The sequence below is a fragment of the Paramacrobiotus metropolitanus genome, unplaced genomic scaffold (assembly GCF_019649055.1).
Source record: "Paramacrobiotus metropolitanus isolate TYO unplaced genomic scaffold, Prichtersi_v1.0 Parri_scaffold0000182, whole genome shotgun sequence".
NCBI lineage: Eukaryota > Metazoa > Tardigrada > Eutardigrada > Parachela > Macrobiotidae > Paramacrobiotus > Paramacrobiotus metropolitanus.
The window spans coordinates 1-129,231 of record NW_026570402.1 but is presented as its reverse complement, the minus strand read 5'-3'; the positions used below and the strand labels follow the sequence as shown (position 1 = coordinate 129,231).

At 43.3% G+C, this 129,231-nt stretch overlaps 13 protein-coding genes, 1 long non-coding RNA gene and 2 pseudogenes across 14 annotated transcripts; 14 read left to right on the top strand and 2 right to left on the bottom strand.

Annotated features, from left to right (window-relative positions):
* Positions 1–6,712: 6,712 nt before the first annotated feature.
* LOC129600528 (serpin B4-like) lies at positions 6,713–8,575 on the bottom strand (annotated as a pseudogene).
* A 1,834-nt stretch (positions 8,576–10,409) lies between these two features.
* On the top strand, positions 10,410–12,508 carry LOC129600542 (BTB/POZ domain-containing protein 1-like). The gene is made up of 7 exons (XM_055499098.1): positions 10,410–10,591; positions 10,698–10,980; positions 11,065–11,249; positions 11,443–11,578; positions 11,934–12,128; positions 12,201–12,390; positions 12,471–12,508. Exons 1-7 carry the CDS (start codon positions 10,410–10,412, stop codon positions 12,506–12,508), a joined length of 1,209 nt encoding a protein of 402 aa, XP_055355073.1.
* A 15,410-nt stretch (positions 12,509–27,918) lies between these two features.
* On the top strand, positions 27,919–28,471 carry LOC129600550 (uncharacterized). Its single transcript, XR_008692074.1, has 3 exons — positions 27,919–28,041; positions 28,156–28,234; positions 28,339–28,471. It is a non-coding gene; the product is annotated as an uncharacterized LOC129600550 (long non-coding RNA).
* A 4,373-nt stretch (positions 28,472–32,844) lies between these two features.
* Positions 32,845–34,169, top strand: LOC129600541 (uncharacterized). The gene is made up of 3 exons (XM_055499097.1): positions 32,845–33,090; positions 33,202–33,499; positions 34,132–34,169. The coding sequence occupies exons 1-3, from the start codon at positions 32,845–32,847 to the stop codon at positions 34,167–34,169; spliced, it is 582 nt and encodes a 193-aa protein (XP_055355072.1).
* Positions 34,170–37,935: 3,766 nt separating this feature from the next.
* LOC129600540 (uncharacterized) lies at positions 37,936–39,253 on the top strand. Its single transcript, XM_055499096.1, has 5 exons — positions 37,936–38,422; positions 38,519–38,588; positions 38,667–38,977; positions 39,047–39,090; positions 39,158–39,253. Exons 1-5 carry the CDS (start codon positions 38,080–38,082, stop codon positions 39,251–39,253), a joined length of 864 nt encoding a protein of 287 aa, XP_055355071.1. The 5' UTR covers positions 37,936–38,079.
* Positions 39,254–39,774: 521 nt separating this feature from the next.
* LOC129600539 (atrial natriuretic peptide receptor 1-like) lies at positions 39,775–45,082 on the top strand. The gene is made up of 14 exons (XM_055499095.1): positions 39,775–39,877; positions 39,959–40,009; positions 41,730–41,909; positions 41,976–42,117; positions 42,210–42,288; positions 42,557–42,731; positions 42,798–42,860; positions 42,996–43,184; positions 43,250–43,577; positions 43,798–44,101; positions 44,180–44,399; positions 44,463–44,598; positions 44,665–44,713; positions 44,875–45,082. Exons 3-14 carry the CDS (start codon positions 41,787–41,789, stop codon positions 45,062–45,064), a joined length of 1,998 nt encoding a protein of 665 aa, XP_055355070.1. The 5' UTR covers positions 39,775–39,877; positions 39,959–40,009; positions 41,730–41,786; the 3' UTR covers positions 45,065–45,082.
* Positions 45,083–45,914: 832 nt separating this feature from the next.
* LOC129600532 (BTB/POZ domain-containing protein 2-like) lies at positions 45,915–49,285 on the top strand. Its single transcript, XM_055499089.1, has 6 exons — positions 45,915–46,310; positions 46,415–46,537; positions 47,153–47,324; positions 47,419–47,603; positions 47,946–48,081; positions 48,578–49,285. The coding sequence occupies exons 1-6, from the start codon at positions 46,144–46,146 to the stop codon at positions 49,109–49,111; spliced, it is 1,317 nt and encodes a 438-aa protein (XP_055355064.1). The 5' UTR covers positions 45,915–46,143; the 3' UTR covers positions 49,112–49,285.
* Positions 49,286–52,486: 3,201 nt separating this feature from the next.
* Positions 52,487–53,289, top strand: LOC129600551 (BTB/POZ domain-containing protein 1-like). Its single transcript, XM_055499106.1, has 3 exons — positions 52,487–52,583; positions 52,878–52,999; positions 53,196–53,289. Exons 1-3 carry the CDS (start codon positions 52,492–52,494, stop codon positions 53,222–53,224), a joined length of 243 nt encoding a protein of 80 aa, XP_055355081.1. The 5' UTR covers positions 52,487–52,491; the 3' UTR covers positions 53,225–53,289.
* A 6,786-nt stretch (positions 53,290–60,075) lies between these two features.
* On the top strand, positions 60,076–62,744 carry LOC129600538 (BTB/POZ domain-containing protein 6-B-like). The gene is made up of 6 exons (XM_055499094.1): positions 60,076–60,458; positions 60,754–60,875; positions 61,090–61,270; positions 61,328–61,512; positions 61,815–61,950; positions 62,193–62,744. Exons 2-6 carry the CDS (start codon positions 60,868–60,870, stop codon positions 62,742–62,744), a joined length of 1,062 nt encoding a protein of 353 aa, XP_055355069.1. The 5' UTR covers positions 60,076–60,458; positions 60,754–60,867.
* Positions 62,745–76,667: 13,923 nt separating this feature from the next.
* Positions 76,668–80,821, top strand: LOC129600529 (uncharacterized). The gene is made up of 5 exons (XM_055499086.1): positions 76,668–76,739; positions 78,397–78,577; positions 78,640–78,824; positions 79,662–79,800; positions 80,076–80,821. Exons 1-5 carry the CDS (start codon positions 76,732–76,734, stop codon positions 80,736–80,738), a joined length of 1,176 nt encoding a protein of 391 aa, XP_055355061.1. The 5' UTR covers positions 76,668–76,731; the 3' UTR covers positions 80,739–80,821.
* Positions 80,822–87,389: 6,568 nt separating this feature from the next.
* On the top strand, positions 87,390–89,035 carry LOC129600530 (BTB/POZ domain-containing protein 2-like). Its single transcript, XM_055499087.1, has 4 exons — positions 87,390–87,485; positions 87,542–87,726; positions 88,299–88,440; positions 88,699–89,035. The coding sequence occupies exons 1-4, from the start codon at positions 87,417–87,419 to the stop codon at positions 88,858–88,860; spliced, it is 558 nt and encodes a 185-aa protein (XP_055355062.1). The 5' UTR covers positions 87,390–87,416; the 3' UTR covers positions 88,861–89,035.
* A 944-nt stretch (positions 89,036–89,979) lies between these two features.
* LOC129600537 (BTB/POZ domain-containing protein 6-like) lies at positions 89,980–90,923 on the top strand. Its single transcript, XM_055499092.1, has 3 exons — positions 89,980–90,161; positions 90,323–90,605; positions 90,715–90,923. The coding sequence occupies exons 1-3, from the start codon at positions 89,980–89,982 to the stop codon at positions 90,901–90,903; spliced, it is 654 nt and encodes a 217-aa protein (XP_055355067.1). The 3' UTR covers positions 90,904–90,923.
* Positions 90,924–97,176: 6,253 nt separating this feature from the next.
* LOC129600536 (uncharacterized) lies at positions 97,177–99,778 on the top strand. The gene is made up of 4 exons (XM_055499091.1): positions 97,177–97,309; positions 97,368–97,555; positions 98,910–99,045; positions 99,275–99,778. The coding sequence occupies exons 1-4, from the start codon at positions 97,190–97,192 to the stop codon at positions 99,776–99,778; spliced, it is 948 nt and encodes a 315-aa protein (XP_055355066.1). The 5' UTR covers positions 97,177–97,189.
* Positions 99,779–102,908: 3,130 nt separating this feature from the next.
* Positions 102,909–106,971, top strand: LOC129600533 (BTB/POZ domain-containing protein 2-like). Its single transcript, XM_055499090.1, has 8 exons — positions 102,909–103,041; positions 103,752–104,027; positions 104,127–104,255; positions 104,753–104,915; positions 104,992–105,176; positions 105,499–105,634; positions 106,089–106,607; positions 106,681–106,971. The coding sequence occupies exons 2-7, from the start codon at positions 103,870–103,872 to the stop codon at positions 106,584–106,586; spliced, it is 1,269 nt and encodes a 422-aa protein (XP_055355065.1). The 5' UTR covers positions 102,909–103,041; positions 103,752–103,869; the 3' UTR covers positions 106,587–106,607; positions 106,681–106,971.
* A 1,778-nt stretch (positions 106,972–108,749) lies between these two features.
* Positions 108,750–110,015, top strand: LOC129600549 (BTB/POZ domain-containing protein 2-like). The gene is made up of 4 exons (XM_055499105.1): positions 108,750–108,879; positions 108,941–109,125; positions 109,458–109,593; positions 109,907–110,015. The coding sequence occupies exons 1-4, from the start codon at positions 108,763–108,765 to the stop codon at positions 109,931–109,933; spliced, it is 465 nt and encodes a 154-aa protein (XP_055355080.1). The 5' UTR covers positions 108,750–108,762; the 3' UTR covers positions 109,934–110,015.
* A 4,599-nt stretch (positions 110,016–114,614) lies between these two features.
* On the bottom strand, positions 114,615–115,885 carry LOC129600535 (uncharacterized; annotated as a pseudogene).
* Between the last annotated feature and the right edge of the window lie 13,346 nt (positions 115,886–129,231).

Sequence of the window (129,231 nt, the reverse complement as noted above, 5' to 3'; positions counted from 1 at the left end):
GAAGAAAGCCAGTGATCAGAGCAGTAACCGGAAGAAAGATACCCCGTTAACGAAGAAGCGAAAACGGGATGCCGCTGACAGCCACGCGTTATCACGAGACAGCCCATAAATGCCGGAATATCTACTTTATTTTCTCCTAATTCCCCGGAACACCAAAACCAAACCAATGTCTTATCTGCAAACGAAAAGGTCGCCTATGTAACTGCCAGTGGCCATGCGGCTAGTTACAGGAAATTCGCGCCACCAGAACGTCGGGCCGGACTGCTGACTCGTCGCTCGATTGTAACAGATGTCTTCAAAAGTTCCTATTCGAAAATTATCTGCGTATTTCAATTAACCGTTTTTCAAGTTGGGTATTCTTCAGTTCAGAGCGCTTCCTATAATGCACTGTTTTACTTTTTTGCTATGCTTTAACGGAGTTTCCTGACATCTTTCCAAAGAAAACGAAATTTTACTCACTCTATCTCATGATTTCATCCACCAAAATTTGTTAAACGTAAGTCATACACTATTACGGCATCATAACAACTGGCCAGGAAGTGTTTTGCCGATTTCCGCGCCTCCGCTTGAATCGAAACTTGGAGAGCCTGTTTCACTACAAACGTTCTTGAATATTTTATGTAGCTGTTGTATTAGTATTATTAAAGGTTTTTCTTAGTAAAACACGTTTTCCTGCTAACCAGGGGATAATTAAGTTCAATTCGGTGACCCCCACGACCGGGCTAAAAGCCCAATAGGTCGACCATTCAAAATCCGTTTAAGCCGAAAACACTTTCATTTATATAGAAGTAGTAAAGTACTGATTGTTTCACAATAGTTTGCCGCTTAAGATTGCCGGCATATTAATAATGTACAGATGCAGATATACGAGTATTATACAATCATATGCTTCGATAGCGATCGGTGCGTATAATGATGGTTGTTATCAAAAATGACGTGGGAACTGGAGCCTTTATGCGATTATGATGCCGGTGGCCTGTACTAAAAACGCGTATACGTACAGATTAAGAAAAACACAGCGACGTCTTTACCACATTCTGCGGAAGTTCTCTGGCAAATGCAACGATACCATCGAAATTCCCGGTATTCTTCCCAAAACTTTCGAAAATATGCTAAAGTAGGTACAGAGTTTGTAATGTGGGTGCGCTTCAACTTGTAAACTGATCCTACAGTTTTTTAAGGTCGACCATCAGTTTTTCATCGCCATTGATTGGTAGTAATATGTATATTCGTCGGCTTGTGCTTGATAGAGATATACATATTTATACCCATGAAACGGTGACGACAGCGGAGAATGTCTTTCCGACGCTCAAGTGCGCCGAGAAGTACGACTTGCCGCTGCTGGCAAAACACTGTTGTACACGCATCCTTACCGATCTCCATGCCATTTTCCGTAGCAGTGTTGTCTAGGGTTCTTTAGCTGTTGTGCGAACAGTACTTTTTTATAGGCTCTAAAATGGGCTGTGGATAACCCAAGTGTGGTGGAGAACTGCTGGCACTATGTGGACGTTCACTGTGAGGAGGTTCTCGAGTCGGAACGGTTCAATAAACTGCATCCCACCACACTGCACATGCTGCTACAGCGGGATAGCCTCTCGGCTGCGGGCTGTCTGAACAGCATTTACTTGGCGGGGGATCGGTAAGTCGGCCAAGCGGTATTCAGTAGTTTTGTGTGCCGGGCGCGTACTTTAATACGAAATAATGGATTTGTCCCGACCCCGATATCCTATGGATCCAAAAGCGTTGAGGAACGGTAGCAAAAAATTGCCTTCGCTCTACACCTTTTCTTTTGTGGCGTAGCAACACCAGCCGTATTATTCGAAGCTCTTGGTTGTTTTGGTCACTATGGTCAGTTAGAAAGTGCGTGACGTCGTGACACCTTGCCAGTAGATTTACTCAGCGGCACGGTTTTTTACTCTTTCTGTAAATCAGCAAAACAGAAAGTTATAAAGGAAACTACATAAGTAATTATTTACAGCTTTGGGAAGAGTAAAGACGTGCCTGTTGAAACTGACAGATTGCTGAAACATCCGTGAATGCGTCGCTTTATGTGTGCATGCTTATAATTTAAGATGCATGCTTATATTTCTCACCCGGTTAGCTATTATCATATTATGGTATGTTTTCAGTCGCGACAGAATCTTTGGTTTACGAGTGGAAGTACAGACAGTCGCCTCGAAAGTACGCTAATGTCGATTATGCCAACTGTTCAGATGGGCTACGGCTGCCTGCACTCGAGCAATCTGGTGCCGTCGCCCGCTAACCGGCGCCAAGTCCTGGGAGAATGTTTCTTCCTGATCAGATTCCCGTTAATGACTGACATCCAACTGGCTGACGGTCCCGCTGACGTAAGGCGAATATTGAGTAAATACAACTCTCCCTCCAGTAAATATGGTTGAGATCGCTTCTATAGTGCCCTTTTTTCTGTGTGGTTTGCTGGCGCCATCAGATCTAGGGGACATCTATCTGTACCGTTACAAGCACGCCACGACAAAACGCCCGTTACGCTTCCCGACTCAACCTCGCCGGCCCCCCGGTCATTCGTATTGGTGATGTCGAATACCAGCACCGGGAGGAAGTTTTCCTTCCTGATGGGCACGTCTGGAGTCCTGCTGTAGTGATCGGAGCACGGGGATCGGATGCCGTCTGTATAACCTGGGAAGATGAGGACGATCGAATACCAGGTAAACCGAGGGCCGGAAAAGATCGTTCGTGCAACGGACTACTTAACTGCCGACCAGCACCTACCATACAGGAGTGAAGACTGTAACAAAGAAGCCAGGTATAGCAGATTGGAAGACGGCCGCCATGTTATTGGTAATTAGATTGGGCAGCAAAGAGTGTAATGCGAAATTCAACGAGATTTGCTTGCAACATACACTGGTGGCGGATGAAATCTATGGAGACCTGCAGAGGGATGGTCCAATACTGGCAAGTGCAAGACAGCGTACATATACAGCGTCCTGACGTGAATTAAAGACCTAACACAATGAAGCGGGTTCTATATCCACTTGTCCGACCACGTCCAGTCGGATAGAGCGACTCTGTCTCAAACTGTTACGGGAGACGGTAGAAGATTATGTTGATCTGGTAAAGTAAGAAAGGAAAAGAAGAAGAGGTCCGGGTTCTGCAAACACAAGAAATACACACGACGGAGAAGTATACGTTACCTGTCCGACGCTACCCTAGATGTTAGCAGAAGCGATAAGAGAGATATCCATCAACCTGGCGATACAGGGCATGAAGATCGAAGGGACCGCAAGGTCAAGGCAAATCAAGTGGGATCAAGTGGGTAACCTATTACGTCACGAGACTATCCGAAGATGATAATGCACGTCGACGAAGTAGAGGAATGACCCCTGACAATAGGTGAAAGGTCACCCAGCGGTCAGTTTGAACTGCCTCACTTGGAAAGATAAGACCAGAGCAAAAGCCTGAAGTTAATCAGATCGAGTAACAAGACTCTACTTTTGTTGGGATTACAACTCTTGACATTTGTGTGGGCGACGAGCGCCTTATATAGCCCTGGGCACACGCAGGTGCGGCTCTTCGTACGCGCAGGTACGGGTCTGAGAACAATAGGGATCTAAACTCTAGCCAATAGAAGACATCTGAGGACACGTGGACTAATCACACCGCTGCATCACTACACGTGGACTAATGAGAACATGAGGTCAACTAATACACTAGAACAATAGGTTGAGCTACGTCATCGAAGCGCGGTCACGTCGAAATGGCAAGTCGCGGTCAAAGTTCTCTGCTGGGGATTTCTGAGAAGTCGATACTCGGAGTCGCGGTCATGACTCGCGTAGAAGCTGTAGTAAGGAGTAAGCCTAAGCCTTGGGGTAGTAGTAGAGTAGTACGATGTGGACGGGGCTGGTACGCCCGTACACGTCAGTCCATTACGCGCACAGACAATCACCAGGTACGCATATTTTCCCCCTTGGGCAATCTTTGCACTTCGACGCTGAGTCCGCTGATTTCCACGGGCAGTAGTGGGCGTAAGGTTGGCCTTGAACCCAGACATTGCCACTAGTAATAAACACAACGAACTATTTTACTTTCCTTATCCTTTTCATCCCATATATGCCTGATTGTAGCCACCAGAGACTGAACTTTGGCTGCATCCTGGAGGATATTCTAACACATCATAGAAATGCACAAATTTCTGTATAAAATCCTATAGCTACACATCAAGTCTAAAACTGACAGTCTAAAACATACGAATCCAATATTAATAAGTAAAATATCACATTATTGATGCAACATATTCAACGGCCAGTTAATTACTGCAATGCTCTATTTTTCAAACTTAAACAGTGTTCTAATAAAAGAAAAGGTCACTGCAGCAAAACATTTGACTTTAAAGATGCCGTGTCTGTCTGGTTACACGTTTGCTGCGATATTGCACAGGGAACATCGATAAATTATTTATGGGTGCGACTTGTGACTTGATAATACATACGAGGAGTTTTTCTGGCATCTGGTAGTGATTGTCCATCGTCGGGATTTAAGAAATCACGCGTATCCCCACAGGTATTTGCAAAGTTGTGCGCGTTACTCGCAGCACATGCATCCCAAACCAGTTTCTGCATAATCGTGGCGTTAACCGTTCGAAGATAGTTATTATGCGCATTCAAAATTTCCAGAATTTCAGAAGTGGACAGTGTTGGGGCAATTACCGGGTAGGCGATATTGTCAGGATACTCTGCACCAACGCACTCACCTGTACTGCCAACTGGAAGGGTAGTATCCGTTTGTGCGGCACAGCCTCCCGGCGTAGCAGTGGTCATCGTCATTGTCGTTGACGTTGAGGGTGCAGTGGTGGTTGCAGTAGTGGTAGTTGATTTGCTTGTTGCGATGGTTGCTGTTGTGTCGCTGTCGACACTGGCTACACACCGGTTTGTAACTGCACTGAAAGTGCTGATGGTAGGGTTGCACCGGCACTTGAAACCCTGACAAATGGATAATGTGTCTTTGCAACGCTTTCCGTTACCTGCGCAATGACAACCAAGCGCTGCATTGAAAGTTGCACCAACACAACTGCGGATGAATGTTAACAAGATTTGCTCGCCTCGATGGCAGCGACGTTTGATGTTCCGCTTGATAATTATGACAAGCTCCAAAAGCACCGCGCCCCGAATCCATCCACACGCCGATTTGCATGAACCAAAATCAGAAAACGTGAAGATAACGAGTCCAGACTCTAAGTGTCAAAAAGGTCATCTTCCGCCTTTTAGTATAGGTGTTGCGTAAAATTATACCATAGCACAAATGAAGGCCTGTTATATTACAATACAAGTACAGACCTTAATAATCTTAATATGCTCCTTAATTCCTGATATGATTATACCCGCATGGTAATGAGAATATTAAGGTGCATAATCATACAGTCATGTGGTTTCTCAGTACTGTACACATGATAATTATGATCAGAACGATCAGATTATTTAGTTCATCTTACAAGCTCGTAAAGCGTTCGTTATCAACGTCTGTATTTTATGGCACTGCATAGACTACCGTATTTGTGATACAAAGCGAACTTACCGCTGCAACTGCTATTCCAAACATCCAGATTCCATCCAGAATATGCCATTATTTATGATGACATTTGCAGCAGTCGTTTTGTTACATCCCTGATTGTTGTACCGCAAAGCACGACAGCAGTTACCGCTATTTGCGCGCGCAGATCCATTACACCGATTTTTTTAGTGACGCGAATAAGCGATATCTGTACATGGGAAGGTTAGCATGCAGCATCTGCAACGCTTCGATCGAGCAATTAATTTTTTATTGGTTCACCGATCAACCACGCAAAAAATGTTTCTGCGGAACCATGGACACCTTTCTTCGCAGAAACCGGCCATTCATGGTTTCCGTTCATATATGTGTATGATGCCCGGTATCTACGACTTTTTAGGCACTGAAATGGATCATACACTGATTACATACTCTGTATTGTAATATTTCGTAATTAACATCAACCCATATGAAGTCGTCTTTCCCAAGGTTCCCATTTAGCAGCCGAGAAAAACTGCGAAAGTTCAACGGGTTTTGACACACTCTATAATTCTGTTAATTAACAAGTTAGCGATATCCTAATGATTTCAGGTAAATTACTACCGCTGACAGTATCGTAATCGCTACCACTACCAGTACCAGGACACGGTAACACTACCACTACCCTGGTACCACTACCAGTATTACAGTACCATTGTCGCTACCACTGAAGTAACAGTGCCGTAACATGCTACCACTACCAGTACCACTAACAGTACCAGTAACATTAAGTAGTACTACCCCGGTCTGTGCACCTTGATCAGTTGAATTAATACTGTCAAAGATTTGTTTCGATGAACGAAAGGTTTTTACCGTTTAGGTTTAACCTGCGCAGTTGCCGGTTATGTACTAAATTACAAATTACGTACTTGTCTGCCTATATCTTCCATGCATACTCCTGTGAGTGCCGTACATAAAGGGTTCTACGCACATTTCGACGACCTAACTATAAGAGAAAGTGTTTTCCTCTTACTATTATTCAGCACCGCATTCAGCACCCTCCCACTCAAAATGGACATTAATTATCCAGGCACTATAGTATTGGTCATGTTACCGGGGTGCGCACTTGCTGATCATCAAAACGATTAACTGTGTTAATTTTCTTTTGAAAAACAAGAATATCCATACAGTATATGCGGAAAAAATCTGGTATGCATATACGAATACCGATGATACTTTATAGAGCTTGTCACCTCCAGAATACCTTATTATTACCCACGAAGGGCTTTTCGAATAAAAGATTACGACAGAACGTATTCTAAACGTATGCATACCTAACAACTCTTTAGAGGATAAAAATAAAAAAAAGCTGTCTAATTTGCGCCAAAGACAGTGTTCGTGAGAATGTTCGCATTTACTCGTTCACCTAAAGTAGTGTAGTAATCTTTAGGCGGGACTGGGACTGGACACGCGTCCGATGAACAAGATAGCGCCAGTTTCGCGGTGCTGTAAGGCGAACAAGAATGGATGGTCAGCTTTGAACACTTTCTTCATATCTTCCGGGAAAAATTCTGCCGACAACAACTCCATTTGCATGCCGGTTGCAGCCGCCGCTTCGGTTCCTTTCTCATTGACCTCTGCAACATTATACATGTATAACCATACAATTATCAAAAAATCGCAACTCCATTTTCTGCAGCCTCCGCCTTACGTTTGTTAATTTATACTGAAGTGAAACAGTTCAAATGTTTTTGTCAATTGCATGTTCATAAACGATTCTTCTTGGTGTACAGAGTACATACCGACAAATGTCTTATGCACCACTTCTGATATCTTCAGCGGTTGGGTGGAAATCCCGCTGAAATCGGCATTATCCTGGAAGGCATCCACAATACCAATTTCTTTCAAAGCAGCATTGAGATGAAAATCACTCTCGATCTTAAATCTCGGCAAGGAAATCTCCACTTGCGCCCTCTGGTACTTGCTGATATCAAAGTGGGTGGGGCGGAGCTTCTTCTCCAGCTCAGCCAGTCCGTCCTTTTTATTGGGCAGAATGAACACCATATAGACAGCTCCGTGCGCGTACGACTTGATCAAGCCGGTAGCATCCACATCCGTCAACGTGGCGAATTTTGCTTCCTCATCAGTCTGCTTCATAAACGGTACATTTTTGTAGGTGTTCCCCTCCCCGAAAAAATCCGCGTTCTGGGTGCTCTCTTGCTCGAATTGATCCTCCCATTCGGCTTTAAAATAAATCGCACTGACCAACGCCAACTTCACGCTCGGTTCAATCTGGCTGAAGAGATTCTGAATTCGATGATTGGTGACACTCTCCACCCACTGGTTGACGTCGCGTGTCGCCTGCTGTGCATTACCCGCAAAATCCGCCTCACCTACAGTTGGAATTAAAATTTAAATTGAAATACAGACTTTTGTACTTTTTTCTGTTACGGCATAATATTTAAAATGTTAATACTATTTAAATATACCCCTAGTATTTGAAAAATAACTTTTGCTTCAAACACTTTCAAATTCTCCAAGGCCAGTTCCATTTTAAACAGATTTGATTTGCAATGTGACATGTAAGGGATTTGAAAATTGTGATTTTTCAACGCAAGCATTACCGAACGTCTTCTGATAGAAATTCTTCAGCACATCCGCGAATTCCTGCTTGACAGTGAAACCCTTCTGCAGATACACGCGATTGGCGATGGCTAAATACGGCGTCTGGCGTGTCCACTCGTCGGGGGGTGTGGCAGGGGCGGTGGTGGGGGCGGTATGGACTTCCAGGCGGGTAAACAACGACATGAAGGCACTGTCAATAGAGGTGTCGTTCATCTTGTCCAGATGGGTGGCTTTGAGGATCTGCTGCTTGGTATTGCCCTTGGCACCCACACATGGACCATCGACAGTGCAGCCATGACGCTAAACGGCGAGAGGAAGCCATTTTCGTTGCGGGGTTTACTGGCAATCAAATTCCCGTACAGATCCAGGGAGAACTGGTTGTTGGCCAAGGAGAATGGGGCGATGACAGCGGCAGCCATTTCGTCGGTGTCTGGTGTGGGTGCATGGTGTGCTCATAATGCTGCCGGGCCGGTGTATATATACTTCTGTTCGATGGAAAAGCAGAAAAATTTGATGTTTTAGATGATAAATGATCGCCAAAAGTGCAAATGCCACTGTACTGCGCGATGCACTGTTTCGCCGTATGCTTCCGGAAGCTTGTTTATTCCATACGCAATAATGTGCCTTAACTTTGTTTGGGTACTGAAGTTCAGGAAAAGTTGTCGAGGCTCGACTCATCGGTTGGTACTGTACAATATTTGCACATGTTGATGAACGTACGATGAGCCATCACTAACCGGATTTTCTACCGGCTTTGTCAGTAAACATGGTAAGTACTTGGACGGAAGCGTATGGATAAATCGGAAAAATGATCTGCATAGAAAGTCTGCAGACGTCGCAAGTTTTTTTATTTAAAAAATGATCAAAATATAATGTTGTGTGCATCTCACGAGGCGCATACCCCAACACTTGATTCTCTGATCAACCTGTGCTTGGTATCGTTAGAATCCTTACAAATTAAGCAATTTTTTTCCAAAAGCTAACTTTTCCCCCAGATAAAGAACTGAGATTTAGAGATCTCTGAGAAACCAACGCACACATGATGGTTGACTTCGATCAGAACGTCAGCCACTACCAGTACCAGTACCATGACATGGTACCACTACCACAACCAGTACCACTACCAGTAACAGAACCATTGTCGCTACCACTAACAGTAACAGTACCCTGACATGCACCCACTACCAGTGCCAGTAACAGTAAGTAGAACCACCCCACACTCCACAGACCGTCACTATACACAAACATGCAGCGTTGCTGGACTACTACGTCAACTTTTCTATTCCAACTGATAAACTTGAATTTCCAGTCACTGACTTGAGTTTCCAGTCATTCGTGAGCAATATTTATTGGGACAATTTATTAAGCGGGTACTTCTAAGTACGTATATAATTCGAATTCGAGCACTGCGTATCTCGTGCTACGAGTATATAGTGGACAATGGCCTAATAACCATCTGTCAAGCAAATTATGAATACCTGCACGAGTACGGTGAGTAATAGTATACGCTGCAGCTAGAACGCGAGTTATATTGTTGTTTGGTTTGAGCAACTAATTATTGTAACTTGTTTTATTTGTTTGTTTAATCAGCTTAACGTCTACAACGATCAGGAGAAACCTGCACGAGGTTGTAGACAAACGTAGAAGATCAGCTGCCACAATAATGGGCAGCCACTTTTAACAGTTCTTTGAGATATCGCAATAACTTAATAAGTAATACTCATTTACGGCATTTAAATACGAAAACAAAAGAGATCACACTTCGTCGTCATATGGATCAATAGACCTATTCTCTAACAAAAACAATGGAGTCATCAATAGACCCATTCTCTGACAAATACTTGTTAATAACCTGTTGCTTCGAAGTTTTCTTTAATAATTGCTCTCCTTTATTCTTCCTTTATTCCCTTTGTGTTTCGAAATTCGTTAAGAAATGTTAAGTCACCGATTCTCCGTGACCGGAAATAGATTCTGCACCGGACTGGGCGATTTTGCGGGAAATGGTGGCCGCCTGCAGGCGCTTGCTGGACAGCAAATGATAACGTTTACAGCTTCCTCTGACGTCAAGGTCGCCCTTAGAGTACAGTTACTACAGTACTTCTACAATCACTGCAGACTGCAGAGTGTACTCTGTACACTTCCAAGTTCCACCAAGCCACAGATAAATCATAAGATTGATAACTTCATTGATTTATAATCCTTTCGCACATTTCTGAAATCTTGTTTGGCTCAGAATTCCACTGGATTAGGACTTGATTTTGCGTTTCATGGCAAATGATTCCACCATGTGTCTAAACTCGCCACCGAAGACCAGTGAGGCTCCTGCCATTACTCTCAGCGCAGAACGTCGTGGCGCTGTTGGGGTGCTTGATCGCATGAAGCGCATGCTAGCCAGGGGAGAACTCAGTGACTTGCAGTTCGTCGTGGGACGCCGATTTGGTACTGAGAAAACGTTCCCCGCGCACAAGTATATTTCATTACAAAATTTATGAACTGAATTACTGATGCATAATAACTGTAACTATTTGCGATTAGGCTGTGTTGGGAAGTATCGTGAAATAACTGTTCTGCAGGAATATTGTGTGCAACAGCAGCGATGTGTTCAACGCGATGATTTGTAACGGTGTGGCTGAATGTTGCCCTTTGGTTATTCACTTTCCTGACATTCCTTCAGAAGCCTTCGCCAATCTGCTGAGTTATGTGTATACTAATTCGGTGGAGGGCATCAACGAAGAAAACGTCTTCCCAACACTGCACTGCGCTGACAAATTCGGGTTTTCCTTATTGGGGGATATTTGCTGTGAATACATTATCAAGCATGTGAATGCGGATACCTGCCTCACCACGCTAGAAAAGGTTAGATTTAAAAAAATGTTTAAAATGTTTAAAATTCCATTAAATGAAACTAAAACTGATGGGTTGATACTTTTATTTCCATAGGCCAGCCGTTGGAGTCCTGACCACGCTAAGATTGTGGAGAAGTGCTTGGAGATCGTGGACACTTTTAGTAACGAAATTCTACGGTCGAAGCAGTTCAGCAGCATTGGACACGACAGTCTGCAGATGATTCTGCAGCGTGCATCTCTTTCCGCAAAAGAAAATATTGTATACACGGCAGTGAACAGGTAAGTACCGCTCGAAAGTATCAAGCAAAGATGAGTTTCTGACTTTCTGTTAAAGAATGCGGCGAGCGCCGGAAATAGTCTCGAATTTCATTCGTCTTAGTCGTCTAAAATACATTTATTCTGAAGTTTTCGTGAAAATTATATAAATCCGATTTTAAAATGTCTCCCAGACAAATGAGATTTTTTACTAAAGGTGGGCGCTGCAGAATTGTGAGGAACGCAACTTGGAACCGTCCGCTGCCAATCGGCGCGAAGTGCTGGGTGCGGCGCTCTTTCTCGTCCGTTTCCCGCTCTTGACGGATGCTCAACTGGCCGCTGGACCGATCCAGGTGAAAAGTTGTAAAAAAGCAGTAATGATTTCTTTACCACTAACTGATTAAGACTGCATTCACTACTTGGGTGGTTTCCCTGGCGTATTCGCAAAGCCCTTTTTATCCTAACTGTAAAGTGTGTTTCGGACCTGCCGTTGATTTAAAGTCCTGAATCTGAATCAAAAATCAAAAATCTTGAATCTTTAAATGAAACTTAATCAAATTTTGAAAAGCAAAAATTGCTAAGCAGCCATAAGTATGACGGCTGCGAAACTGCAAGCGAAACTCTAAGTGGTTTTGAATCATTGTTAGTTAATAAATATACTGTAAGCACATTACTTGGTCATTTGATTAATTCATATTGGTTGCGTAGAGTGGACTACTGCTGCCCACCGAGCTGCGTGATATCTTCCTGCACAAGCACGCCCCGGAAAAGCTAACATTGCCCTTCTCGACGGAGCCGCGCGGCTACAGGTCCAACACCACATCGGGCAAGACGTTTACGAAACTCCAGAAGGGGACTGTGACCAAAGCTGCAGCGGTGACTGGTACTCATGGGAAATTACCGGTAACTGAGATGTCAGTTTTTTCCTAAACTGTATTTTATGTATCAGCCCGTTGAATAACATCTTGTGTACAGGTACCGGCGTCGCATCATGAGCGCATGCTGGCGCTGGCAAAATTGGCTAATAGGCTGTCCAGCGATGCCGACAGTAGCACAGCTAATACAGCTGCTGCGGCGAATATTAATCACCCCGCAGAGCCGTACTATGGAGACACGGTATACAACCCGAGCCCCGTCAGATTGAAGGTCGTGTACGGGCGGGACGGTACCTGGGAGGCTGACACGCAGTGTTGGGAATAGACGGTACAATCTGCGGGTCTGATGTTTGCTGATAAATTGTTCCAGGAATGGAAGACACGACCACCCACGGACTGTTCAAATAAGTTCCTTTTTTTCGCCTACTCTCAGATATGGAATAGGCATATCATCATGAACCCAAAGCTGATATTGTTCGGATTTGTGTATTCTTCTTTTATTCTTGCATGGATATTAGCCATTAGGGATTATTTTCGTAATCACATGATTCACATCTTAGTATCTTACGTGCAGCAGTGCATATGAACGACTGACACTGAGCGTGGAGTACGTACAAATAGCTTCCATCGGATTTGCATTTTGAAATAAACTTTTCCTGCCTGTCACACAGACACGTAAAGTACATATTCGTATGGTTAGCACCAAATAAACCCTGCCAACAGAAGCTTCGTTTAAATAGAACGGAAATGCGGTAGTAATATTCACATTCTGTTATCCATGTACCGTGATGTACGGAAACGTTGTTTGCATGCAGTATGCAAAAACCAGCTAGCAGTTGTTACGCACTATCTTTCGAGAAGGATTTCCGACTTGGTAGAAGTCCATTATAATCTTATACAGTGCAAGAAACGGTTTCTCGGTCTCCTCTGCATTTCTTGTGATTGGCGGCCGCTGCAGAAAATCCAACAAACCGGAAAATGGTAATTGCCTTCTAATGTGTAAATTTTGACTGTAAAATTAATTAGTGTACCCGCGCTTGCATTAAGTATTTTGTTATCGTGATGGCTATTGCCTAATAAAATATAATTCATTCGTTTTAGTGTTTTGGACTGTGAGGAGGAGTGGCTCCTCCGTACAACTGCGCTCGCTGTTAGGTTGTTTTGCTGTTCTGCTGTTATTTTTCTCTATCTACCAGATCTTCCTTCAATCTGGTAGTATTCGTTTACTATGAGTAGGTTTCGTCGTCTGAGCTGTATGCTTTTTCCTTTTGCCCAGCAGCACTCTGGTGCGGTGACCTTTGGTGTGTTCTATGTGGGACGGACATTAAAGCGCAGTGTGTGGGCGTTCAGTTTCCGTTTCTGTTCGCCTACTACCCTAGTAGGAGTAGGGGAGAGCTAGCCGCTCATTCCCTGCTAGAGAACGGTTGACTATATTGGAAGCTGTCCACACGCGAGCAGCACGGCGAAATCGAACGCGCTACGTGGCGCAACCACTTTATCATCCGCAAGTCTTTATTTTTTTCCACATCACATTAACGAAGTAACTTTTACTCTTTACAGAACTTTTGCAACGACGTCGTTTTTGGTATATTTAAAAATAAGTCTGTGATGGGTTGGAAAGTGGTCAGTACAAACAGTCCAGCAAGCTTTGCTAATATACACGCTACAAAAGAACTCCTTCTTTTATTACGCAAGGTACTGTGCCCTGTAATGTTGTACTTGTGTATTTGCAGTTACAGGTTTTCCTTTTTATAGCTCAACAGAATGGAAAGCGTCAACCTTTGCCACTTCTTCGGACTGGCCATAACAACATCCATATGTGGCATTTACTGGATGTTCGCAGTGATGGAAGGTCTCACACAAGGAGCTCTGCCGGACGTGTTCGATAGCACTGTTATCAGGGATCCAACAACGCAACGCTCCTTAGTGTTTGACTATATTGAAGTGCGAAAGCGTAGCTAACTATGTGCAAGCGATGATGAAAACAGGCATGCAATCCTTTTTGCAGGCAGTCCGCTATGTTCATTCTTCATCATTACAATACCATGGGCGAATCAGTGTTCTGGCTTGCTGGGTGGATTAGCATTTCACCCTTAAACTGGCGCACTTGGGTTCGGACAGAATTCAACATAACTTGTGCAAGGCCAACCGAGATTTGACCAAAAATTTATGTCAGAATGTTTTCGGGGAATCTATATACTGGTCGCCACCCGGAATTACAGCCAGCGCTGACAACAAGTCACAGCAAATGGTTGATATTTTCTCATCGGGTCTGGTCATCTACGACATACGGACCGCGGGAAACATCTTCGCAAAACTTATAGCAGCTGCACAAGGTAAGCTCTCTGAGCGGCGGAAGTCTTAGTCTGAACCGGCAAAACCTTTTTTCGATCCCAAACACTTTCACCCTGAATTTATGGTAATGAGGCTGGAATTGAATTTTCGTCAGAACGGATATTTCCAGGGTGTAAATCTGCATTACCACGCTTTTCTCGGGTGTTATCGAGATTCAGCTGCAGCCTGCAGGGTATATCCACCATGCAATCTCGGTGGGCGTTATTATTGTTCCCGTTTAAATTTGCAGAATTTTCAAGTCTTCCGAAAATTCACGACTTTTGCTTCTATGCGCCGGGCTTTCCAGACCTACTTCGATTATGTGTCACAGTGACAGCCCAGATCCGCTTCGGCGGCCTGATGCAGACAGACTTCGCCGTGAGGTGGTGCAGATTAATCCTATACTGGCTCCCGATAAGGAAAAGTACGCTTTTTGGCAAAATTTACAACAGATTGGAGCGTTATGCAGTGGAGTTAGAAGGTCAAGTTGCGACTAGAACCCGTGAGCTGATGGAGGAAATGGACAAATGCGATGCACTCATCTCCCAGTTTCTTTCTAAGTACTGTTTTTGTAAATCAGTTTTGCAATCCAGGTTTTTAGTGAGTGTTTTTCATGCAGATCAGTGTCGAAGCAGGTGCGCGCCGGCGAAAAAGTTTCAGCTGAATTTTTTGAGTCTGGAACGGTTCTGTTCGTTGATTTATATGGATTCGCCGACTTTATCAATAGTGGTTCGCCTGAGATGACGATTTCCTTGATCTCGGCCACGGAAGCTTTTATCGATAGACGATAAGCTGTCCACGGAGTGCGAGGTGTACGAAGTAGAGGCAGTTATGGATTCGTTTATGGTATTCACCGATTAGGTTGACTAATTTATGGTTGCCCACAGACAGACACATATTCGTGTGCAGGTTGCGAGTGGACTGCCAGAGCGCATCGGAAACAACCACATCGAAAGGATGGTGGGATTTGCGATTAAGCTAATGGAGGCTGCCTCAGCTGACCTTTATGTTGAATTTACAATTTAAGATTGGCATGTATTCCGGTAAGCAAGGTGGTTTTGTGTATGGTCGCTAGTAAAAGTTTTGCGTCGATGACAACTGTTTTGTAGGTCCATGCGCCGCCGGACTTATGGGACTGAAACGGCCACGCTATTGCCTGTAAGTAAGCTCCATTATAGGATTACTCTTTGTTAAACATTCTCTTTGCGGAATTGTTCAAGTATTTGAGCAAGTATTATTTCGAATATTACGTATTTGAAAGCACTGGAAGAACGACTTTGGAGCCAAAATACCGAAGTAACAATCAAGCCAAAGTTCTCAGAATGGTTTTTGTGACAGATACGGTGACACTATTAACATGGCCTCCCGAATGTGCAAGCACGGCTTGCCAGGGCCCAGGACACATTCATTTAAGCCCACACACCAGGCACTTCTGGAGAACTTCCGCCAGTTCGCTGTCGAGTCAAGAGGACTGCAAGCGATAAAGGGAAAAGATGCCATGACAACATACTGGCTTCTTCTACCATCACACTAACGGTAACGGAAAGCTGAATAATTCTCGAAGAGATGCAGCTTCGAGACGGTCTGGAATTGTCGGGTAAATTCCCCGAATCTGATGGTTCCGGAGAAAGTGTTCATGGAGTGGAACGTTGCCAGCTTTAAGTTCCGTAGAAAAATCCCTTTTATCTCCTAATCCCGGTTATGGAGTATATTGTTGCATCACAAAAATAATACTGGCACCGATACAAGTCGATTTATAGTTTGTTAGTATTTCCTAATTTTGTATTCGTTTATGCATTTTGTATTTGCTACTTGTACAGTACATACAAATTACCGCCCTACCCATACATTAACAATTGCTACAAGGTTTGGGAGTGAATGAGTCGGTACTTGGCAGGCAAAGAAAACTGCCACCGCTGTTCGAAATACCACCACCAAAACCGAGCTCCCGCCGCTGTCCAGTCCACCGGTGGTTGTTTATAAATTTTTTTGATAACCAACATCATCGATTAACAGCCCGACATCGAGGCCTTTAACCCGTTGACGGGCATTGGTGTCTGGAAACGACAAGAGGTTTGATTTTTTCCAGCGATCGGCAACAGTTATTCGTTTGTTCCATAACGTATTAAGCAAAGGGAGTTTAAAGCAGCAATAAAAACACAATTTGAACTTGTGCCTTAAGTTAATTAGAACAATAGGTGCGCGAAAATCGCTAATTTTGAACTTTCTGACCTCTCGTAGGTCTTGCTAATTAACTAATTAGTGGATGAATAATTAAACCCGAGATAAATCAACCAGGTACAACTGGCAACCCTTTATTCAAAATGTCTTACACAGAATCTAAAGTTGAACCAGATGACCACAGTCCCTCAAAACGTGTGTCGTCTGCAACACCATTACCCATGAAGGGTTGTGAATACACGGGCGGAGTGCACTTTCGACAGATATTTTCATTACGTAAACGGAATAAGTTACTGTCGGTTCGGACGCAAAACATGCCATGTGGTTTGGTTGTCGAAAGCTGGCAGAAAAAATGGGGTTGCTGAACGGCACCCCGGGCGGTCGGAATGGTGGTCCTGATGCGTTAGTCCTGACTGTAATAAGTGTAATTCTACCGCCAGTGTACGTACTACGTAACTGTAAATGGCTGCACAACCTGCACTCTGCTGCTCTCTGCCTTCGATATGGTACCGAATACCGCTTGGGCAAGCGAAGCCTGAATTTAAAGAAACAGGCGAATACAGGTTCTGACCAGTCTCGGGCGACTGCAAATGTAATGACCACCTTAGTGGTGTTGACTACGATAGCATGTAGGTTACATCGGCCGATAATGTGTTAGAAAAGTGCGAATGACCACTAATATTTGGTTCGGCTGTCGCCTTTGCAGCTGGATTATACCACTTTCCCATTCCCACCACCGGCTATACCAGGAAACGTGCAAGTCCGAATGATGCACGCAGTGTAAAACTGTCGGCCTGTTTAAAAAAATAAAATGCAACAAGTGCAATGTTAAATTGCACATAGGCTGCTTCTTGATGTAAATGAGAGGGATGAAAGTTTGCGAAGGAATATTGTCAGCATCGCTTGTTTCTATATTGTTTTGTATGTGTAGTAGTGGTCAAAATGCAAGGAAACGCTTTTTAGCAGTTTTAAATTTTTGCTGACCAGTGGTCAAATTGTTGACCACTTCTACTCCTATTTTAAAGTACTTTTGAGCCATTTAATGAAACCTTTGTTTTAACTCTATCTATTAGACTAATTATTACAAAATTAGGCGTTTTAATATGTAGACCGTCCATGGGCATTGGCGTTGGCAAACGACATAATCACCACATGACCTATGGTCAGCACAAGCTCAAAAATTCCCATTCTTAATTGAATTTTTTCATTGCGAAATCGATTTTCAGTAGACAACGCATCCTTCGAACGCCTGGAGGGTTAACCCAGGAAAACCGGGTACTAGAAGGGGTGGGACTACAGTTTTGAAAATTGGTAGTTTGGGGTAGAAAAATTCAATTAAGAAAAAAATATTTTTTTCAGAATTTTAGCGACCATAGGTCAAGCAGGAGATGGCCATGTCGAACTAACACGCTTCGAACCATGTTGCTCCGACATGTTATCCATTGCCGTTTATAACAAGCGATAAAAAAAATCGCACAGAATATGCCAATAGCTTAAACGATAGGTCTCAAAGAGTACTTGAACACACGCCCATTACGATGGTCATCAAGATGACCAGTGGTCAAGGAAAACTTAGAAACGAAAAAATTCTAATATGCACCAGTACATAAAAGCTACTTCGATATTTCGCAACAGTTGTTCACTTCTGCTCTACGGTTTGGACAAATGGTCACTTGACTTATTGTTGACCGCAGTCATGGTGACGTCTACAGTGGAAGTGATACTATACCCGGTTGTGCAACCGAACATTATAGCAGCGATAGCGAGCAGGAAGCATTGACAACATATTCTCAAAGTGTTGTACCATTGACCAACTGTGAGAAAACGAGGTTATCGCGCGGTAGGGTCAATAAAGTCCTGCCAGAAAGCCTACTCGTATAATCTAACTTACGATTACACTTTATAGAAAATAACAAATACTCGCATTCTGAAACGAAGGGAGTTCTCTTGGTCGACTTGTGGTGGTAGGTGGTGGTGGTCGGCTAGCCGACTCCCTAAGCATCACGAATCATCCAAATTGTGTGGGACTGATTGATTGTACTTTGCACTGTCTATGTCGGCACCGCTACTAAATAATGCTGAACTGATAAACGGACGCCGCCTTTACTCCCAAATGCTCTCTTCCGTTATACTGACCGCTTTGCGCATACTGATTTCTAAAGGTTACGAGCGTTCATAAACCGGATGGTCCAAATGTTTTTGATGCTCAGTTAACGAAGCATAGACGCGAGATTAATAACTTTTGCAACATTTCACACTCATTACTACAGTCTAACACAGATTATAATTTGCAAAGAATATACGACTGTTCTCTGGAACAATGGAGTAGCTGGTAGGTTACAGTACATAGCAATAACAGCATTCCACACATAAGCAGTTGTACTGCAAAATCTTTAATTTTGATTGTTCCGGGTAATACGGGTTCAGAGCTACTCGCAGCAGTCATAACACAACTTGATTGCATCTTCTTCATATTACTTTGCATAGCGTTCAGTCAAAAATTACGTTTTTCGGATTTCCGATCACTGCTGACCACTGGTCACTTCACTGACCACTATGTACAAGTCAGTTAATACAGCTTTTTTGAGCTTAATTTTGATTGTTTGTTGTGTCTTGTACGACGCTTGTGTCAATAACTATGAATTTTCGACGCTTATTAATAAAATAGTATCATGCCCAACCGTGTCACAACCGACATGGCATTTTCAAGTGATCAGCATTGGCCAGTGGGCGTTAATTTTTGAACTTTGCTTCATGTTTTTATAAAGCTCAGCAATTAGTTCTCCTGTGATTTTTTTGGTAATTATCTAATGTGGGGGTGGCTGTATAGACAAGCAGGACCTCCGGGAGCCCAGTTTGGTCAGTTTTGATCATGTTTGGTCACCCTCTGGACCTTCCGGATATGACCCAGCTTACGGTTATCTATTTTAAACTGTCGTTTAACGTAACTTCTTTGAAACAAAACCAATAGAAACAACCTATGATCATAACAACGGACTATAGAGAAGAAGTCCTCCACCATGTCGGTCTAACACGCATAGTGTGGAACGGGTTAACAAGTTTTACAATACTGCTAAGTCAGCCAAGGCAATGAATGCTTTTACTTTTTATAAAGTAGCTAAACGAAATTATTCGTTCAGACCCATCGTGAATCAGAAGGAACATGGAGGCGAAGGCCACAGCTGCCTCTTGTATAGAATAATATGTACAGAATATATTCCAGAAACGGCTTCGTCGGCGATTTTTCGCAAAAATTTTCGTTTTCCCATTCCCATTACGAAATACCACTGCCATCTATTATGGTATTTCTCATTACCAGTTTCAGTCCCCATACGAAATGTTTGTTTGTTTGTTTTTTTTAATTACCTAACGGCTAACGCCTACAACAATCACGTATAACATCTGGACGAGGTTGTAGACAAGCATTCCAGATTATCTGTCAAGGACAGCAGCTTACACGAATTCCAATTCCCGATTCCCATTCCTAGGGTTTATTACGGCCTGTTTTTGTACACTGGTTTTTACCAATTCACGGGTTCAAGGCATCTAGGAAGGATAAAGTACCGTCTGTACTTTACATGAAGCACTGACTTTTCACTAATTCAGGGATTCACGGCATTTGGAAAGGATAAAGTACTGGCAGTATTTACTACTTTACATGAAGTGTTCACTAATTTATAGATTCACAGCACCTGGGAAAAAGATAAAGTACTAGCAACTGGCAACACTTTACACTGGCAGTACTTTACATGACGGACTGACTTTTCACTAATTCACGGATTCATGGCATATGGGGAGGATAAAGTACTGACAGTACCTTACATGAAGTACTGACGTTTTTAATAATTCATAGATTCACGGCATCTAGGAAAGATAAAGTACTAGCAACACTTTACATGAAGTGCCGACTTTCCTCTGATTCACGGATTCACGGCATATGGGAAGGATAAAGTACCGACAGTACTTTACATGAACTACTGACTTCTTTTACCATTCACGAACTCACGGCACCTGGAAGGGATAAAGTACTGACAGTACTTTACATGAAAATGCAGTAAAATAAGCGTTTCAGCAAGCGTTTTCAGGTGTTTGGTTCCTTTACATAATCTGCGCTAATCGACCCCGCTCTGAGTAATCATATTTTGTTGTGAATAGTTTCTTTGGCGCACCAAAAAAGAGTGAGAGTACAAATAATAATTAATAATTACTGGTTTAAATTTTCGCTGGGTTTACCCAAGTGCTGCGCACTATTTTTGGATTACTTGCTGATCTGATGGTAGGCCACTATCGCCCTGTATAAGAAACGGTTTCATTCGGCACTGCATTTCTCGGGATCTGCGGTCGTTGTAAAATATCCGACAACCCGAAAGAGGTACGTGCTTTCAGCTTAGCTACGTTGACCGTTACAGGAGTGCAGTGAAAGATCTGTCGCTATAAACAGATCTGTTTCACTAGAAGGACATAACGGCTGATCTTTTGGAATGCACCTTACTCATTTACTCTGTAGGATGTAAAAGTGTTAACGACTTTGAAAAAATCGTCCAATGCGGGCGGCGTTTTGAAGTGCTTGTGAATATGCGTAAATTTAATCGTGAGGTGGATTTGAATGAACTAATAAAAGGCAGCTGCATAGAAATAATTAAATCCGACCAGAAATATTGATTCCTTTTTGACCGAAAACCGTTTAACTAGGTCAGCAAATGTTAAAAATGGAAGCTCTTCCTTTTAAAAGAAGTATCATAATGTCGTAGAACAAGATTAGCTACGGTTGAATGTATGGTCAAATCACTTCCCAGCCACGCCTCAGTCGGTAGAGCAGCTCAGAATCTCAGCTGTTACAGCGATAAATTGACAGAAACTAATCACGAACACAAATACCTCAGGGATCTGTATTACAGTCCTACTACTTCTCACTTCCGGTCGTAGATGCTAGGGTCGGATAAGGCGAGCACAAAATCCGTATTAGACTATGAACACCAGAAAGGAGCCAGGATGGTGCAGTATTCTTTCCTACTAACACCCAGTCGCATGTGCAACATTTACAAATTAGAAGTCAATCTGCAGATCAGAAATCCCAAGTCTAAAACGAGACTGATACTGTTTACACAGATCGTCAGGACTTATATAGACTTCGAGGAGCATAAGATACAAGATGAGAACAGGCGGATCACTGGCTAATTAGTTAATACAACTGCAGTGACGCAGCAGAAGGCGTACAACAGTAATCATAGGTACGGTAAACAGGTAAATAGATGTACGTTCGGATTTGTGTGGTGTACTATCCTCCTCACACGTCAGTAGTATTACTTATACATAAGAATGATATTTAGTAACAGCATGCTTGGACTTATTGTCTGAATGTCTGCTTAGCCGATGCATTTCTCGAACAGTCATTTTTTGTCGCGGCGCTTTCGCAGTGAGTCTGCCGAGAAAAAAATATTGGAAACTGGGAAAACTCACAGGAAACACCTACATTATATGTAGTAATACTAAGTTACAACGTTCCCTGACTATCCAATATTGATGCTTTGCCAAGGCATATGAGAGAAATCTCTTATCAATTAGTAGCATTTACACTGGTGCTCGTGCATGCGTGATGCCGTCAATTTATCGTACTGGTAAAAGGGCAATATCGCCGGAAGCCCCGTGATTAGGTCTAAAAATTTGCGCTTATAAACTGCGGTGTTACGAGCAAACATAATAATATATATTAGATCCTAGCTCCCTTTCAATTGCTCAGCTCGGTTAATTTCACTCTTCTTCAGCCCAAGACCAGGGTCGTTTGTTAGGCACTGTTATTCATTCCTTTGATGATTGCCGAGATCACGACTCAACAAGCGACGGAATTATAATTTCCGTATTTCAAATCCACGGCAGAAATCACCCACTTTCGTTGAGATTATTGCATCCACGAACCGGCTTCCCTGTCCACTACAAGCCCAGCTTGTCCTACTACGGCGCGTAACGTGAAGATGATTTCATTCACTCCGCTCTCCACCCTGGTTGTTATGGTCTGTGTTGTTCCAGTGCTTAATCAATTAGTGGAGCGGAAGCCAGATGATCGTGCTGTCAATGTGAGCTTGCTAGTAGCCGGCATCACAACCGGAGGTTACGGCGCTCTACCATATGTTGAACCAGGGTTTTCCTTGGCTGTTGAGTACGTGAACCAGATATATAATGGCACAATACGACTGAACATTGAGTATGTTCGGGACCGGAACTGTGAGAACCTTACCGGCAATGTCGCCTCAATGTCGGCCGAGATTTATTATCGTCAGCGCAACGAGGGCAACGTCCTCGTGTCCATTTTACCAGGTAACAGTTTGCAAAAAATAGTAAGTTACCGTAATTATCGAAATTGCGGCACTGGGCGGCAAATAGTCCGAATTCCACGGAGCCGCTGCGCTTGTGTTTTGAGAGGTGCCGACCGTGCCGTTATTTTCAAACAATAATTTTTTTTTATTCGCAGCTGTACAAGAAATACACAATTCCAAACGTCAGCTACTTGTTGGTTCCTCAGTTGTGCGGTTTTTCGAATTCCAGGGTGTGGAATCGGTGCAGCGTTGGAATTAGCCCGACTCGGTACCCAATGGGACACTTTATGGTTTTCGCCGTGAGTACTTGGTAGTTGTAGCATGCTGCTCACCCGCATTTTAACTGCTTGGTAAGAAAGCACTGTTCCTAATGTTGCAGGGCAGGCGTCAGCCCAATAACACGCTCTCAACGGGGGCAATTTCCAACGGGAGTCTTCACCGCCTATTTCCGTATGCCGGACGGTGCCGAACTGTTTTCACAGTTGCTGAACAAATTCAACTGGACATCGGTTAATGTCATCATCGACAGTAGTTCGCCGGTCTTCTATGCCGAATTGGGAGGGTTACTCGTGACGCTGCTCAAGGATGAAAGACACATCATGTATACTGCATGGACCATTTCCGCGCAGTCAGCTTCTCCGTTTGCCGACTTTCCATCGATTCTGGAGAAGATCCGTGCAACAAGTAGAGGTGAGAAAGTGCGTTAGTTGAAAGATGCAGTCGTCCAGATCAGTTAAGCTGAAAGTGTATAATTTCTAGTTGTGCTGTACTTCGGTAATGGGCCGGCTCTACGAGAATTTCTGGTAAGGGAATATCTGTGTAAACATTTATATTTCCAACGCTGTGAGGTATACAGTGGACACCATAAATGTGGTTACTAGACAATCGGTCCGAGGACCGATATTTTAACGGCAAGACCAACAGCAGACCAAATAAGTCGGTCATGTCCATTTGCGCGTAGACTCGTATGCTAAACTCAGGCACTTGGAACTTGCATTTCTCAACGAAAACCACCAAGCGATATCTCAAAGAATAAGAAAAATTCTAAGAATTCTGATACCAAACAAGTTGGTTTTTATTACATCTAAGAGAAAATCGAGGCTCCTAAAGTTTCCCGTAGACATAGCATAGGTTGAATCCACGGTTTGGTTTGTTTACGCATATGCTTTGTCTACGGGAAACTTCAGGAACCTCGATTTTCATAACAGAAAAATAAAAACGAATTTGTATGGTATCAGAATTCTTAATTTTTTCTCATTCTTTGAGATATCGTTGATAGTTTTCGTTGGGAAGTGCAAGGTGCAAGGTGAATAGTATCAACAGGCCGATGGCCAGCACGGAATTGGCAGTCTGAGTACAGATAAGTATCTGGTTGCGCGCGGTTTAAGTGTAACCACATTTATGGTGTCCATTGTAATGGAACGTTTCTGTAGTTCATCGCTTCATCCATGGATATGACAAATGGCGAATACGTAAGCGGGTCTTGCTTTCAACTGGTTTAACGGTATCTGGTCTTAACAACAAGATATCAATTGCAGGTTTATATTTTGGTTGAGAACAATCTGTTTCGCCCCATAGATTGGCAAGCGGGCGATAAAAAGGACTCGGTGAGTAAGTCGTTAGCTCTTATTATTTTATGTGTAACAGCGCTGATATTAAATGCGATTTGTGGTTTATTGCACCCGAACTACCAGAAACAAATGTCGTGCTATTCTTCGTTTTTATGTTGTGTTTGTGTGTTATGCTGTGTTGATCAGTTTGCCACAACCGCGTCTCCATTGTGTTTTTCTAGTTATAAAACGAGTTAAAAAAATATAAAAAATCAATTTAAAATTCCCAAAAACAAGTTTTCATGTCAAAACGATCTTTATATGTACCTGCGCTTTTGAACAAAATTCGACAAAGATTTGTCCATAACGATGTGTTCGATACAGCTACTGTATTTGCAGTTCAACTTTCAAAAATATTATATTACCCACAACTCCCCAACATGATGAGGTGCTGAATCGCTTTTTACGTCAGTGCATGCAAATTATCCTGCAGAATGTCTTAACCTTCGCGCCCTCCCAAATTAATTTTTTCCATGTACAAAAGATGAAACTGGTGTCGCACGCCGGGTCACTTATCCGATATAGTCGTTAGTTGTCGTAGCGACACCCTACCGCATCTATTTAGCTACGAGTAGTTGGCGACTGAAGCTCCTGTACAACAGCGCGCTAACTGTGTTAAAGGGGAATTACGAGTACGTACTCACTCATCGCTGGGCAAATTGCGTGTGTTTGTAGATTATTCTGCAAGCGTTTCGATCCGTTCTGATAATCAATCCAAGCCAAAACAACTACAACAACTCTGCAAAGAAGCAGCTCGGAGCAGAACTTCTTCGGCGAGCCGAAAGAGATTATAATTTTACCTATCCTCTACAAAGCCAGGTGGGTTGACCATTTCCTGATTAAATTGATTCTTTTAAATTCTTCTCAAACTGCAGCCCAGTTGACATTCTTGCATGTTTTTTCTCCTTAGCCGTATATTATGATCATCAGTGGGTATTCCACGATCTTTGCGCTTGCGGAGGTAAGCCCGAAGTAAAGGTCACAAAGGTTTTAACGATCACTGACAGTATGATAATTTTTTTTATACTTTGGTCAAGTCATGTAGACGTTTTGAGAAACAGGACAACGACGTATCCCGCTCTGAATTCTGAACACTATAACGCACAAACTATTTAAAAATTGTCGTATTCATTAGGTAAAAATGATTGCTCATGATAATCGGTTCACAAATTATCCGAACGGTCAATGTATAGCTTCCATAAAACAAGAAACTCAGTGTACTTAGGAAACAGCGTTGCCCTTAAAAACTGTTCCGTCATTTCTCGGGAAGGCCAACGATCAGGTTACGAAACATAAAAGCGCTAATGAGCGCTTATTATACTAATTATATCAGGATGTCATGAGATATCATTTGCCTTTAAATGTTTACCGGAAATTTGATTGGGTGAAGAAGTAATAAGAGATATCATTTTTCAATAGAATTATACGGCAATTATATAAAATGTCGGTTGCTTCTTTTAATTTGGTTCTCGAAAACCAACTGCCGTATCGTAGTCTTATTAGCCTCATTCCAGTAGACAATTCCATAATCTGTCAAACGCAATAAAGCTTCTTTTAAAAATCGGGACGCGCCCATTACTTCTGGAAGCAATTAAAACCGTGTAAAGATTTATTCGACCCCACCTCGCAAAACGCGAATTTCCTTCCTTTTAAAAACTTTCCAGCTGTTTTATGTGACAAAGAACTTTTGTTTTTCATAGAAAAAAAATGAGACTTTTGCAAAGAAGTGCACGTTTCTTAACGAATGTTTTCAGTTATTCGAGGGTCTTCTATTCGAACACGCTTCCGTTTTTCTTCGAACACGTTCAGTAAAATGTCTTGGATGTTTGTGATAAAAAGACAAGAACTTATCCCCTTAACCGAGATGCTAATGTTATGCACAATAATATATTTTGTTGAACAGCTTCGATTTCCATTTCCGGGATACCTTCCAATTCCACCCAATTTTTCAAAAGAATTTAGGAACATCAGCCGTTTTATAATGCCATTTTAATATATCTTTTATATGCTACGACCACTGCTTTTTCGAACGAAACTATGGTGATGTCAGTCTAACACTGGAGTGACCCGCGGCAGACTTAGGTAAAGCAGACTTGCTCAGTCACCCGGTAGAACGTGTGCAGTAAGGAAGATCGTTATTCTTTTTCATGGTGATCCATAACGTAATTTAACGCAATGAATTGCTTATTATACTAATTATATCAGGATGTCATGAGATCAGGATGTCATGTTATGCGTAAATGATACTAAATATGTTTACCCAGCACCGGAATCCGGAAATTTGACTGCGTGAAGAAATAATAACAGGTCTAGTTTTTCAGTGCAATTATACGACAATTACAGATCGTTTGCAGGTCGCCAGCATGGAAGATCATTAATAATCTTTATGCTGATCTATAACGTAATTTGACGTAATTTCGGCATGCTAGGAAATGCACTGGTAGACGGGAGCGCAGCACTTATATTACGTAGGTTCGAAGAACGCAGAATATTGAACCAATGTTCGTAATTTTGTTGTTTTCATACATTATTTTTGATAGTTGGATTTCCGACATTTTGCCTCATGAAAAAATCAATATTTCTGATTAAAATCCGTGAGATTGGCTGGTAACCGAAGAATGAGAGGTATTCCAGTTTGTCAATGTATTTTGTGAACAATCCCCGTCCGTACGAATTAAGCTGATTGATATTTTAGAATAGAAAGACTAATAGTAATAGTAGAAATTACATTATTATCGGAATTTTTGATACATTTTTTTTCAATTTTTATTATCAGATAATGCCTAATTACAGTATATTATTATTCCATATCGTCATAATAAATATGGGCTAGATGCCGACGATGCAGTGTACATGTATCGATTTGGTTGGATGCGCAGATTATTATGATCACACCTGCACTTATTCTTTTATTACGAGTATACAGGATGTTGGAGCTGAAGATGTTAGCACCAGTCTTTTTACTGCAAATAAGTTACACTTTCCGAATGCTTGCCAGAATTTCTGTTGCACTTTTTTTATTACACTTGACAACGCAACTCGAACTATGCAACAAACAGAAAAATACAAAATTGTGTCAGTTTCTGCCAGAACGCCTTCAAAGTGTCAACTTTCAGATTATTAACGAAACAAGCGCGATGGGAAACCTAGCAGACTGGAGTGGTGCGGCACTAATGCAGCGCCTGGGCAATCGAACCTTTGTAGATAACGTCGGCAACATGATGTACATCGACCGTGAAGGGCAGCGCCGCACTGACTTCACAGTTTCTTTTTTCAATGCAAACGGAAGCCGCGAGGTACAATCTAGTTATTTATTATCTGGTTTCCAATAGGGCACGCCGTTTATCTCCTTTTCCACAGCCTATTCTGCGAAAGTTTGGCCAGACCGGGAAGATACGAGAATTGGAACAACTGCTGGTGTGGGGTGCTACCAATGCTTCTTTTCCTCCACCTAACGAGCCGCTATGTGGATATCTCAAGCAACTCCCGCCGTGTATGCCTGGTTAGGAAAATGTCGCAAACATAGACCCGCCTTATTTGCCCGACAAACAAACCAGCATTTATGCAAAGCATTACGTTTTATCGGAAGGAATTATCCATTTTGTGTACGTTGCAGGTGATAATCGATTTACATACATTCTGTCGATCAGTTTAGTTTGTTCGTTCGGGGCCCTCACTATTTTGGGATGCGCAGTGTAAGTTACCTTCTTCAGTCATTAGACCAGCCAAACATGCGAGCCAAATCGAAAAATACACAAATTGTTCAAAATTTTCCTGTACATAAGTTTACGCTTTGTAGGTACATCAAACGCAAAGCAGACAATCAGTTGCTCCGTGACCCATGGTGGCAAGTGTATCTGCAAGCACCAGATTACAGAGTAGTATCCCGGCACTCGATATCAGTTTCACGAGCAGTATCTCGGCACTCGATTTCAGTTACACAAGGAAAAAGGACCCGTTTCTCAATGGAAACAAGCGCGCTACGTTGCCCAACCACTTCATCACCCGCAAGTCTTCAGTTTTTCGAAAACTAACGTAATAAACTTTACTCTGCAAGTCGTTGGCTTTTGCAGAGCTTTAGCAGCGCCATCATTTTTGGATCTTTTGAAAACAAGCCGGTGATGGGCTGGAAAGTAGCCAGCAGAGACCTTCCAGCAAACTTTTCTAATATACATGCTACAAAAGAACTCCTTCTTTTATTCCGCAAGGTACTGTGAACTGTAACTTGTGCATTTACAGGCCTCTCAAGGTTTTGGCTGTGTAGCTTAACCGAATGGACAGCATCAACATTTGCCAGTTCTTCGGACTTGCCATAACAACATCCATAGGCGGCGTGTACTGTATCTCCGCCGTGATGGAGAGTCCCTCACGAGGAGCTCTGCCGGACGTATTTGACAGCTCTGTTATTAGAGATCCAACAATGCAAAGTTCCTTAGTGCTTGACTATATTGAAGTGCGAAAGCCTAGCCTAACTATGCGCAAGCGATGATGAAAACCGTTTCCCATTTGCAGGCAGTTCGCTATATTCATTCTTCGTCAATACAATACCATGGACGAATCAGTGTTCTGACCTGTTGGGTGGATAAGCATTTCACCCTTAAACTGGCGCACTTGGGATCGGAGAGAATTCGGCATAACTTGTGCAAGGCCAACCGAGATTTGACTTCGGAATTATATTTGAATGTCATCGGAGAATGTGTATACTGGTCACCACCCGGAACAACGGCCAGCGCTGACAACAAGTCACAAAAGATGGTCGATATCTACTCATCGGGTTTGGTCATCTGTGACATACTGAGCGCCGGAAATATCTTCGCAAAAATTATAGCAGCTGCCCAAGGTAAGAAAAAGCATTCTGATGCGACTACTGCATAACTGGCAAAACCGTTCGTCGATCCAAAAACCTTTCACCCTGAACTTACGGCACAGTGACATGGTCGTTTGAACGGTCTTTCCGGTGGCTATATTTGTGTTGCACAAATATGGCACCGCGACATTTCGCCGAGAACAATTCGTCGCAGGACATTTTGTCGCAGACATCTCGTCGCAAGGTCATCTCGACGCGCGACACTTCGTCGCGAGGCTATTTCTTCGAGCAAGACATACGAACCATCGGACAGATAACATTAAACTTACGAAAATATAAGAAAAACATCAGAAATCCATAACAAACCTAAAAAATGCTTAAGAAGCCTAAGTAAGAAAAATATAAGGCATAAAACGTAAGAAAAAAATAAGACATAAGAAACCTAAGAAAAACTTAAGAAAGAACGGGAGAACCCAAGAAAAAAACTTGCAAAACCTGTAAAAAAACTAAATGCACCGTTTGCGGTGAATGTCCGCGAGCAGAGTTTTTGCGTCAAAATGTCGCAAGGGCAAGATCATGCCAAGATGCTTCAATGCAACATATCGCAAACCGAAATTTCCCAGCGTCCGTATATCCTGCGGCGAAGTGTCTTCGCGGCGTAAAATTGCGCGTCTTCAGTGCGACGAAATGTCACACTTCCAAATGTCCGGGTGCGTGTATCGGTGTATAGCGACGCTTTTGCCCGTTACGATCGGTCAGATGCAGCATACAATGTGTATCCACGACATAAGCTCGATCCTGTGCAGTTCCCGCTTGAATTTGCAGATTCTCCAGGTTTCCCAGAAATTCACGAACTTTGCGTGGATGCGACTGACTTTCCAGACATACTGCGATTATGTCTCAGCGCAGATCCGCTTCAGCGACCATCTGCTGGGAGACTTTATCGTGAAATGGTCCAGATTAATCCTTTGCTGGCTCCCAATAAGAAGAAAACTACGCTTTTCGACAAGATTTACCACAGACTGGAGCGTTATGCTATGGAGTTAGAAGGACAAGTCGCGACAAGAACCTGCGAATTGAAGGACGAAATGGAGAAATGCGATGCTATCATCTCCCAGTTTCTTCCAAAGTATAAAGAAAATGCTATTGCGATTTCCCGCTTTTCAAAGAGTGTTATAATTGTTTTTCATGCAGATCTGTGGTAAAGCAGCTCCGCGCCGGCGAACATGTTTCGGCTGAAATTTTTGAGTCTGTGACAGTTCTGTTCGCTGATTTATATGGATTCGCTGACTTTATCAAAAGTGGTTCGCCTGAGATGACGATCTTCTTGATCTCGGCCACGGAAGTTTTTATCGATAAACTGTCAACGCAGTGCGAGGTCTACAAAGTGGAGGCCGTTATGGATTCATTTATGGTAATCACCGATTAGGTTGACCAGTTTATGGCTGTCCACAGATAGACGCATATTCCTGTGCAGGTAGCGAGTGGACTGCCAGAGCGAATCGGAAACAACCACATTGAAAGGATGGCGGGATTTGCGATTAAGTTAATGGAGGCTGGACCTCAGCTGACCTTTATGTTGAATTTACAATTTAAGATTGGCATGCATTCCGGTAAACATGGTGGTTTTGTGTATGTCGTTAATAAAAATTTTGCGTCGATGACAGCTGTTTTTTAGGTCCATGCGCCGCCGGCCTTATGGGACTGAAACGCCCACGCTATTGCCTGTACGTTAGCTCCGTTATATTATTACTCCTTATTAATCGTTTTCATTGCGGAATATTTGAGCAAGTACTATACTATTACTTATGCACTTACGCATGTGAATATGACGCATTTGAAAGCACTCGACGAAAGAGAGCTTTAAAGCGGCACAAAAATGCCAACTGCAAAGTAACAATCAAGGCAAAGTTCTCTTGATTGTTTTTGTGACAGATTCGGTGACACCATCAACATGGCCTCCCGAATGTGCAGTCATGGCTTGCCAGGACACATTCATTTAAGCCCACACAGCCAAGCACTTCTGGGGAACTTCCGCCAGTTCACTGTTGAGTCAAGAGGACTGCAAGCGATAAAGGGAAAAGCTACCATGACAACATACTGGCTTCTTCTACCATCACGTCACTAAGCATGATGTCGTCAGGGTCTTCGCAGCTGCAACTGGTCACAAACGCGCCAACCAATTTTTCTGCCTCATTCACATACGTCGTGCGAACGCTGTCTGCGTGATAGATACGATTCGGAAGCAAAATAGAATTGAGAAAATATCCTTGCTTTGTTTGTTTGTTAGAAGTATTCGGAACCAGCCGCCGTGATGATCGTTTTTCACGAGATTGCTTTTCACTTTAGCACGCTATGGTGTTTTGTGATTCGTCTTTTTACTACCCGTACTCGTAGATATGGACGACTTAGTACACGTCGCAAGTCACATTTTTCGGGGCGTGTTTTTTTTGGGAAACGTATACACCATAATTATATGATATATCCGATTATATTTGTTTTATTGCCGCATTCAACCCATTCCCGCAGTATGCTCTATCTTGTTCCTTACATGTATTCTGCTCAGAAATTTAACGTAAGAAAGCCAAGAAAACTAAAATGCAACAGGATACATGAGGGATCAACAACACAGCGGGTACAGTAAAGATACGAATCCATTAGCACTCACATTACATACAGGTAATAAAACCGTAAAAGCGGAAGGCAGCAGGATACATGGAAAATGCATATACACAAACACTCAAAAGCATTTTTCGTACAAACTCAGGCTTCACCTGCTACGCAGAATAAGGAACACTCTGAGACTGAGAGTGCTGTAAACGGCGTGGCATATGCCAGATACAAGTACCCTGATACCTGCAGACTACCAACTGATGTCTGCTGCGTATTACCCTCGAAACCCACAGTATCCCACCGTATTCTGACAGCGCCGTACTCCCAGAGTGCTAAACTTTCGTACTCACCAGGGAACATAAGGCCGGCTCCAAATCAGAAAGGTCACGTTCACAGTAGAATGATGTAATAAATCGTAGTATCTTTAAAAAATATTTTCATCTGCGGTGGTCAAGAGGGCGCGGCCAAGCAATGATATTGGTGAAGCAGACGTTCATGGTTCCTGTTAGAAAATATATTACCAATATATTATACACTCATAATGTGTCATCTACTTGTGAACTATGACCATTGTCCTACTAACTGATCTATGAGTGTACGGTGCACCCAGGTCACCAATCCCCTTGTTTATCAGATGTTTAGGTGCAGTAACTTACTAATATCGTGAATGTACCTAGTGCTATATAAGAAACCTGCTTGTATAGCGTTGATGAACAGAACAACACCAGTGTGTGCGATGCTTCCGCTTTCTGTTCCCGTGACTATAATAATCTCATAATATAAATTCTAACAGATTATGAGACCTGCTTGTCTCTAAGCAGGAAGTTGTATCTACCGTGTCTTATTAGTATAGTGGTTTACTACTGTTACTGTTACGACGCCAAGATGGCAACGTTGAAGGAGATCAAGGTCACGGTACTCAATGGCTCGAACTACGCTCGATGGAGAGTCGAAGTGGAGGACGTCTTAACTGGAGAAGGCGTGTGGAGCATTGTGGATGGAAGCAACAAGATGCCAAGAGATGATCCAGCAGACGAAAAGAAACATGCCGCGTATAATAAATGGATATCCGGAGACGGAAAAGCGAGGAGCATTTTGCGAGCGACGCTCGACGACGTCACCTTTAACCAGGTACGCGATTGTACTACATCAGCGGAAATTTTGGATCGAATTAAAGAGTTAAGGGAGCCGAAAACTGGATGCGACTTAATGACCGCGATGACTGAGTTTTTTGGACTTAAGTGGAAGGATAACGACGACGTTAACACCTTCATGTCAACGCTGCACGTATTGGCATCGAAGATCGACGCCTGTGGGAAAGCCGTGAAAACCAGCGATGAGTGGCTGATTTCAAAAACACTGTCCAGCCTGCCAGTTGAATACGGACCCTTTGTGGCATCGTGGAACATGATGGCCGGCCCCGATCCGAAGATGAGTGTCTTCCGTGAAAAGCTGATGTTAACTGAGCAGATGATCAAGAGCCAAGAAGAAAACCGAGGATATCCTAAAGGACCTTTCGGATCAGCGTATCCGAGTTTTAGTCAGAGAGAGAGAGAGATTAAAAGAGAGAGAGAGAGAGAGAATAAAAGAGAGAGAGATGACAAAGCGATAGGACCACGGACTTCAGGATCCGCATATCAAGATATGGACATCGAATGCAACTACTGCGGAATGCAAGGACACACAACCAGAACATGTCCAACTTGCCCGGCTTGCACTAACTGTGGAATCGTGGGACACCGAGTGCAACATTGCCGACGTGAACGCGTGAGAGAATCAATGTAAAGATATCAAGGATCCGAATCAAGAACCTTTGGAACCAGTGTGCGTTTCAGTGGATATGGCCCGCTGGGTGAAGGGGGGTGTTAGAAAATATATTACCAATATATTATACACTCATAATGTGTCATCTACTTGTGAACTATGACCATTGTCCTACTAACTGATCTATGAGTGTACGGTGCACCCAGGTCACCAATCCCCTTGTTTATCAGATGTTTAGGTGCAGTAACTTACTAATATCGTGAATGTACCTAGTGCTATATAAGAAACCTGCTTGTATAACGTTGATGAACAGAACAACACCAGTGTGTGCGATGCTTCCGCTTTCTGTTCCCGTGACTATAATAATCTCATAATATAAATTCTAACAGTTCCGTTGTTTTGTTATAGAGTTATTGGGCTACCATTACACCATTACAATACTGTAGTATTAGAATACCCGGTTGGTACCGTGAGCTCATAGCAAAGCTCTACGCAACCTTTCCCGAAAAAAAAATAAATAAAATGTTTGTACAACATGCTGGAACTTGGTAGGAAGCAAAACAAATTTTCCTTGTGAATACTGTCTTGTCAACAAATGGTGAACGGAGTAAAAGATAGTGCCGAAAAGTGGTGGACAGTGCTCCACCGATTGTGTCGTGGTCGGTATGTATAATCAGCTTCCACTTAATTGGCGCAAGGTCTTTAATTCACGACATATCCCCTCACGGTCGGACATTGGCCAAATGAGTTTTAAGAAGAGTCAAAAATTCTGAAACGGTTTATGGCAACGGATACTCGTACGACCATTTGCCACAAAAACGAATTGCCCTCGGAAGAAATGTTCTTGAACCCAAATGGCTACCGGTAACTGTCTGATGTCGAAAAGCCCTCACGGCCAACTGTCTATGACGATTGCCCCAGCACCAAATATCCCGCAGTGACCTATCGCGCAGGCAAATCATCTGGCTACAGAATGGCAGAAAATAAAGCAAAAAGGGTTTGATAGTGTGCGGAAAAGAAAGTTTTGTGTACAAGTACACCAACTTCCACTTCCTTTAAACACCCTTCACCCCAATTTCCTAGTCTTCTACCAACTGGAGACAAGCATGAATCCGCTCTTACTGGAAATACAGTACGCTCGCTCTCTAATTACAAACAACTTACAATATGTATCAAATTGTTTACCGGTTTGGAGATAGAATGTGGAGCCACGGCCTACCAAACCACATTCTTCCAAGCTTAAGCATTCATTTATTATGGGAGGCGTTTAGAAGGTTTGCACTAGAATCATGGGACTTTTGTCTATCGAAGGCAAGCCTGAAATGGCAGCAGATTGGTTTGTTTCTGCATGACGTCGCTAAATTCTGCTACGAGTATTATGGAGTGACTTTATTGACACTTTGCAGCATCGCTCTATCACTCTCTTTCTCCCTCTCTTTGCGCTCTCTGCCTTTGCAGGATCCATACCAGCTCTATAAAAGCTCCCGACCAAGATAATAATTATTAAATATCAGACGCGTAACACCTATTTGCAAGGCAATAAAATAAGCGTTTTCGGCAAGCGTTTCCAGGTTTTTGGATCCTTTGCACAATCTGCACTAATCGAACCCGCTGTGAATGATCACCTTGGTTGCAAATGTTTTGTATGGCGCACCAAAAAAGATGGTAAAATTAAAGTCAAGTACTAGATTTATTTTTCGTTGTGTCGAGCCCGAGTTTTACCCATTCTTTTCTATTCCCGATCTGATGGAAGGTCACAAAGGTTCTTTTCAATAAACGGTTTCGGCACTGCAGTTGTTGTGACCTGTGGTCGTTGTTAAGAATCCAAAACCTCGGAAAGTGGTAAGTGCTTTCTTAGCTTAGCAACGTTGACAGCTATAGGAGTGAATTGAAAGATCTGTCTTTATGAAAAAATCTATTTCATTAGAAGAATCTAATGGCTGGTCTTTCGAAATGCATACTTTCTACTCTGTAGAGTGTCGAAGTGTTAACGATTTGGGAAAAGCTGTCCAATGCAAGCGGCGTCTGTATGTTTTGTGTAGATTAAGTCGTGGATTTATTTGAATAAGCTATTAAAAGGCGGTTGCACAGGAATAATTAAGACAGAGCAGTATTATTGATTTCTTTATATCTGGAAACGTTTTCACTAAATCAGCAATTGCCACAAACCGGAAGCTCTTCCTTTTAAAAGAACAAACGTCGCAGCATGTTTCTTCTCTCATAGAGTGCTACACCTGAGCTGTCGACGATGCCGATTGTAAGTCACCTACTGTTTACTTACACCTGGTAGTTATACGTAAACAGTTTACGTATAACTACCAGGTGTACGCTCTCTCTGTCGCGCAAAGCAGGCCTCGCTTGGAGTAATACTGTATACAGGAAGTTTAACTGTATCGGAGGGGATTACTTCTCTTATAACGTTTCTGTAAATATTAACTTCCGGGTGATCCGGAAACAACCAATCACAAAGAAATCGTGTGCCGTATGTGTGTTTACGCTGTACTCCCACATGCTGCAACATGAGGCAGCTCGTTAATTTTGTTAGGGCGACGAAAGCATTTGTCTTGGAGTCGGCCTCTAACCTACCGTACACCTCCTATCCTGCTCTCTCTCTACTTTTATATGGCACGACGAAAACGTCCGGCGCGAGCGGCAAAAGTGCTGCTCGGGTCGCCGGTTTTGACTTTCAAGACTTTCTTCTCGTTCAGCTCGTTTACGTTTAATCTCCTGCTGGCATAACAATTAGTCGGCACGACATCAAGCCGCGAGACATTTCGGCGCCGAGACATTTTGTCGTAAGATTATTTCGACGTCGAGACCTAAGAAACCTAAGTAACCAGGAAATCTAGGAGACCTAAGCAACCTCAGAAACCAAAGAATCTACAACACCTTAAGAAACGCAAAACCTAAGAAATCTAAGAATCTGAGAATATAGAAAAACATATGAAAACCAAAGAGGACCTTAAAAATAGCCCGAAAACCTATAAAAAATCCTGGAAAAAAGTGCAACTCAGCGCGTCCAAGGTTAGATGTCTGAAAGCAATATATCCCAAACCGCAATGCCCCAGCATCCAGATGTACCGCGGCGAAAAGTCGCGCGTCTAATCTGAGTGCGGCGAAAATGTCCCACTCCCAATTGTACGCGTGCGCACACCCATGCACACACGCTCGGTCAATTAGGCAACACGTCCGTATGACAGTGACTTTTATTCTAGCTGTTCAAGTTAACATGAACGATCAGAATCCACCGGCATTAATTATGACGGTCGGTAGCTGCTGGTCTTGGAGTATTTTGAAATTCGATTTTGCGACAAGATGGTGTGAACTTTAGCAAATCGACCACATTTTTAGGGAGCTAAAAGAGCAACACTTCTAAACTAAACCGAATTTCCCAAAAAAGCTGTGTGGAATAAGGCTCCATCACAACTGTATCAAAGTAGTACCCGTGCATCCTCCAGTAAACTTGACTGGTAATAATATTCGTACACTCGCACGGATGCTGTGCGATAAATTAGAGCAAAACGTTGGCTGGTGATTTTGTGGCACGCGCCTACCTTCTTCTCTACATATATCTTACAGACTACAGCTGATGATAATTCTTTTGCAACAAGACGACAACCGCGAGTTCAGGTAGATAAAGAGACGTACTACCGCAATTTCAATCGTGGTGCGTAAAGAAATTGTGGGGAGATCGAAGCGGCGGATCAGTAAGATGGGAAAAACCAGGCTTTAACTAGGGCGATAACTGCAACCATAATGATATCGCTAAATAAACAAGGTATTAAATAACAGCATGCTGGGACATATTGTTTGCTTAGTTGATACATTTCTCTGACAGCCAGTTTTTTTTGCTGCGAGTGTGCCGAGAAAAAATACTGGAAACTGGGAAAGCTCACAAGATATGTCCATCTTAATATTAAGTTACACCGTTCCCTGTTTATCTGATCATTGATGCTTTGGTGTTCGTGCATGCGTAATGCCGTCAATTAGTCGTACAGTTAAAAGGTCAATATCGCCGGAAGGCCAGTGATTAGTTCTAACAATTTACGCTTATATACTGCAGCGTTACTAGCAAACTGGTGGTAGTCAATGACAAATTCTATTTACATTTGAAACACCCAGCTGGTTTAATTCCCCTCTTCTTCAGTGCAGAATCCGTGTCGTTAGTTAGACCTTTTCATTCATTCCTTTGCTGATTGCCGGGATCACCACTCAACCAGCGCCGGAATTATATTTTCCATACTTCAAATCCACGGCAAATCCTCCCTTGTGTTGCGAATAAATGCTTTGAAGCGTTGTTTCCATGAACTGGCTGTCAAGTTTACTACGAGTCCTATTAAGGCGCGTAACGTGAAGATGATATTTTCATTTACTCCACTCTCCATCCTTATTGTTATGGTGTGTATTGATCCAGTGCTTAACCAGTTGGAACGGAAGCCGGGTCATCGTGCTGTCAATGTGAGTTTGCTAGTAGCCGGCATCGCAACAGGAGGTTACGGATCTCTGCCATATACCGCACCAGCGTTGTCGCTGGCTGTTGATCATGTGCACAAAATATACAATGGATCAATACGATTCAATACTGAATACGTTCAAGATCAGAACTGTGGGAACCTTACCAGCAATGTTGCCGCAGTGTCCGCCGATATCTATTATCGTCAGCGCAAAGAGCGTGACGCCCTCGTGTCCATTTTACCAGGTAGCGCACAAAAAAACACATCGCTCAAAAACATACAAGAAAATTAATGTCAAATACTTCCTGGTAGCTCATTAGTGCGATTTTCTGAAATTTTAGGATGTGAAATCGGTGGCGCTGTGGAATTAGCACGGCTTTGTACACAATGGGACGCTTTGTGGATTTCAATGTCGGTAGTTGTAGGCTTGTAGCAAGCTGCTCAGCAATTAACCATCCTGGTAAACAAGCACTGTTTTCCATGTTTCAGGGCAGGCGCCAGCCCAATCACAGGCTCACAACGGTTGCAATACCCCACGGGAATAATCACCAGCTATTTCCGCATGTCCGACGCGGGTGAATTATTTATACAATTATTGCTCAAGTTCAACTGGACATCGGTAAATGTCATCATCGACAACAGTTCGCCGGCCTTCTATGCTGACGTGGGAGCGTTAGTCGTGATCCATCTCAAGAATGAAAGGCGCATCAGGTTCACTGTCTGGACCCTTTCCGCGCAGTCCACTTCCCCGTTTGCCGACTTTCCATCGATTCTCGAGAAGATCCGTGCAACAAGTAGAGGTGAGAAAGTGCGTTAGTTCAAAGCTCCAGCCGTCCGGATCAGTTAAGCTGAAAGTGTATAATTTCTAGTTGTGCTGTACTTCGGTAATGGGCCGGCTCTACGAGAATTTTTGGTAAGGGAATATTTGTGCAGATTTTTATGTTTGTTACGGTGTGAGATTTGATGGAATGTTTCTGCAGTTCATCGCTTCATCCATGGAGATGACGAATGGCGAACATGTAAGCAAAATCGAGTGCCTTCAAGGTTTCAACTGGATTATGGTGCCACCGCCTTGAACTTATCGATTGATCGAATCAATTGTAGGTTTATGTTTTGGTTGAAAACAATCTGTTTCGCCCAATATATTGGCAAGCGAGCGATAAAAACGACTTGGTGAGTAAAGATCCTAATATTCTATGCGTAACCGCGCTTATATTTTATCATCTCCCACGCTAGAACTACCAGAAACCAATGCTGCGTTTTTCGCTTTTCGAAATTTAAATTTACCCATAACTCCCCAACAAGATATGGCGCGCACAAACGGTTTTTACGCAGTGTTTATAAATTACTACAGAATGTCTTAAAACAATGCAAAAAAGTGTTTGGGAGTGTACGAAAATGTAAGGTCTTGTGCACGTAGGTGAACTTTGGTACCATGGATGAGGTCGTTTATCTGAAATAGTATTTAGTAGCTGTAGCGACATCTTACCGCAACTGTTTAGCTCCTGTTGCTCGCAAACTGCGATAAAGGAAGTATTAACTCATCGCTGTGTCACTAGATTATTCTGCAAGCGTTTCGTTCCGTGCTGATAATCAATCCAAGCGAAAGCACCAACAACTCTGCAAAGAGGCAGCTTGGAGCAGAAATTCTTCGGCGAGCCGAAAGAGATTATAATTTTACCTATCCTCTACAGAGCCAGGTTGGTCGATCACTCCCTGATAAAAGTAATTCTTCTCAGAATGTGGTCTGGATTACATTCGTGTACGCTTTTTGTCTTCAGCCGTATACTCTTATCATCAGTGGATACACCACAATCTTTGCACTTGCGGAGGTAAGCCCGACAGTAAAGGTCAAAAAAGGTTTAACACTGTGATTTTGTCAGTTTCCTTCGTATTGTGGTCAGTTACGTATAAGTCTTCCTAACTAGGCACCCACGTATCCTGCTCAAGCTTCTGAACACTACAATGTACAAACTCTTTAAAAGCTTTGCTTATGGCAATCAGTTTATAAATTATACGGATCGTCAATGTATAGTTTCCATAAAACAGCAAAAACGTAGATATTTACGAAACAGTGTTAACTGGAAAACTGTTCCTTCTTTCTCATGAAAGTCAACGATCAAGTAATGAAACAGAAAAGCTTTGATGGATGCTTATTATACTAATTGTATCAGGATGTCCTGAGATGTCATTATGGGTATACATATTTACCTGCACCGGAATCCGGAAATTTGAGTGCGTGAAAAAATAATAACAGATATCATTTTTCAGTGCAATTATACGCCAATTACAGATCGTTTGCAGGTCTTTAGTAGGGAAGGTGATCCATCTTCATGGTGATTCATAACGTAATTTAACGTAATTTTGGTGTCCTAGGAAAATGCACCGAACTGTGCGTTGGTAGACCGAAGCGCAGCCCTTGCAGTGAGTTTGATGGCTTCGCGATTTCGTTGTTTTTATAAATTATTCTTAAAAATTTAGTCCTCCGACACTTTTTGCCTTATCATAAAATTATTATCTGTGATTGATTAAAATCAGTGAGATCGGCTGGTAACCCGAGAAAAGGATGCATTTCAGTTTGCACGATTTTTGTGGGCAAGTATAGAACTGTTAAATAATCGTCAGGTCAAATCCATTACATACCCGTAGAAGGATATTTTAAATTTATTTGAATGTATTTTGTGAGCGATATTTGTTCTGTACGATTCAGTACAAATAAAGCGCATGTAGATTTCTGTAGAATACACAGAATAATACCACTGTGATTTTTTAAAAACCGCATTACTATCAAAATTTTCGGTTTTTGAAATACTTTTCACAATTTTTATTATTAAATAATACATAATTACAGGCTTACAGTGTGTATAATTATTATTCCATGATGTCGTGTGGGCTAAATCCCAAATGCCAATCACGTCATCGAGTCACTTCCGCAACAAACAGGTAGATGAACAACCATTTATTTCAATTGAAGTAGAGGACCTTCGCTGCACTCCGGTCGTTTATTTTGTTTATAGCTTATACAAACATCTTTTTCCAATAATAATATCCTGTAATTTGTTCCAGAGTTCTTTATACAAGAAAATCAGATACTATCATTACACAAAATACAGAAAATTGTCCGGAAATGCCGGCATTTAGCCTGCGTAAGCATAGTTTTTTGGGATACGCAACCGTAGCAAGCAAAGCAGATGACGCAAGCAAATCGATCTGAGTAAGATAACCCGTACATTTAACGAAAACTTGATACCAGAAGCAGAAGTGTACGTGATCGGCGTTTTAGTCACGCCGAGCGTCACATGGGATGTGACGGGTGGCCAGTTTATGAAAACGGTATAAAATTGAGCGAAATAGGCGGCAAACTTAAAACTTACTATAGCTAACACTAAAAGGACAGGGAACAAACTGTGCACAGTCGTCTGTCGGCATGGCAGCGGTATGCGAGAGTGATGACGTTCCCAGTTCTTTCAGCTATAGTAAGTTCCAGACAAACAGAAGAACAGAAAACTGCGTCAGTGTCTGTCAGAATGTTTTCCAGTTGTCAACTTTTAGATCATTAACGATATAATAGCGACGGAAAAGCAACCAGATTGGAGTGGTGCGGCGCTAATGCAACGGCTTCGCAATAGAACGTTTGCAGATAACTTTGGTAACACTATGTACATCGACAGCGATGGACAGCGGCGTACTGACTTCACAGTTTCTCTTTTCAATGCAAACGGAAGTCGTGAGGTAAGTTTTATGTTATTTGTTAGCTGGTTTCCTAATAGAACACCCCGGTTATTTTCTTTTCAACAGCCTTTGCTGCGAAAGTTTGGTCAGACCGGGAATATACAAGAACTGCAGCAATTGTTAGTGTGGGGTTCTTCCAATGCTTCTTTTCCCCCACCTAACGAACCGCTATGTGGATATCTCAAGCAACGCCCGCCGTGTATGCCTGGTTAGGAAAATGTCGCAAACATAAGAAACCCTTAGTTGCCTGACATACTTACGTGCTGTCCGTGCGAATTATCCATTTCATGTACGTTACAGGTGATAATCGATTTACTTACGTTCTATCGATCAGTTTAGTTTGTTCATTCGGGGCCATAACTGTCCTGGGATGTGCAGTGTAAGTAACCTTCTTCAGCGGTTAGACCAATCAGAAATAACAACGGAATTGCAGCTGACCTTTACAGTACTGTCCAGCTACAAACTTATTCATTTATTCGACATTCAAGATTCAATTATATAAACTGGAGAAAAATTAAAACTTACGACTTCCTATGCCAATAACTATTTATTGCTTAGCGGTACACTATACACCAGAGGAATTTTAGAAGACGAAGAAAATAGTAAGTTAGTCATAATTTTACTGTACTTAAGTTTACGCTTTTTAGGTTCGTCAAACGCAAAGCAGACAACCAGTTACTCCGTGACCCCTGGTGGCAAGTGTATCTGGAGGCACCAGATCAAAGAGTAGTCTCCCGGCTCTCGCTGCTAGCTGCACAAGGAAGAAAACCCCGTTACTCATTGGAATCAAACGCGCTACGTGACCCAACCACTTCGTCGCCCGCAAGTTTTTAATGTGTCTCACATTAACGCAGTAAAGTTTACTCTGTACGGCGTTGTTTTCTGCAGAGCTTTAACAACGCCATCCTTCTTGGATCTTTTAAAAACAAGCCGGTGATGGGCTGGAAAGTGGTCAGTAGAAGCAGTCCGGCAAGTTTTGCTAATATACATGCAACAAAAGAACTCCTTCTTTTGTTTCGCAAGGTACTGCGACGTGCTGCGTAGTATTTGTGCATTTACAGGGCTTTCCAGGTTTTGGTTTTATAGCTGAACAAAATGGACAGCATCAATATTTGCCAGTTCTTCGGACTGGCCATAACAGCCTCCACAACCGGCGTTTACTGCATCTCCGCGGTGATGGAGAGTCCCTCACGAGGAGCTCTGCCGGACGTATTTGACAGTTCTGTTAGCAGAGACCCGACAATGCAAAGCTCCTTAGTGCTGGACTATATCGAAGTACGAAACTATGGGTGTCCAACCGATAATAAAACCAGGTTTCTCATTTGCATTCAGTTTTGCAGGCAGTTCAATATGTTCACTCTTCATCATTACAATACCATGGGCGAATCAGTGTCCTGACTTGCTGGGTGGATAAGCATTTCACCCTTAAACTGGCGCATTTGGGTTCCGAGAAAATTCGGCATAACTTATGCCAAGCCAACCGAGATTTGACCACGAATTTATGTCAGAATGTCATCGGAGAATCTGTATATTGGTCACCACCCGGAACAACAGCCAGCGCTGACAACAAATCACAACAGATGGTAGATATTTTCTCATCAGGTCTGGTCATCTACGACATACTGACCGCGGGAAATATCTTCGCGAAAATCATAGCAGCTGCACAAGGTAAGAAAAAGTATTCTGAGCGACTATAACCGACAAAACCGTTTGTGCCAAAGCTCTTTTATCCTGAACTTATGGTAAAGTGGCCGGATCCGAATTCATGTCCGGACGGTCTTTTAATGTGTTAATTTGTATCACGACGCTTTTGCCCGTAACGACCGATCAGATAAGGTGTATCCGTCACGTAAGCTTAATCCTGGGCAGTTCCCATTTGAATTTACAGATTCTCCGAGTTTTCCCGAAGTTCTCGATCTTTGCCTGGATGCGCCGGACATTCCTGACATACTGCGGTTATGTCTCAGCGCAGATCCGCTTCAACGACCAGATGCAGCAAGACTTCGTCGTGAAATGGTCCAGATTAATCCTTTGTTGGCTCCCAATAAGAAGAAAACTACGCTATTTGACAAAATTTACAAACGACTAGAGCGTTATGCAATGGAGTTGGAAGGTCAAGTCGCGACTAGAACCTGGGAACTTAAGGAAGAGATGGAAAAATGCGACGCTATCATCTCTCAGTTCCTTCCGAAGTATAAAAAAAGCATACTTCTGTTCCGATTTTCCGTTTTGTCAAAGCGCGTTACAGTACTATATTCTTTTTCATGTAGATCCGTGGCAAAGCAGCTGCGCGCCGGTGAAAAAGTTTCGGCTGAAATTTTTGAGTCTGTGACGGTTCTGTTCGCTGATTTATATGGATTCGCTGACTTTATCAAAAGTAGTTCGCCGGAGATGACGATATCCTTGATCGCGGCCACGGAAGCTTTTATCGACAGACTGTCAACGGAGTGCGAGGTCTACAAAGTGGAGGCAGTTATGGATTCGTTTATGGTATTCACCGATTATGTTGACTAATTTAAGGTTGCTCACAGATAGAAGCATATTCGTATGCAGGTAGCGAGTGGACTGCCAGAGCGCATCGGAAAAAACCACATCCAAAGGATGGCGGGATTTGTGATTAAGCTAATGGAGGCTAAACATCAGTCGACCTTTCTGCTGAATTTACAATTTAAGATTGGCATGCATTCCGGTAAACATGGTAGTTATGGGTCGTGTCGTCAGGTAAAGTTCGGGCGTCGGTGACAGTTGTTTTTAGGTCCATGCGCCGCTGGACTTATGGGACTGAAACGGCCACGCTATTGCCTGTAAGCTACGTCATACGGTGCCACTGAAGAATTTTACTTTCTGAGCAGATATTTACAACTGCGAATATTGCGCTCTTGAAAGCACTGGGCGAAGGATAACTTTGAAACCAAATGCGGAAGTAACAATCAAGAGAAGGTTCTCAGCAACTTTTACATGACAGGTTCGGTGACACAATCAACATGGCCTCCCGAATGTGCAGTCACGGCTTGCCAGGACACATTCATTTGAGCCCACACAGCCAAGCACTTCTGGAGAACTTCCGCCAGTTCGCTGTCGAGTCAAGAGGGTTGCAAGCGATAAAGGGAAAAGATACCATGACAACATACTGGCTTCTTCTACCATCACACTAACGGTAACGGAAGGCATAATTAATTTATTAAGTACCAGATTGCGCGCCTTGGAGGCGGCCGGGAAATGGCAAAATTCGCGGATCAGATGCTCTCGGAGAAAGTGTTTCTTGGAGTCGAAGGGTGCCAATCTCAAGTTGCGTGGATAAGCCCCATTTTTTTCTGTCCTAAACCCGGTTATGGAATACCTTGTGCATTACGAAATAATACGATTTCCGACACAAGACGATTTTTAGTTTTCTGGTACAAGCATTAGTTTTTTACCTTTTATAGCTACCTGTCATTATTTTCATGCGCTATTTGCAGAGTCTGTAAAATTGTTGAATTTGCCTAACAATAAAAAGGGCGGACACTTGTGACACGAGGATACTGTTAATTTACCAATTTAAATTTAAAATACGACTCGAACCAGTGCCAGCTGCGCTCTTAGCGAATGCCGCCGCTGCGCTTGTGCAGCTAACCAATAAATCACACCGACTGCATCATTTATGGCACGCATTAAGTTTCATGTTGAAAATTGACGCACTAGTTGTGCGACCAGCCTTTGATTTATAAGTACAAAGTATTTACAATTTTTCTGATTTGCTCCGAAATTAAAATCCAGTCAGTAGTTCGCACGGCACGATGCTGCACCCAAGGTGGCTGACAAGCGACAGTGTGGCACAGAGTAAGAGTGGACATTGGTCGACAGAATATACGGAACTTTAGTTACAGGCGGTCGCCCTGGTGCACGGAATAACTGATAACCTGCATGCGGGCAGCGGTTTGCCCAGACGATCAGCTTCCGGTGTGCGCCTTAGCAAATACACCTGACAATTTTGAAATGAATTTTCCTTAGCAGATCTCTGCCAGGGTTTCCTCAGTTTCGATAAAAATATGTCAAATCTATTATTCCGCATTAGCGATTTTAGAGTGATTTTTCCCGGACTTTTTTGCCTTGATTTTCTCATGCACGGAGCAGCGATTCGCCAGTCTAGTAACTTTACGACCACATCAGCTTCTATCTGACATCAGGAGGCTGTTGTAATAAGTATCTTTAAGGTATCAGTACGAGCCTATGAGCGTATCCCAGCGTGGTAGCCATGTCGAATTTTCCGCTCCGATCGACCGAAGCCAGCGTCCCTCGACGTGGCACGATTGAAGGGGCACTGAAGCGATGGGAGCAGATGTTGAAAAGTGGAGATTTGAGCGATGTGCAGTTCTCCGTGGGTCGGTATTTCGGACCAGCGAGGATTTTCGAAGCCCACAAGTGAGCTGACTTTATCCCACTTTTATGCCTGATGCAGTGTTGCTGCTGAATTTTCCTGCGAAATCGAGGTGTGCTAATCTGTGTTGATTCGTAAATTCGAACAGGTTGGTGCTGAGCAGCGCTAGCGATGTCTTCTACACCATGTTTAACGGGAGCCTACCTGAGAATCGGGATGATGCCATTGATGTTCCGGAAATTTCTCCCCCAGCATTTGAAAATATGCTCAAGTAAGTAAACATTGCGACGCTTTTGACATTTGGATCAGTTTGTACGCGATTACCAAATCCTGGATTTGGTAATGTGCATGCACGATAACATGCGATGTCGCGTACTCCCAAAGACTTTTTTGCTTGGATTTATATGGCATTGTGATGATTGTGTAGCCCGAGTGATTTTAAACATATTGGCGTGAAAACTGTTTATGCCACTATATGTAATGCGAGTAATATGATTCGGGAGTTACGGCTGTAAGGAAATTTTAAGTTTTTCATGTGTTCTGATAATCTGATGTACCAAAAATTCTCATTGTGGACCGATCCCCTTTAATTTAAATCTTGCATGTACACTTAGATGCCTATGCATGAAAATCGTTTTTTACACCGAACCACGGTTCGGATATTTTTCTCGCATTTGCAAATGAACTGCAAAATTTTAAAAATCCATTTTAGAATTTGAAAAAAATGGTGTGTCGTTCGATGTAAAACGATCTTTCAGAAAATGCAACAAAAGTGTTCGGGGATTATCGCACGATTTAAAGTACAAATAGAGGTACTTTTAAGCTGGTTTACCGAAAGAGAGATGGTTAAGCGAACTTGGTTCTCCATTAAGAATTATTACGACAGATACATCTATGCTGACAAGGCGGATGTGACAGTGGAGAATGTCTTCCCGACGATGAAGTGCGCTGACAAATATGACTTGCCATTTCTGGGCGACTTCTGTTTCGGTTTCTTCATGCAGGATCTCATCCCGGAGTTTCGCGATGCCGATTGCTATTTACTGCATCTGGAGAATGTACAGATGTCTGGTTATATTTAGAAGTGAAATAATTATTGAATTTCATTGTCTACACTACAGTATATTCTCAATCCTCGGGCTCTCTGTGTAGGCGCTTATGTGGGCTGTTGGTATCGAAAGTGTCGTGGAAAATTGTCTGCATTTCGTGGATGTGCACAGTAAAATAATCCTCAGATCTGAACGGTTCACGGAATTGCAGTACAACACGCTGCGTGCCATTTTGGAACGCGACACGCTGTTTGCTGAAGAGAGCCTGATTTGTATGGCTGTGGATCGGTAAGTAGGGTTAGACGATATTTCAGTGTTCTGTGAGGGGTTAGTGGGCCGAATTAGACAGGATTATAAGAAAAATTAAAATCTGTAACTGAAAGCTTAATAAGAATACCATAAGCTCATGCTGGAAGTGGCTTTTCGTCCATCAAACAAAATAGATACAAGTACGTTCTAGTTCTAGTGCTAGTACTTACTCGTTATCGCTGACACTTGAAAAAGCTAATGTTAAGTTAATACATGTGAGTTAGTGGTGAACTACGAATGGTCGAACAAAAAACACTTTGTAGTGCAGGCGCTTCCTTTGAGAATTTCATTTGACAACTGTTGACTGAATTTTTCTCGCAGATGGGCGGTTGCTGCCTGCACCCGAAGCAATTTGGAGCCGTCGGCTGTAAACCGGCGCCAGGTCCTGGGGGAGCTGTTTTACCTGATCCGGTTCCCGGTGATGACTGTCATGCAGCTGACTGAAATGCCCGCAGAAGTATGGCATTGAGATTATGCTTTTTGCGGCTATTCACAGGCAAATTAGTTTCGAAGGATCAAATTTAATGATTAAATAATAAATAAAAAAATTAATTAATAATTTCGAATAACAATTTCGAAAAATAAATAAATTTCGAAAAATAAAGAATAATGCAAGTTAACTAATTTCAAGTTCAAGCCGTTACAGGTGTTTGAGCAACATGAAATTCAGATTTTGGTTGGTCCAAGTCACCTAACCTACAGTGTTATTTGAATTATCTCACGTAGCATGATCACAAAATAACCTTTATAATTTATTGTAGCTGGGATGGCGAAGACAAAAAAATCGCGATTTTAACTCAGTATAGACCGAAACGGCGATATTTGATTTTCTGATTGCTGAAATATGATTCAAATATTAAATGTGCATGTAGTACGGCTTGAACCGATTATTTAGATTTGTTTACTGTCATTTATTTGCGATAATTTGTGATTACTCTCATTTATTTGCGCAGAGTGGATTCCTGGAGGCTTCAGCGTTAGTGGAGATATTCCATCACAGACACCGCTTCAACGCTCTACCCCGCCGGCAACCAGTCATCCGGGTCGGGGATATGGAATTCAAGCACCAGGAAGAAGTATTTGTGTTTAAGCCGCCCTACTGCACTCCTGCACATGTGATCGGATCGCGTGGATCAACCGCTGTCTGCGTGCCTCTGGAAGACGAAGATGACGATGAGGATGATGATGACGATGACGACCTGCTTAAGCTCAGCCCAGAGCAACTTATTCGCGCAGCAGACTACTGCACGCTCCATCAGCCCGTTTTCTTCTGTCGCAGCGAAGTGAAGTATATCCGATCGGAGAACGGCCGTCACATCGTTGCTGGGTCAAACAGAGAATACAAAGTTAATTTTAGTGAGATTTGTTTAGAATATGATCAGGCGATAGCGTGGAGAAAGACCATTGCGAACGGCAGCGGAAAGGCTCCTTCCGTCTCAACGGGGAAGCGTTCACTGGACGCTGCTGGCTTGTCTGGAAATGATTGATCGCTACTGAGACGGTTTTTGTTTACTGTTGAGGGATATTGAAAGTTGTCATTCTGGCACAGGTTAAAAATTGAAACAAATGTTTCAGTTTTTAACCTGTGCCAGCATGGTAACTTACTGCCGCTTTTGTTGGGCACTGGTGATGATGTTGGGCCACCTTACTGTTATTCTTAGAAGCCTGAGTTGTTAACCATTAGTTTATGAGCTGGTGGTGTGAACTGATAAAATTTGTACAGAGCAATCAGATCGGCGTATTTTTCTCACTAGCCCGTATTACATAGTGGATTAAGTGCTCGTAAAATGTTCCGTTTACAATAATTTGTCATCTGCCGATAAAAAGGTAGGTAAGGTAAAACCTGCATAACATCATTGTTCAAACTGTTATCGCATAAAATCACACTCAAAAAAATATCCATTTTCCAAATTTTTCCAAAACAATTTTCCAATAGCACGTTAAAGGTTCCATTAATGGAGTCTGCCTGCTTTAGTTCTATAGTTGCAACAAATTCCAATAACTTGTTGCTTTTACCGCTCTAGACGGAAGTCCATTTTAGTATTTTACACTACACAATTTAATCCTAGCTTGGTGACCGCCTGCAGGTGCTGACATGAAAGCCTTCGTACAACGGTTTAACCGTTCAAGCCGAAGAAGTGGGAGCCACCTCCGCCTCGACTGAAAAATTTCTTGTGACAATATTTTTTCGTTTTCTTTGGCTCGAAAGTCAAGTGGATTTCGCCCAGAATATAAAAGTGAAGATAGTTAGTATTTCATGGCAAATCACTCCACTATGTGCCTAAACCCGACTTCGGACGCCAGCAGCACTGCTACCGGTGCTACGACCACTGGCAGCACAGAATGTCGCGGCTCTGGTGGAGTACTAGCTGATCGCATGAAGCGAATGTTGGCCAGCGGAGAATTCAGCGATGTGCAGTTTGCCTTGGGACGCCAATTTGGCACTGAGAAAATTTTCCCCGCGCACAAGTACACGCGCTTACTAATTGGAAATTACACGAACTAGGCGATATGAGTGTGAGTCTTTGAGGTGAGTGGTTTTTGCAGGAGCATAATGTGCAACAGCAGCGATGTGTTCAACATGATGATCAGCAACAGCATTCTCGAGTCTTGCCCGCTGGTCATCCACTTCCCCGACATTCCTTCCGAAGCGTTCGCCAATCTACTCAATTATGTGTACACTGATTCGGTGGAAGGCATCAGTGTAGACAACGTCTTCCCCACTCTGCACTGTGCTGACAAATTTGCTTTGCCATTCTTGGGGGATTTCTGCTGTGACTTCATAAACAAGCATCTGAATTCAGACAACTGCCTGAGCACACTGGAAAATGTAAGGTTTATCATAGCCCGTGAATTCTCCTGGATAAAATCATGGTTAATAATACGTCGGTTCCACAGGTCAACCGTTGGAGCCCTGGCCACGTTAAGATTGTGGAGAAATGTATGGACATCATTGACGCAACCAGTGAGCCTATATACTGCGATCGGAGCAGTTCAGCAGCATTGGACACGACAGTCTGCAGATGATTCTGCAGCGACCATCTCTTTCCGTTGACGAGAATACCGTGTACACGGCAGTGGAGAAGTAATGACAGTTCAAAAGTGCAAATTCTTGTCATGTGCGGACCAAATTGCACTGCTGGTTTGTTCAAATAGGTGGGCAGCAAAGACTTGTCAAGAACGTAACTTGGAACCGTCCTACGCCAATCGCCGCGAAGTGCTGGGTGCGGCGCTCTTTCTCGTCCGCTTTCCGCTCTTAACCGATGTCCAACTGGCAGCTGGGCCGATCCAAGTGAGTTTGGATTTGTATTTCCTGATTTCCAGGACGAGTACATTTTGTCGGGCATCGCAAAATAACTTGCGGATCCATCACTTCCGATCGCCGGAAACTGTGTTTCCTTTTAAATTTTGTTTTGTAAAAATGACTTGTTAATCTTGTTGTGCCTTTGCTGTGTAGAGTGGGTTGTTGCTGCCCACCGAGCTACGCGATATATTTCTGCACAAACACGCCCCGGAAAAGCCAGCACTCCCGTTTCCAGCGGAGCTGCGCACCTCCGTCCAATACCGCGTTGGTCCGTACCAGTATCGCGAGGCCGTGTTCGCGCAATGCTGCGGCGGTGACTACTATCCGGGGAAGGTGGTTGAGGAATGGGGACGGGACATGGTCGTCCAGTGGTGCCGGGAGGATCACAAGCTCAACCAAGCGTTGAGGCGGCGGGTCATTCGTGCGGCGGACATTCTTACATTTGGCCAGAGGGTGCAGTGTTGGGAGGCCGCGGGCATGTACTGCATGTCGCGCGACGATAAGCACGTGGTGGAAGTCGACGGCCGGGAAATGGTGGTTGATTTTGCTGATCTGATGATACCCGAGAAGGTGGTCCGGGATTGGCAGGCAGCCAACAGCCAGCTCCTTGGATAAGCCTCCCCATATTTCCGGAATCCTGCTCCGGAGTACGGAATAAGTTGCGCAGTGCGCATACTTATATCTATTCTCTTATGAATTACATTATTTTGTTATTCTTTTTGCATATCAGTTGCTGTTTGAGCGGTGCAACCCTTAGATTACTAATGTAGTGAGAATCAGAAAGCATTTCTCATAAAGGCGTGCGTTAATTACAACGAAACAATTTACGGAATCCGTGCAAGTGGTGCATTGCACTTGATCATGTCCAGCTGGCGGACGATAAGAATACGTGTTCTGTCATACTTTTGCCCTTAATTTCAAGGGGACCTTTTCTGAAACCAGCTTTCTTTACAGTAATTTCCGGTTACGGGACCGTTGGTACTTACCAGTTTACCAAAAATCGCCGGAAGCAATAATAAAAATACAGCCAGCACCGCCACATCTACCGGTAGGGCACTCTGAGTTATAGGTTGATGCTGAGTGGACGCTGAATTATGATTTATCCATCATACAGAACAGTATTCACGGGCGGTCGATAGGGTGCGCATTCCTGATAAAGCGGGATCTTATGCGGGCGACGGTTTGTAAAAAATCCACTTCCGGTGTGCAGTGTGCAACTGCACCAGAACAAAAATTCAGTTTCGCTCTTTGTGTAAAAAATATTTCGTCGCCAAAAATGTATACGAGTATGCATTTTGGCGTTTCGAACTAACGACTGCAGCGTTTGTTCTCTTTCTCTTGCATACGGTACAACAGAGACGAAGCAGCCTTGTTAAATCTCGATAAGAACGTTACAAAAAATTAGTATTCTTACATTTAAGCGCTGTCAATTCCGTTTCGTGCTGTCAATATCCATAGGAGCGAAGGAGCGTACCCCACCGTGCATCTATTGAAATGTCAACAACTGCGCCGCGACCGATCCCACCCACCCCACGAGGCAAGATTCACGTGGTCGCTCAGCGGATGGGGCGGATGTTGAAAAGTGGAGACCTGAGCGATGTGCAGTTCTCCGTAGGGCGAGATTTCGGACCCCCGAAGAACTTCAGTGCTCACAAGTACTACATTAAAGTTATCAAACTAGACTCGCACTTGTTTGCCTAGGATAGTGTTCAAGTACTTACTTAACATTGCGTCTCATGCGATTCTCGTAGATCAGATTCGGTCTCTATGTTTTTTTCTCGCTGTCTCTGAAAGCTTTACTTTTCCTCACCTGGGACAAACATTTTTTGACTGAAGAATAAGAGTTACATGTAAGAGACATTTAAAAGTTGGTTGAAAGGTCGCGTCCGGTACAACCCCAGTAACTAGTATCTGTAAGTAATTTATTTAACGACTTTTAACTTTAACAGGTTCGTGCTAAGCAGTGCCAGCGATGTCTTTTACACTATGTTCAACGGGAGTCTGCCTGAGAAGTGCGACGTCCCTATCGTTCTTCCGGATATACCTCCGGAAGGCTTCGAAAAATGCTTCAGTACGTGTTAGAGCAAAAATGCTTCGTTGTCTTACGCATATACAAGTTCATAATGTAAGTTACGTAATACCTTTGACAAATTACTCTCGGGGCAAATAAATGGTTAAAGATCAGCTTTGAAATCGAGTAGATTTTAACATTCTTGGCTCGTTTAGTGGGCTACTGTCCAATGAACATACATTTACGACCTGTGCAGATATATCTATGCCGATAACGAAAACGTGACCGTGGAGGATGTATTTCCAGCGTTGAAGTGCGCCGATAAATACGACCTGCCACTGCTGGCCGACATCTGCTTGAAGTTCGTCATGCGGGATCTCATGTCGAACAATGGCAAGACAGCCGATGTTAACCGTTACCTGCTGCATCTGGAAAATGTTTGTCTACTCCTGCCTGTACTATCGCACATTATAATTATTACTTCAAACAGGACTAATTACTGTATAGGCGACTGCAGCCCACGCCAACGCATGGGCTCTTGGTCTCGACAGTGTCGTGGAAAACTGTCTGCATTACGTAGACGTGCACTGTAAGAAACTTCTCAAGTCGGAAGGATTCACAGCATTGCAGCCCAACACACTGCGCACAATTCTGGAACGCGAGACGTTTTTTGCCGAAGAGACACTCATTTACATGGCTGTTGATCGGTTAGTGAGCACATACGGTTGGTTTAATGTTGTTAATATATAGGTACAAGAAATGAAGAAATGAGCACGATGAACAGAACCGTGATGGAACTTGTAATAAGAAAATATACAAACGAAATTAGAATACCATCAAATACAAGCCGGAAGTGACTCTCGGTTCGTTCGCCCAATAGTAATTCAAAAGTGTCGTAAGTGCTTCACCTTCGAATTACGATTTACGACGACCGGAGTTACTGAAAAAAGCTTCTGCTTGTCAGACTAACGTACAAGTAGCTTGTTATCGTGTGCTTATGTTTTGTGAACTTGGGTTTTTTGTAGATGGGCGGCGGCTGCCTGCGCTCGGGACTGTTTGGAGCCAACACCCGCTAACAGGCGCGAAATCCTGGGAGACATTTTTGACCTGATCCGAGTCCCAGTCATGACCGATATGCAAGTGGCTGGCGTGCCTGCAGAAGTAAGGGGATTAACTCTTGGCTGGGGACAGTCAAATAGCAGCAATCCTAACTGAAATTCGAAAATAAATACCAACGAAATTCGTAAAAAAGCAGCATCTGTTAACATTTACTGATGTAGCTGCTGTCAGATACAGTCAACGTACTTTATTTACCCGAAATTAAGAAACAGTTTTTGGACCGGTTTCTTGAAGCGTCGTTTTTGACGTCAAAAAGACGCGAAGGCGCTGCCAACTCATGGGCACTGCCAACTCATGGAATAGGTCTAAAACGTTACTTTATTTCGAGTAAATACATCGATTTGTTGATTTTGTAAAATTTAAGTTTCAATAGGTTCTGGAAGCATGATCACCTTATGGGTCAATCATGGTTGCTGTAGTAGTTGTTGCCCGATAAACTATCAGCAGCATGTAGAGTTATTATCAGCGGTCTCTCAGCAATTAAATTATTACGTTTTGTGTGCATAGGGTGGGTTATTGGATAGATCAGCGTTAATGGAGATGCGCAAGGACAAACAACGATTTCCGACGCAGCCCCGCCGGCACCCGGTCATCCGTGTCGGCGACATGGAATTCAAGCACCAGGAGAAGATTTTTTACGCTGATATGACTCTGTACTTTCCAGCACTCGTGATGGGATCGCGCGGATCAGACTTCCTCTGCCTGCGTCTGCGTGATGTTAGCGATAAGGACGATGATGATGATACTGATGACGACAGCGAATACCTGATGAGAGTACGCCCGGACGAAATCGTTCGTGCAGCCGACTACTTAACCGCCCGTCAACCCATCTGCTACAAATATGACGATGCCACGTACATTAGATCGGAGGGTCGTGACTGCCATGTCATTCTTCCGGCGGGCAAATTTAAGGAACGCAGAGTTGGATTTAACCAAATTTATCTAGGACATTCGGATGTGATAGCGTGGCAGAAAACTAGGGAGAATGGCAACGTCAAGGCAGATTCCGTTTCCAATCGGAAGCGTTCATCGGATGCTGCTGGCTTGCTTTGAGCTGATTAGTTTTTGGGTTTGTACCGATCATGTTGCTTCACCCTGTTTGTAACTGATGGACCATTGAATTTGTCAGTGTAGCATTTCGCATTTCTGAGCAGATATTCCAATGTTTTGTTTGCTGTTTGTTGTTTAATCAGCTTAATAAATGCACGAGGTTGTAAACAAACGTAGAAGATCAGCTGCCACGATAATGGACAGCCACTTTCAACAGTTCTTTGAGATATCACAATAACGTAACAAGTCATACTTATTTACTGCGTTATTTTTTGTAGCGTTGGCTTACTCAGCTAACTCCCTATTGAATTAACCTTGAGTTCGAAACTATCAAAAATGTTTTATTGCCACGATTACTTAACTTCTGCGTGTTTTTCTGTATATTATAAATTTTATAATTCGAGCAATGGCATAATTTTGGTACTCGTATACTGTATGGTCCCCATGATCTTACATCTGTCTAGCAATGAGCAAAGGATGAGAAGCATCTAAATTTGCATCAATCAATGAATGCTTCGGTTAAAAAACTGTTGCTTTTGCCCCTTTTATTGGACATCTGTTCCAAATGTTTGGTTCGGGCTTTAGATATGCTTTCAGTTGATTTGTTTGGGTTATTTTGTTCATATTTCATACGAGCAATTTTACGTGTGGAAAGTTTTATGGTTGCGTTAAACCGTGGAATAAAAAAAACAGATAGTGTCACTAGAAGACAATTAATGTGCCAGTACAATTAATCATCATACTTTAATCCTACATCCCAGGCTCGGTCGGTAAACGGCAAGAAGCTTACCGACAAAACGCGGCTAATTCTTGTTAGCACAATGGAAAACGTGACATGGATTTTTGCACTTCCGGCCGTCTCTACCTGACAACCTTCTTACCAATGGCCAAGCCCGCGGTGTTAATCGCAGTCGGTTTACGCTGGCAGTGACTGCACGGTGGCCGGTTTACCTATAAAAAGGGTAACCGACGGGAAAGACCGAAATATAAGACCGGTTGATGAATAGGGACGGGACATGGTCGTCCAGTTATGCCGAGAGGATCATAAGATCAACACAACGTTGAGGCAGCGAGTCGTTCGAGCGGCGGATATTGGGACCCCATCAATAATAGATATATGAATCATAGTAATATCGGTACATTTACTTAGACGTTTACTCATACGGGAAACGTATGAATCACAATCACCATTAAATCAGTGTTTTTTTGTCTCGAAAAAGACAAAATTTGTCCTGGAAGTATTTGGTCGTGATCCGACATAGCAATTAACAATCATAATAATTTGTCGGTACAATTGTGCCCCCCCCCAAATCGTTGCGGCTGTCTTTTTAATATTGTATTAGTATTCTGTAGTACGATACTAAGTTAAGCAGTAACTGTATTAATGAGCTTGTGCGGGTTCATTTGTATTAGACGTTTTTCTTTATTAACCAGCGGGGCGATTTAGATTCAGGAGGAGTTATTGTGTTAAAATGCTGCAATAGTTTTTAACTGATAGAAATAACACCGGCACACGAACATTTAATTAATCCCATTTTTGCAAAATTATATTCATCCTTTCCGGTGACAAGCATTTCGTTCACTACATTCGACGGACCGCTGCCGGTTTCTGTGTGAATGGTTTGTACAACAAACCATTTAGTCCATTTTCGCTTCATATCATTAAACGTGTGTTCTTTTGTGAAGCAATTAGAGATTCATCACGGTGCAGTGCGCACAATAACTGTGCAACAATTCGCAATCGCTGCTTCACAAAGCAAAGATATAAATCTGTAATAAAATACGGCTCCACTGTTCAGACGATTCAAAATCAACGCCTAAAAGACGCAACGACACAGCCCGATGCTCCGTTATCATCCCAATAAGTTACAACAGTCCTGTATGAACTGGCGCTTGCCGATAATTATTTACTGGGAAACGTAAAACCAGTAAAAATTAATGAAGATTTAGTGGTGCAGTGCGGTATGCAGCTTGCGATGGACTAAAAACACTAAGTTTTGATTTTGCATCACTGACAACTTTTGCCGCGCGCAATGAAACTGTGTGGCGCTTTCAGCCGTTGCGACGCGACTCCGTGTGAAATCCTGATAAGAGACTTTTTTTGAGATCATTATATACCCTACGAGTAATGTTACGACTTATTATAAACGAGTGTTGCTGTATATAAGAGTACGTACGCGACCGTGCGCGTCTGTTGCATGCATGCATGTGGGAGTTCAGCTATTAACCGTTGAGTGTCTTCTATTACAGTAATTAATCATAATGAATAAGATTAATGAATAGAAATATGAAATGAAACAAACAATGTATTACTTCAGCGGTGTTCTTTAAATAAGTACTGGGAGTTTATATACATTTATAATGATTTGTTATGTAAGTACGCACATCGAGCTGTATTTATTGTTAGATGTATTTAACTTTATCACCGGTAAAGTACGAGGTATTTGGCCTCTTAAAGAATGTAAGCACTTTCCGCGTTTATCAAAAGTTTAAGCATACAGTTGTTTTAAAGTGTAGTAGTAAGTACTATATATAAAAGCGGTGTTAGGAACCGGTGTAATTTGCAGATAGAAAGCCATTAATTTTTTAAGTAATTAACGTTATCGGTAAAATAAAAATGCAGGCTAGTGTCGGTAAAGCCAAGTCTCAATTCGGTTTACGGAATCGGTTAGTATTTCATGGCACGTATGAAAAATTACACATGTCGACTGTCATTAATACAGTATCGTACTCAATTTTCAGCTGCTAACGAAATGCACAAGTCCGCAAGTTGTATCGCTGTTATTGTCCGTACTGTCTCTACGTAGATTTCTCTCTAAATCTGCGAAGGTCTGCGAAGGTGAATAGTATAAAAGTTATTATAAAGTGTTACCTATATATATATACACATATAATTATGTACGTATATGCAGATGCATAATAATGCATAGTGCACGGCCTTATGCATATTAAACTATGTACTGTATTACAGGCAGGTTTCAGAATCGATTATCACGAATAAAAAGCTAAGAAAACCCTAATCTTTCAAAGAGCAAAATTTTTAGTTATATCTCTATACATGCATAGTGTTTGTTATTAAAGGGTTATAGTAATACGCCCGGAAGTCCCGAAATGCATTATTGTACCGAACCGTATCACATACGTTCGCATTGCGCTTTTAAATAATTAAAAAAACGAAAAAGTATTTAATTGTAATACATAACATTATATTTAATTGTAATACATAACATTATATAAAGTGCTTAGAACTGAGCGTGTGCACATAAACATGTTGGTTTATGTGTAGAAGCTAAGTGCCGACAGGTAATTGTCAGCTGGAATTAGTTCTTGTATTTTCCGAACAAAATTTGCCAAACCATGATAAAATTCGTAACGAACGAGACAAAATTATAACTGCCCAGGCGTTATCAGTCAGCGCTGTAAGCGATTTCCATGAACCGACATGTGCACTCGTGAATCATATGCTGTTATCTGTGAGCCACTCATCCGAAACATATGAAACTGTCTTTCCATATAAATGTTATTAATAGGGGGATATATATGCAGGGGGTGCATTGCGTGGGATCCGCGGCTATAGTACCAAGTTGAGCGAACTGCATGCGGCGCGATAGTAAGCACGTGCTGAAGTGGATCGCCGGGAAATGGTTGTTGATTTCGACGATCCGGATTGATGCCCGAGGTGATCCGGGAGTGCAGTGTGGCCGATCGCAAGTTTCTTGGATAAGTCCCTTTGAAATTCCTAAACCGGGATGCGCGCGGACTGCTTTGCTATTGATATTGATATCATTGATATCGGTTCTATTGTTTGTTTGCTTGTTTGTTTAATAAGTTTGTTTGCCTAACGTGCAGGACATCCCTGATTGTTGATTGTCTACAACAATCAGGGATGTCCTGCACGAGGTCATAGACTAACATGGAAGAAAGGCCTCTCGCATCAGTGACCGCCTTACATGTAAAACATCGCAAATCAAGACAACAAGTTTTACAGCAAACAGTAATGCTCGACATAAAGTTGAAGGAAACGCTTAGTCCATTTTAAATCCGCCCATTTAACCGTATCCAGGCAAGAGTCAAAACTGTTAATGCATGAAATCAGTTATTATGAATTAAATCGGTTATTGTACATTTGTACTTACGTATCAGTTTTATTTGTAACCAATAACCATTACATCGTTGTTAGAAGTGTTGCTTCGAGCGTCCCAACTAGTTTCCATTTGTTACCATGTGGAAAGTCAGAAAGCACCTTCCATAAAGGCTTGCGTCGTAAATCTAAGCGCTTATGGAATAAGTTAACGGTGACGCGCTGCAGTCGATATTTCCAGCTGGCAGACTTGAAAAATTCGCATTTTTTCCGGTAATGGTTTTCTTGTCCGTGCAGCGGTGCCGTGTTGTCTGAAATTAGCTTGTTTTTACAGCAAATTTCGGCTACCAAACCGATCAGCTTTACCGTAATGCAGCGGTGCCGTGTTGTCTGAAATTAGCTTGTTTTTACAGCAAATTTCGGCTACCAAACCGATCAGCTTTACCGTAACAATAAGCCTCGGAAGTACTAGTTAACTAAGAAAGGCAGCCATTACGTACTGCGCCTTACAGATTATTATTTGCGGAATACATTCTTTATCGCACCGCCACTTCGAGCGGACATTATTGCTGAATAATCTACAGACGCACTTAAGTTACAGAGGTTCATTTTTTTGTATGCATGCACTTGGCAGTTGGCACCTACGCCGGCTTATTAGAACGCGGGCTGGTTGTTGCCGAATAATGGAAAACGTTCCATCATACAGAAAGGCATTCACGGGTGGTTGCCTAGGTGCGCATTCCTGATAAACTCCACCTTATGCGGGCGATGGTTTGAGTAGGGTCTACTTCCGGTGTGCAGTGTGCACTGCAGCAGAACAAAATCTTCAGTTTTGCGTTTTCTGTAAAAAGTGTCAAAAAGCAGTTCTTCGTCCGAACACTGAGTCATAAAACTCGTAATTTTTCACATCTTGCCGTTTCGAACTGACGATCTGCAACTTGAATTTTTTGTTATGCATGAGCAGTGATGGCGAATCCTTGTTAACTCTCGATAATCTTACGTTAAGAATTATTATTACTCTGCCATTGAGAGGTTTTAATCTCACGATAATTTATGCTGTCAAAACTCAAAATCTTAGGAGAGCATCCACTGCGCATGTGTCGAAATGGCACAAACTGCACGGCAGCCGTCCAGACCCAGCACCCCACGAGGCAGGATTCACTCGATCGCTCAGCGGATGAAGCACATGTTGGAGAGTGGTGATCTTAGCGATGTGCAGTTTGCCGTGGGGCGAGATTTCGGCACAGCGAAGATCTTCAAAGCCCACAAGTACGTTAATGTTAGCCCTCTAGACGCATTCCTACGATCTCGTCACTCTCCTGCATAACTAAACAGAATAATGCGCATAAATTTTGTCGGTCTGTGCTTTTTTTGGGTATATCTGAAATTTGGTTAGGTATATACCTAACCCTGAAATTTTTGATTTTCCTCAGCCGGGACTAGCTTTTTCGGGTTCAGGAATAGCGTTACATACAGCGCACATAAAGACGTGGTCCATACGTCGCGTCCGATATAATACAAGTAGCTCATTTATTTATTCACTTTTTGGCGATTTATTCAACAGGTTCGTGCTGAGCAGCGCCAGCGATGTCTTATACGCCATGTTTAACGGAAGTCTGCCTGAGAAATGCGACGGTGCTATCGATCTTCCGGATATTCCTCCTGAAGGCTTCGAAAAATGCTGAAGTACGTATCTTTACTAATGTTTCGACGTTTTACACAGTTATAGCGAAAACTGAAGTTGCGTAATGACTGTGATAAAATTTTCTCGGATGATTAAAGATGAGCTTGGAAAGCCAAGTAAGACTAAAGATTAAAAATGAGCTTGGAAAGCTTGGATCTTGTTTGCTAAATGAGCTACGGTTCATTGGCTTAAATTCTGTATTGTGCGTCACAATAGATACATCTATGTCGATAACGAAAACGTGACCATGGAGGATGTCTTTCCGACGATGAAGTGCGCCGACAAATACGACTTGCCACTGCTGGCTGACATCTGCTTCGAATTCGTCATGCGGGATCTCATGTCGAGGAACGGCAAGGAAGCCGACCCTGCTCGCTATTTAGTGCATCTGGAGAATGTAGGTCTGCTAATGCTTGTACTATCGCTCTTGGTATTTTACTGAACTGCTGTGTAGGCGTTGGCGTGGGCTGTTGGTCTCGATAGTGTTGTCGAAAACTGTCTGCATTACGTGGACGTGCACTGTAAGGAAGTTCTCAAATCGGAACGCTTCACGGAATTACAGCCCAGCACACTGCGTACACTTCTGGAACGCGACACCTTCTTGGCCGAAGAGGCGCTCATTTACGCGGCTGTGGATAGGTAATTAAAGAATGCAAGCCGCTGGTTCACTGTCTTCTTATAATGAAGTCATTGGAGTGTGTAATGAAATGTGCACGAGTTTAACTATCTATAGTTAGAATTTATGGTGAGTACATAAAAATACAGAGAAAAAAAATATCAGCAGAAAAAGCCGGCAGTGACTTCTGGTCCGTCCGCCCAATTGAAATTCATAAGTGTCGATCGGAGTAACTGAAAAACCTTTTGGTTGTTAGACTAAGGGTAGCTTGTAGCCTTGTAGAAATTAGACGTGTGTTTCAGATTTGTGAAGTTTGTTCTGGTAGGTTTGCGGTGGCTGCCTGTACTCGGGACAATTTGGAGCCTTCACCCGCCAACCGGCGGGAGGTTCTGGGAGATCAGTTTTATCTGATCAGATTCCCTCTGTTGACCAAAAAGCAAATTTCTGGATTGTCTGCAGAAGTAAGGCGATTGAAGCGTTTGCTTCTGACGGACATATACCAGCAATAAAAATTCAAATTTGAAAGTAAAATGAATTATTTATGTAAAGGCAATTGCTATTCGCTGCTGCCTGATATACTAGTACGATTGAAAATTATTACTAGGTTAGTACATAATTTCGTAAAAGTAGTGAAAATTGTTGACGTTTTTAATCATACGGTATGTTAGAATTTTACGATTACATAAACGATTTGTGTGCGAAGGGAGGAATGCTGGATGCATCAACGTTGAAAGAGATACGCGAGGACAAACAACGATTTCCCATGCATCCCCGCCGGCCTCCAGTCATCCGTGTCCGCGACTTGGAATTCCAGCACCAGGAGAAAATATTTTACAATGATTATAGCTTGTTCTTTCCTGCACTGGTGATGGGAACGCGTGGATCAGGCTTCCTCTGCCTGCATCTGCGTGACACTAGCGATGACGACGAGGATCATAATGTCGATGATGATGAGGGCGAAACCCTGATGACAGTAAACCCAGATCAAGAGGAAATCGTTCGCGCAGCCGACTACTTATACTCCGGTCAATCGGTGTTTTACGATCATAGAGAAGGCACGTACATCAGAGCGGAGCATGGCTGCCATCTGATCGCTCTGGCGGGTGGATACATGAAACGCAGAGTTGGATTCAACCAGATTTACTTAGGACATCCGGAGGTGATGGCATGGAAGAAGACCAGGAAGAACGGCACCGGGAAGACTGATTCCGTTCCGAAGCGGAGGCGTTCACCGGATGTCGCCGGTTCGAATTGAACTGATTGGTTGTTAATTTGTATTTGTGCCGAACGTGTTGGTTGTTTCAACTGATGGACCATGAAATTCATCGATATCAGTATAGCATGTGTTTAATTTCGGCCAACATGTTCCAGCATTTTGTAAAAGCGTTGGTGGCGGAACTATGTGCTGTTCTGAGGGTAGGTACAAAGTGGTCCAAATCTAATTTTAAATCTTTTAAAGGTTTAAAGGTTTTAAAGGTTTTAAAGGTTTTAAGGACTTGGATCACTTTGTACCTACAGTGTAATATTAATATCGCTGAATCTGTTGCTGTGAAATCTGCGTCACTTTGTTTATTCAAATTTCACCATCGATACGTTTCCGGTAGCCGGAAGTCGGTTTTTCACAGCACTGGCGGACAGCGGGCACGATGACCGCCTGCAGACGCTTGCTAGACATCAGTCTGTGGCGCCCTCTATCAACAATATTGCACACGACACTCATTAATTTTCATTTTCAGAAAGCATGGAGGTAAAAATTACAAAGTGATTCTAATGGTGATCTAAAATTTGTTTCTCAGAAGTCAACTGACTGGGTTCTGCGTTTGCATTCGTGGTAAGTGATTCTACCATGACTTTAAAACCGCAATCGGGGGCTAGTAAGCCTCATGCCAGTGTCACCACTACCAGCGCAGAACGCCGTGGCGCTGTGGGAGTGCTGGATCGCATGAAGCGCATGCTGGCCAGTGGACAGCTCAGCGATGTGAAGTTCGCTGTGGGACGCCAATTTGGCACTGAGAAAACGTTCCCCGCGCACAAGTATGTTTCCTTGCAAAAGGAATTACAAACTGATAAACACAAATCGTAAACATACGATCAGCGTGTTTTCTCTTGTTGGGTTTCCATTGCAGTTGATGCTTTTGCAGGAATATTCTGTGCAACAGCAGCGATGTATTCAACTCGATCATTAGCGACCGCGTGCCTGGATCGTGTCCGTTGGTTGTTTACTTTCCGGACATTCCTGTCAACGCGTTCGCCAACCTGCTCAGTTATGTGTACACGGATTCGGTGGATGGCATCAACAAAGCAAACGTTTTTCCAACTCTGTACTGCGCTGACAAATTCGGCTTTCCCTTGCTTTTGGACACCTGTTGCGCCTACGTCATCCAACATCTGAATGCAGATAATTGCTTGACCATGCTGGAAAATGTTGGTTCTGGTCGCCTAGCATAAAAATATTTATATGAAATTTACGTACTCAGTTAACAAATGAAAAGTGTTTTAATTTGCGTCACTCCACAGGCCAACCGTTGGAGCCCTGATAACGTCACGATTAAGGAGGCGTGCCTGGAGATCGTGGACGGTTCCAGCGAGGCCGTACTGCGATTGGAGCAGTTCAGCACTATCGGACACGACAGTCTGATCATGATTCTGCAGCGCCCATCTCTGTCCGTCAACGAGAGTATCGTGTATACGGCAGTGGACAAGTAAGGGCCGTTCGAGTAACGTAACAGTTAGTGATTAAAAAAACACAGCCTTTATTGCGTCTTCGTTTCCCTATTACAATAATTTTTACTGGAAATTAAAAGGCGCGCAGGCCTCCGGTACTTCCTATGAAAAGATTTACGGTTGCGAATATTATATGAATAAGTGAATATAGAGAAATGGGAGGGTAGGCGATCGCGCTGGGGTCCATGCAGAAAACCAAAAACCCACACATCTAATTCAAACTAAATGTACTAAATGTGATGGTAATTAGCTAAAAACTTTAATCAAAGAGGAAAAAGAAATTTTTCTTGTGGGAAAAGGAAAGCACGGACACTTACGCACGTAATCGCCTTTTTGTATTACTTTGTGTCGCAACCGTAATCTTATATTATGCTAGATACTAGGATGCGCAATAAAGGTAAAAGGGGAGAACATCTCACAAGGCAATTATCGACATCAGAAGTGCGGTACAGAGAATAACGGGACAGCATCGTTTTCGACCGTGCTGAGGTCGACTGGACATGAACGAAAGCATATCAATACGCAAACAATTCACTTGGACCCGGAACTACCCAGTTAACATTAGATTTATTCAAGAAAATAACGTAACTGCAGCTAAGGGCGATAGCTGCGAGTGACTCAGGGAGTTGTTTGGCTTTCTGGCATTTCCCTCCGTTGGTTACCGCATTGGCGATGTGGTGCATGGCATTCACGGCTTTCGAGGGGATCATTCCCTAGAGCCGATTGGGAGGTGGTGGTATTCGACTGCCCACCCCGCAAGGTCCAAGTCGCGGCATAGACCGGAGTAGCGCTCCTTCTTCCGCGTTTCGGCATTGGTGAATCCCTGGTCAGACTCAAAAGGGACTGTTACCTCTGCTAAAATGATACGCTTCTCGGTTCGGTTAACACATGTTAAATCAGGATAAAGCGTAGTAGGAAGAATGTCGGCTGGGATGGTTGTGGAATGACGATCGTAGCTCTCGCTGTCAAGATCGCAACGAACCTCCCACTTACCATTCTTAGCCGCACTGGTAAAACAGTCGAAAATAGCTTTCAGAACACTGTTATGTCGCCATGTGAAGCGTGCACCAGAGAGAGCGATAGGACACCAATTAAGGATATGACAAAGGGTACCGCTTTCACCACCACAGAGATCACACTTAGGTGAGACAGACATGCCCCACTTACAGAGATTAGTGAAAGAAGGAGCAATGTCAAGAGCCGCTTTAACCATAAAGGATACAGTCTTCTCTGGGAGGTTGTATATTACTGACTTCCAAAACGTATCCAATGCTTGTGCTTCTGCGACTGCCTTCCACGCGCCCTGCTGAATAATAGTACTTAACCTATTTTCTCGCCTAGTTGTCCTTTCTGAGCGAACTTTGGCGCTGACCAACTTCCTAATTTTCCCTTTTGATACACCTGCCTGCTTCCCTGCCTCTACGGTGTCGTTAACAATGTTAACAACAGCTGTGTCTGACAAACAAGATTTTTCCAAGGATTTAGATGCAGTAGTAGAAACAACAAGATCTGTAGAACACATGGCATCCGCAAGAAAGGCTGCATGCGATTGCAAATAGATAGAAGTAACAGATTTTAGATCTAGGCCATCAGGTGAATAGAAGTAGTCGCAATTCGCGGAATCATTCAACCCAATCCACTTTTTGATGTATTTATTCACTTTGCTTTCCAACTTATTGCCAACAGACAGAGTCAGATCATGTACCGTAAGAAGAAACCGGACACACGATGTCATATAGTCTTTGTAAATTTTTTATTTTAAAAGTATCACGTAAATTCAATTTATCAATACGCTGTAGAAAATTATCAAAAATTTTCGCATATCTTATCACCAGCTGAAGTTGTTTGCTGCTTCTCAAAAACCCAGGTTCCCAAAAATTTCATCGGTTCTTCAGAGATATTCGTTATACGCTGACCTTTAATCGAAAAATCGGAAACTGTAGAAACGCCTTTTTTTAAAGAAAAACTTCTGCATTTACTGGGTTGGAGCTGCAAACCCAGTGAATTCATTCGGCTATCGATGTCGTTCAAGACGCGCTGCATAGTTAATTTATTGTGCACGATTAACGTAAGGTCATCGGCAAAACTCAGTGCGATAAGCTTATGGTCGGGTAAATTATCGAAAGCAATACCGTGCTTCCTGTTATTTTCAATAAATTCCAAAATTGGGTTAAAAATTAATAAAAACAGCGCACAGCTCATTGTGTCGCCCTGAAACAAACCTACGTTAAACGGAATTTCACTGGTAAAAGAATCGTCATTTTGAATTTTAATAGAAAGTCCAGTGTAATAATTATTAATGTAATTAATAATTTCGTCAGGAATGCCATAATGCTTTAACGCAGCCAACATGACTTCTTTCCTTACCGAGCCATAAGCATTGGCTACATCGAGCCAGGTGACGTGCATTGCACGTCTTTCAGTACGTTGCTGCTCGATCAGTTTCAAAAGTTTTAACGAATGTTCGCCGCACCCATTCATTTCTTCTATGAACCCCTTTTGTACATCCGTATCGATAATACCGTTTTTTATGCAAAAAGACATTAGCCGTTTAGAAATAACTGAGTGGAAAATTTTACCTACACAACTGGTTAAAGTGATGGGACGATAATTTTCAACCGATTTCAAATCGCCCTTCTTATGTATAAGAACAGTCTTACCTGTCTGCTATGACTTACACGGTTTCCCTGACGCCAAAATTTTATTAAAAAGAAAAGCCAAAAATCTGTGAATTACCGGAAACGGTTTTAAAAAAACATAGTTTAAACCATCGAGACCAGACCCACATGAAAGCTTCTTTTCTTTCAAGATGTACTCGATATCGGATGGCTTGATATCAGACGAATTAAAGTTAACAGTCACTGGTTTCTTTTCGAGTTTGTTAATCCAAGCACAATCGACTGGTGGTAGCTGGGTTGGGTTACAAACCTTTTTAAAATATTCTTCAATATCACCAGTTTTCAGCGCGCTATTGGAAGTATTATTACCGTGCTTGAGTTTCGAATTAATGAAACTGAACATATTTCGCCGGAACCAACTATCGTTTTCTTTACGCTCTGCTGAAGATCGGAGCTGTGCTACTTTTTCGGAAAGAGTTTTCTTTAATAGTTTTAAATGACTTAAATTACTGGCATAATCGAGAGACAGTTCGCGGTTATTGGCCCTGAGGCGGCGCTTCGTCCGCTTTAGTTTATTAATTTCACGAGTAACCGAAGAAAGGTGGGACAACAGTTCGGGAGGGACGGCACTAACTCGCTTTTTGTTAAAAAATTTACTTTTAGAAGACGTGCAACGTAAAACACACAAAGCATATTCTGCCAACCCCCAAGTGAATAATTCAGCAATCTCATGCGCAGCCCAAAGGTCATGCTTACATGCGTAAGATAACTGATTAGTGAAGTCACCAAGAAACGATTGATATCTTACCAGTGCGGAATGGGGGAGGTTGTCCCACGCAGGAGGAAGGATTTTCTGACGAGAAGAATTAGCGAGAATTACAGAGGAAATATTAATTGGTAATTTACGGTAAATAATTTCATATAAAAACCGGGTAAGGTATGCTTCTTCATGTCCAGATTGGCAGCGTGTGAATCGGTACCAGTTCTGAACTTCCATGGTGACTGGGAGGACTGATGTCGATAATTAACAAGGGATATTCAAATTCGGATGATGGAATACGGCAGTTTTCACAGTTAAAAACGCCAGTTAAATTCGAAAACCGCTATGCTTTTACCTGTGGGTAACATGCATAGCAAAGTCTCGACCAGCCAGCACAAGCAGCGATCGAGATCGAGTATAAAGCACTACCAATAAATTTCCGCACAAACTCGGAGTCAGAGTGTTCTTTTCCCTCATTGCTTATTAAAACAAACTACGGTTTCTTTGTTTACGCTCAGTGTATTCGCAATACAATTTTCCAGGCGACCGCAAGTTTATTCGCAATGCAATTTTCCAGGCGTTTATTCGCAATGCAATTTTCCAGGTTGATCACCGAATGTTTCTCAGTTCGGTTTCTTCGATGGCTCAAAACAACGCATTCGCACAATAAAAGTAATTCTCGTAATTTATCATTTATCAAAAGTGTTGCAGAAATGCACGGGAAAAGCAGGCCTTTGTTGACGAAAATCAAACAGACTGACCATGACAGTTTTTTCCTTTTGATTTTCATTACGAAACTAAGTAATCAAGGTGGCCCATATAGTCACCGCTTCGGATTGTTACAGTCACTTACAGTTGTGTCAAGCGGCGGAAGGGCGTGGATTTCATTCATTAAGATTTTTCAGTTCAGACGTTTTCGTAAAATAATAATCGATTAGGATATGAAGTTGATTTCCCCAGTAAATCAGGTCAGCCGAAAGGAAATCGCTTGTGATCTGTATGTTAGGAGCCAGCGGTATATACGTACCTAGTACTGTTAATTTTGTAAGTACTAACTCCGTGCGTTTTCGCGGCAGTGAACCGTGTGACTGCTTGTTTGTTCCCATCAACGCGTTGCCTGTTTTAATTAACTTGATTGGCGAATTAATTCCGCGAATCATTTTTAATTTGCCATCTGGTACTACAGGTGGGCCACGAAGACTTGTCAAGAGCGCAAACTGGAGCCGTCCGCCACCAACCGGCGCGAAGCCTTGGGTGCGGCGCTCTTTCTCGTCCGCTTTCCGCTGTTGAGCGATGCGGAACTCGCAGCGGGACCGGTCCAGGTGAGTGTAGCTGCATCATCAGTGCTGTTAAATTCTCAACTCCCTACTTCGAATCGATAACTTCCCTGCCATACGCACTACCTTCGAGTTGGTCAGTTATTTTACAAATTTTCTTTTCACTTGGTACGAACCTGTAACAATAACAATCAGTTTCTAATTATTACCTATTAGTTGCTAGTTACTATTTAAATCTGGTCGAACAGAAAGCACTTGAGCTCCAGATGTAAAATGCTTAAGGCAGATCAACAGATCTGAGTATGAATTTAAAGGCAGATACAGAACGTGCATCAAGAATTTTAGGGTTAACAGCAAGAATTGTGAGAATTTTTATAATAATTTGCATTTAACTGGCTTATTATTCACTGGGATGGTTGGTTGCTAGAGCGGACTGTTGCTGCTCACCGAGCTGCGCGACATCTTCCTGTACAAACACGCCCCGGAAAAGCCAGTATCCCCGTTCCCGACGCAGCCGCGTAGCCGCCGGTCGTCCACCACATTACCCACAGGGCCTACCAACACCGGCACAGGGTTTCCATTCAACCCGCTACTCACGGCGGTGGGGCAGTCCAATGCCCATGGGGTGATGCCAGTGCCTGGTGGGATGTGTCCAGCGCCAACAATGACAATGACAACAAATCTGCCAGGACCAATGGCTTATCCACTGGCTGTGAATCCTTTCATGGGCGTCCAGGCAGGATTTTTAGGGCCGTGGTGGGGCCGCTCACATTACGACCCACCACCTGTACAACCACTGCCACCTGTACCGTTACCACTACCTGTTGCGCCTCCGTACATCTCGTACGCAACACCGTCCCGTCCGTTACCACGTGAGGCCATCGAAACGAAGCCGATAGGCCAAACATATTACGACCCACCACCTGTACAACCACTGCCACCTGTGCAACCACTGCCACCTGTACAACCACTGCCACCTGTACCGTTACCACTACCTGTTGCGCCTCCGTACATCTCCTACGCAACACCGTCCCTTCCGATTACACATGGGGCCATCGAAATGAAGCCGATCGGCCAAACATATTACAACGCACCACCGGTACCACCTGTACCGCCACCATACTTCTCCTACGCAACACCGCCGACTACGGTACCGTACCATCCGATAACATACGAGTCCGATAGCGATAGCGACGGTACCGATGGCGACGATTAACCGACGGATCTGAAATAACAGTCCGTTTTGCGGTTCTGCTGCTGCCTAAAAAATGTCTCTGGAGTGGAATACAACAGCACTGATGAAAGAACCACCATTTTATCGCTTAATCGAAAATGATAGTGTATACGCATACCTAACAGGCTAACACCAAACCCAGCTACAGTATGCCCTGGCGTTCAATATTCGCAGTTGTCCGCTTTTCGCAGTTGTTCAATCTCAAAGTTTTCTGTACTATGTATCATTTTTTGTGTACTTACTTTCTAAGTCTCAGTTCATATTATCGCATTTTATGCACATGTGGCAGACGTACAGTGGCGTTCGTTTAGTGAATCCAATGTAGTTCTTATCCCTTACTGATTGCGCAGTTTATTGGCGGTATTCTGTTACAATGCACAGATTCAGACATTCGGGTATCTTCCAACGCCTATGAAGGTTTTTTGTGCATTAAGCGCAGTAGAAACGACTGGTAACGTGTGTCATCACGATCCGGAGCTTATCTATGCTCTGAATGGTCAAAACAACTATACCGCACGTATTCGAGATACCGCGCTGCAGAGCTCCGTTTTTTAACATACCCGTTCTTATCTCTATGAATCATAGCTTATGCACCATGGTGCGCTGCACTGGCCGTATACCAGCCAACAGAGAAAGATGTCTGACTCTTCGTAATAACTACAAGTAGTTAATGTTACTGTATCTGTCTAGCTGTATGTGGGAATTGTTACTACCCGCATTAAATAGTGCGCGGGGTTTTCAATTTTCTCAGTTTCTGCTAACTAAACAATATTAATTTATTTATGTTTTGCATCGACATGTTTCTCTCAAGTTTTCATTTAAATTAAACCTTCGATCCGCTCACTCGTAAAATTGAAAATGTTAGCTGAATCGCTGATCAATGACACTTCCGGATTACCGGAAATAGATTCAGTATACTCAAATTGCAAAGCATGGTAGCCGTCTGCAGGCTCTCGTTTCACATCAAATCATTCGCACAGCAGATGCAGAACGCAGAGTCGCAGACTGACCCACTGCACAATAACCGAAACATTTTGAGTCAAACTTCATAAATTTCGCTCAGTGTCAGACGTCAAGTGGAATTTGTCTAGGTTCTAGAATCAGAATTTGTGTCTGCATTCGTTTTCATGGCAAGTGATTCTACCATGTGCTTAAACTCACCAGCGGAGTCCAGTGAGGCTCCAGCCATCTCCGTCGGCGCAGAACGCCGTGGCGCTGTTGGAATACTCGATCGCATGAAGCGCATGCTGGCCAGCGGAGAACTCAGCGATGTGCAGTTCTCTGTGGGGCGCCAATTTGGCCAAGAGAAAATCTTCCCCGCGCACAAGTATATTTCATTGAAAAACGACTTGTAAATTAACCAGTACGAATTTAGAATATGGGATCATTGTGTGAAGGGTTTCCAGTGCGAGGTGATCGGATGTTGTTTTTGCAGGAACATCCTGTGCAACAGCAGCGATGTATTCTACTCGATGATCTGCAACTGCGTGGCTGAATCGTGTCCGTTGGTTATTCACTTCCCAGACATTCTTTCCGACGCGTTCGCCAACCTGCTCAATTATGTGTACACCGATTCGGTGGAAGGAATCAACGCAGACAACGTCTTTCCAACCCTGCACTGCGCTGATAAATTCGGTTTGCCCTTGCTGGTGGACACCTGTTGCGCTTACATCATCGAACACCTGAATGCGGATAACTGCCTGACCACGCTGGAAAATGTTGGTTCAAAACTAAATTTTACTCTTATTATAATCCCGTGAACTTTTATGCTGCATAGTCAGTATTTAATAGCGTATTAAATTAATGTTCCTTTGGCAGGCCAACCGTTGGAGCCCTGGTAACGTTAAGATTATGGGGAAGTGTTTCGAGATCGTCGACGCTTCCAGTGACGAAATTCTGCGGTCGGAGCGGTTTAGCAGCATTGGACACGACAGTTTGATTAAGATTCTACAGCGTTCATCTCTGTCCGTCCATGAGAGTATCGTGTATATGGCAGTGGACAAGTAAGAAAAACAATTAAAAGAACCATATCTTGAAAATATATCAATCAGTCAACAGATTTTCCGTAAATCCTCTTCTTGAATGGGCCCTTGCTCTCTTTTTTAATAGCTCTACCTTTTTCCACTTAAACTGATTCCCATAACGCGCTTTTTATTTTCCAGTCAGAGTTTCGTAGAAGAAGTCACTTTTCGGGGCAAAAATTAAAAACCATAAGGAATGGGAGCTTTCAGATATTTTCCCAGATACAAACCGAAGAATGCTGCAATTCTGGGCAGTTCCATTTGTGTCACGCGCCGGAAGTCTGTAGAATCCGTTCGTTAAAAATAAACTTGGCTCTGCCCTTATCATGAAATTTCTGTGCAATTAGGAACAAAAGTTTCAGTATAATTGCAGCGGAAGCGCTACAATCCAACAATGTACTGAAAATTTTATCTTTCCGCACGCGAAAAAATTAGTCTAAATGCGCAGTCATGACTCTATTCCCAACATGGGAGTCATGCCTTGTAATCTTTCGCTGCCGCCTTTATGCGGAAAATGTATTTTGTTACTGCGCAGCAAGTTTTGTGGAACCGGTTTATTTCTAGTCTGTCAAAGCAGGTGGGCAGTGGCGGCTTGCCGGGAACGCAACTTGGAACCGTCCGCCGCCAAACGGCGGGAAGTGCTGGGTGCGGCGCTCTTTCTCATTCGCTTTCCGCTCATGACAGATGCTCAGTTGGCCGTGGGACCGATCCAGGTGAGTTGAACTGCAGTGGTGTGATCATCTTATTTGCAAAACAGGACTGCGCATCGAAAGTTTGCCAGTTGCAAGCATTTGCTTTTAATCCGCAACAGTGTTTTACAGGTTCCTGATTCACCGTCTTCTATAATTATATTTTGTTAAGTAGTAATATTAATAACAACATTTTAAAAGTTATCCTTTAAAAATTTCAATAAACCTTTTTACTTGTTCTTTTTAAAAGTTCTCAGTTCACCTCGTTGGCAACGAGGTAGTGTAAAGTTGACAACATTTATCAATGAAGTATGAGTTGCATTTAGCTACTCCACTATTGAAACGATGCTCTTAAAGCATCTCAACTCGAATTGCTTACTCAGCGCTTCGAGGGAGCTTGCGATTGTACGGGTTGAAAAAGGATTTAAGGTCACGAATCAGCTATGATTACGATACACGAGCGAGAGAAACACCAGTTCACTGTGCGGCCAGATCGCAGGTCTAATTTATTAGACGTCGTCCCGTACGAACGGAAGAAGAAACACAGCTAAAATCAGGAATAGAAATAGAATGGTCAGCTTCGGATAATGTGTCTACATAGTTATTAAACGCTTATGGCAAGCTAATCAGAACAGGATGTCGCGTTTTGTGAACCGCTTAGACAACATTCATTCGCTTTAATATGCTGAATGAATTGTATCAGTACTGTATCACTGTCACGATCGATTTTCACTGCTTGATTACTACGTAATATTACTAGTATTAGAATGGTATTTTATGCGTATGTATTTTTGGCTAGAGTGGACTACTGCTGCTCACCGAGCTACGTGATATCTACCTGTACAAACACGCCCCGGAAAAGCCAGCCCTTCCGTTTCCGACAGAGCCACGCCGAAGCCGATTCAGCAACGTAACGGCCAGTTCGCGTACACACACCGAGATGGAGTGTTCGTCCAAGACTGCCGCGCTGAATAGTGGGCCTCTGCCAGCACGTGCCGGTTTCCAAGCGAAACCACCGACAACTGGGAAGGGGGAAGTTAGTTCCTCAAATGCAGGGTCGGGATTCCGCCGTAATCGGCTAGATCTGAATCGTTTGCGGTACGCCCTCGAAGAACACAGGCGACGCTCGTATTACGACCGCTATCTCGACCAATGCGGTAGCTAAGAAGCACGGTGGTTAACACATGGACGCGGCCGCTGTTCGAGCGAGGGATAGCGATTAAGTTTACGAATCTAATGCTGCTTGAGCAGCTTGCTCCTGAAATGTAAAGCAAACAGTAGGGTGCTGTCCGGATTAAATCCAATTTTGTCGCATAACCTACGAACTGGGATGGCGCTCACTATTACTGACCCAAAGTTCATTTGCACTGATTTTGTAATTTTTTTATATTGTATAGATATTCGTGCTTCTGTTATTTTCATAATCGCGTTGTATGTAAATTTTTCATAATCGCATTCTTGCTAAGCAGAAGCACAGCTAACGAAATCAGCGTGTTCTTGGTAAGAAGAAAACAGCGTACTAATGTTTGAATTTGAATTTCTTTCGTCTATGCTTAAAGTACTTCTATAGATATTTTTATTAAACGGAACAGGAAACGAAACTGAACGAAACAGTGGAACGAACCTAAATTTCCCCGTCCGTTCTCATTTATTATCTCATTTTCTATCGGAATCGTAACAAAACTGACAAAATCGATGTGTTATGTGTTTCCCCGTTATATAAAGAGAACGTGCAGCTGACACTTGACACTATCATCTTATACTATCTTTATGTAAATGCCTTTGGTCGAGTGCGTTGTTTATGAAGCAGGATGCTGTGGTGCAGGTTCCCACCCAAACATGCTCCAGAAATGTCAGCACTCCAGTTCTCGCCGCAACCGGAAGTCAGCATCCAACGCCACATCGGCCCGTACCCGTTTTGTTATGCGGTGTGTACGCAGCACGAAGGGCGCTGGTATCCGACGAAAGTGGTTGAGAAACGGGAAAGAGACGTGGTCACCTGCTGATCAACAATAATAAGGTGATGGGCTGCGGCTACTTCCTGCACGCGGCGCGGCGGTAAGCACGTTCCCTGGGACTTTGCAGTAGGCGGCCGGGATATGTCGGTTAATTTTAGGGCGCTCTGATTTAATAATATCCGAGTGGTTCGTCAGTGTCGGCGAAATTGCACCTGGGCCGACAAGATGCTTTTAAGGCGTCCCCTGGGTGGATTTGAATGGACAGTCGCTGCCGAAGAACTCGGGAACGTCGTTGGCCGGGAGACTAAAGTATCCCGGTTTTTTTCCGTCTACAGAGCTGCAATCATGGGCGGTCGCCGAGATATGCATTCCTAATGAATGCAAGGTCTTATGCGGGGGACGGCTCGTTCAAATGATCTACTTCCGGTGTGCGAGTTGCACAATGCACATCTGCACATCAGATTAAAAACTCATTTTCGCTATCTGTAAGAAGTGTCGGAAAGCAAGTGTAATTCACACGACTGGGTGTTTCGATTAATTTTGATTTTTTGCTTTCTATAACGCTGCGATGAGGAAGCATTGCTAAATCTCGATACGAGCACTACTAGGATATTATACGTATACTCGAGACATTACGAAAGCTAAGGCATAAAATCGACTGCGATGAAGTCGGGATAGTGGAGACGGTGCACTGTGTTGCCCATAGACTTACATACAACTTTGAAATTCTAGAATTCCTTGTATTTTTGTTAATAAGCCTACAGAAACATCTCAAAAGAAAGAGAATAATTTGTTATTTTTTTTTATGCTGAGTTAGCGCGGATCCGTGGCAAACTGGATGCGATATGAGTGTTTTCAGTTAACATGGAAGTCTATGGAAGAAGCCTGCACTTGTGGTGTGGATTTACTGTGGACGGCTACGGTCTTCCGACCAAGTTGCTGACTATCAGTGTGTGTTCATTTTCTGAAATATGAGTCCAGAAAGTTATATTTTTACTTGACTTTGTTTCCTGGACTTCAATCATAACGGAAACGACAGTGGTTACAGCTTAACCACTCTTTGAAGACACACCACTACCTTGGCTTTTGGAACCACCATTTGAGAGGCCAAAGTGTGCGATAACTCACTTTTTACCGCTAGAATTTTTGGGGACGGTGAGGGAGCATAATGTTTTTGAGTTTTAAACAGAAGAAAAATCATTTAGACACCAGGAAAATTCGTTCTGCTGGAACGCAAAATTGTGCAAGCCTATGGACTTCATAACATGGGGTCTCCCCTACCGTGACGTCATCGTACAGGCTGCCAGTTCGATTTTATGCCTTAGCTTTCGTAATGTCTCGGTATACTATATCTGTCTATCTGTCACTAGCAGCTGTCATTCAGGTATAAAGCTGTCGATAACCCTGTGTGTCCACCCGTGCAACTGTGGAAATGTCGAAAACTGCGCCTGGACTGACCAGAGCCAGCTTCACACGGGGCACGATTCCCGCGGTCGCTCAGCGGATGGTGCAGATACTACAGACTGGAGATCTGAGCGATGTCCAGTTCTCCGTAGGACGAGATTTCGGACCAGCGAAAATCTTCAAAGCCCACAAGTAAGTTGCCGTTATCTCGCTGGACGGACTCTTACGATCTGAGACCGTTTGACGGCTTGCCTGTTGTACAAATACTGGATATTACAGCCAACTAGCCAAGCAGTGTATCTTTGAAAGTTTTGGCTTTTTCTCACTCGAAACTAACGTTTTCGTAACCAGGACCAAAATTAACGCAAAAGATGCTGAAGCAGGCCACTAGCTGCCACGCCGATAACAGTAGGTTATTTAAACGACCTGCAGTATTTAACAGGCTCGTGCTAAGCAGTGCCAGCGATGTATTTTACACCATGTTCCACGGGAGTCTGCCTGAGAAGTGCGATGCTCCAATTCATATTCCGGATATTCCTCCTGTGGGCTTCGCAAATATGCTGAAGTATGTTCATCGATCCTACGACGTCATACGCAGTTACAAGTTGATAAGTTCAGTTACGTAATAACTTTGACCAGTTGTTCTCATTACGAGCTCTTTCAAAATGCGAGCTCTTTATCTGCGGTGGATCGGACACACAACAAGAAGAGGTCGCTGCAAATTTCAAGGCACATTTTCCCAGTTTGTCGGTGGTGTCCAAAGACAAGCTCAGCCTCTTGGGATCACCTTTGTTGCCGACAGGAGTAACACCCGTAATTAAAAAGAAAGTGGAAGAAGTGAAGAACATGAGCGAACGACTTACGCTAATTCCAAAACACCAAGCACTGTTTTTGTTAAAAAATTGCCTTGGCGTACCGAAAATCGTTCACCTCCTTCGTACTTCCTTGGCGTGGCAGTTTCCGGAAGAATTATACGCCCTAGATCAAACTTTTCGCGCTGCTGTGGAGACCATCACTAACGTGAAAATGGATCACCCTACGTGGATGCAGGCATCACTTCCTGTTCGATTGGGTGGTTTAGGTATACGACGCACCGAGGAGCTAGCTCCCTCCGCCTACCTGGCATCGGCTTCCTCTGTGCGCCCGCTTATCTCTAAATTATGCCCGATACTACCACCGACCGATGTAACATCCGCAACACTGGCCTGGAAGTTGCTTACAGGTTTAAATGATGTGCCGGCTGAACCCCTTCACAGCGTCCAAAAAGCATGGGACACTCCTGCGACCTTGCGTGCCCTCTCTGACCTTTCTGCACTCCGTGTCTCCGCCACAGAAGTCGCACATTTGAAGGCGGTGTCAACACCAGAATCCGGTTACTGGATTCACGCATTACCAGCTGCTTGCTTAGGTAATCTGTTAGAAAATATTGATTTTCAGACCAGCGTCGCTCTACGATTAGGTGCCCCTATCGTAACTCCTCATGAATGTAAATGCGGCGAATGGGTGGACGAGTTCGGGAGACATGGAATGCGGTGCAAACGATCAGCCGGACGACTACCTAGACACGATGGCATCAGCAGGGAGTTCGCTCGCGCGTTAACGACGGGCGGTTTCCCTGCCAGAGTAGAACCGAAAGGATTGGCCATAGTGGGTAACAAAAGACCGGATGTAGTTACGCTTATCCCATGGGAACGTGGTAAACCACTCGCAATAGACGTAACCTGTGTTGACACTCTGGCAACTTCTTATGTTGATCGTACATCCGTCAATGTCGGTGCGGCAGCGGAACTAGCCGAAACAAAAAAGCTCGCAAAACATGCGTGGCTTCAGCCAAGGTACGATTTTGTCACCGCTGCCTTCGAAACCTACGGACCTTTGGGCGGCGGAGCTAAGAAGCTAGTGGATAAAATCGGACACCTCGTCGCGGCCACTACCGGGCAACCACGGGCGAAGGAATTTTTCCGGCAGCGGATCTCCATACAGATTCAAAGAGGAAACGCTATGTGCGTGATGGGCACAATACCGGATCATGAGAAATTAGAGGAAATTTTCTTGTTATAGCTTGTTAAAACTTTAACCTATTTCGTTGGATACGTTTATTCGTCGTATAAAATGCTCTCATTACGATGAAATTAATAAAGGTCAGCTTGAAAAACGGAGTTATAGATTTTACTCTGGTTTATTGAATGACCAACGGTTCTCCATGATACATCGTGTTACAGATATATCTATGCCGACAATGAAAAGGTGACGTTGGAAAATGTTCATCCGACGATGAAGTGCGCCGACAAATACGACTTGTCATTACTGGCCGACACCTGCTTTGATTTCGTCATTCGGGATCTCGTCGCGGAGGATCGCCTCACAGTAGATTCTCCTCACTGTTTACTGCATCTGGAGAATGTACGTCTGCTCATGTTTATGATCTACACGAACTTCCTAACATTTACTTGGTTACTGCGCAGGCGCTGGCGTGTGCTGTTGGTATCGACAGGGTCGTGGAAAATTGTCTGCATTATGTTGACGTACACTGTGAGGAAGTTCTCCGGTCGAAGCGGTTCACTGAATTACCGCCCGGCACCTTGCGCGCCATTCTGGAACGCGACACCCTGTTGGCCGACGAGGACATCATTTTCACGGCAGTGAATAGGTCAGTAGGGAACTACGGTTAGTCTAATAGTGGAAACGTAGCGGTTTTGTCCTGTGGCTTTCACCATTCCCGCCGGTTACAAGCATGGGGACATTAATAACAAGAACTGCAGACGAATAATTTTGATCATATTGTGAACAAACCAGAACTGAGTTACCTTCACCACTTTTCTTATCAGCCAAGCTCACATGTACACTAGCGCATTGCCAACTGCTAATTTCGTGGCACCGCTACAGCGGTTTTGTTCGACAACGGAAAATGATAAACAGAATTAAAAACAAGGTATCAAAACTTAATTAATAACAATATAGAACGGTGTGATGTGCGCGTACCTATACGTACGATACGTAGTACCAAGTACTTACTATAGTGTGAGTACTATAGTACTTACTATAGTGTACTTACTACTACTACCTATAGTAAGTTCTTGGTAGTACCTACGTACATAAGATTCTCGAGATTCTATGATGCTTTCTACCTAGCAACGCTATGTTGTACTTCCAGCGGTTGCTGTATTATGAGTTCAGTTGCAAGTTGTCGAGTTCCAGTAAAGATGCGTACTTCCCGAATTCCGATACATACTACATACAATACATAATACAATAATTATTACATAGTAAATGATGATACATACGTACATACTTCCACAAACACCATAAACGGGTAAATCAATATCAGCAGTTAAAGCAGGGGAGCGATCTATGTTCTGGTCCGTCCAGTGGCATCACCCGTACGAAATTACTTAGAAGTATTATGATTTTGCAACTTGAGAAGACTTCTTGTAGATCTATGTTCGAGATTTATGAACCTGACAGTTACATTCTGTTTTTCTCGCAGATGGGCTGCTGCTGCCTGCGCACGGAGAAATTTGGAGGCGTCGCCCGCTAACCGGCGCGAGGTCCTGGGAGAATTATTTTACCTGATCCGATTCCCGTTACTGACACCCATCAGTCAAGTGCCTGACAAACCCGCCAAAGTAAGGCAGTAAAGCTGATCGCTTTTTAAAATGCAAAATGAAGTTCGAAAATGAAATATTTTTGGGGAAAGGCTGCTACTGTTTCGCATTCAATATAAATGTTGTGAATTGAATTCTGTTGAATTTCCGCATTAGAATTAGGCACCGTTGACGCTTATTTTAATTCTCGGATCACGAGATCCATTTCAGACTTAAACCAAACCAAAATTATCAAGACTTCGAAAAAATGGTCTCTTCGACTCCAAAATGTTTCCCGAATCGGTTTGTGTGTGTAGAGTGGATTCTTTGAAGCCTTATCGTTATTGGACGTATGCCATGACAAAGGCCGATTTCCCACGCAACCCCGCCGGCCCCCCGTCATCCTTGTCGGCGAGGTGGAATTCAAGCACGCGGAGCAAGTATTTGTGGCTGATAGTGATGAGACCTTGTACGTGCCTGCATTAGTGATGGGATCGCGTGGCTCAGCAGCCCTCTGCCTGCCTCTGAATTATTTTAACGTACGTCCTCATCCCGACGACTACGACTACGACAGCGAAGATGACGAATATCATGACGATAACAAGGATGATGATTATGATGGCGACGCCGATGACGATTATGATGAGAATGAAGACCTGATGAAAGTGGACCCGGGGGATATCATTCGCGCATCCGACTACTTAACCGCTCGGCAACCGGTCTGGTACAACCATGAGAAAGCCAAATATGTCAAAGCGGAGGATTGCCGCCATATCATCGCTTTGCCGGGCCGACCTAAACGGGAAGTGGCATTCGATAAGATTTATTTGGGACATTTGCAGGTGATGGCGTGGAAGAAAGCCACGGAGATCGGCAACGGGAAGGCTCAAGCCGCTCGTAAACGGAAACGTTCACCGGATGCCCTAGTCTGCCTTGAACCGATCGTGTTGGTACCGAGCGTGCTGTTTGTTTTCAACTGATAGACCACCGAAAGTAGTCTGTAGAATGTCTTAAAATTAATTTTTGTGTGGCTTAGTTGACTCATTAACTACCTGGCTGATGAACTAACAATCTTACGCTCGGAATTCTCTGAATATTGGCCAATGCCGCGATGTGTTAATTGCAATAGTCACCTGTTAAACAAAAACTGCAAGTGCAGTATACGACTTGATATTTAATTAAAATTTAATCATGAACAAAAAGAATATCCTCTCGAATCAAAGTTTCCGTACTGTCAGAACAGCCAGACCCACATGGCGATTCCTTACGCAACAGCTAAAACGCTGATGGTGAGTACGAAAAGTGGTAGAAGGCGCTTCTCGTTATCGCGATTTTTGAATCTAAAATCTTAAAAATTATTAAAATGCTACCTCGTTTTTAGATATTTGGCGATCGTATTCTTTTGGTGTCTAGTGTGTACTGTATGACTTGACATCTGTATATAATAATAGAAAATAATAAAATTATAAGTAAGAATTTGACTGTGTCAAAAATAATAAGATTAGATTTAAGAATCTGAACACGCTGCGCGGGGTTGTTGCTAAATTTATTAATACCTTGTTCACAATTATTGCTTCGAATTTTCTCCGAATGTTTAATAAAACGAAACCATATATAGATACGACTTCCGGTAAACGGAAGATGATTTGTTGACTGGACAAGCATGGCCGCCGCCCATAGGCGATTGCTAGACGCTGTTAAGACTTCAGAGGCGACACTGCTGTAGTTACACACGGGCCACGGCACCTTCATTCCAAAGCCAAACAGCAGCTGATAGCCTTATAGATTTTTTGCTGAAAATTTGTTTTGACTTCGAAGTTATCTGGATTCGAATTTGAGCTTGCATCTCATGGCCTGCAGTTCTACTATGTGCATGAATCAGTCATCGGAGGCCAGTGAGGCTCCTATCATCGCTACCAGCGTTGAACGTCGTGGCGCTGTGGGAGTGCTGGATCGCATAAAGCGCATGTTAGTTGGCGTCCCACAGCGATGTGCACTTCGCTGTGGGACGCCAATTTGGCACTGAGAAAACCTTCCCCGCACACAAGTATATTTCATTGCAAAAGGAATTATAAACTGCTTAATACTAATCGTAAATATGCGATCATTGTTCGGTCTCCATTGCAAGGGTAGTTGATTTCGCTTTTGCAGGAATATTCTGTGCAACAGCAGCGACGTATTCAACTCAATGATTAGTAAAAGCGTGCCTGAATCGTGCCCGTTGATTATTCACTTTCCTGACATTCCTTGTGACGCGTTCGCCAACTTGCTCAGTTATGTGTACACTGATTCGCTGGAAGGCATCAACGAAGCTAACGTCTTCCCAACACTGCACTGCGCTGATAAATTTGGTTTTCCCTTAATGGCTGACACCTGTTGCGCCTACATCTTCCAACATCTGAATGCAGATAACTGCCTGATCACGCTGGACAATGTTGGTTCTAAGTAGAACTCTCATCGTAACCCCGTGCTAGGTATTAGGTAATCAGCAGATAAAAGCCAATTAAATTTGTGCCCCTTCTTTCCACAGGCCAACCGTTGGAGCCCTCATCGGCTTAATTTTGTGGAGAAATGCATGAATATCGTGACGGCTTCCAGTGATAAAATTCTGCGATCCGAACAGTTCAGCAGCATTGGACACGACAGTCTCAAGATGATCCTAAGGTTTAGGTTTAGGTTTAGGTTTTAATTGCTTATTGTCTACAGATACAAGGAATCACTCCTTATCGAGATCTATAGACAGGTCAACATAATAAAATAATAAGAACAACAATTTAAAACTCTTAAAAGAAAGAAATGAAACAATTCATCGATTTAATCAAAGGTCAAGGTTATTCGATGGCAGGTGGTCTTTAGCAGATGCGATCTCCTTCCATGAGACGTCTTCCAGTGCTGTTTGGAACGCTTGCAGTGAGCGATACGACGATAGATCCAAATCGAGGTCGTTCCAGATTTTAGCGATCCTCCATGCGAAGGAGTCTTCGCTGGCTGGCACTTCCGCTCCACAAAAATTGGTTCTGGCGGCTTGAATCGGGAATGGGTGGCGCGACATTCGATCCGCATTCCGAGTGTTACCTGCAACAGTGTTAGCGGCAGTAACTGACTCATAGCTAATGAAAAAGTTGTTACCGAAAGGTATCATGCCGAATACAAGTTTATATGCAACACACAAAGAGGTTTTAATGCGACGCAATTCAACACCGTCCCAGTTTATCTCGCGAAGCCGGCCACAGTAATCTGTAAGTGCACTACCCATTCGCAATCTTTTCAAAAATTTCAGGGCACATTTATCCAGATCATCTCTATGAGTTTTAAAAAAGGGTTTAACAACGGGACTGCAAAAATCGAAAAGGGGAAAGATTAATGCTTTATATAAACAAATAAGTGCTGCAGAATCATAATGGTTAAAAAGCGATAGAATGTAGCCTATGCGCTTCCGAATCTTGGTGCACAAATTACTCGTGTGTTCACTCCACCGTAGTTTTCGATCGACCAACAACCCTAAATATTTGGCTATAGGACGATTTTCAATCTCAACGTTGTTTAGAACATATTTATGTACGTCTCCAAACTTCGCTTCATGGAAAAGCGCATATGCACTGATTTTTTCGGGTTAAAGGTCAGTCGTTTAGCAAGAGCTGAATTATACATATACGGCATCAAATATCTTATATACGGCATCAATAAAGCATCCGTGTTTGTCCGTCAACGAAAAAATCGTATATAGGGCAGTACACAAGTAAGGACTGTGCGATTTATCAGTATGACAGTATCTATGGTAGCTATTCTGGCTAGCGAATCCCAGCACAAACTCGGCTCCAGTGGTCCAGTATAAGTTTACAACCATTCTTTTGTTGCGCATCTTCAAACAGATACACTATTTTTATTTCGCTTTCAGTTTATTTGCGTGGGAAGGTTCTGTGTCACCTTTAGGCAGAGTAGATGCCATTCTTGCTAGTTTGGTTCCTACTACCGTTCCAACGACACATTTGCAGCAGAATGTCTTTCTATGTAATTTATATTTTGTCCCTAATTTTAGACTAAAATTTCGACGTATAAAATGAAAAAGCAGCTTTTTGTGACTACGAGTACGGTATAGCAGAAAAAGCATTGCAGGTTTCTCTTTTTTTGATTTTTCGTCACGAAAAATTGTGAAGATAAACCATACCGCGTTACTAAACCGGGTGGTTGAAATTGCGTCAGGCGGCGGAAGTACCAGAATCTCATTCATTTACGTTGTTCAGTTCTGGCGTTTTCGTGAAATATGAACCTAAGCATGACAGTAAAGCGACTTCCCCAGGAAATCAAACCAACCGTTAGGAATCGTTTTGTTTGTTCCGACTTCCGAGCAGGAGGTGTTGAATGCATTCTGCGTATTTTTCTCGCACTAAACGAACACTGCGAGTGCTCTGGCTTTTTTTTATCGATCACTGCGGTGCATATTGCTCGAATCAAGTGAAATTTCCCTCGGTTGCTACAGGTGGGCCACGAAGACTTGTCAAGAACGTAAGCTGGAGCCGTCCGCCGCCAACCGGCGTAAAGTATTGGGAGCGGCGCTCTACCTTGTTCGCTTTCCGCTGCTGAGCGATGCGGAACTCGCAGTGGGGCCGGTTCAGGTCAGTTCAAATTATGCGATCATTAAATCTACCGAACCCACTACTGCGCATCAGTGGGCTTGCCTGTTATAAAATTGTTAATTTTACCTTTCTGCATCGAAAAAAATACAGCAAAAATAAAACGAAAAATGAAGATAAATGCTATCCAACCAACACTTCAAGGTTCGTCGCGTTCACAGCAAAAGTAAGGAATAACCAATACGTTACCGCACTGAGAATTTTTGCATCACTTTCTGCACATACACTACCTTTTTACTGTCATCCATATTGTTACCTTATGCATGCGTTCATGCGTTTTTTCACCAATTTTCAGTTGACCTTGGTAGTTGGTACTAATCACCTATTAATCATTTATAATAATAATTATTCGTTAGTAATTTTCTTAACTATTTGCTTATCTAGAGTGGACTACTGTCGCTCACCGAGCTGCGTGACATTTTTCTGTACAAACACGCTCCGGAAAAGCCAGCCCTCCCGTTCCCGACGGAGCCACGTAACCGCCGGTCCTTCACCGCATTGCGCACGAGGCCCACAAACGCTAAGACAGGATCTCCATCCAACCGACTAATCACGGCGGTGGCGCTGCCCAGAACCCACGGGAAGGTACCGGCAGCAGGGATCGAAAATTTGTATCCAGCGCGCCATCAAGGTTGTACAGTAGGGCTGCCAGGCGGAATCGCTTATCCACGTGCTGTAAACATAAAGTCTTCCCTGCCCGGCCAGGGAGATCCATCACGGCCGTGGTGGGGCCGCACATACGACGCACCACCGGTACAAGCTGTATCACCACCGTACTTCTCGTATGCAACGCCGCCGCCTGCAGCACCATTCCGTCCATTACCACGTGACGATACCGATGACAAGCCGACGTTATCAACGACGGATATGGAACAGCTGTTCGTTTTGCGGGTCTGATGCTGTCTAAGGAAATGTTTCTGGAGTGGAATGCTGCCAGCTGAACGTTGATGGACTAACTCCCGTTTTATCGCTTAATCTTAGAAACGGACTACGCATGACGCATGATATCATCAGCCGATGTTATAAGTATTTGTTTATTAGTTCCTGCACGTTTAAGTTCATGGTTCGGCGGCTTGAGGCACGCCCTATATGTACTTACTGCTGCTCTAAATGTATGCACTTGACTCGAGCTTTAGTGAAAATTTGACTGGAAGCGTTTTCGAAACACAACTTTAATCTGTAAGTATTTCTTTCATATCTAAAATCGCATTCTGTGTATTGTAAATATGATCAACTGGCGGTCAGAACTGAGAATCACTTCGTGAATTTAAGTGCAGTCTTTGGCCTTAAACGAGGTGACCTGGTACATGGTACAAAATTAAATTAGTGTACATACCGAAAACTTTTACTTCCTCCCCCTCCCAAACACTTTTTTGCCTCGTTTTATAGCAATCTGCAGCCAAATGATTGTATACAGCTGACAGCAGTCCCGACTCCCGATGTATAGCAGTCCCGCGGGACTACTGATTCCGCGCGGGTCCCGCCGATAACGAGTATGCTCGTTATTCTGTCATTTATTCTGTTATGCGTTAAAGTAAACAGTTTCTTCTAGAAAATATTGAGTATTTCTGTAGGATCTTGCCAGTCAGCTCGGAATGACCAACGTACGTGCGTTCCCTGCTGGGTTGCCTACTTCCTGGTTGATGTGCCGCCAGCTACATTATTATACCGCTTCCTCTACTTTAAAGGCGCTCTTCAATGTGCAGACTGTCCAGAACAGTTATTAGGGAAAGTCCTCTTTTTAAACAACGCCGTTGACATAATATATGCTACACATTATTTCTTTTGTCTGCAGAATGATTAATTCGCCATCACAATATTGACACGATATATTATTATACCATCATGTGGAGCTGCAGACCTGGGCGGTCGCCCAGAAGCACTTTTGATGAAATCTGATCTTATCCGGGGGACAGTAGGTTTAAATGATCTACTTCCGGTGTGCAGTGTGCACATTAAACAAAAACACGTTTTCGCTTTTTCTGTAGAAAGTTTCAGAAAGCAGTTCTTCGTCAGAATTCAGAGAGCTGCAAAACCTATTTACATCTTCTATTTGAACTTAGATCTCCATACCAACGCTACAAAGATATTATTCTGGCGCCACCAGCTGTCCGCAACTTTAGGAGCGATTTGCACTCGTGCACCTATAGAAATGTCGAAAACTACGATAGGATTGACGGGAGCCAGCGTACCACGGGGCAGAATTCCCGTGGTAGCTCAGCGGATAGAGCAGATATTAAAGAGTGGAGATCTCAGCGATGTACAGTTTTCCGTAGGGCGAGATTTCGGGCCAGTGAAACTCTTCAAAGCCCACAAGTAAGTTGAAGTTTTAAGTCCACTCTTTCCTCTTTCGGGCTGACGGCTTGCCTGGTGTGCAAATACGTACTGGATAAGTCGGTTAGGTATGCATGTTTTAATTATCTCTTAAAGTTTAAAATTTCATTCGGAACAAACTTTTCCGGAACCAGGAACAACAGTTACGTAGAAAGGTGCAAAATGTATGTCTATATTGTATATAGGGTACGCCTGTATGGTACCAGTGGGTTATATTTTAATTAACGACCCAATATTTGACAGGCTCGTGCTAAGCTGTGCCAGCGACGTCTTTTACACCATGTTCAACGGGAGTCTGCCTGAGAAGTGCGGCGCTGCAATTGATCTTCCGGATATTCCTCCTGAAGGCTTCGAAAATATGCTCAAGTATGTTTACAGATGCTTCGACGTCACACACATTTATAGATCATAACTCAATTTATTTAATAATGTTAAAGCGATTATTGACCGTTGTTCTTTGCGACGATTAAATTATTAAAATCACCTTGGAAAACAAATTAGGTTTTATTCTGGTTTACTAAATGAGCAAAGGTCCAAGTAACTTAAGTTCTCCATTATACGTACACATTACGTTATAGATACATCTATGCCGATAACGCAAAGGTGACATTGGGTAATGCTTTTCCGACGATGAAGTGCGCACACCAGTATGAATTGCCAATATTGGCCGACACCTGCTTTAATTTCGTCATGCGCGATCTCGTCGCGGCGGACCGCAGTGGAGCAAATACTACTAGCTATCTACTGCATCTGGAGAATGTACGTCTGCTCCTGTTTATGATTTCGTGGCTAACATTTACATAATTTCATGGTAGGCGCTGGCGTGTGCTGTTGGTATCGACAGTGTCGTGGAGAACTGTCTGCACTACGTGGATGAGCACTGTACCGGAATTCTCATGTCGGAGCGGTTTACTAAAGTGCAGCCGGACACATTGCGTGCAGTTCTGGACCGTGATACGTTGTTTACCGACGAAGACATCATCTGTACGGCTGTGAATAGGTAAGTGAGGAAATACGGTTAGATTAATAGTCGAGAAATAGCGGTTTGTCATGTGGCTTTCACGATTCCCTCCCGTTAGAAGGAGGCGGATAATTAAATACAGCCCTTGGCAACCAAGTTGGGACAGTTTTGCAACATAAATTAAAAATATCTCTGAAAGGTAATTTGTTTCTCTTTAACCTTGCACTTCTCTAGCGTAACGTTTTATCGCAAACCTAACAATACTAAACCGGAATCTTTTGGTATTTTCGTAACGACCCAAACGGAGATTAAGAGTGGCGGTGTAGTGGTCATTTCTAAGGGGTTATAACTGCCCTTCAAAACGACTGTATACAACAACAACTGTTTACAACTGTATACGTGCGGTTATAACTGCCCTTCAAAACTTTCCGCTTCCGGTCCGTCGGACGAACCATCATCCGACAGAAATGAATGATACGATATACGAATGAGTAGAAAGAGTTCTAGGTGTCAAAACTCAAAGGATGCTAGTCTGGTAGAGTGTAGACGTACATATCTTGCAAATTTATGACCCCCGAGTCGCAGACAGTTACAGGCTGTTTTTCTCGCAGGTGGGCTGTTGCTGCCTGCAAACGGAGCAATTTAGAGCCGTCATCCGCAAACCGGCGCGAGGTTCTTGGGGAACTGCTCTATCTGGTCAGATTCCCCTTACTGACCATCACTCCAGTACCTGACAAACCCGCAAAAGCAAAAGTAAGGCGATAAAACTGATCGCTTTTGACAGCCGTTCCGCGGAAAGAAAGCCGCTGCTTCGGATGCAATGAATATGAATTTTTTAATTTTGTAAAACTTCCGCAATGGCATTAAGCACGTACTGTTTTTGCTTGGTAGTTTTAATGTCTATCAGATAACGGAATACAGTTGATAGTAAAACCATTTTTTTCTTGTCGAAGTTTCGATTTTTGTTAGGGTGTATTAGACGTTACATGCATAATCGGCTTGCGTGTGTAGAGTGGATTCTCCGAGGCGTTATCGCTACTGGACATAAGCCATGACAAAGGACGATTTCCCACGCAACCCCGCCGGTCCCCCGTCATCCGTGTCGGGGAAGTGGAATTCGAGCACGGGAGGAAGTATTTGTGCCTGATAAGGACGATTTCGTTCCTGCATTAGTGATGGGATCGCGTGGCTCAGTAGCCCTTTGCCTGCCTCTGATATATGATAATGTGCATCATTACGACGACGAAGATGACGATGATGAGGATGATGATGACGGTGACGATTACGATGTTAATAAAGACCTGATGAAGGTCAACCCGGGGGATATCATTCGCCCAGCCGACTACCTAACCGCCAATCAGCCCATCGTTTACCATTATGAGAAAGCCACGTATATTAGATCGGAGGGTGATTACCATGTTATCCGTCCTTGGGATAGAGCTCGGCAGCTCATGGTTACATTCGGTAAGATTTGTTTGGGACATTCGGAGGTAATCGCGTGGAAGAAAGCGAGGGAGAACGGTATCGGGAAGGTTCAATCTGTTCCCACCCGGAAGCGTTCACTGGATGCCGTGAACTGATTGTGTTTGTACGAAGCCTGTTGTTTATGTTCAGCCGATGGATCACTGAAGGATGTCAGTGGAGCAGGTCTCAGAATAACGTTTTGCTGTGGCGCTGGTGGACCGTGGACTTACTAACTGTCTAGCTATTGACTTAAATCTGGCCTGTGCAACCACTGAATTAATATTGTCTAATGTCGCGACTGTTTACATAATTAAGCCTTTTTTAATGTACTTCTATAAAAAATTCAGCAACTGCATATTTTCTGGTATGAAAAATAGATCCTGAAGTTTAGAAAATTATAAATAAGTTGTATCTACGACCGCTGAAGCCAGTGCGCGATTGCGCAGGGTCGTTAGTAATTTGTTACTAAATTTGCGTACCATCTGTATCCTGTTTAAAATTTATAGCTTTGAAATTTACTCCGAATGTTTAATACAAAGAAACGACTTCCGGTAAACGGAAGTAGGTTTTCCATGGCACTGGTGGACGGCGACTCTGCGGGCATCGAAACCACCTGCAGGCGGTTGCTAGACGTCATACTGTCTTCGAGAATTCGCTGTAATTACACACGGCACCCTTCACTCCAAAGCCAAACAGTAGCTAATAACGTATAGGCCAAAGGGTAATTTAAGAAATCTTCTGCCGAAAATTTGCTGGGCTGAGTGAGCTCCAGAGTCAACTACTCGTATATTGGAAATCGCGTTTTCATTCAGGGCAAGTGATTCTACCATGTGTCTAAACAAGCCATCGGACACCAGTGAGGCCCCTGCCATTACTCTCAGCGCTGAACGCCGTGGAGCATTTGGAGTTCTGGATCGCATGAAACGCATGTTAGCCAGCGGGCAGCTCAGCGATATAAAGTTCGCCGTGGGACGCCAGTTTGGCACTGAGAAAGTCTTCCCCGCGCACAAGTATATTATTTTATTGCGAAAGGAATTATAAAATGTTTAATATTTAAAACTGTTAATACAAATGGAATTATAAACTGTTTAACAAAATTTCTTAATAGGCAATCAGTGTGTGTTCCCCTAATCGGTTTCCATTACAAGGTTTATCGATTTCGCTTTTGCAGGAATATTCTGTGCAACAGCAGCGATGTGTTCTACTCCATGATTTGCAACAGCGTGGCTGAATCGTGTCCGTTGGTTATTCACTTTCCCGACATTCCGTCCGACGCGTTCGCCAATCTGCTCAGTTATGTGTACACTGATTCGGTTGAAGACATCAACGCAGACACTGTTTTTCCAACAATGCACTGCGCGGACAAATTCGGTTTGCCCTTGCTGGTGGACACCTGTTGCGCTTACATCACCGAACACCTGAATGCGGATAACTGCCTGACCACGCTGGAAAACGTAAGCTCTTTATAACAATCCCTTGGATTTCGCTGCTTAATAATTAGTTGAATAATGTTTTGACCTACGCTACGATTGGTAATTAATTAAAATAATGTTCCTTCCACAGGCCAACCGTTGTGGCTCTGATCACGTTGCGATCGTGCAGAAGTGCCTGGAAATCGTGGACGCTTCCAGCGAGACCATTCTACTGTCGGAGCAGTTTAGCAACATGGGACACGACTGTCTCATGATGATCCTACAGCGTTCGTCTCTTACCGTCAACGAGAATATCGTGTATATGGCAGTGCACAAGTAAGGACTGTTACAGAATTAGCAAGCAGCAGTTAGTAGCTAGCCGGCCTTGTTACCGAATCGCAGAACAAACACCGAACACGATGCCTGTGGCCCAGTACAATACAACCCATGTCAATTTTCCCGCATTTCATATTAAAGAAATCGGCCGTTTCTTTTGCCACGGGGACGACGAGCGGGAGTACTTACATACATTTGTATGCCCACCTGTACGTCGTGTACAGTAACACTTAAAAAATTAAATTTTCACGTCCAGTTTGTGGTTTGTACAGTGTACTTTACTTAGTGATGATTAAACTCTTAATTTTGCTGGGAATTAAACATTATGATTAATTCAGTTAAAATTATGGCAATTTTGATTATGCTGAGCATAGCAAATTGCGCATTGCGTTATTTAAGCATAATGTTGTAAGCGTCAATTTTAATTATACTTAAGCTTAATTCTGAGTCAAATTATGAACAATATAAATAGCCTGATCAAAAGAAAACTGAATTTTAATTATGATAGGCAAAATTAAAATTGGACAATTTTAATTTTGCTCCAGTTTAATTAAAATTGTTGAATTTTGATTATGCTGATCATAATTAAAATTGATCAATTTCCAATTATGATAAGCTTAATCAAAATTATAAGCAAAATAATTATGATGAGTTTAATATTCACTAACTTTACTGCTGTGCGACCTTTGGGTGGATTTGCTGGGCACAATTCGGTTTCTTCGTCGGCGCAAACGACTTATTCAGGGAATAAATTTATTTTCAGTAATTTTCTGTAGTCCTCCGTAATTTACTCATAATTTATCTTTAAAAGTGCTTCAGAGACAAACCAAAAGATTTTTTTTCCGAAAAATCAAATAAAATGAGCATGGTATTTTTTCTTTTGATTTTCGTCACAAAATCATCAGGTTAGCCAGTAGCTACATTACATTACCGCGCTGGGCGGTTGTTATTGTGTCAAGCGCCGGAAGTACTTGAATTCCTTTCATTTCCATATTTAAGTATAGAAGTTTTCCTGCAATATAAATAAAATAAGGTTGGAAACGATTTCCCCAGGAAATCAGGTCACCCAAAGGAAGTGGCTTGGTGTGTGTTACGATCTAGTATCTAAGGTAAAAGTATTGTACCGATTTTTATGTTTTCTTATTGTGCGCTTTCCTGGCAGTGAACAGGGCGAGTGCATGTTTGCTTTTCTCACTACGTTGCGTGTAGCGCGCATCAGTTTGTTTTCCATTGGGTGCTGATAGATGGGCCATAAAGACTTGTCAAGAACGCAAAATAGAACCGTTCGTCGTCAACCAGCGCAAAGTCCTTGGTGAGGCGCTCTTTCTCGTCCGTTTTCCGCTCATGAACGATGTGGAACTCGCAGTGGGACCGGTCCAGGTGAGTTTATTGTTATCACAACATTAAGTATCCAACTAGGGACAGTAGCCAACTCCTTCAAATGGAGATTTCGTACCAGGCTTTTGGAAAATTTTTTGGTTAGATTAGAAAATTTTATACTTTCTTGGTTGGATTACATGAGTTCAACGTAACCTAACCCGAGATAAAAGTCATGTGCTCTGTCATTTGTTATCACAAATATTTCACAGATTTTTAGTTTACCTTAGTAGCTAGTTCTAAAAAGTAATACAAGTAATAATAATTTACAATACTTAGTGATTAATTATATTTAACTATTTGCTGTTGGTTACTAGAGTGGACTATTGTCGCTCACGGAGCTCCGAGAACTCTTTCTGTACAAACACGCACCGGAAAAGCCAGCCCTCCCGTTCCCGACGCAGCCACGTAGCCGCCGATCCTTCACCGCACTGCCCACGGGGCGTACTAGCACTGAGCCAGGATCTCCATTCAACCGATTACTCACGGCTGTGCGGCTGTCTGCCCAAAATGGAGATCCCCCGAAGGGTGCGGCGGTGTCCAGTATCCCTGGGACGATACCGCTACTGGAGAAGGGAAATTATTTGTCATATCTAGGGCCGACAGGCTGCCCAGTAGGGCTATAGCCCTACTGGATAGCTTACCCGAGGACATCGCTCGTCCACGTCCTGTTAATCTTTTCCAGCGCAGCCACCGAGGTCAATCACGGCAATGTCGGATCACCACGTACAATGCGCCACAGGCACCAGTTGTACAAGCTATACCGCCACCGTACTTTCACGAAGTACCAGTTGCGCTACCGTCCTATCCGTACGGCGATAACGGTACCGACAACAAGCGGTTAACAGACGATAAACCGACGTTGTGGAGGCCGACGGGTTTGAAATAGGGGTTCGCTTTGAGGATTGGATGCGGTTTAAGAAAAATGTTTCTTGATTGAAATGATGCCAGCTGAACATCGGTAGAATACCTTACTTTGACGGCCAGATACGGAATGTGACAATGCGTATACATGTCTAGTTATCATGAAGTATCACCAACCCACGTTAATACCCATTCTTTATTGGCAGTTCCAGGCAAATCGGTCATCGTGTTAAAACCTGAATTTAAAATCAAAAGCTCATTGGTGTTGTATTCATATTTTGCTTGAGTATTACCTATTTTAGTAATCGCGTTTTATTTGTACTGTGTGCATGACAGACTGACAGTGGGATTCGATTCGTGGATTTGATGTTGTCTGGAACGAAAGAACAATATATCAGGTAGCAATTTTTAATTTCTTTGAAGGTTAATCTCATATGTTCAAAAATGCTTTGAACGTAATTTTGATCAAGCGGTCCTATGTTTTCTTTACTGTCCATCATCCATGTATTAAGTGCTGCATTTAGCCATGTTTGAAATCTCATGTTACTGATGTTAGTATGCTACCCTAGCCGGAAATGGCCCATCTAATCCATGAATAATGATAATAATAATAGAAAATACTGTCAATGATAGCAAAACGATACTGCGGAAGATGAGAAAGCTGTATCAAAAGCGGCGTGCCCGGCTTGGACCAAGCCGGGCACGCCGCGTATTCTTAGTAAGCGGAAGCGCATTTGCTGATTTTTCTAACGAATTCGACGCAGTGGACAACTGGAAATCTGTACAGTACACGAAGTTTTTTCAGTTTCGGCTACGTAGTTATACGAGTAGTTTGCTTATTTTTGGCACCAGAATTTGTTTGAAAGTTTTAATTAATACTAAGCCTTCGATTCGCTTTCCTCATTCATGTTAAAGGAAGCCGATTTCCTTAACCGGAAGTATCGGGCTTCCAATTAACGATTATGTAAAAACATATTGTTAGCCGCCTGCAGGCGCTCGCTACGCGTAAAATTATTCGCACAGTCGCCGTTAATCGCACTGAGACATTCCACAGTCCACACTGCTGAGACACCACGAGTAGTGATAATTTCATAAATTTTGCTCACTGTCAGACATCTACTCTGTAGTTGATTTTGTCTATCTGTAGAATCAGAATTTCAGTAAACATTTATTTTCATGGCAAGTTATTCTACCATGTGCTTAAACTCACCAGTGGAGTCCAGTGAGACTCCTGCCGTCACTGTCAGCGCAGAACGTCGTGGCGCTGTTGGAGTGCTGGATCGTATGAAGCGCATGCTGGCCAACGGAGAACTCAGCGATGTGCAGTTCGTTGTGGGACGCAAATTTAGCCAAGAGAAAATCTTCCCCGCGCACAAGTATAATTCCATTTCCAAATGAATTACTATATAATCTGAATAATATTATTCGCACACATGGAAAAATGTTGGTTGGGTTTCCCTGGCAAAGTGAACTGGTTTCGTCTTTGCAGGAATATTCTATGCAACAGCAGCGATGTCTTCTACACGATGATTTCGAACAGCGTGGCTGAATCGTGTCCGTTGGTTATTCACTTTCCCGACATTCCTTCCGACGCGTTCGCCAACCTTAGCCTACGCGATCCCGAAACATTTTAAGCCAGCCTTCCATATTTAGTAAGGCTTGCGGCTGCGTGATGTCGTAGAACGGTCGTAGATGCTCCACTAGCTGCATCCCGGTAATAACTGTGAAGTAACAAGGATTATTCCTTTGGTTGCCTCTAGAACAGCTTCAACTTTTTTTGACAACAAAAACGGTCTGACAAATGTGCATACCAGTGCTACTTACGCATCACAAACGGCTGGATTTGTTACTTGTCCCGATGTATCCCAAATTCGCACCTATATGCATCGGCAGGAACTCAGAGCATGAAAACAAGTGAATGGTTAGAACCCAGTGTCCCATTCGTCACTACGGTCATTTACAAAGTGCATCCACCATCCTGCCGGACATCGGCAGGAAGGTACACGTTCCGCAAAACTCACCTTGTTAATCCTCCCGTTAACATTGAAGATCCGCGTGCTCGCCTCCACTCCTTTGGTGACCATTGGGTGGGCGGTGAAAGTATTACGCGTTAACCGCGACACCAGACTAGTTTTACCCACATTATTGTCGCCGAGCAGGGCAACATTTTCACGTATATGATTACGGGTTCTTCCATGCAAAAGTGGTCTATACAACTCATATTTTGGTGTTGAAAAATTAGCTTTATTCAAGAAACTCTGTATTTTAAGTAAAAATACGCAAGATCTGTCAAGGGACTCCAGACAGTTAGAGCAGACCGGTCGGTTAAAGGAAAATCAGCGAATATTGAGCAGAGCTTCACATATTGAACGCCTGGCTAGAAACCGGCGCATCTCGTAGGCTGTATATGCTGCCGTGAAAGCTGAATACTAGTGCTTAAGCTGGGCACTTACAGAAAAAAAACGTACGTGTTGAAATGACACAGGTTTGTACTTATATCACTGTCAGTTATAATTATTATGTACTAGAGTATGTTTTCCATGGTCTACAATTGTGTCTGAAAGTCAAAAGCCGTCGGTGTTACTGCATATCGCTTGCTGACAGTGCAAACGATTACTTCGTGTTCCCGCAGTGACTTTGAATGCCAGAATCCGTCGGCATAAATTGCTTGTTGCCTGCATCTTGCCTGTATCTTGCCTGCTTGCTATCGCACCTGCTTTCCATTGTCCATTGTCAGACGAAATGGTCCAGATTTCTTAACAAACAGAACACGTATTAATGTTGGCTCTTCTGGGTGAAGGTCGTATCATTCTTCACTGTAATACTCCTCTTGCGCGCCGCGGCTACCCTTGCTCTCGTGCAGATACTGCTGCAGTGCCATTGAAACTCGGTTGGGCGTTTGCCGTCAGTTCATGATACATCACATGGTTCAGTTCCGCTTCTACTATTTTTTTTCGTGCCTCGAAAACCTACTTCCGAATTGCAATGTTCATTATTTCTCAAATCAAAGGCGCTACTAACAAAGCGGATCGAAAAGTCGATCGGGAGAGCAAGTCTTCCATGACTCGGAATTCCAGGATGGAACGTGCAACCGGAAGTAATGCTTCATGTGGTGCAGTCTGAGGCACTTATACCGTTTAATATACGAGCATGCAATGTAAAACCGGAAGTCAGTACCCATTAGTCTATTACAAATTAGACAGTGGTGCTAACTGCTAGCAAGCAGTTAGTACATAAAGATACTGTACATTAAAACTGCGCACGCGCGCGAGACATTCTGTTTGGTTCAGTTTTTGCAGTATTAAATCGGAACATTTGCTATAGTTTTCTTGTTATACATAAGAACCGGTACCTTTGAATGAGTATTCCCAATGAGTAAGGTTATCCATAACTTCCAGAAGGCAACACGTGGTAACGTACGTAGCTGATAATGACGTCAATACGCAAACGTTAAATTGTCCCTTCTGGAGATACAGTCGCTGAATGCCAGTCAATTTTGCTTCTTCAAACCAAGCAGCTGGGAAGCTAATTACTGTACGAGTACTCAGTTAAACCAGCAATTACTAATTTACTGTATCATACGTAATTCACAAATAAATTATATACTCGTATGACATGTTATCAGTTATCTGCTAAAGTTGTACTGGAGAGCAACACGGTTCGGACGGAAAAACTGTTTTGTGATGCGCTTGTCTATCAGTTGGTGCTCTTGACTTTAAGGTGCGTCTACCATTAAGGTGCACGCTACGAAGAATCAGGCAAAGACGCAACTTTGAAACGGCAGTCAGCGCGAATAAGTGCTGGGCTGCGCTTCTTTGTTTTCCGGTTTTAAACAAACGCCAGTGATCAAGGCGCAGTAAACTTTTACGCTTAGAAGAAAAAGCGTTTGCGTTTGTGAACGTTTTGAGTTTGACTGGTTGGCTGTCATGGACAGTTTCTTTTAAACCGTGTCTGTCTTCTTTAATGATGCATATTGCGAATTTGAAATCACATTTAGGTACATCTATACAAATCAGAAACGCGTGACATTAGAGGATGTTTTCCCCACGATGAACTGCGCCAACCGATACGATCTGAAACCGTTAGCCAATTTCTGTTTCGATTACGTGATGCTGGATCTCAACGCGGAGAGCGTCGGTGCTGATCGCTGTTTGCAGCACTTGGAGAGTGTATGTCGGTTTCTTCTGACAGTCTTGTTGGTACTGACAGGGTTTCTGCGGGATTTAGGCGATGACATGGAGTGCTGACATCGACAACAGTCTGGTGGAGAACACTCTCCATTATGTCGATGTTCACTGCAAGGACGTCTTCCTGTCCGAACGGTTTATTCAGTTGAAATTCACCACACTGCGGCTGATATTGGAACGTGATACGTTGTTGGCTGAAGACAGTGTCATTTGCAAGGCAGTCGATAGGTAAGTATCAGACATGGGCAGTTATTTTTAACGAATTAACGTAGCGCGCGGTATTGGGTTATAACGTAATGTTGAAACGTGACGCTGCTAAAAACAGAAGTACCTGTATTTCACAATGTAGCATAGCGTGCAAAATAACGCGAAACTCGGTTTACTTGTGTAAATTGCGTAACTCGTAGCGAAACGCGCACGCTCCCTGGAAAGCGTAGCGCTAATTGTGGGCAGTGGTCCCATAACGCCAAGTCTGGTAAGTATTAAAGCCAGCAAGACAACTTTTTTTCAGAAATAACGAAGCTACACGAACAAAATAAGCCAAGATATTATCAAGGTTAAAACACATTGGTAAAGAATTGCAGGAAATCAGAGTAGAAGTTTGATATCAGGCTTATCAGCGTGTATTACTGTAGCCGCTCGCTTGAGTTATACCACACAGTTGGTGTACGGGAAAAATGCGCATCAAATATACATACTCTGGCCGGGCAAAATGCACGATTCTTATTTACCGTGCTTCTGTAACTTTTTCTGTTACATTTTTCGATCTGATCTATCTGAAATTTAAAAAAACTTATCATTCTAAAATTTGACACCAAAATAAGGCCATAAACTTTGAGTTTTGATGTATGAACGAGTTTAGCAGCTGATTTGTTGTGGTTTTTGGGGTGCCCCTGGAAGGGGGAGGCACATTGAGCGACAGTATGCTGGTGCCTGAAAACTGATCGTTCCTGTGGAATACAGTGCGGTTTGTCTAAGAAATATTAAAATTGAAAAGAGAAAGTTATCACCTTAAAAACTGATGGACAATATTCTCAGAATAAACGTCAATGAATTTACAATCGCGCTGGTCCGTGCATTTGGCCCGGCCAGCGTGTGTATATTGGTGCGCATTTTTCCCGTACACCAACTGTGTGGTATAACTCAAGCGAGCGGCTACAGTACTGAAACGGTACAACAGTTCGAGTACGGTATGGAAGCAAAGGGATGCTGGTGAACATAACATACCCTGCACGATTGGGCTGCGCTGAACACCGGCTCGCATTTATACTTTCGTTTCTCCCGACAGCAGCTCGTCATAAATGCCTTAATTTTAGGGGATCGCTATGAGATGACTTTCAAGTTACTACTGAAGCAGTCTTCACATCGGTTAGTAGAGAATTTCACGGGCTTTCGAACAACGTGATACAGTTACGACTTACGTTAACGTGTGGGGTGTAAAACAAGTATCTAGAACAAGCTGTGACAATTCGCGACGTCACGGATCTAGTGGGAAAGCTGTGACTTGTCACACTCAGGGCAGCTTGCCGATGTGTCGTGTCACCTGCAACCATGGCGACTAAGAGATGGTTTTTTTTCGTAGATGGGCCGTGGCTCTTTGCGCGCGTAGAAACTGGCGGCCTTCCCCTGCTAACCGGCGCGATGCACTGGGGGAACTCTTCTATCTGATCCGATTCCCCGTAATGGCGGGCATGGACCTCTTCGGTCTCCCGGCAGACGTAAGGAGCTTGATCCAGTAGACGTTGGTTTGGAAATTTATATAGAATTAATTAGTTCAAGAAACGCGGCTTATCTCTTTTTGGGCACAGCCATGTGGTTTCTGTCTTATTTAATTTTCGAACTGGAATAATTTTGGATTCAGTTTCTCGTGAGTCGTGACGTGACCTTTTGATTGCTTTGCTGTTAGCGGAATTAATTTGTCACTTAATTTGGTAATTTTCGTTGAAGGCGTTAAAGGAGATCCGCCATCACCCCCACCGTTTTAACACCCAGCCCCGCCGGACTCCGATTATCCGTGTCGGGGATATGAAATTCAGGGATAAAGAAGAGGTCTTCGTCGAGCGGGCGGAGAATTGGTGTCCAGCGGTTGTTATTGGAGCACGTGACTCCCTGATCCTGTGTATGATGCGCAGTAACAACAGCAACCAGGTGGCTCACATCAAGCCGGAGAAAGTGCTTCGCGCATCGGCCATCCTGGCACTTAATCAGTTTGTTCTCCATTCCGGGTCCGGTGCTGTGGACCAGTATAAAGTGGCAAAGTACGTGCGGGATGATGGAGATCACCACGTCATTAAATTGGGTCGTAAAGAACAACACGTCCAGTTCAGTGAGATCTTCCTGCAACATCTTCGCGTGAAGACATGGAAAAAAGCCAATGAGAAGAGCGCGAAAGTGGAGAATTCCAAGGCCCCCGCGAAAAAGCGTGCACGGGATGATGCTGACTTGACGTGAGCGCTTCGCTTTGACGGTATTAGGCATACCGGGTGTTGGGACTTGTTTGTTTTGGTTTCGGTTACGTTACATGGTGGTTCTGCGTTTCTCAAATGATGGCGAGGAGAAAATCTACAGATGAAAGTGGAATGGGAAGACTGTCGCCACGAAGCAACAGCGGGTGACTGGTGATTTAATGCTGCTGGTGCATAATGAACATTCTTTAATTTTGTACTAGAAAGACAGTCGTTTGTACATTGTGTTGTACAGTAGTTTTAAATTGGCAGACTGATGATACTTGCTTTCTAATCAGTTCAAGAAGTGACAGAAGTGATATTCCAAAATAGTTGTACGGCTGTCATGAATACTCGTACTGCCAATGTGTCTGCCAATGAATACTCGTACCGCACAATGTGTCTGTTGGTTAGTGAAATCTGGCTGAGTGGCTGTACAGAGTACTGAAATTAATAAAGCTAAAGGGACGTGATTTGCGTCGAATTGCCGTCGCAGAACTGCAGTATTTTATCTGGTTTGAATAGACACGAACTTTAATGAACGTAAACCGGAACGCAAATTTAGTAAACATTGCTACAACGGATAACAAGCATCCTCATCTAGAGATCCAGGAAACAGTGGCCGACATAATGTCTACTGCTGCCACCAATACTCTGTATACAATACTCTTGCTGTTTTTGTTCATGCTGACTGAAGTTGGAGAGATTCTGTTGGGTGATACCATCAGACGCAACCAATATTTCCCATCAGTCTTAAAAATTCACCGTTTGCCCTACACCAGACCCATATCACAGGGGAAAGAGGAATGTCCGGGACTGAATCATGTCGAATTGAGTGTACCAGCGAAGTTCGCATCGATAGTCGGGAAACTGGGGCTGCAGTGGTTGGTCTGGGTCTCTGAGATCGGCGGTAAAAAGCCATTTTACTGAAGTCATGTGGATGCATGAGATTTGGAAAATTGTGCCTGGTTTCGGAATTATGTAAAAGTTATTGAGTGATTTCAGAAAGTGTGACTCAAGTTCATAATTCTAAATTCACTGTAATATTATAATTTTACATGATGGAATGTGATTTAGGAGTACCGATTAATACCAAGTGGTCTCGCAGATCATGAAAACTTATGGTAACAATCATTGTTCCTAATTTGCCTTTATATATCGAGAAATGGGGCGGAAAAGTTTACTTCCGGGTATGCTGAGAAATTGTGGCGGCCTGCTTGTTGCGGTGGTGCCGCTTTTGGGTTTTTCTAATGTTTCGCTTGCCGCTGTTGCTTAAGTCATCTGCCTCGTAGCGTGTTACCGCGGCTGCTAGTGCGCACTTTTGGTAATTTAATCACAATGACAAAACTATTCTTTTTCTGAGGGAACATTCTTGGATTCTGTGGCGGAGTTCAGTTACCGTCCGTTGGGTCTTTGAGTTGCCGGTGTGTTCCACTCCGCATCCCATCGGTATCGTTCTCGTTTGCCTGCGTCATGTTACACTGTACAGTACATTTTTTCACGCACGAAGAAACAGAATCTGCAGTACTACCAATGTCGAAGCTCATTTCCCGGAATTTTTAACTCGCTTCTCGTTAGGTACATAAACGATAGTTCAAACAAGTTGTCACTTACTGGACTGCATGTTTCTTGTTCCTGAGGCCCCGGAAATACGTAAGTAAATGCATCAGCCCGGTGGTGGTAGCTTGTAGACCATGTTCGACGCTTACCTATCTACCGCGCCACCACGCGCAAATGATACGGCTTCGCTAATTGGACATTACAGCATACTCGAGCGGTTTACGCCTCGGTGGACATTGGGCTGTCTATGTCTGTTAACTGTCATCATCCATCCAACATAAAAGTATAGTTGTGAGCGGTCGCCATGGCGTGCTGTCTTTATATATGCCAATCTCGGGCGGGCAGCGACGTGATTGCATGATCTGCTTTCGGTGGGTACCAAAACGTATTGTACTCTACTCTGCGCGTGAAGAAAATTTGTACGCTATGAGCAACACAGGAATCGTGAATGCGCTCGTACAAATCCGCATGGCTGCACTGCACAAGTACAAATATTCAGCACACAACAGCGTCGGGGATGCTCATAACGAGAGGTGTTCCGGAACAAGGCGGAAAAATTCGTAGAACGAGAGGAATACTGGCGTTCTGCTGCTGTGATCGGAGCACGTTGCTCGGCGGCCTTATATCTATCTATGCGCGCTAAACCGCTTTAGCAGTTGCGCCGGTCCGGACTGGAGAAAATATTGCGTGCTTCGGGTATCTTGACTATCGGTCAGGACGCTCTGTTTCCATTGTACCATTATCCAAGCATCTATATGGCAGCAGAGGGAAGCTCTCTCAAGCCAGAAGAAGACGGCAACGTCGTCAAAGTGACCGGCGAGAAAGAATAACTTTCCTTTAGTAATACAGTATTGTCCTACAACTCCTCGGAATGCCCTTGCATGAGGTCTTCACTTGGAGCGGTACTATGGTCAGCTTCTGGCTATATCTATGATGGTTCATCCATTCTCAAGCGGTAGGTGGAGAAAAGCTAATGAATGTTAAGAATGAAAATGGACCTATTAAAATCGTCTTCACACGCAAATGTTCGCTGGAAGCTGAGTGGCCTTTCGTTGAGCTGGTAATATTGTAATATGCTACTGCGCATGTTGAACGGTCTATTTTTTACAGCAGGAAGAAGGCAGATAAATAAATTAGAGCAGAATTCATAAGTTGCTGGTTACGCTGATAGTTAGTGTTGGTGCAACTCCCGCCGCTACAGTAGCAGCAAACTTATGATCTCAGCAAAATTACAGAGTCTGTAGAGCTTGTACTAGACACTCCACGGTGACGATAACGGTGATAACTCACTACAAATTTTACTTTGCGTCTATCGTTATCGTAGTACTCAGCGAACAAACAATTTCGTACGATGGCGAATACCCGTAACGATATCCGATCGTCTTAGTGTGTCTAAACGCTGTATTAGATCGTGCATTGATGTCTTTCTTGGCAGAGACATGTTCTTCCATGTTGTACAATACAGGCAAACGTTTGTTAACGAGCTATTTTATTGCGCTTTAGTTGTTTAAGCCTAACTCTTCAAGAAGGGGTTCGAATACTGGTTGCCACTCTGGTGCAAGCGAAGTAGGTATTTATTGTTAGTCATTTTTGTGATACAGTACCAGTAATCATCGGTAAACACTGCGATAGAGGCGTCCTTTAAATGTGAACCAAATTACGAAATCATGCTTTCGATGGCGGAATGCAAGTGAGAATTCCCTGGTTGAGGTACACCGGTAGCGGAAATACCAATAAGAAAATTTTCTTGTGGTTTCTTGACTGTTTTAATTATGAGCCTAAAAAATTAAAGTCTGTTTAAAGAAATTATTTTCGGCGTAACAGCCTCTCTGCGAAATGTCTCGCCATCGAAACGACATTGCAAGAAAATGTCTCGCGGCGTGATGTCCTGTCGACTAAATGTCCCGCGATCCAGCGTTGCGCGGCGAAATGTCTGCGACAAGAAGTTCCGCGACTTGTTGTCCTTGGCGAAATGTCGCGGTGCCCACTTGCAAGCGGTAAGGTACCGTGGTTTTGCAGGCACACTCGAGCGCCTCACACTCTATCTTCAACTCCCTGCAGGGAGTGAGTGAGTGGACGTTGGTGTACAGTGTAATGACTCTAATCCACAGTCCGGAACTGAAGTCATAGGCGGTCGCCCAGCTGAGCAGTTCTGATGAATGCGGTTTTTGTGCGGGCGGCAGTTTGCTTCGGCACGTGCTTCCGGTGTACGCTGAAGAATGTATTGGTGTGACGCTAGAACCAAAGATTTCAGTTTCACGTTCTTTGTTTTCCGTATGCACTATTCTGCACTCTGCAGCGGGTTATTGACGCTAAGCAGCTCTTGACGTCTGCAACAGTTCTAAAAATAATATTCACACCTTTTCGTTTCGTCTTGACGCTTTCTGCCTTTGGCTAGTTGTTTTTGTTGCCGAATTTAGAGTTGCGTGTGGGTAAATGTTCCTGGAAACTTCATGAAGGCATCGATTCTGTGATCAACCCCGTATTACGTATACATCAGTCCGGAGAACAGGCGCATATCTCACGGTTTCTGACAACATGTCGACGACTACTGCGCGGGATACAAGATCCAGTGTTCCACCACGGGGAACGATCGACGGGGTGGACAAACGGATGGACCAGCTGCTGCGGAGCGGAGACCTGTCCGATGTGCACTTTTTAGTGGGGCGAAATTATGAGCTTATCAAGGCTCACAAGTAAGCTGATGTGACATTGTGATCCCACTCTTATGAATTGCTAGTGGATGCCGATGGTGAGACTAGTGTGAACCGGAAGATGATGCGTGATTTCTTCAGGTTGGTGCTGAGCAGCGGTAGTGATCTGTTTCACGCAATGCTCAATGGGCCCGGCAGACTGCATGAGTTGCCTGGCCACGCGATTGTGGTTCCGGACATTCCTCCTCTAGCTTTCAAAAATATGCTGCAGTGAGTAAATAGCACGGAGTTTTTTTTTAATTTGGCTAGTCAGCCAGTACGCAATGACAATAAGCCTGCGCAGATTTACACTAATTAGAATGATTAAACTATGCAGTTTGATCGGTTTTGCATGAAGGGAGTTTTAATTTTGTTATGAAAAAAAAAATCAGTTTTGTCAGGGCGGGCTTATGATTCAGCCCTTCTGTCATTGGTTGGTTTTGGTTTTTTTCCTGTCTGGGCACTTTCATGCGTTTTGATGGCTCTGTAAGGCAGCGCAGCTGCCTACAGAGACCAGTTGGTTCTTGGCTTGCGCGCAAAGCGCGGTGTGTGTCAGATTTCGGCATTAAAGCCTTCATCCGGGTTTGCTTTTGTTTCGCCGTCGATGGTCGATGCGCGCCTAGTCAGCGCCATCTGATAGTTTAATAGCCGTTTTAACTTGGAAAATTCACCAGGTATACGGTTTTTCGGCTTGAGCTCTGATTTTCAAACATTACAAATCACGACAGATACCTGTACACCAACGAGAAGCGTCTCACTGTGGAAAATGTGTTTCCGACGCTGAAGTGCGCCGACCAGTACCAAGTGCAGCAGCTGGCCGACCACTGCGTGGACTTTATCCTCACGGATCTCCACCGCGGCCCCGACAACTGTTTCCGATATATAGAAGACGTACGTGATGATAGAATTAAGTAATTGCACTGCTACGGAGCATTTGCTGCTGTTTACGTTTACACCACTCCTGTAGGCGGTATCGTATGGCGTTAAGCATGAAAATATCGTGGAGAATTGTCTGCACTTCGTGGATATACGCTGTAAGGACCTCCTCCAGTCGGAACACTTCGCTAAATTGGAATACGGTCCGCTGACCCTGATTTTGAAGCGTGACACTTTGTTTATGGACGAGACGCTCATTTGCGCGGCTGTCAATCGGTCCGTACGCACAATATTCCGGTAGATTTTCCTGTTTGCTGCAGAAATAGTACAGATAGAAGTGCTCAATAAGAAGAACCTGACAAGAAATGAATAAGGTCCAAATCCAAAATAATAAAGGATACAGCATACAGAATCTCTCGTTACCAGCACTTAAAAGTGAAAGTCTTCTGTTAGACTGTCTGGTTAAAACGCTCTAAATTTTACAGTTAACCATGATACGGTTTAGTAAATAATGCTACTTGCCACACTAGAGGGTAGCTCATCAACATGTGTCGGAGAAGGTCTACACTGGCAGTTGCCGACGTGATTATGTTTGTAGGTGGGCGGTGGCTGTTTGTGCGCGGAGAAAGATGGAACCTTCGTCTGCTAACCGTCTCCAGGTCCTGGGAAAACTGTTGTATCTGATACGATTCCCAGTGATGACGAACCAAGAAATTGCTGACTTGCCTGCGGAGGTAGGCGGTAATTACTGTACCCATCCCGTGCTTCATCTTTTTCGGTGTAGTGCAGTGGCTAAAGCGCTCTCGTCAATGATTTCTTTGCGAGGCAGTTGCTAGGAGACGGTTCAAGATCTTTTTAAACTTTACGTACTCTGAAAGGTGTATCATATTTAATCGGGTTAAGAAATGGATCGAAAGAAAACCGGTTTCTGGAATTGAAGATTTCGGGTGGTCGTCTGTTGAAGTTTGATTTGAAAGATAGCAATTGTATTCCAGTTAGTGTACGTACTTAATTTCAACTTCACATGGTGTAACCACAAAGGTATCTGTTTGATTACTTGGATGGCCGAACGCTGCGCGAAATAAGTATAGCATGTAGCTTTTACAGGTTTGTTTTGATCCCCGTTTAATTACCAAAATTTTGATTGTGTAACGTTGCAATAATTGGTTCATCAATGCACGTTTATAGTTCCGATGGTTGGAGGCAGCAGCAACGAAGGAGATGCAGAAAAATCGCTTTCCCAAACAGCAGCCCCGGCGCGCCCCGGTCATCCGTGTCGGTGATGTAGAATTCCGTCATAATGAAGAAGTCTTCGTGAAACGAGATGACAAATGGCATCCTGCTGTGGTGATCGGAACACGTGGATCGGCGGTCGTCCTAATGTGTAATGAAAGCATCCAGAAGGTCGTCCCGGAGAATATCGTTTGCGCGGCGGATATCCTTACAGCCAATCTGCTGGTTCTTCATCCCGATCCTGGCTTTGTGGACCTCTACAAGGATTGCAAGTATGTGAGGTTGGAAGGGGGCTATCATATCACTAAATTCCGCAACGGCAGGGAGCAAAAAGTCAAGTTCAGTCAGATTTTTATTCCACATTCCCGAGTGGAAGCGTGGAGGAAAGGCAAGGAAAAGAGTGGCAACGGTAGTACGAGGAAACGTTCATTGGACGTCGCTGGACTGATGTGAACTGTTGACTGTGGCTCTGTTGTAAGTACCGAGCGTTATTAGAACGTGCTGTCGTTGTTTCGCGAGATACTGTAATGGTTCTTCGATTCTCGAGTGGATGCGTGGAGAAAGCCTCAGAAAGGATACTGACGAGGGAGCGAATGGGAAGAGTACGGGTATCCACAAGAAAAGGTCTCTTTACTGGTGACTTAGCGCAGCTGGTGCATATTATCTTGTACTTCATAGTTGACCGTATAGGTTTTTGTACAGTACTGTTGTTAAAGTTTTAACCTGGCGAGATTCGCTACACTTTTTGTTACCAGTGTGAGAAATTTTTTGGTATAAGTCAGAATGCAAAACGATGTGTACATAAGTTCAAAAAATGTACAGTTAGGTTGACAATCATGCTACCGTATGTCTACGGGCTAATAAATTCTGGGTGTAGTGGAATGGTTTAAACTTGGCATGTCCTGAACTGGTAAAGGCAAGGAACAATTTTCGAAATACATATTGCCAGCAGACCCTACAGTAATTCATTCGGTTTGCATAGAATGATAGAATTGTTTTAAGTTTGTTGAACGGGGATAATAGTTGTTCAAATAATGGACGGAATACAGGTCCAAATATACGTATGAAGACCGAACACCAAAAGACAGTTACGAAACTAAAAGTGTGCATTCTTATTTAAGGGAAACGGTAACGCAAGTTTTACCGTCCCTCGAGATCCCGACAGGTTCCGCTTCGCAGGCATCGTTCCCGTAACGGGTCATGAAGCAAAAAATACATTCCAATTATTTTTCCGATCCCGTTAAGGGAAGTGACCGGATACAAGGAACAAAACGCGTTTATATGCGCTATATGCACACGAATTTTCGTTTCGCGCACTCCCAAATATCGTTTCGTTGTTTTATGATGTTCTGTAGCCAGATGATGTATAACCACTGGCATAAAAGCCGTTTATGCGCGCCACATCCGGTTAGGGAGTTTTTATGAGCTCAAAAGTCCCGAGCGTCTGGTCTACCAAATGAGTAGAGCCGATATTTCCCCCTTTTCCTCGACGAAAGCGTACTTTCTCCGCCGCGGCCAAACATGGCGCAAGAGTACACCTTGGTCTGTCTATCCGACATGCAAAGTCGTCTCGGGGGCGGTCGCCAGGAGCGGCGTTCTCATACAACCTAGCCTCGTGCGAGAAGCGGTTATGCAACTGTTCTGCTTCCGGTGGGTTATGCTTCGTAACGCGTGCACTCTGTACCGTTCACTTTGCACCCCAGAACAGGAACTCTGTTTCAGCACAACAAATTAGCAGATTTTGAGAAATCTGCAGCAGGTCTTCTGTCTTCGTCAGAACTTTGATATTTATTCTCATGTTGTTGTAGTTTCAAGTTACCGAGGCCATACTTTGAACTGTTTCTGTCTTGTTGAATTGTCATCAGTGCAGAGAGCAGCGACGGCGAAGCATCGTGAAATCGCAGTACGAACTTCACGGAGTCATCAGATCCATCTGAGATTCGTGTTGATACGTCAACAGTATAGGAGCGCAGTCCATTTCTGACATGTCGAAAACTGTGCCGCGATCGACAAAAGCCAGTACCCCACGACGGGGCCAAATTAAGGGGCTCATTAAGCGAATGGAGCAGATTCTGAACAGTGGAGATTTGAGCGATGTGAAGTTCTCAGTAGGGCGAGAGTTCGGACCAGCGAAAATCTTCCGCGCACACAAGTACGTTTCCGATTGAATTATCCCACTGTTATCAGGTTTACTAGATATTACTGCGCAACAGATTGATGCGAACTTGTACTGATCCATAAATTAATAGATTCATGCTAAGCAACGCCAGTGATGTCTTCTTCACCATGTTTCACGGGAGTCTGCCTGAGAAATGCGAACGTGCCATTGAAATTCCAGAATTTCCTCCTGAAGCGTTCGAAAATATGCTGAGGTCAGTAAACTCTTCGAAATTTCTTGTAGCTTGATAAGTTTTGTATTCAACTTTATACCCAGAAAAGTTCATCAGTAGAAAGCAGCTTCAAAAGTAGGAACTAGGAACGCCTTTAGTGTTTACGCTTTTGAACGCAAATTAAGCTAGTTTGCGAAAAAACGGTTCGAAAATATGGTTCATCTTGACAACACGTGCAATACGGTAGATACATCTACGCCGATGAAAAGCGTGTGACAGTGGAAGATGTCTTTCCGACGATGCAGTGCGCCGACAAGTACGACTTACCACTGTTGACTGACTTTTGTCTGGATTTCGTCTTGAAGGATCTCACCGGCAACGGTCGTGCTGATCGCTGTTTACTGCATATGGACAATGTATATCTGCTCCTGCTGCTAGGTTTTCGGCATCTAATGAGTTTCAGCACCTGATTTGTAGGCGCTGACTTGGGCTGTTGGCATCGAAGGTGTCGTGGAAAACTGTCTTCACTTTGTGGACGTGCACTGCAGAGGAGTTCTCCAGTCGGAACGGTTCGCTGAATTGCAGCCCAGCACGTTGCGCTTAATTCTGGAACGCGACACGCTGTTTGCGGAAGAGAGCCTCATTTGCAGGGCTGTGGATAGGTAAGCAAGCAAGTGTGGCAAGCAAGTGTGGCCGGTTACGTAGAATTGCAGTCTTATTGAGTTTTACTTCTCGGCGTCCTCTCTTCGCGACTATGTGCTCCGGTGTCCCGTTCCAGTTCATTACAGGAGTGTCAAAAGTAACGAGTGCAGAAGTTATGAATCCCTGAGCTAAACGCGAGGGCCGTTAACTAGTGGTTGTTTTTCTTCCGCCTAAAAGGTCACCCGGTTGAAACTCAGTAAAACCCTAAATTTGAAAGTAGCAAAGCTGCTATAGCCCAGAACTAACCAGGGCACATTGCGCGGGTACAGTTATGTTTGGTTTACTTTCGCAGATGGACAGTGGCTGTCTGCACTCGGAGCAATTTGGAGCCTTCGCCAGCTAACCGGCGCGAAGTCTTGGGCGAACTGTTTTACCTGATCCGCTTTCCATTAATGACTGTCTCGCAATTGACTGACTTGCCTCCCAACGTAAGGCGGTTAAAAGTCGATATTAAATTAATGCTGTTGACAGCCGTTTATCGACGACATCGAAGTACAATAAATGTTAAGCTAAAAAGCCTAAAAACGTTGTGGTGGTTCATTAATAGTCAAACCTGTTCATTTCCAGCAGTGTGGTCTAAAATTTGCTACTGTGGTTTTGATGAATATGGCGGATTATATGAATCGAGAAGTTCGGTGCTATTATTTAACGCATTTTGGGATAGTAATTTCATGGATAGTTATTAACGTTTCGCACTTTCGATCGTGCAGCAAAATTTGTATAACCTCTTTTTATGTGCAGAGTGGGTTTTGGAGGCAACAGCGTTAAGGGAGATACGCCAACATAAGCAGCGCTTCCCCCAGCAATCTCGACGACACCCACTCATTCGTATCGGAAATATGGAATTCCGGCACAAGGAAGAAGTGTTCGTCAAGCGTACTGTGAAGCGTCACAAGAAGTGGCACCCTGCTGTTGTGATTGGAGCGTGCGGGTCAGGGATCATGTGTCTGATGCGTATTAAAACCGTAGAGAAGGTGCGCCACGTAAAGCAAGAAAAAATAATTCGTGCAGGGGATATTTTGGCTATCAACCAGCATGTTCTGTATTCCGTTGGCGGTTATGCGGACTCCACTTATAAGGAGGCAAGATATATCCGGTTAGCGGGAGGCTGTTACCACATCATCAGTCTGGCCCACAGACAACAAAACGTTAATTTCAACCAACTTTCCTTGCAACATTGGCGAGTTAAAGCGTGGAAGGAAGCCAAGGAGCAGCGCAAACGCTCAAAGGAATACAGTACGAGAAAGAGTTCACCGGATGCCGCTGGTCTTGCTTGAACTCCTAACTCTAGCGTTGTTTATATACTATATTTTATGTGTACATCTTTTTACTGGGTTGGTAGTTCATACTTTTGTTGTACGTGTCATGTTGGCAGAAGTGTTCGTATTTCATTCTAACGAATTTGAGAAATTTGTTTTATGGAATCATACTGCAAAGTTGGGCTTTATGCAGATGGTTTCAGTACAGATATTGTCGTGATGCGCTGTGCCCATATCTACGAGTATAATTGCTAAAATCTGCTGCCTAACAAAAACTTTCGTCAAAGTAGTTAAGACTTAAGAGGCACTACAGTGTGCGGTAAACTGTCCTCACAATTAGCGCAGGACTGTATTCAGTGTTTTTTCGGTTAGTGCTTCCAGTTTGTTACTTTTCCGGTCCGTTCCTCAACACGCCGACTCCGCTCCCGTTAGTCTGCGGAAATGGGTGACGATACGGAAAACTGATCAGCTGTATTCCGGTTCCGTTACAGAAAAGCCAAGGCGGTGACGGTATCAACTTGTACATACTTACGATTAAAAAGTATTTCCCCGTTGGTGCACACTGCTACTGCATCATGCAGCGAAGCTATTGTGCAAGTTTCCGCACATACCTTTGGATATTTTAGTCGGTGCAGCTGTTTACAGCAGAACCTCGCAGCCGTATTAGCCGGTTTGTTTGCAACCACAGGATTGGGAAGCAGTTTCGCTGATCGTGGCTAAAGTTTGCAGTGGCAAGTTATTCGGATACCAAAGATACGAACGTCGCTTCTCTTTAATGGTGCCAAAAGATTGGCCCCGAAAGGACCTACTTCGAAGTAGGGCTGGGAACAGGACGGCTACATTGCCTGGAACCCGTACGTTTTCAATTTTTCTCTCCCTGAACCTGTCCTGTCCCTGAAACTCACCGTGTCGATCAACCTGAACCTGTCCTGAACCTCATGCCCTTCACTCTGAGCCTGACCTGAAAACCTGAGCGTGTTTAAATTTAATTTTAGTTTTAAATTTTTTTCCACATTTTCACATCGGAAAGTCGATGAGCAGACAGTAGCGAAACGACCTAACGCGCGCTACGCGCGCGCATTTTTAGTGTAACGTACTGAGGTAGTGTGTTTTTATGCAATTTTTAGCGCTTGATGCACTTCTTGGGGCCATCACCCGCAATTGTCGACTTGCGGGTGCCATGATTGTCTTCCACAAAACTGAAATTCCGATAACTTTGATTTTCTTTAAAAAATTCAGGTTCCTGCAGGACTGAGTTACGCCCTGTCCCTGAACTTTCAGGGAGTTTGATTGCCCTGAACCTGAACCTGAGGCAGATTTCAGGGCAGCATTTTACCCTGAAACTGTCCTGCAGGGACAGGATCCTGCAGGATCAGGACAGGATCCCTGCCCTGCGCCCAGCTCTACTTCGAAGTCATCATTAAATATTCTAACGTTCGAACTAACAGAATATACAGCGCAACGAAACGTAATACCAAAGTTTTTTTTCCGGAATTTTCAGTTCCTTATCATGAGTACGCAAATAATCGATGATTCAGAAAAGTCCACGTTGAGGCGTAATCTCACACCGCGCTGGATCAAAGGATACGATGACTGATCAGCAGTCAGCAGCGATGTGATCAGCAGGGCTCAATAAGGTCACATGCCGCCGAGTGACGCCAGGAATTACGTTAGGATCAGACACGTCGTTGTCAGCTCCTTTTATCCATACCCGCGCGCTGTCGTAGTCCACACTAAAGATTCAACCAGAGCTAAAACAAAAGTACGTACACGGAAATCACGTGGAGACACATCTAATATTTATCAAAATTTCCGCATCGGATGTCAAAAATGTTTTCAACGCGTTCCTAAGTCTAGTAATGGACGTTTACAAAACTATGGTTCCCGGCAAAGCTCTCACACCAGCCCGCCAAACCCGGAAATATCGGCCAGTGCCGGTGAAATTATTGCCGTAAAATAAGCAAACCCAGCGATCGACGAGCAAGAGGAAGTGCAACTATGTAATCGCACCTAAAACAAAATAAGAGCACTAATATTTCATTACAACGACCATAATTCTTTTGCCGGTAGACAGCTGTCAAGAATCACCCGGCTGAGTGTACAAGCTTGTCCCGTAATTTCCATCGCATCAGAACAGCGAACATTACAAATCCGTGCTACGGCGCGCCACGCCACACTGTTTAAACACGTACCATGCATTTGGCTGGCTGGTGGCTTGGTACACGCCATATGATTCAACGAGAATAACAGTAACTGCCTGGCGTAAGGTGGCTAAGAAACAGTCGGTGTGGTAATGGACAATCTAACTACGGAGCGGATTTAGGCAATCAGATAAGCGTAGTGGCCATCGTTTCAAGCGCAAATTTTGCACTAGCTGTACCTTTACGTAGGAAATTACGGGACAAGCTTGTACAAGTATCTATCTTATAAGGAGAAGTTAAGGAGAAGTAAAGGATTATCGTTATATAAGATTTGTAGAAGTTAAGGATTACCGTTTGCAAGTGGCGGTGCGGTATAAACGGGAAAACTGTGCGCAGTTCACACGCTAGATGGTTGTACTGGCCGCATTTACTCCAGGTACAATGGCCAGCACATTCGTGCCTCGTACCTGGCAGCGGGCAGACCTTTTCGAACCAGGATAAGCCGACAAAAGGGAACTTGACCAGCACCATTCGGCTGTTTGCAATCCACTGCTGACAGATTACGATTTCTTGATCAGCATTGGATTCATATTTATTTTTAGTGATGTTTTCCGATCGGGTTCTAGCCGCTCTGCCCTGTGCTGTAACCACTGTCCGAGAATGACTTAAATCTCGTACCATGTTTCTTGTTTCCGCAATTCGGATGCGCCGGCACTACGTCATGTAGTCATGCAGTGTACATCATTACTTAGCTTGCATGTAATGTACGGCGTTTGAGGTGTTTCCCGCACCACCCAATGTAAGAGGTATCTGTACTGTGTTACGACCGTGGTGTTGACAGGTGGACGGCGGCTATCGTGGTTTGATTAATTACCAATATGCATGGTCTGCATCCTCGTTAGTATGAGTATTATTATGACCGTATCTGTGTGAAGATATTTATGGCCATATGTGTGTGAAGACATTTATGTCTTCATCGGATTATGCCTTATCTGCTGTGTAAGATCTGACCGCTGGTCAAGTGGGCATAATGAGGAGGCAGGATGAATGTGGCCTGCAGATGTGATTAATGGGAAACACAGTGATGGGATTGGTGCATGTGTTTTTATAGCTTTGTGGCTGTATGCGAATATGAGTGTGTTATGCGAGTATGCATATTGATTTGTATATAAGTTGATGCAATTGTGCGGAGACGGCACAGTTGTCGGGAATGCAGCTGTCAAGAGGTGGAAATAAAAGTTAGCTTTTTCCCTTAGTAAACGTTGCGGTGGAAGACGTAGTGCATTAAGGGTTTTATATCATTGGTGCCGAAACCGTGCTGTTTTATATTATTGGATATTCGGACAATACCTGACAGTATAACAGGCGAGGAGGAAAAGGTCATCGTTTTGGATACGGTGAACCAAGTTGTGGGATATTGTTGGTATATTGGGATAACATCTGACAATATAACTGGAGGAGGAGAAGGTCACCGTTATGGGAACGGTGGGCCGAGTTGCTGGATATTGTTGAGATATTGGGAAATATCTGAAAGTAAAGCGGAAGGAGAAAACCACCGCTGTGGAAACGGGAAACCGGCTGTTGACATTGTCGGAATATTGGGATATATTTCTGGCAACTGACGGGCGATGCTGGGAAGGTCACCGCTGTGGATGTGGTGGACTGAGTTGTTGGATATTGTTGGAAACTGGGAAAATATCCAATAATGTAGGATAAGGTCGCCGCTGTGGATACGGTGGACTATGTTGTTTGATATTGTTGAGATATTGGGATAATATCCGACAATATAGGAAGTGGCCACCGCTTGGAAACGGTGAGCCTCTGGGTTTAATATTGTTGGAATATTTGGCATATATCTCCGACAACAGAATGGGCGACAAGGACAATGTTACCGCTGTGGGAGCAGCCGGTGTGAAATATACCGTGAATGTGAACTCTCGCCAGTTAGCGAAGGAGTTTACGGATTTGAAACTGGCCAGCGACACCATGCAAGCCACCGTTGTTTAGCGGGGAAGCTAAAGAAGTGGTGCAGGAATGGTGCCGGCAATTTCAGCGCATAGGCAATGCACTTGAGTAGACGGATGCTGTCTTGCTGAAGCAGGCGCCGATATACCTGCGTGCATTTGCAGACAGTTGGTATGATAGGGAGACCAGTGATGGAGCGAGAGTTCCATGGGCTGATTGGACGGAATTTAAAGCGGCATTAATTGCCCCATTTCGTCCTAGGGATATGATACAGCGTTACAAGCGTGAGATGCGACGCCGGAAACAATTGCCGGATGAGGACATGAGTACGTACAGAGGATGATTTCGCAATATGCTTCCACTTCATTCATAAATTTATTACACTCTCCGCCGCATAGACTTTATTTTAATATTTGGTCTATCTGAAAGCCCTTCTTTTCTGCCATCAACTCCACACGATAACGCTAGGAACGAATTATTTTGTGGCTCAGGGTAATTGAAATTCTAGACAAAGATGGGTGCGCGACTGTTAACAAACCGCGAATTGACGTTGCATACTTGTGATACAAAATTCTTTTAAAAATCCCGTTCGTTGCAAAATCCATGGATGCAAAGTTCCTTGAGTTGCTCGGCCTCATGCCCTTCGGAATGTATCGGATGCCCCGAGAAGCTAGCCTCTGGCAGGTTTTTTCGGCAGTATGTGCGGGAGCGGAGTCCCGATGCAGTACTACTTTCCTTTCTTCACCTGGACAAAGACGGGGAAGGTCTTCTCACATTAATGGCTCGGACACGTTTTGAATGTAGAGATCGGCGATTATTTTAGCAGGGGGAGAAATGAACCGGATCACTGTTGGGCCACGATAAAAAATTTTGGCGATATACGTAACACCTTGTGGTTTTTTAACTTTCCAAAATTTCATCCAATTTTCGGAATTTTCGGATCTTTTAAACTCGTAGCAGATCTTACTTCGCTAGCCCGTATAATAAAGACAGACTGATGCTGCATCGATTAAAATGATGTAGGGCAAATTTCGCTGGTTCAGAAATTTGGCAAATCGGGGAACACGAGAAGCACGCTGTTCTGCCTGCTTATTTGGCAGTGCATGTACTTTGCCTTTTTTACGTACTTTCGCTTCAAGATTACGATGAATAATCTTCAGCATCGTGTACTGGGATGTCCTAAATTTCCTTGCCAACTGTCTCTGAGACGGTGGATTCGGTATTAAGAAAGCCCTCTAGACGTCGGCGATGAGGGACTTTGTGGGAACTTTGGGTGGGCACTGATTTCCTAGGCGTTTTACAGGCGAACCATTCCCTTCGCTCTCGGGCCCATATAGTTTCAAAAACCTATTCATCCTAGTAAGAGAAATATTGATCCCTTTGCTCATCAAACGCTCGGCGATTTTTCTGTGGCTTTTACAAATTGTTAATAACGCCAGCACACGGCACCTTGTTCTTCAATCGGTTTTTCATGACATGTTGATCGCTCGAACTCCACAAATCATTCTGAACAATTAAGCACACGTTGTCCCACAAGACTGTTTAGCAAACAAATAAAAAGAATAGAAAAGGAAATTCTGGGGAATTTTTTCCCGTGCTGGAAGCATATTGCGAAATCACCCTCTGTATTTCAACGAGAAGGTTTCGAAATGTCACCTTGTTAATCCGAAAATGGACGATGCGGATGTTATCGAACATTTGAAAGATGGATTACTTGAATCGTACTACGGCTATGTGGTGCTTTCTCAAGCGACTACGCCTACGGAGTTTTACGCTGGTTTGGTGCTTGCACAAACTGCTGTGAAGCGCAGTACGCGTAAGAAGAATAAGTACGTCACTGGGCCTGTGGCGTCTGATGAGGAAGAATGGGAAGAACGTGACCACTACCGCAAATATAAGGGGAGCATGATCGTCAAGAGGATGAAAACAGTACTGATAGCGCGCGGGAGCAACAGGTCGGTGATGCGGGTGATGACGATAGTGCTGGTGAATGCAGCGACGACGCAGTTGAGGACAACAGCGTTGTGCGCAGTGGCGGTGTCGGTGCGGGCAGCACTGTGTATAATGCCGGCGGCCAGGATGAGCCGGGTGGCAGTGGCCGAAGTGGCTATAATCAACGGCGGTTATGGTTGCCGGGAAAGTCAGCACAAGGTGGAAAGTCGTCTACAAGTGTGGCATTGATGGACATTTGATGGCGAATTGTCCGAACTGCAAGCCGCGGTTTAATTGAAAGCGGTGGAGGAAGATGTGGCAACAGTGCACAGACAGTAGTGGTTAATAATCGGGACAGTGTAGCCGGGTTGGCTAATGTGCCCATTTTTTAATTGGATTCCGTGCAGTTAATTAAAGATCAGCGCTTTATCGTTCTCCGGATAGTCGTGATCTGGATGGTGTATTTAAATCAGCTGACCTATTCTTCTGGACGAAGAATCTAAGCGGAGGTTAATGTTACGACCGTGGTGTTGACAAGTGGACGGCGGCTATCATTTTTTGATTAATTACCAATATGCATGGTCTGCAAGTCACTCTGCATCCTCGTCAGTATGAGTATTATTATGACCGTATCTGTTTGAAGATATTAATGGCCATATGTGTGTGAAGACATTTATGTCTTCATCGGATTATGCCTTATCTGCTGTGTAAGATCTGACCGCTGGTCAAGTGGGCATAATGAGGAGGCAGGATGAATGTGGCCTGCAGATGTGATTAATGTAATAATGGGAAACACAGTGATGGGATTGGTGCATGTGTTTTTATAGCTTTGTGGCTGTATGCGAATATGAGCGTGTTATGCGAGTACGCATATTGATGTGTATATAAGTTGATCCAATTGTGCGGAGACGGAACAGTTGTCGGGAGTGCAGCAAACGTTGTGGTGGTAGACGTAGTGCATTAAGGGTTTTATATCAACTGTATACGTGTAAGAGATACAGTCAATGCATTCAACACTCTTTTGCTGAATAAATCAATCAATGCATTAACGTACTTAGTCTTACGAAAATTCCAGTCGGAGGCATCGTAGCTGATATACGCTAGTCTCAAGGGGGCAGCTGTCTGCGCGAATTATCTATCTACTTCCGGTATGTACAATAGGCTAGTGAAATGGGCATACTAAAACAAAAAATATGCGGTCAGTTTAACAATTCTGCCGCAGTTAGCCTTAAGAACTTCGATACGGATTCTCATCTCGTCGTTTCAAATCTACTGAGTCTGACCTTTAACTGTTTGTTATAGCTGAATTGTCATGCAGAGATCGCTGCTCTCGACAAAATCCAGTATCCCCCGCCGAGGAAAGATCGATGGGATCGCTAAGCGGACCGAGCAGATGCTCAGAAGTGGAGATCTGACTGACGTGGAGTTTTCCGTGGGGCGAGACTTCGGACCAGCGAAAATTTTCAAAGCACACAAGTGAGTTAGCCGTTAGCAAACTTGAATTTGTGTGTTCAGCTACGTACTATTATTACCTAGGATAGCGTTGCTTCATATTATACGAAACAGCTTTTACGGATCTTTGACGACCGCTTAATTGAACAGGTTCGTGCTAAGCAGCAGCAGCGATGTCTTCTACACCATGTTTAACGGAAACCTACCTGAGAAGTGCAACGGTGCCATTAACGTTCCAGAAGTTCCACCTGAAGCTTTCGGAAATATGCTAAAGTATGTGAACTTTAAACTTTTGTTCCGGTTTCATCAGTTTGTGTCCAGAGACGTCAGTTTTCCAAAATCACCGTGTAAACCAGAGAGCGTTTAAAATTTCCATGCATCGTAGAAAGAAGACGATCGTTTAGTAAATTGGGTTCTCCACTGGCATACGCAATATATGCATTACGATAGATATATCTATACCGACGAAAAACGTGTGACAGTTGAGGATGTCTTTCCGACGATGCAATGCGTCGACAAATACGACGGCACTGCTGACCGACTTCTGCTTGGATTTTGTCATGCAGGATCTCATCGACAACGGCAATGCTGATCGCTGCTTACTGCATCTGGAAAACGTATGTCTGTTTCTGTTCAGAGTTCTCGTTGCAAACATTAGCTCGATTCTGTGTAGGCGCTGGATTGGGCTGTGGGTATCGAGAATATCGTGGAAAGCTGTTTACACTTCGTGGACGCGCACGGTGAAGAGGTTCTCAAGTCGGAGCGGTTCACGGCATTGCAGCCGGGAACGCTGCGCGCAATCCTGGAACGCGACACGCTGTTTACTGACGTGTACGGGCGTACCAGCCCCGTCCACATCGTACTACTCTACTACTTCTACCCCTACTACTAAGGCTTAGGCTTTACTACAACTCCTACGCGAGTCATGACCGCGACTCCGAGTATCGACTTCTCAGAAATCTCCAGCAGAGAACTTTGACCGCGACTTGCCATTTCGACTTGACCGCGCTTCGATGACGTAGCTCAACCTATTGTTCTAGTGTATTAGTTGACCTCATGTTCTCATTAGTCCACGTGTAGAGATGCAGCGGTGTGATTAGTCCACGTGTCCTTAGATGACTTGTATTGGCTAGAGTTTATATCCCTATTGTTCTCAGATCCGTACCTGCGCGTACGAAGAGCCAGCACTTGCGGTGCCCAGGGCTAAATAAGGCGCTCGTCGCCCATTGTAATGTCAAGAGTTGTAATCCCAACAAAAGTAGAGTCTTGTTACTCGATCTGATTAACTTCAGGCTTTTGCTCTGGTCTTCTCTTTCCAAGTGAGGCTGTTCAAACTGACCTCTGGGTGACCTTTCACCTATTGTCAGGGGTCATTCCTCTACTTCGTCGACGTGCATTATCATCTTCGGATAGTCTCGTGACGTAACAGGTTACCCACTTGATCCCACTTGCATCCCGTGACCTTTCGGTCTCTTCTTCGTTCTTCATGCCCTGTATCGCCAGGTTGATGGATATTTCTCTTATCGCTTCTGCTAACATCTAGCGTCGGACAGGTAACGTATACTTCTCCGTCGTGTGTGTATTTCTCGTGTTTGCAGGACCCGGACCTCTTCTTCTTTTCCTTTCTTATTTCATACCAGATCAACGTAATCTTCTACCATCTTCCGTAACAGTTTGAGACAGAGTCGCTCTATCCGACTGGACGTGGTCGGACTAGTGGATACAGAACCCACTTCACTGTGTCAGGTCTTACATTCACGTCATGGCGCCCACCGATGGTTCTTATTTTCCCGATGTTACGGAAAATTGTAGATGGTACGTTATTTTGTATTTTCTTTTGTAACCGTAAAACGAAAATTGGTCCAGGTCAGAGTAAGGGTATTGTAATCCCACAAACTGACCGAGGGTCTCTTCCCTCGCCCAAGCCCCCGGGCATCTGTCTCTCATCTTTCTCTCTTCGGGTGAAATGATCCCACCTTTCTTTTCTGATCAATTGATCTGGTGTGCCCTTAAGGTACTAGTGTCCTTAAGGCACAGGGTGGCTATAGGGGACCGTACAGCATAGGCCTCCCTTGAAGCGAAAGCTGTACTAATAACTCTGAAATTAAAAGTGATTATCATTTGATTATTCTGTATGATATTTGTGGGCTGACAAGCCGCCAGTGTGTGTGAGTTTGCAGCATTATTCAAACCGCTAAAATCGGTCAAAATAACGGTACGGTAGCCGAAAAAAGTTTGGCTACGATCGATTGGACAATTGGACAACTGAAACCTTAAAGGTCAGTTGCGATCAGGTGAAGTGAACGGCAATATCAGGAAAGAAACGCTGAGTGGAATCTGTAAGTGTATCGTGCGAAAATCCGCAGAAATTTAGCCGTTCCTTAAATTGAAACTTTTTAAAACATTGAACTTTCGTAGTGGAAAAACCACTACTCTACGATTTTGAACTTTCGTAGTGGAAAAGCCACTACTCTACGATTTTGAACTTTCGTAGTGGAAAAGCCACTACTCTACGATTTTGAACTTTCGTAGTGGAAAAGCCACTACTCTACGATTTTGAACTTTCGTAGCGGAAAAGCCACTACTCTACGATTTTGAAAATTCTCGAATTTCGGTTAAAATCACCAGAGCGGATATAACCGTCTCGTGTTGTGTTAATGCAGTGTCACTGTTAGGCGGAATTCAGCCACAGTGTGTAACTAGCAGCAAAATACAGTAAACAGCTGAAACCTGAAAGGTCAGCTGTGACAAATTGAAACGTAACGAAAGTAAGTTGTACATGCATACTTAAGTGTGTGCTGTAACAACGTGATACGAAACCAGCGTTAAGCAGTGCTTTTCGTCTGGTGGGTTCAAACGAAACGGTGCTGTCAGTTGTCCTGTCAGTCCGTGGGTAATACAAACTGGGTGATTCGTCATCCAGTGGGAACGGTGCAGTTTGCTCTTACTCAATCCACTTAGTGGTACGGTATGTAGCAGAAGCACTGAAATACGAAGCGAAACTTCTGAAACCTCAAAGGTCAGTAGCGTAAACGAAACAATACAAGTAGCTTTTGCACGCAAAGGTGCGTGTGAGGCGGAAATACGAAGCAGATCGTTGCGGTGTACTTAATCCACTTAGTGGTACGGTATTGCTGTAATCGGTCGGTGGGTAATACAAGCTGGTTGTGTAATCAACCAGTTGGAACAGAGCAACTTTTGCTTGCCAAACCCGTTTAAACGGTACGGTATAGCCGCGGTTGCCTGAAACACAAACCAAAATGAGTGAATTATCAAACGCAAATTCCGAAATGAAGAAAAACAGAACTGATCAGCGTGTTGATGTATACAGAGAGAAGTTAAAGGCCAAAATCGCAGGGAAGCATAAATTAAATTCGCAGTCACAGAACACAGCGGTTATGCCAGATTGGTATTCTCGTAATGCCACGGTAATTAGCGGTAGTTCTGGGGGAAATAGTACCCCATTGGGAGCTCTTGTAAATGGTCCTCCCAGTGGTGCACAAAACTCGAGCCTTTCTTTTCCAAGTATGCAGTCAGTAGGCGGTCAGTCAGCGGTAGCGGTAAATCCATGTAATGTGGTAAATCCGAATTCATCGGTAAATCCACAATTGGTAACTCCGTCGGTGTCAGTGGTAAATCCGAATTCATCGGTAAATCCACAGCTGGTAAATATGTCAGTGGTAAATCCGAGTTCATCGGTAAATCCTCAATTGATAAATCCGTTGGTACCTGTGGTAAATCCAGAATATCTGGTAAAACCACAAGCGGCGGAATCAGGAGCGTCTTCAGTTATGGCGAATTGTGGTCGAAGTATATGGCAGCCAGGTGTTTTAAGTGCAGGAACTCATACCTTGAATTCAGTAAGTAATATTTCGGCAACTTCACAATTGTCAGCTAGAAGCAGCACATCCGCGCAGGAAGATATTGAAGATATATGGGGAAGAAGTAAAATTTTCGTACCAGTCAGTGGCACTGAACCCACTGACAGTGGTAATACTGCAGCACTAAAAGACATAAGATGGGACGGTAGTCCAGGTACAGAGGAATCGGTAAGCAATCCCTTAATTAATCTCGATAAACAGACCGAGCGGACGCAAGGCTCGAGTCAAAATAATTACAGTTTATGGGGTGAAGATTTATTAGATGTTCAAGCGGAACAGTTTTTCTCAAATGAAGTACAGTTAAGGCAGATTGTGTATGAAAATAATTTTGAACCCCTGCGGTTCGAGTTTCTTCAGGAGGTGAGGCAGGTCGAACAAAGGCTCCGTAACTCGCTGTCCGAGTACGATTTAAGTTCTGTCGTAAGTAACAATGCAGGCACACTAATACGCTGTTTGAAAGGCTTCGCGGCTGTGTATCAACAACAGCTTAATGCTCAGGTTGAAGTCAGTAAATTAAATGATATGGTCAGCAGTTTAAATAACGAAAAAGAATCTCTACAGTCGGTGGTGAATGGTTTGAACAGGGAAAAAGAATCACTCAATGCTAATTTAAATACTACAAGCCAGTATTTGGAAACGGCTGTGGCAAATAATGAATTAATTTTTCAAAAACTGAAGGAGGTGTCAAGAGATAACGCTTCTCTGGAAAAGCAAAACAAAGAGCTTGAGCGAGACTTTATTGAAGCAATGGAGGAATTTGCTGAAAGCGAGTCTGTAAATGAACTTAAATCATTGGAAAATGAACAGTTAAAACTAAGTTTGGCTCAGGAAAAGGAGTTAAGGCGTCAGGCAGAACATGATCGAGATAGGGCGTTAAAAGAAAGCCAAAGCTGGCAAGACAAATGTTTTCAGAAGGACAGATACTTTAAGGATGTAGACGTGAAAATGAGGGAGTCTATGCGCAGATTTCAGCAAGATATGGACAAATTGATAAGTCAGCTTAATCAAAACCACGTTTCTGGTCAAGTAATTTATGGCGGTAATGAAAAGCATTTCGAAGCAGCCAGACCAGTGGGTACAGCTGATTCGGTATTCAGTCGGTCGCCAGTATTTCAAAATGCTAGGCAGTCAGACGTTTCGATTAATAATTGCAGTACGACGGGAAGTTTTGAGGCCGTGAATGTAAGTAACATGTCGCAGTTAAGTCCTGTAAAAATTCCGTTTAATGGAAGTACCGGTGCATATCAAGTTTGCGGGGGTAATTCCTCCCCAGTTGATAGCAGTGGCATGCAAGTTTGCGGGGGTGAAATTTCCCCGTTTGGCCAGTTGGAATCACCGGTTCAAAGGGAGAATGTGTCCAAACAGTACAGAGTACAACCGAATCGGTCAATACCGGGTATTGAGACCCAGGTCAAGGAAGTAAGACTTCAAGTGAAAAATGATGAAGTAATCGAGCGGATAAATCAGCAAAGGACACAGGTCGGTCATAACGCAGCACAGCACAATAATGCAGTCGAAGACGGAAATCGTCCGAATCAGGTAAGAAGGTCACGTGATGACCATGTTTCACAGCAGGCAAATGGAACTGCAGGTACTGGTGAATTTTCGGAAATAATGAAACTGATACTGAGTATGAATAAAAGTTCTTCTGACTGTACTGAAATAATGAAATTACAGCCGTACAGTGGTAAAATAAAATCCGGTTCAGTGCGTACATGGCTTTCACAAGTCGAGCAGTGTCGTACTTGTAATGGCTGGAATGATAATATGACATGTCGTCAAGTATTAGCCGCTTTAGAAGGCAATGCAGTGGTATGGTTTCAGAATTTGATAAGAGATAAACCAAATGAATCTTGGGAAAATTTTTATAAGAAAGAAATTTTGGAACATTTTAATGACTCGTTTACCCCGCAAGAAATAAGGCGAGAAATGTCAGCTCGAAAATTCAGTGAAAATGACACAGTGGACAGTTACGTGGACAGTTTTATACTGTGGTTTGAAGAATTGAAATTATCACAGGAGGAGAGAGTCAGTATTTTGTTAGAGGGATTGAACCCGAACAAGCTTGACTGGTATGAAAAATTGTTTCTGAGGAAAATTGTTAATCAGCATGAGTTAATTCAAGTAATGCGTGATTTTGAGAAAGTGGAAATCAATTTGGGTCAGAGTTTTACCGTGGCCGATAATGGGCAGTTTCATAGTGATGAAGGCGGCGGTTATCAGGCAGTTTTAAGAAATGATATTCAGGCCGATTTAGGCAGCAGTCCTCAGGGAATTATTACTTATGCGGATCAGTCAGGAAATGATAATAATTTCGAAAATTGCGATAATGAGCAACAGGGTGAAGCAGATGATGATTATCAGGCAGATCCGAGCGCCGTTGAACCGACAGTCATGGGTAATAATTACCAGGATAATTTTCAACCGGTAATTAATGTAAATTATTCCGATAACGAGCAGCAGAATGATGGTTGGTCGTTCGAAAACCAAAACGAGTTGGCAGATCAAGAGTTTACGGAAAGAAATAGTGTTCAGAATAATATGATCGAATCGAGTTATAATACTAATTCGTTGAGGAAAGGTAAAAAGCGAAATAATGTCGCAGTAAATGTGGACTTATCTCAAGTCCAAGTTTCTAATCTGGATATGCATAAGCCGACAATTGATGCACAAACATGGATGTGTGTGCTCAATATTAATCACTGGCAGACCAAGGTCATGATTGATACTGGGGCAAGTATTTCGATAATTCCGCTTAAATTAGCTCAAAAGATGGGTTTAGCAGTAATACGGTGCGATGACCATATGGAAGAAATGATGGTAGATTCTGCATATGAAAATTTATGTAAAGTGGAGCCCTTATCTGCATTAATTACGATTAGTGAATTTGGTACGACTTTCGAACATACGTGTACAGTCAGTTCCATAGTTGATCGTGATCACATCATTTTGGGAATGGATTTCCTTTTTGGGAAACCATTTGCCCTTGACTTTAACACTATGTCTTTGCGTCTTTGCTGCCGAGACGAGGAGCGTCACGCGTACACAAAGCGTACTAGGTATAGGTTTGATGAGATGATTAAATATCATCACTTTAATTCCGCAGCAGCGCCATACATTTTGGAAACTCAGGCAATCCCGGCGTTATTACGTACGAGGCCTTTGGGGCTTGCACCTTATGCTGAAAATGCCGAATTTGTAACGTATGAAACAGCACATAACGTTTTCGCCGATGCACCACAGGAGTGGTCTAAGGCTGGATTGAATGATGCTAATGTAAGATGGCCGAGAGAGCCAGAATCGTACGATTTTGAAGAAGAAATTCAGAATAATAACCCGCCCATAGATTCGTATGCGATTAATGCTAATTCAGCAAAAATTCGTAAACCTGTTGGAAAATTGAAAGTAAATTCCGCGAATAATTTTAAGCAGTCTGAAAACGAGAATCAGGGACGGACGCAAGCAAGTTTGCGGGGGTATAGGAATCAGTCTTGGTCGGATAATATTATCGGTCCTCAGTTTTCCGGTGGTAGTGGTCAAGTTTGCGGGGGTGTAGCTGGTAGCTCAGCAAGAATACCGCCCTGTAATTCAGTGTCGAAACGTAATCCTAGTAGTACAGGCAAAAATGTGCGAATTTCTCAGTTTAATCAGAATACGAGTATAAAGCAGCCAGTTGAGAGGAAAGTTCAAGAATTAACTATTGGCGGTAAAAAGTTGAATATTGTGTCAGTAAACCAGCGTGGCAGCGGTAGCGGAAATTTTCAGAATAATATTGAAACACAATGTAGAGGTACGCCTCAACGTGTTAAGACAGATACTAATTTTAAAAATTGGATGACCCCGCGTGTAGATCCGAAATTTAAGGACTATATTCCCTCGTTTGATGAGTTTCATGACATAGAATTTTGGCGTGAACAGCAGAAAATTCAGAAGGATTCGAAGAGTTGGTATCATATGTTTACCCACCCAGAAAAAGCGGATACTAAATTCATAAGAGAAGAAATTAATGATTTCACGGTACGTGATGGCGTGTTATGTCATAAAAACGACGCTAGAGCCTCTAACCCGAGAATATTTGTTCCATTTAATTGGAGAGTGAAATTAATCCAGAAAATACATTTTGCTATTAAGCATGATAATTCACTGCAAGATACCACGACTTATCGATACTTGGTTGAAAACTTTTATTGGTATGAAATGTTGTCACAAATTGATCATGTAGAACAAGAATGTGAATTATGCAACCAGATGCCTCATGGTTTAGAGTTGTCGCAAAATTTGGGAAATTTTTCGCAAAATCACGGTACGCAGAATATGGCGGATCCGAGGTTTTCTAATAGATTTGCGCTATTAGAAGACAACGCAGCCGAGTTCAAAAATGGGCAGTTTGTACCGGCTAATGACAGTCAGGACGTTTATATGGGTAATGCGCCGATCTCAGCGGCAGATCATCGCGCTATGGAACAGTTAGATGCAAGCAAGTTAGCCCTAGCTAGGAAGTTACCGGCAGGAGTAGCTAAAGTTGATACTTCAAAATTTGCGAATAATAAGCAGAGAAGCGGTAATGTACGTAAAGTAAAATTCGCGAATAATGTAGTTGGTCAGCAAACGCAAACAGGTATGGGTATTGAAAATCAGAATGGAAATTCTGGTAATGAACCGCAGAATGAGACTTCGACATTAGAGGAAACACGGCGAAACCGGCCGAAACCGATTGCAGAATTTAATAGGATTGAATTGGTACCGCAGCATGAAGCCTGTATTCGGCCTCGTACGAAAGGAATAATTCGGGCGAAAATTAATAAATCGGATGAGGAAATTGCAGACTGGGTAAGTAAAGGCTTAGTTGAACATGATTTCGAATATGAAGGTAAACGAGTCGGTCAACTTTTACTGTTTGACGGTGTTATTGACATAAGTGAAAAAGGTTATTGCCGCATACCTGTTATGAATATGTCGGATGAACGTATAGAATTTGATCAAAATTTCAACCAGGGAAATTTATCGCTTGTTGAAGAAGTTTATAATGTTGACTCGAAAGAATTTAAGGAAAATTATCACGATGCAGTATGTAGTGTAGCTACCACCTGTCAGTGTATGGCTATGAATATTTATAAAAAGTCCGATAATAATATAACTGACGCAAAAACTGAAGAAACTTTCAGTAAAATTAAATTTGGAAATTTAGCAAATGAGGAAGATAAAGCAGATTTTAAGCGGTCAATTTATAAGGCTAAAGGCGTGTTACCGACTAAAGATAGGCCAGTTGGCTGTTGTACTATATATGAGCATCCGGTAAATACGGGAGATAGTCCGCCTGTTAAGTCTCCGCCGTATCGCACATCCTTGGAAGATCGTAAGTGGTTAAGATCTAAGACTGAAGAGATGATTAAGGACGGAATAATTGAACCTACGAATTCTCCGTGGGGAAGTCCGATTTGCATTGTGAAAAAGAAAGATGGGTCACGTAGGTTGACGGTTGATTTTCGTAAATTAAATACTAAATTACTGGGAAGTAGCTATCCGTTACCGAGAGTCGATGATATTTTGAACGCACTTCGAGGCGCTACAGTTTTCAGTAAGATTGATTTAAAAAGCGGTTTTTGGCAAATTAAGCTTAAGGATGAAGATAAACAAAAAGCTACAATGGTAGGTGAAGACTTTCAGTATCAGTATGCAGTACTACCTTTCGGAATGAAAGATGCTCCAGCGGCTTTTCAGCGCGCCATGGACCTGTCACTTGTTGGTATTAAATGGAAGAATGCGTTAGTCTTTATTGATGATATTATTTGTTATAGTAAAACTAAAGCACAGCATAAGAAAGATATTGAAGAATTACTGTTACGATTAGAAGAGTGTGGCTGGACTATTAATCCAGAGAAGTGTGAATTTTTTGTTGATAAAATTAGTTTTCTTGGTCATGTTGTTGACAAGGACGAATTTCGTGATCCGGAAAACGGAAGCGGTACAGAAGTTTGGTCCTTTCAAGGACAGGAAAACATTATGCGGTTTTGGGTATGGTCGGTTACTACCGACAGTTTATTGACCACTTTCAGAAAGCAGAACCGTTGCAACGGTTGATTCCTAAAAGCGCAATTTAAATGGGGTCAGGAACAGGATGGAGCAGTAAAAGCCCTCAAGAAAGCGTTAATGGAAGCCCCGGTACTAGCACGGTTTGATCCGGAAGCTAAGACGAAAATTCATGTAGATGCGAGTAGAATAGCAGTCGGTGCAGTATTGCAGCAAGAAATTAATGGTGAGTGGAAACCGGTAGCATTTTTAAGTAAGGTAATATCTGGTTCGCAGAAGAAAAATTATTTTCCGACAGAGCTCGAGGCATTTGGTTTAGTTTCAGCTTTTAAGAAGTGGAAGCATTATATTGGTGATAAGTACGTTGAAGTCCATACGGACCATCAAGCGTTAACATTTTTGCATAATTTAAAAGATATGGGTAGTCGTATCGCCCGATGGGCACTTTATCTTCAGCAGTTTAATATTAAGCCAGAGTATGAAAGGCAAAGATAACGTTATAGCAGATGCATTATCGCGTAATCCGCGATCAGCCGAACCGGCATCTAATGAGTCGGATGTGAAGTTATGAGAAGGTGAACCGTTTAATGGTGATGAGAATTTGCAAAGGCAGTGAGAAAGTTACGCGAAGCTAAAATTGAATCTAGTAGATTGCAGTGTATGACTATGGAAGTTGTTTACCCTAATGACCAGAATGGTCCGGCAGGAATTAAGCAGTATATGTTCGTACCACAGGATAAGGCACAGTTTAGCAATGAGCAGTCTAAGGATCCTGCTATTCAGAGATGGCGTTTAGCAGCCAAAAGAAGCTGATGGTATTAAATTAGCACCGTTTGAAATTAAGCAGCTGAGAAAATTAGTTTTAAGACAGGGAGTACTGTATACCGATATGCCATGGAAGGTAAAGAATATTTTATGTTTATGTACCTTTCAGTGGCGACTGAAATTTCGAAAATCACGATAAAGTACATAGTGCACATTTAGCTGTCAATTCGACATTTGAGAATGTATAGGCATTTTATTGGCCTGGTATGAGAACGATATTGAGAAGTTGTAGTCATGTGCAGTGTCAGGCGAAGAACCGCGTTCAGCATGGCAATTGATATTGCACCAGCGCCCCGACCAGTAAAGACGAAAATAAGAATATTATTGCAGTAGATTACGATCAAAATATGTAGTTATGGAAGCAGAAAACTATTGATGCGTTTACTTAGCGCAATTTTTTATATAAAAGAATTTGTATGGTTTTTCGGTATGCCGGTCAGTATTACGAGTGACCGTGGTTCAAACTTTATGCTGAAGGACATCAGCAAGGCAACGGCCTTGTGGAGAAAACGTGTTGAGAAGCTATGAAAGCTGTCGCTAAGTATATTAATGATAAGCAAACAGATTGGGATTCATTTTTT

Coding starts and splice junctions, on each gene's coding strand:
- LOC129600539 (XM_055499095.1), top strand. CDS start 41,787: ATGCAACGGCTTCGCAATAGAACGTTTGCAGATAACTTTGGTAACACT. Junction 42,289..42,556: donor ACTGTCCTGGGATGTGCAGT/GTAAGTAACCTT, acceptor TACGCTTTTTAG/GTTCGTCAAACGCAAAGCAG. Junction 44,400..44,462: donor CAGTTATGGATTCGTTTATG/GTATTCACCGAT, acceptor ATTCGTATGCAG/GTAGCGAGTGGACTGCCAGA.
- LOC129600529 (XM_055499086.1), top strand. Junction 78,825..79,661: donor ATTTTCACGGCAGTGAATAG/GTCAGTAGGGAA, acceptor TTTTTCTCGCAG/ATGGGCTGCTGCTGCCTGCG. Junction 79,801..80,075: donor TGCCTGACAAACCCGCCAAA/GTAAGGCAGTAA, acceptor TTGTGTGTGTAG/AGTGGATTCTTTGAAGCCTT.
- LOC129600541 (XM_055499097.1), top strand. CDS start 32,845: ATGGCAACGTTGAAGGAGATCAAGGTCACGGTACTCAATGGCTCGAAC. Junction 33,091..33,201: donor ACGACGTCACCTTTAACCAG/GTACGCGATTGT, acceptor TTTGGACTTAAG/TGGAAGGATAACGACGACGT. Junction 33,500..34,131: donor ATCAGCGTATCCGAGTTTTA/GTCAGAGAGAGA, acceptor GTTTTGTTATAG/AGTTATTGGGCTACCATTAC.
- LOC129600536 (XM_055499091.1), top strand. CDS start 97,190: ATGAACTGCGCCAACCGATACGATCTGAAACCGTTAGCCAATTTCTGT. Junction 97,310..97,367: donor GTTTGCAGCACTTGGAGAGT/GTATGTCGGTTT, acceptor TGCGGGATTTAG/GCGATGACATGGAGTGCTGA. Junction 99,046..99,274: donor TCTTCGGTCTCCCGGCAGAC/GTAAGGAGCTTG, acceptor TTTTCGTTGAAG/GCGTTAAAGGAGATCCGCCA.
- LOC129600551 (XM_055499106.1), top strand. CDS start 52,492: ATGGGGCGGATGTTGAAAAGTGGAGACCTGAGCGATGTGCAGTTCTCC. Junction 52,584..52,877: donor AAGAACTTCAGTGCTCACAA/GTACTACATTAA, acceptor TAACTTTAACAG/GTTCGTGCTAAGCAGTGCCA. Junction 53,000..53,195: donor AGGCTTCGAAAAATGCTTCA/GTACGTGTTAGA, acceptor CGACCTGTGCAG/ATATATCTATGCCGATAACG.
- LOC129600532 (XM_055499089.1), top strand. CDS start 46,144: ATGTCGAATTTTCCGCTCCGATCGACCGAAGCCAGCGTCCCTCGACGT. Junction 46,311..46,414: donor AGGATTTTCGAAGCCCACAA/GTGAGCTGACTT, acceptor AAATTCGAACAG/GTTGGTGCTGAGCAGCGCTA. Junction 47,325..47,418: donor ATTTACTGCATCTGGAGAAT/GTACAGATGTCT, acceptor CTCTCTGTGTAG/GCGCTTATGTGGGCTGTTGG.
- LOC129600537 (XM_055499092.1), top strand. CDS start 89,980: ATGTGTCTAAACAAGCCATCGGACACCAGTGAGGCCCCTGCCATTACT. Junction 90,162..90,322: donor AAAGTCTTCCCCGCGCACAA/GTATATTATTTT, acceptor TCGCTTTTGCAG/GAATATTCTGTGCAACAGCA. Junction 90,606..90,714: donor GCCTGACCACGCTGGAAAAC/GTAAGCTCTTTA, acceptor TTCCTTCCACAG/GCCAACCGTTGTGGCTCTGA.
- LOC129600533 (XM_055499090.1), top strand. CDS start 103,870: ATGTCGACGACTACTGCGCGGGATACAAGATCCAGTGTTCCACCACGG. Junction 104,028..104,126: donor GAGCTTATCAAGGCTCACAA/GTAAGCTGATGT, acceptor TGATTTCTTCAG/GTTGGTGCTGAGCAGCGGTA. Junction 104,916..104,991: donor GTTTCCGATATATAGAAGAC/GTACGTGATGAT, acceptor CCACTCCTGTAG/GCGGTATCGTATGGCGTTAA.
- LOC129600549 (XM_055499105.1), top strand. CDS start 108,763: ATGCAGTGCGCCGACAAGTACGACTTACCACTGTTGACTGACTTTTGT. Junction 108,880..108,940: donor GTTTACTGCATATGGACAAT/GTATATCTGCTC, acceptor CCTGATTTGTAG/GCGCTGACTTGGGCTGTTGG. Junction 109,594..109,906: donor TGACTGACTTGCCTCCCAAC/GTAAGGCGGTTA, acceptor TTTTATGTGCAG/AGTGGGTTTTGGAGGCAACA.
- LOC129600542 (XM_055499098.1), top strand. CDS start 10,410: ATGTGTCTAAACTCGCCACCGAAGACCAGTGAGGCTCCTGCCATTACT. Junction 11,250..11,442: donor GTATACACGGCAGTGAACAG/GTAAGTACCGCT, acceptor TTTTTACTAAAG/GTGGGCGCTGCAGAATTGTG. Junction 12,129..12,200: donor GTACTCATGGGAAATTACCG/GTAACTGAGATG, acceptor TCTTGTGTACAG/GTACCGGCGTCGCATCATGA.
- LOC129600538 (XM_055499094.1), top strand. Junction 61,271..61,327: donor ATTTAGTGCATCTGGAGAAT/GTAGGTCTGCTA, acceptor ACTGCTGTGTAG/GCGTTGGCGTGGGCTGTTGG. Junction 61,513..61,814: donor ATTTACGCGGCTGTGGATAG/GTAATTAAAGAA, acceptor TTGTTCTGGTAG/GTTTGCGGTGGCTGCCTGTA.
- LOC129600530 (XM_055499087.1), top strand. CDS start 87,417: ATGCGCGATCTCGTCGCGGCGGACCGCAGTGGAGCAAATACTACTAGC. Junction 87,486..87,541: donor ATCTACTGCATCTGGAGAAT/GTACGTCTGCTC, acceptor ATTTCATGGTAG/GCGCTGGCGTGTGCTGTTGG. Junction 87,727..88,298: donor ATCTGTACGGCTGTGAATAG/GTAAGTGAGGAA, acceptor TTTTTCTCGCAG/GTGGGCTGTTGCTGCCTGCA.
- LOC129600540 (XM_055499096.1), top strand. CDS start 38,080: ATGATATTTTCATTTACTCCACTCTCCATCCTTATTGTTATGGTGTGT. Junction 38,589..38,666: donor GACGCTTTGTGGATTTCAAT/GTCGGTAGTTGT, acceptor TCCATGTTTCAG/GGCAGGCGCCAGCCCAATCA. Junction 38,978..39,046: donor GATCCGTGCAACAAGTAGAG/GTGAGAAAGTGC, acceptor TATAATTTCTAG/TTGTGCTGTACTTCGGTAAT.